Raw genomic sequence first — 103,978 nt, forward strand, 5'->3', positions numbered from 1 at the left:
TCCAACCAGTGACTGGCCTGTATCTCTTGTTTAGCAGGTGAATTCTTTACTACTGAGCCACCAGGGAAACCTGAGTCTTGTTACTCACCTACAAAATAGTAAGTATATCCTAAAGGAGATCAGTCCTGGGTGTTCACTGGAGAGACTGATGTTGAAGCTGAAACTCCAATACTTTGGCCACCGGATGCGGAGAGCTGACTCATTTGAAAAGACCCTGATGCTGGGAAAGATTGAGGGCAGGAGGAGAAAGGGACGACAGAGGATGAGATGGTTGGATGGCATCACCGACACAATGGACATGGGTTTGGGTGGACTCCGGGAGTTGGTGATGGACAGGGAGGCCTGGCGTGCTGTGCTTCATGGGGTCGCAAAGAGTCGTACACGACTAAGCGACTGAACTGAACTGAACTGAAAATAGTAAGAGTATTCTCTCTCACAAGCTTGTGATAATTAAATGTGATAATGCAAGTAAAGCACTTTTCACAATGCTTGGATCATAGAAAGTGCATAACGTTACTTACTGTTTTATAAAATATTCTTACTTCTCTTCCTGTTTTTCTACCCGCCCCCCAACAAAACTAGTTCCAAGGAGACTACATTTCCCAGCATGCAACCCTGCCCTTTGATCCTAGCTAGACCAAAAAGACGCGCCGCCGAGTGCCTTCAGCCGGAAGACTATAGCCTCCCGGCATGCAGCGCGCCTCCGTCCATTATCTTTGAAGCACGGCCGGCGCGTTGCCCACCGGGAGTTGTAGTCAGCGGCGTTTCCCTGACGCCTGCCGGGCCGGGCGTGGGGGCCTGTGGGAGGTGGCGCGGCCGGGCCCAGCTGCGGGGCGGAGGTGGCGGAGAGGCCTGCGGCGGCAGGAAGCGCCGGGAAGAAGAGCGGGTGCCGGAGCCGAGCCGAGCCTAGCCGAGCCGGAGCGGGCGGCGCAGGCCGGCGCGGCTAGCAGCAACCATGTCGGTGTTCGGGAAGCTGTTCGGGGCTGGAGGGGGTAAGGCCGGCAAGGGCGGCCCGACCCCCCAGGAGGCCATCCAGAGGCTTCGGGACACGGAGGAGATGCTAAGTAAGAAACAGGAATTCCTGGAGAAGAAGATCGAGCAAGAGCTGACGGCTGCCAAGAAGCACGGCACTAAAAACAAGCGCGGTGAGTCGGCCGGGCCCCCTCTGACTCCCTTGGCCGGACTCCACCTTCGTCAGACTTGCTCCAGTGTTTGCTCGGATCCTGGAACTCTTACCTTGTCAGACTCCCTTCTTTGCCTTCCTGGGTCCGGGACCCTTCCCCATCTGACTCCCTTCAGTGTCTCCCGGAGCCTTGGACTCCTCCATCATCACACTGTCATTCCAGCCCTCTCGTCTCAGGCTCTCCCCACTCTGCGAGGCCCCTTCAGACCCTAATTTCACAGCACTTCTTCCTCTTCTTCTTCCACCTTCACTCTCTTTCCCTTCCGCCTTTTCCTCCTCCCTCTTGCCTGCCCTCACCCCCCAGCCCCCCTTCGCAGATGCTGCCGTTGCCTCCTTGGCTCATTTCAGCCCTCCCTCCCAACACTTGTGTCCTTCCTGGTCTCACCCCTGCCCTCTCCCGATTCCTCTGTGGATTCCATGAGCTGTCCCTGGCCTGTCCCCATCTCCTGACTCAGGATTCTCCTTGAAAGGCTAGATGGGGAGGAAAGGGAACTTGGGGAGAGGAGACTCCCTGGTTCCGGCTCTGTTCACTTGCTGAGTGAACTTGAGCAAGTTACTTTTCTTCTTGAACCTCATTTCCCCCATCCATGAGGCAGGGTTTGTCCTCTGTAGGCCTAAAGTGCCTTCCAGCTCTTGTGATTCACTTCTTGTTGCTTTATCAGAGTTTCACGTAGCGCAAGCCTTCACCCGGTGAGTCACCGCTTCTGGATCCCTGTGTACCAGAAATAAGGATTCCTTTCCTCTATTGGCCCTGACTCCTCCCCCAGTTCCCACTATTGTGGTTCTGGGCGGGGCTGTTGAACTCTGAGGCACTTTACTTACTGTTGTATGGCTTTCTGGGCAAGTGGTTTGTATTCCTCTTAAGGCAGGTGAATGTAAAAATGCTTTAATAACTATAAAGCAGATTAGAAATATTTGATTTTTCTCGTTGTTACGACAATAGGAGGGTGAACCATAGCATGACAACCCTTCCCCTGAGAAGCAGGAAAGGTGAGACGGGTTTAGGAGCTTTACAAACAAGTATTTAACTGAGAAATCTGCAAGTCACTAGCTGTGTGACCTTGAGCTTGTGAATTTACCTCTGAAAGGAAGATCGTGAATTTACAGTGCCCAGCATATAGTAGGGGTTAATTAGATGTTTTCATCATTCTAACAGAGGAGTGGAATAACCCATCCTGAGGATGCTCGTTTGCTGGTGATAGTCAACAGATACTCTGGAAATTCTTTTGGGGGGCTTACTATGTGCATGGTATTCAGAGGGTAAACAGAACACAGCTTCCACCCTTATGAGGGAGAAAACAGGAATATAGATGAAGAAAATATTGTCTAAGAAAAAAAAAAAAAAAAGAAAATATTGTCTAGTGGTGGAAAGTGCTCAAAAAAAAAAAAAAAAAAAAAACCAAAACGGATTGAGAGTGATGGGCTGGGAAGGGGTGCCACTTTAGATAAGGTGGTCAGGGAAGTCCTCTTGGAAAAGGTCAAGTTTGAACCGAACCTTGAGAAGTTACTAGTTCTGTAAAAGTCTAGGGGAGAAGCCTTCCAGGCAAGCAGACAGCTGTGGAAAAGGCCCAGAGATTGGCCTCTTTTAAGAAACAGAAGACCTCTGTTTATGGAATATAGTGACTGAAGAGGAGAGTGGTATAATGTAAGTGGGTGTGGAGTGGACTTTGAACTTCCTGGTGAAGAGTTTAGGTTTTATTCCAAGTGGATGGAAAACTGTTGGAGGGTAATTATGGCTGTCCTAATCATTCACACCGTTTTAAAAACACCATCGGGCCTCTCTTTGGAAAATAGACTTGTGGGGGTGAGAATGGGAATGGGGGTTGAGAATGGGAGAGGGGAGACGGGTAAAGACAGAGGCAGCTGGGCATTTGCGGCTTGGACTCCAGTTGTAGTTCCAGAGATGGAAAGCAGGGTTAGATTTTGCTGTCTTTAGCATTTTTCTTTCATGACTCGCCCTCAATCAGGATCCTCTGTTGTTCACAGAGGTAGTGAGAGTCGGTGTTTTGGCCAGTCTGCATTTGAGGAGGGCTTTGCCCATTGCCGGGTGGAGGAGGGCATCAATTTACATCATCTCCCATCTCCTGTGGTCTTTTGGTCTGGAGCTAGTTTTGTTTCTGCAGTTTCAGAGGTGATTGAATTGGCTTGCAGGAGGCTTGGAGAGAGACTGCCAGCCAACTATGAGACTACCGGTCTCAGCTAGCTGTGAGAACATTGTGGAAAATAGTCTGTTTTCTTGAGTTTACCTGAGAGGACAGGAGCTACCGCCCCTTCTTTTTAGTGTCCTCCGGGGGAAAGGTTGTATTTGCTTATAGGGACAGTGCTATGAGGTGTTAACACCACAGCCTATCATTCATTCAGTCACTGATTGACTCAAACTGTGCTGGGACTTGGAAGAGATGAAAATACACTGTGCCTGCCTTCCTTTTGGAAGTGTGTGTGTGGTGGTGTGTGTGTGCGTTTAGTTTGTGTGTGAGAGAGAGGATGAGGAGGAAGAGTGGGAAAGGAAGAAGGAAAGAACACCAGTCAGTGCTGAGATGTGAGTGTGTGTGTACATGGGGCTCAGGCTGCCGAGGAGAAGAGTCTTGCTTGGAGGGCAAAGGGCAAAAGCAGCTTGGCTGAGGAGGGAGATGTGAAGTGGTCAGCAAGGGGATTGGGGAGCCCCAAGTGAGAGCATCCCCTGGTAGGAGTCTGTGGGGCAGGAGAGCAGATGGGTAACCCTAGGGAGTGACCTGTATTCTTGAGACTTTGACCTGGAGATGGTGAGGAGCATTGGCCGTCTTGAAGTAGAAGAGATTGGTCAGCTTGGATTTCTGAAAGAGCACTGCAGCAGTATCAATAAAGGAAGGACTCTCCGCTGACCAGGAAGGGACGGGAAGCAGGAATCCAGTAAAGGGTCAGGATGGAACCTCACGGACAGCGCATTTGAGCTAGCTTCATCATGAACTGTGTCTTGGGCAGGTCACTATATACCTCGGATTCCTCCTCTATCAGTAGGGGTACTAGTATCTACCTTATCGGATTAACTTATTATATGCATGTAAAGCTCTTAGTAGAATGGCTGCCATACAGTGACCAATAAATGGTGGCCATTATCATTACTACAAGGAGACTCCAGGTGGGAACACAGGGCCTAGAGAAGCATGGAAGACCTGACAGGAAGTAATAAACATCAGAGACTTTTCTGAAGGAGAATCAGAAGGCTGGTGGTTGATCACAACTGTGGGCACGTTGAAGGAGAGGGAGGAGTTGAAGTTGATTCCTAAGTTTACAGCTCAGACAGTGGGTGGATAGTGATGTCATTAATCAAGCTTGGAAACACAGAGGAGGGGCAGTACTTCATAACTGTGAGTCCTTTGATGTTTGTGAAACTCCTTTTTCCTCATGAGTCTTATGATATTTCCTTGAGACTGAGCTCCATGAGACAGGATGTGATAGTCATGTTTATTACTGTGTCCACTGGACTTTGCACGGTGCTTACATGTAGTATTTATGCTTAGTAAGTATTTGTTAAATGAATGCAAACAGTCTTGGGGATATGTTATTCCTATTTTCTGGAGAGGAAACCAAGGCTGGAGAGAGGATGTAACTCGACTCAGAGACCAGGTCTTCCAGTGGCCACGGGCATCTTGTGTTCTGCTTACTCCCATGCTGGCTGTAGGCCTCATCATGACCTTTGTCATCGCTTAGCTCATTAAACACCCACCTCTGCAAGGTGTGGTGCTGAATCGGGGAAAAAGAAGTGAGACAGGACTAGGCCCTGCGCTGTGGAGTGTGTAACCAAACATGGATGTTATTTTTGTGATGTACATATTGGAAAGATGACAAATGGTTCTTTGAAACAAACCTCTGCAGTTCAAGCCAATTATTTGCATCAGGCAAGTATGTTCCAATAAGTGGTTTTAGATAGGGGCCTAGAGCAAAGTTTGGATTACATATTTTTTCCCAAATTTCTTTTCGTTTTCTTTAGTTATGTATTCATTCTTAGGCATGTGGCAGGCTCTTAAACTGTGTCCTGGGTTCCATGCTCAACACGGGGACCTTAGTACTGGGAACATAGAGAAAACAGATACATCCAAGGCACTTAAATATTGTCATTTTTCTTTTTCTCTCAAATGGAAATAGCATTCATCTTACATGACCATGGTGTGGATTAGCTAAGATAATATAAGAAAGAGTGTGGCACATTGTAAATATTGAGTAAGTAAACTTTATCCTTTTCTGATAAAGTTGTTATTGATCAAACTTTTTTTTTAAATTTATTTTTAATTGGAGGATAATTGCTTTACAATGTTGAGTTGGTTTCTGCCATACGTCAACATGAATCAGTCATAGGTATACATATGTCCTCTCCTTCTTAAACCTCCCTCCCATCTCCCACCCCATCCAATCCCTTGATCAAACTTCTTGGGTTCAGTTGTCAAGTGGAAAAGTTCTCTCACTGAGAACTGGATGGGAACCAGAATTGCGGTGTAGGTAAACTAACAAAAGTCTCCCCAGCTTAGGTCTTTTTTGGTATCTTTCTAAACAGTGCCTGGTTGGTTTTCTCCTTAAGAAAGATGATCATATAGCAAACATTGTTTTCTTCTTAAGGCATTGTTACTAGTTATGAAATAGTCTACCCTAGGTGGCTCAGATTTCTCTCTTTTCCCATTTTAATAAAGATGAAACCCGATTGTTGAAAGGATCGTATTTTTAGTTTAACAAGAGACTTATATGAGATTGGGAAATGGAGGTTGGATGTCTCCCCCTACACTGGTATATTTCTCTTGGATTTATGGATGCGAATCAGTTCATTTATGGGTTCATTTAGGTTCTGCTGAAAATGTCTGATGGAGGCAGATAGGCTAGACACTCATGGGAAATAGATCTTCATTAAGTCCTGTTCATTGCTGGAGCCAGGGTGGCTCTCTCATGTTTAATAAAGTTGCTCTAAAAAAAAAATAAATAAAGTTGCCCTAAAATGTTAACATGTGGGAAGACATCTTCATAAGTTAAATTTATAGTGATCGTGGCTTTTTGCTCCTCTGTAATCAAGATTTCAGGTTGAAAAGTACAGAGTCTTAATGGTACATATGCCAGCAGGAGCACCTATCCCAGAGGCCCAGGGTTGGAAAACCTGAAACCTACCCAGGGAACTGAGCAATAGGGATTTCCCTTGGTGCTGCTTAAGTTTCTTGTTTAAAGAGATGGTTGGCCAGATTGGCTTTGGTTTATTTCTTAAGACAGATGGAGTGTCAGAGAGGCCTTATGCGTTGGCTCTCCAAACATGTTGGCGCCTTTGATTCAAATTACCAAAGAAAAATTATTTTTCCCTATTGGGCGGGAAGATTAAATATTTTTTAAGTGCTTGCCAGTGGGTTGCTAGTGTGATTTGAAATTCAAGATAGATTTTGTTTGGAAGTTTAGCTAAACGTGAGGACCTTTGAGCTGGAGTGTTTTGTTCAGGGAAGTTCTGAGTTGGGTTTGAGTATAGAGAGCTAGGTTCTAGAGAAGAGCCTGTGAAGATGTGTTTGAGCCATATACTTCTGGGACAGAAAGCCAGGGCCTGATGTTTACTGTGGTCCAGAGTCCTGAGATGGAGCTCGGGCCTGCTGGGAGGAGACCGTGGGGTTCTTGGGGCCTTGAGAGATTCCTTTGCATAGATAAGGTTTGTGAAAACTTGATCCTCTTACCCAGAGTTGTTTTGTCCTCTGCCACTGTCTTTAAAAAAAGTGGGAAAGAGGATATCCAAAAATTGACAACTTTATATTGGTCACTTTGAGGATTTGTTGCTTAGTCTGCCAAGTCGTGTCTGACTCTTCTGCGCCCCCATGGATTGAGATTTTCCAGGCAAGAATAATGGAGTGGGTTGCCATTTCCTTTCCCTTTTTGAGGATGGATGGTTATAATTAGAAGGAAAATTTGAGCATAGCAACAGGAAACAACAAGAGACCTAGCTGGATATAGTACTGGCCTGTTTTTAAGGTGTCTGGCTCAAGTCAGCAGACATTTGTTGAGTTCCTCTTAGGAGGAAGGAAGCATGATGGTATAGGTAGATTTCCAAACTGAGTGCCAGTTAGCCCCTCACCAGCAATACCTTGGGAGTTATCCTCTCTGAGTCTGTTTCTCCATCTGTAAACACAGAGTAAGAACAATACTTCTTAGGGTTCTTGTGAGGCTGTAGAATAAAGTGACATGTGCAAAGTGCCTAGCAGAGCGCCCAGCACAGAGGAGGCACGTACATTTCCTTGGTTTCCCAGGTATAGTCTCAGGCACACCAAGACGTAGAAAGATGGAGGAGACACTACAAGGGCACACAGTTCAGTGAGGATGACACGCACACGTACAAGTAACTGATAAAAGGCAAACCATGTACAAATGAAGTGTTAGAGAAAAATCCAGCAGGAAGAGATGAATTCATTTCTGAGGGTTGGCAGGTTCATCTCACACAGCCACCCAGCCAGTACCCAGATTCCCTTCGCAGTGTTCCTGCTGAGTGATTAACCTCTGATTGAACCTCTCTGCCCACAGGATTTGTACTAGGTGCCCTATCCTCTCACACTACTGCATAGTCTGCCTATGGACAGCTCTGACTATTAAACCACCTTTCTTATTTGAAACTGAGATCCGTCTTCCTGTAGTGCCGACCTCCGGTACAGGCTGGGCTGGTGGCTCCGCAGGGAAGCAGCTTGGGCTGGTGGAAAGAATGTGGGATCTGGAGTTAGAAGGTTTAGGGGCAAATGCCACCTCTGACACTAGACAGTGGTGAACTGTTTGCTTCAGCTGGAAAAACAGGTGGTGAATTCTGCCTCAGAAAACAGGTCTAATCCCCCTTTGGGAAGATAGATCAAGGCAAATGGGGCTTACGTCTCAACCTGCACCCCTCATGGACAGGTCTTCTGTGTTCCATCGACTGTTCCTGGCCTGGTGTTCTTGTTCTTGTCTTGTTACCCTCCTCTGGGTGGGCTCCTGTTCATCAGTATCGCTCTTAAGGTGTGAAGTGGGCAGAGCTGACCACTCTGTAAATATGCCAGCTGAGGTCTGAGCACTGCAGCCCAGAGCATGCAGGACTGGCTATTTGTTAGGAATTAATATCATTCTGTGTGCTCTATGGCCCTGATAATTTCCATATCACTGAGAATTGTTCTTTTTTCTTTTTTTTTTTAAATGATTACACTTTCCTCTGGCCTTTCATTAGTGAAGGAGCAAGCATCTAGGAGCCCCTAAAATTTGTTCCAGGTGGCACAGTGGTAAAGAATCCTAAGAGACACTGGTTTGATCCCTGGGTCAGAAAGATCCACTGGAGGAGGAAATGGAACCCACTCCAGTATTCTTTTTTTTTAAAATATTTATTATTTTTGTTTTATTTTATTTTTTTTAATTGTTTTATTTTATTTATTGGACACGCAGCATGTGGGATCTTAGTTCCCCAACTAGGGATCGAACCCATGCTTCCTCCATTAGGAGCTCAGAGTCTTAACCATTGGACCACCAGGGAATCCCCCCTATTATTTTTATTAATTTGGCTGCACAGGGTCTTAGTTGCAGCATCGGAATCTTCCATGTTCATTGCAGCATGCAGGATCTTTAGGTGTGGCATGTGAACTCTTAGTTGCAGCATATGGGATCTAGTTTCTCCACCAGGGATCAAACCAGGGCCGCCTGTGTTAGGAGTACAGAGTCTTAGCTCCTGAACTGCCAGGGAAGTTCCCTCCAGTATTCTTGCCTGCGAAATCCCATGGAGAGAGGAGCCTGGTGGGCTATGGTCCATGGATTCGCAAAGAGTAGGACACAACTGAGCATGTGAGACACACACACAGTTCGTTTGATCCTTCTTAAGGAGCCTTAGCTGAAGGATTGAATGATTTAAGTTCTTAACACGAGCATCTGGCTGGCTTGATTCTCCCATAGCTTCTATTTCTAGCTTTCCCTCCTCCCTCTACCTTACATGGCAGAGCTGGCGGGAGGGCTAACTTGAGGGATGCAGGAAAGCTATATGTCTTCATGGTCCTGGATGTTTAGCTCAGGAGGATAGTGATATGGTCTAATAAAAAAAAGCTCTACGTTTGGGATCAGGCGACCTGAGTTCACATTCCACCTCTGCTTGCTGGTAAAAGTCTCCTGTCCCTGACCATCAGCTTCTTCAGCTGCAAACATAGGGTACAATATTTACTATACAACTTTGCTTCTCATGCAGAGAATAAACAGGTGGTTGCTAGAGGAGGGCAGGAGTGTGGGGATGTGACATAGGTGAGGGAGATTAAGAGGTACAGACTTTTAGTTATCAAAATAAATGAGTTAGACTTCCCCAGTGGTCCAGAGTTAGGAACCCCCCTGCCAATGCAGGGGACACGGGTTTGATCCCTGGCCTGGGAAGGTTCCACGTGCCACAGGACAGCCAAGACTGTGCCACCACTGCTGAGCCCACACACCGCAACTACTGAAGCCTGCGCTCCCAGAGCCCGTGCTCCACAAGAGAAGCCACCGCCGTGAGAAGCCTGCACAGCACAGCTAGAGAAAGCCCGAGCACAGCAACAGAGACCCAGTGCAGCCAAAAATAAAATAATATTAAAAAAAAAAAGTCAGAGGAAATGTGCACAGCATGGGGAATATAGTCAGTAATATTGTAATAACTTTGTATAGTGACGGATGAAAGCTCGGCTTATCATGGTGCTTGTTTCGTATAGAAATGTTGAATCACTATGTGGGCACCTGGAACTAACATAGTGCTGTAGGTCAATTATACTTCAGTTAAAACAAAAAACACCAGTGTTGTAAATTGACTATTCTTCAGTTTTTAAAAAGTTGAAAACAGCAGCAATAACAACAGAACTTTGCTACTCAAGGTGTGGTCTGTGGGAACATTGTGAAATTGTTAGACATGCTAAAGCCCCGCCCAGTGAAGTTGAACCTGCACTTTTATGAAATCTTCAGGTGGTTTGTATGCACGTAAAAGAGACGCCTCTCTATAGTTACATAGCTTTCCCTCCTCCCTCTACCTTATGTTGTAGGGATTACGTGAGAATGTTGGGCATTTTTCATATGTCCATGCCAGTATTCTTTCTTTTCCTGAACACTCAGGAATTTTCTGTACCTGGCTAATTTGCTCACTCGTTCTGCGGCTTAATGATTGAACTCTTATCCAGCTCAGCCTATTCCCGGCTACCTTCAGTCATCTGATGAGGCCACAGAATGATTGTAGATTTCAGTGGAAGTCTGCTTTCCTTCCCTTGAAAAAGAACTAGAACACATGTCCTACTGATGGGGTAGCAGCCTTCTTCATGAAAGAAGCCTGCTGTCTAGATAACTGACATGCATTCAGTAAAGCTGTTGGTCATGAGGACCCACTGATTGGCAGGCGACAGCAACCCCGGCTGGTGTTGCTCATAAGTTAGAGATAGTTGCTGTTACATTAAAGGTAGTTCCCTTCCTCGGTGAGCACCATTCCCTGGTTGGAGGACCAGGGGGTAAAGAAAGAACTTTTCTTTCACCCAGTGACCTTGTGTAGAGCACCAGAAGGACCCCAGGTACAGAGATAACTCCACCTGGAGTGGGCTAGGAAGGGAGTTTTTTAAAGTCATATTTTTTTCCACCAGAAATCTTTTTTCAGTGAGTTCTGATTTCTTGGTTCAGTGGCTTTATGACTGTTTCCTGTTCTGTTCATCTGGCACTGATACTGTTCTGGTCCATCAGTTTTCTGCATCAGGAGGAACAGATGTTCTTCGAGTGTCTGTTCTGTGTTGGGAGCTGTCTGAGATGCCGTGTGGATTTCCAGGCAGTGAAAAAGACACAGCCTGGCCCAGTGGATCCTACCGTTGGACAGATCTGTGGCTTTCTCAGAGAAAGAAGTTGTCACAACTAAATAGCACATACATTTTCTGACTGCAGTCTTAGAACCATCCTTAGGTAAAGTGTCACTTTCAGGAGTTTTTGGATAAAGTAAAGCTAGAAAAATGCAAGGAGTTTCTCAGCTAGGCGAGAGGGAGTGAGGTGGGATGATGAAACAGGGAATTCCAGCATCAGACTTGCCCTATTTGATTCTGTAAAATGACATCTTTTCTGAATTTTAAGGCGTTAGTGAGTTTTTGAACAGGGATTCCTGATTGGGTTTAAAATCCAGCAAAAAGCTTTGTCATCGCTTTCTCACCTTCAAAATAAAACAACAACAACAACATACTAAAAAGTACAACACAACGAAACAAAAAGCCCCAGCGTCACGCATCAGGTTGCTTAGGAGTCTTGGCCTGGAGCTTGGCTCAACCTGCTGAGATAAGTTTTCTCCCATTACAATCAGGGCAGTTCAGTTTGCTCAGAGCCAGGAGGCTCTATGGTCCCAAAGCAGGAGTTCAGGCCTTCACCCAATCAAGGTTTCCTGCTGAAATGTGGGGCCCTGCCTTATAGTCCTGCTCCTGGGAGGCCCAACTCCTGGTGAAGGGATAAACCCTGGACAGGCACTAATTAAAGTCCCAAATTGGCCAAGGGTGCCACCCACGAGAACACCCTGAATGCAGCTTGGTGGAGATTTGAGTTTGGGAGATTGGTCCCAGTTTAGGATTGGGGATGGCAATGCGATCTTTTGCATTAGACTGGTAGCTCAGATGGTAAAGAATCTACTTGCAATGCGGGAGACCTGGGTTCGATCCCTTGGTTGGGAAGATCCCCTGGAGAAGGGAACGGCTACCCACTACAGTATTCTGGGCTGGAGAATCCCATTTACTGTATAGTCCATGGGATCCCAAGTAGAGAGCTACTTGCACTCTAAAGGAGTTGGTAGCTTCGGGGTAGGGCAGAGTGAGGTGGGGGTTGGGTGTAAGCCTTTCATATTTAGTATATGACAGCACCTCAGCTCTAGGTACAACGGGAAGAACTTTTGCTCTTATCTGGCTTTTGAGGAGAATGTATTTGAGGGAAGGGGTTTTGAAATGAATTTAGAGATTGTGCACTGTTTCGGGACTCTGCTGTTGAGATCCCAAATCTTTTCAGTCTTTGTTCTATCTAGATAAGACATTTGCATTTCATTTTTTGTTTCAGACTGTCCATTTTATTTTTTTAAATTTATTTTTATTTACTGATGGCACCACAGGGCGGGCTTGTGGATCTTAGTTCCCTGACCAGAGATCAAACCTGTATCCCTTGCATTGGCAGTGTGGAGTCTTAACTGGACTGCCAGGGAAGTCCTGAGATAGTCCATTATGAAAGAAGGTTGCTAGAAAGTTTTGTTCCATTCATGTACCCATTTGATAAATATATGTGAACTTGAGCTGTGTGCCAGATACTGCCCTAGTTTACTGGGTAGGTGCAGATGGAGTCAGGTCATTGCCAGTGAGGTGCTCACAATCTAGCCAGAGTGACAGACAAGTAAACAGATGTAATCAAGGTACAGTGTGATCTGTTGTAGAAGCATATTTAGATTTCACAGTACAGGATATGCAGTGGAGGGAGTCAAAACAGCTCTGTGTGTGTGTGTGACTTCAACCTGTGTTTTATTAAATAGTTATTTTGGAGAGTAGTAGAATGTTAAAGCAGTAGGGAACTCAAAATGTATGAGTGCTTGAAACTTTAATAGGAAAAGTTTTGAGAAAGGAAAACCAGGAGCATGGTAATATATAACAATGTGCCATGTGCTCAGTCGTGTCCAGCTCTTTGTGACCCCATGGACTGTAGCCCACCACGCTCCTCCGTCCATGTGATTTTCCAGGCAAGAACACTGGAGTGGGTTGCCATTTCCTCTTCCAGGTGACCTTTCTGACCCAGGGACTGAACCCTGGCTCCTGCATTGCAGGCAGATTCTTTACCCACTGAGCCATCAGGGAAGCCCTATGGTAATATGTGTAGTACTTTGAAAAAGTACTTTATTTGAATCAGAAGCCCCTTTGAATGGATAAATGTTTAACTTAGTTGGGTGATAAAAATAATTAGCTTTAGAATATTGAAGTGTAGCTTATTCTCACTTCCTATAAAAGGAAACAGTAACTAATAAACCTGAGGAATGGCTTCTTTACTGTCTGCTAAAGCAGAAACTGTCAGTTCTTTGTAATCTGTGTAAGACCTGTAATATGTGTAGATTGATAGTTGTAAAAGCAAACATAAGACTTGTACACATTGAAAAAAAAAAAAAACAACTACACATGAGTGCCTGACTGCTGTTCTCTGCAGAGGCTTGCAGAGGAGTTGCCACTCAGATGAAACCATCTGAAAAGCTCCCCATTTGGGTGAGGAGTTTGATTAGCTCAGTGTCCCCAGAGTTCATGAGACTAGTTTCTTAATTCTCCGTTAGCTGGATCAGTTGCTTTCACCTCTCCAGAGCATTTTCTCCTTTTATAATCTTGCACAAGGGCAGTCAGTGGTTGTAGATTGCTTGGCAGGTCTGGAGTTAAAAGATTTAGGTGTCGAGTTGTAGTGGGTGCTGAGAGCCCTATGTGGCCATGTCCCAGGAGGGAGTTGGTATCAACCTGGCATTCAGCTTGTTGCTCTTAGGAGTCAGGGCTGCAGGGCTGGCAGCTGCGACAACCCCCCACCCCCATCCCCCGCACCCCACCCCTTTCTTTTGGCCACATCATCGGCATGCGGGATCTTAGTTCTCAACCTGGGATCCAGCCCATGCCCACTGCAGTGGAAGCGTGGCGTTTTAACCCCTGGACCACCAGGGAAGTCCCTAACCACTCTTCTTATGCTTAGATTTTAGAGGTAATTTCAGAAGTGTAAAGGACAAATAACACTATAGAAACACCTAAGTTATTTTCATCATTCTAAAAAAATTTTTTTGAAGCAAAACATTATTTTTTCAGGGGAAAAATCTTCAGAACATGAAAGTATTTCCCCCACCTTTGGGAAATGGCATGGACTGTACAAACTTGATCACATTTGACCTTTTCAACAACCTTGTATATGAAGTGGTATTACCCTCCCAATTTTAGAGATGAGAAAGCCAAGGTTCAGGTTACTTGAATCACTGGGCTGACCCAGGAACCTTGGGCATCCTGAGATGGGCTGCATCATCGTGGGCTCTAGTATCTTTGGTGTTCCATAGGCCCAGGACTCTGTAACCTTGAGGGCTTATAACTTACCACTGGACAAAGTCTTGTCATTGGAAATTAACTTTTACAATATTCCCTCCAGAGTATGATCACCTGTTACTCTGCAGGAGAGTGCTTCACATTTGTGCTGGGTTTGTGGCTTCTAATACCCTTTCCACATCCATGATCTTATTTTGAAACCCAGAGAAGTTCTGTAAGGCAGATGGGACAAAGTGATTTTAACCCATTTTGCAGAGGGAGAAACTAAAAGCTCAGAGCAATTAAGTAGTTTCCCTAGGGCTTGAGCCAAGGCTAGCCTTCATGAGGCCCCAAGTCTCGTGCTTTCCTGCCACATCCTGCACCATCCTGACTCCCTCTAATTTATGCTCAGTCTCGAAAGGCTGTGTGTCAGTAATGGGCATGGGCCAGGTTGAGGAGGAACAAGGTAGTGGGTTCTTAGAGTGACTGAATCGTCTTAACACAGTGGGACTAGTGCCAGAGAGAAGATGGACAGGAGATTGTTCTTACATGTCTGGAATGGTTTGAGAGCTTTTTTCACTCACTGTATTCATTCATTCCCAGTCTGCTACAACATCAGCGTTGTGCACTTCCCACCCTGGTTTCCATTTCTTCTACAGCAGTAAGCTCCTTCTCTCAGTGGTCTCTAGAGCAGTGTTTCTCCACCTCAGCACTGTTGACATTTTGGCTGGATGGGGAGTGGTCCTGTACATTGCAGGCTGGTTAGCAGCACCCTTGGCTTCTGCTCACTGGATGTCCATAGCACATCCCCACCCCAAATTGTGGCCACCAAAAATGTCTGCAAACACTGCTGAATGTCCTAGGAGACCAAAGCTCCTAGAGTTGAGGACCACTATTCTAGGACTGGTGAAGCCACACAGGTAGAGCTCTAAAGCTTCAGAGGTTGGCCTAAGGGGGAGGAGTCTTAAAGAGCAGAGCTGGGAACACCTGTTAGAGTGTTTTTTAATTTTTAAATTTATTTTGTTGAAGTATAGTTGATCTACAATGTTTATTAGTTTCTGCTCTACAGCAAAGTGATTGATACCTACATACATTCGTTTTCATATTCTTTTCCATTATGCTTTATCACAGGGTATTGAATGAAGGGAGGGCTTCCCAGGTGTCTCAGTGGGTAAAGAATCTGCCTGCAGTGAAGGAGCCACAGGAGACACGGGTTCAACCCCTGGTCGGGAACATCCCCTGGAGAAGGAAATGCCAACCCACTTTTTAGGATTCTTGCCTAAAGAATCCCATGGATAGAGGAGCCTGCTGGGCTACAGTCCATGGGGTCACAAAGAGTTGGTTTGTGATAGTTGATTTACAGTGTTTATTAGTTTGTGCTGTACAGAAAATTGATTGCTACATTTATACATACATTCTTTTTTATATTCTTTTCTGTTATGTCTTATCATAGGGTATTGAATGTAGTTTCCTGTGCTGTACAGTAGGATCTTGTTTATGCATCGTATATACAATAGTTTGCATCCACTAACTCCAAATTCCCAGTCCTTCCCTTCCCTCCCCTACCCCCCACTGTTTTGGCAACCATAAGTCTGTTCTCTAGGTCTGTAAGTCTTTTTGTTTCATAGATAAGCTCATTTGTGTCATATTTTAGATTCCACATATAAGTGATACTATATGGTATTTGTCCTACTTCATTTAATATGATAATCTCTAGGTCCAATCCATGTCGTTGTATATATATCTACCACATCTTCTTTATTAATTCATCTGTTGACAGACCTTTAGGTTGCATCTGTCTCTTAGCTATTGTAAATAGTGTTGCTGTGAACATAGGGGTGCATGTGTCTTTTTGGATTATAGTTTTGTCTGGATATATACCCAGAAGTGGGATTCCTGGATCATATGGCCCCTTTATTTTTAGTTTTTCAAGAAACTACTGAACTGTTTGCATTAGTGGCTGCACCAATTTACATTCCCACCAACAGTGTAGGAGGGTATCCTTTTCTCCACATTCTCTCCAGCATTTGTTATTTGTAGATTTGTGTGTGTGTGTGTAGATTTTTTAATGATGGTCATTCTGGCCAGTGTGAGGTAGTACCTCATTGTAGTTTTCATTTGCCTTTCCTGTTAGACTATCTTTTTTGTTGTTCTGCTGAGGAAGCCAAGGTTTGGAGATAGCTCAGGGCCTCCTGGCTCTGCTTTCTGGGAGTGTATTTCGTATCAGGATCTGGACCTGAATCCTTCCCCACCAGGACTCTTTCATCACCCCAGAGACCCTCAGTCTTTTCAGATTGGAGGACCCTTATCTAGTTCCAAAAAATATTTGGTACAGTCGTGTGATAATAGTTGTGCTTTTAGTACCCATTAATTGAGAAGGTACATTATTCCCTTCAACCAGTATTTGTTGAATACTGACTGTTTTGTGTCTCTATCCTAGGACTGTGTCTGAGATGAATGGTAGTAGGTGGTCCTGTGGTGGTGGTTTTCGTTATTGTGCAATAGATTCATCATTTAGTGTGCAGAGAGCTGGGTCGGTGCATTCACAGAGCAGCAGAGTGATAACTGTGAACCCCATGGGCCCACACCCATAGGCCGGGAACCAGTTGAAGCATTATACTATGAGATTTGAGAGAACAGCAAGCTTCAAACCCCAGGCTCTTCTTGAAACCATGAATTGACAGCCACACTCGAGATGGAAATCTCTACACTCTGGGAATAAAAAGCGAGCAGGCTACCCAGTGTCCTCAATGCAGCATTCTGCACAGCTCTGCACTGGGGCATTTGTGGTGCAAGAAGAGGCATTTGGCTGGAAACAAGCTTTACATTCTTGGCATTAGCTGGTCAATGGGGCGTGGGCCTAAGGGGAGTTTAAAATAATGACCTTGTACTTGAGAATGTGTGTTTCCAAAGCCTCTCATCTCAGGCACTCAGCTTCTCTGACAAGAACTATTGCTCTTATTTCAGAGATAAGAGGCAGAGAGGCCAGGCCACACAAATGGTCCCTACTCCCAGGTTTAGGAGCTGGCACTCTGGTTGGCATCCCAGGATGTAGCTGTTCGTTTCTGTCCGATGGTGATGGAAAAGGGTGGTTAGATTAAGTTCCACCCAATTTGGCCAACATTTTGAGTGTTCTGTGAAAGACTCCATGTGAAGGGTCTGTACAGGCCCCAGCTGAGTGGGGCACAGATGAAGGGACTTGGGACAGGAGAGGGTAGGGTCATTCCAGGCAGAGGGGATCGTGGGAGCCAAGGTCCTGAGATCAGCCTGTGCCACGTGTGCCTGGGAGGGGTGGGAGGATTATGGGGTGTGGGTGGGGGTGGGGGTGGCCCCGGGTGAAGTAAGAGTTGGAAAGGTAGGCTGTGGCTGCCCTGAGGAAGCCCTGGATGCCGAGCTGAGGAATCTGTGTTACTGATTTTAGTGGGGCACATACCCGAGAGACACATTCTATCTGGAGAGCAGTTTGGTGGGGCCTAGCAGTCCATGGGGTCGCAGAGAGTTGGACACGACTGAGCGACTGAACTGAGAACTGAGTGGCCATGTTTCTCCAGCACCTGGGGAGGTTTCCCACCGGCAGACTTTCTGCCCGTTATTACTTGAGAGAATGAGGCGGGTAGAGGGGCTCTTGCCTTATAACAGAAGACACATGGCTCACCACCCTTTTTCTCCGTTACTTCTTCCTGGTTCCCCTTCTGCTTTTTCCGAAGCCCAGCACACCCTGGCAGCTGGATAGAGGCAGAATAGCAACTTTTTTTTTCCACTCTGAGCGAATCTCAGGTTACATGCTGAAGGTAAGCAGGCTCATAAATATTTCCTGCCTAAACTAGCTCAACCCAGCCTCCTTTATTTAATCAGGTTGTTTGCTGCTTCATATAGTGCATTTCACCCCAGCTGCCTGGCTGGCTCACTCAGTTAGTTGTGATCTTTGCTATTATTTAATCTTCTCTTCATATTTATCTTTGAGCCAAAAGAGAGCTGGTGACAAGGGCCTCTGTTTAAGAGGCCATATATTTCAAGTTCAGCCTGGACTCCTCTCCTAGTCACAAAAATCTGAGAACTAACTCTTCCCCTCGCCCCACCCCCGTGCCCCCCTGCCTTTCGTTTGCTGAGCTCCTGGACTCCTGTTAGTTTTCCTGTTCTCTGGGTGCTGCCTCCATGCAGGATGGTCGAACCGAGCCCTAGGACTCGGGCTAGCAGCCTGGTTCTAGTTTTGACTATGTCAGCTGGTATCTTTGGGCGAGTGCCTGCCCAACTCTGGGCCTTTGTTTTCTCAACAATAAAACGAGAAGGACAGATTAAATGAATGCTAAGGTTCCTCCCTCCTCTAACGTTCTCTGAGTCAACAAGTGCCATATTACAGCAGTCCTCCAGAGAACCAGGTGTTGCTCCAAGCAGTTTTGCTGTGTAAAAAGATGGAGTAGCTCAGCATTTGTTTCATGTGTTAACAGCATGCGTTCATCCCTGCTCATTGTAAAAGTTGGGGAAGCTATAGACTGTTTTGTAAAAGGTCATTTTCCATTTCAGTTCTCTGGTTCAGAGGCCGTAGCTGCATAATGGCATTTAGGTGCTCCCCTGAGGCTCCATCTAGGCGACAGCACAGACGCCGGAGGGCATCTCTCCTCGCCTGGATCAGTAGCCTGCCTCTGACTAGACTGCCAGCTTTTTGGCAAATCAGAGCCACAGGTTTCTAGCCACAGGTTTCTGTCCAGCAGGTTCAAGCCCAGCTGGACAAAAACTCGGCTCCGACCAGTTAAGTGTATTGAGAGTGCTCCCTTGCAGTAGGACTTGACTTCCTCACTGACCCAGCTTTGAGGCCATGGAATGTAGGGGGCTTGTCTCCTGTGTGAGGGGAGTGGAGAAAAGAACCAGCTACCAAGACTGGCCTGACTTGACTCACTTAAATTAAATCTGCTCTTGAGGATTGCAGTTGTAGATGATGCTGGGGGTCTTGGGAAGAGCCATGGCCTTCTCTGCAAAGGCTTTCTGTGCCTAGTGTAAATCTGCTACCACCACAAGCAGCTACGCCTCTTAGGAATATGGAAGACATTTACTTACCTGGTTCTAAATTAAGGCCTTTAAAACCTCAAGTCCCTACTAGTGCCCATTAAAACAGTTCTCTCCCTTTTATTAACTTCCACACTACATTCTTGTCTCCTAAACAGCTCTGGAGGATCACACACCTTTAGAGCTCTTCTGTCTTGTTTACAGAGGGGTGTCCCAGGCCCAGAGAGTTGGGTGACCAATTGAAAGTGACATCGTTCATGAAAGCCAACCTGGCACTGGAATCCACAGCTCCTGTCTCCTCGTTTCAGTGAGTTGTGCCTCACTGCTTCTCAACAAATGCTGTGGTGGCATGTTCCCAACCCTACCAGAATGATCTTGAAAATAAAGTTGCCATGCAAGAAAGCCAGCTAACAGGCGAGGTGGAGCAGACAGCTGCTATTTTGAAGGGTTGTTTTCTTTTGAGTTATAACTGGTTGTTGGTGGTTTTGTGAGCTGCCTGGAGGATACAGACCTCAGGGTCTTGTTGCTACATTCCTGACAGTCTGTGTAAGCCAGCTGTCTTTCCCTGCCTCTCAGGATCCTCCTGTGCAAGGGGTCTAAACAGTCCCTACCTCTGGCCCATTTTACAGGACTCCGGAGGACTAGGAAGTCTATAAAGAGATCTAGGAAAGAGTAGGCATATAAATAGCAATTTTTGGTGCTTCTTGATTTTTTTTTCCTTTTTATTGAGGTGTAGTTTATTTATGGTGAAGCGACAGGTCTAAAATGAACTGCTTAGTGAATTTTTACAAATGTATGTACCCATGTAACCACCACCCAGATCAAGATATTGAATACTTCAGCACTCCAGCAGTCTTGCTTTCATTGGATCTCAAGACCTGAGAAGAGAGTGGTGGTTGTTTACTTTCAGGAATCTCAGAGGCCATTCTATTTTCCTTCTGTTGCTCACTCAGCGTCTGTTTTCCTAAACACCTAGTAGTGCAGGGTTCTGTGCTGGGAGTATGGAAAGCAGTAAGTGTTGTCCTGTCTCGGCTCACAACCCATCAGGGTTTATAGAATCCAAGGGACAAAGAGAAAGGCTTTGAGAGACAGTGTGGAGGAGGGAGGCTGATCCTTGCTGGGAGGGGAGAGGATGTGTGTATTCTGTAGATGCAGATTTTTATCCACTTCCCTTACTCTCTAGAAATACAGGAAAGGGGCCAGATTATAGACTTTCAGTCTCTTCTCAGCCAATTGTTTACATTCTCAAGCCATGCTGGGAACTTGGAGAGGTGCACGCCCAGCTGAAAATCCCCGTCTGTGGGGTTTGCTCAGCTTTACCTTCTCTGCTGAGAAGCAGGGGAGAGTTCAGCAGTGTGGAAGAAGGCAAAGCCACCCCCACCCCCCGACTTCTTTGGCCCCAGGCTCTTCAGGAGCTGACTTCCCTTCTCTCTTTGGTTTTAAGACTCATAAAGCCACAAGTCTTCCGTGAGTTAATGTTAATTTTGGCCTGAATTTCTCTGCCCTCTGTGGTTGAATAGTTAAAACAGAAATTTTCTGCCTCTTAAACAGACTTTTCTGATCTTTTTTCATGTGTGAGCAACAAGTTTTTGTTTTGTCTTAATTAATTAATAAGGCATATAGCTCTGGTTGACAGGAGGGCAGAAGGTCATTCCAAAGTAGACACCAGGTGATTCTTTTCTTTAAAGAGTTCCTGAAGCGGTGAAGACCAACACCTGAGACACGGTCATCATGATGAGATAACACGCTAGGACATCTGGATGTGACGGGGCTATATCTTGGTTCATGTGTAAACAGTAGCTAGGGAAGAAGGAGGGACAGAAGCCTTAGTTTGACTGAAACTTGTTCAGGTTCTGATAAATTACTGTGTCTTGGAAATATAAGAGACTTGGATCAGGGGTCCCCAGCCGCAGGCCATGGACTTGGTACCAGTCCAAGGTCTGTTAGGACCTAGGCCACACAGCAGGAGGAGAGCAAGCAAACCAAGCTCCATCTGTATGTACAGCCACTCCCCATTGCTTGCATTACTGCGTAAGCTCTGTCTCTGGTCAGATCAATATCGTGGGCGTTAGATTCTCATTAGAGCACGAACCCTACTGCACTTGAATCATCCCCAAACCACCGCACGCTACCATCCATGGAAAAATTGCCTTCCATGAAACTGGTTCCTGGTGCCAAAAAGGTTAGGAACCTTTGACTTAGATCATCTGTGTCTTTTCTGCATCCTCATTTTAAAGATGGAGAAACTAAGACTTTGATTTGACCAGAGGTGGAACCAGAGCCAGGTTTCACATCTGCTGGCATATGAAGATATTCTCAAAGAGTGAGTGTTCAGCAGGACTTGAAAGAAAGCTTGGCTGAAAGAGGGTGGCGGTGAGGCAGTGAACAGAGTGGCAGGAGCATTGGATGGTTCCCCACATTTGGAGTTGGAGAACCAAAGTGCTGAGGCAGATGGGAGGTGAGAGTGGAGAGGCAGGGGAGGCAGCCAGTCATCTGTGGGAAGGGCCCAGGAGCCCCCCAGCAAGGGGGCTTGGGGCTATGGTGGACATGATTAAGGATATTAATTGGCTGGAGAATCTTTAGTGGTTATCCTTCTTATCTTTTTGTTTTCTGATTGACTACTTGGGGACACTTGAGGTACGTATTGCTTTCCTTGACAGGAAACTTGCTTTTTGACATTCCTTTCTTTACATTCTTTTCTAAATAATCAGACTATAATCTAGAACTGTTGTATAGTTTTCAGGGAATAAAGATGATCTTCAGGTTCTGCTAATTCTGTGCACTTTATAGTAGATCCTCCAGTTTTATTATTCTCACTCACATGTATGGTTACAAGCTACAGTGTTCAAGAGAGAAGACCAGATAGCAAACCCATGAACCTATCTGGGATTTTTTTTTTTTGGTGATAAATCATACATAACATAAAATTTACCATGTAGACCATTTTCTTTTTTTTTTTTCCCCATGTAGACCATTTTCAAGTGTACTGTTTTGTGGCATTAAGTACATTCACTTTGTTGCGGCTGGTCTGTTTTTACTTTTCGAATTTTGGCGGGTCAGGATTAACCATTCAGCAGAAAGGTGCTTGAATTTGATGTCTGCCATTAAGAGAAACTCTCTGAGTGTCTGTGTCCTTATCTATAAAATGGGAGGAATAATAATAGTTATAAGGACTTTGGAGTCAGACAAACTGGGTTTCAATTCAGGCTTCCTTATTTTCTCTCTTTTTTTTTTTTAAAGACATTTATTTGTTTATTTTTGACTGAGCTGGGTCTTCATTGCTCTGCGGGCTTGTCTCTATTTTCAGAGAGTGGGGGCTCCTCTCTACTTGCAGTACTCCGGCTTTTCATTGCGGTGGCTTCTCTTGTAGAGCATGGACTCTAGGGTGCCTAGACTTCAGTAGATGCAATCTGTGGGCTCATAGTTGTGACCCAGGGGCCCAGTTGCTCTGTGGCATGTGGGATCCTCTTGGAGCAGGGATTGAGTCTGTGTCCCCTGCATTAGCAAGTGGACTCTCAACCCTTGGACCACCGAGGAAACCCTGAGGTTCTGTTACTTTCCAATTGCTATCTTGGGGAAGTTACTTAGCTTTCTGAGTCTCTGTTTCCACTCTGTCCATTTTGAAGGGGAAAGAAAGAAATGTTTACTGAACATCCTATAAAGTATCATGCTACAAAAGTATCTTGTATGTGCTGCCTTGGTGCCCAGTGAGATGCAGATGTTATTATTCTTGTTTGACACATACGGACTGTGAGCCTCAGAGAGGTTAAGTGACTTGCCCAAGGTCACCCACTTAATCAGTCTTAGGAAGAGCCTTTTAGAAGTGACTGTCATGGTACTTTCTGAAATGATACTTACTTTTTTTTTTTCCTCATACAGATTCTGATTCAGTTCATGTTTGCTGAGTCTCTCTCAGGTGATAGGCATGGTTGGTTCATGCCAGGATTATTTTATTGTCTTATTTTATAAATGAAGAAATTAAGGCTCACCCAGGGTCACCCAGACTGTAAATGATAGAGCCATGCCTAACTCCTACTACAAGCCCACGGGCCACATCTACTGAAGTCTATGCACCCTAGAGTCCATGCTCTACAAGAGAAGCCACTGCAATGAAAAGCTCGAGTACTGCAAATAGAGAGTAGCCCCCACTCTCTGAAAAGCCCGCACAGCAATGAAGACCAGGCACAGCCAAAAATAAATAAATAAATATGTCTTTAAAAAAAAAAGAGCGAGAGAGAAAGTAATGAAGCCTGTACCTCAGGATGGCCTGATTGTGGCCCAGTTGTTTCAAGCAGTTGTTGATACAAGTGAATTTCATTCCAGCATTAGAAATTGGCTAGTCCCAAGAAGTTAATTGCAATGAGATTTGACTTAAGTCACAAAATAATAAAAGGTATTGGAGTGGGGCTGGGGATAAGGAAGAGGCCTTCTCAGCCATTATTAGCATGCCTGTTCAGAAGCTTTGCAAAGAACAGAAATAGAGAAGCTATCATTCTTTGTTTTATAGTCTCAGGAGGTTGGAACTAGAGACAGATTCCTTCTTTCCTCTCTCACTGACCTTGGGAGGTAAACCTGTGGGGGTCTGGCAAGGATAAAATTCTTATTAGAGCTTGCTCCCAAAGTTTTCAAGAGCTCAGGCTGTTGTTGGGGGTTTTAGGGCTTCTCTTGTGACTCAGCTGGTAAAAAATCCGCCTGCAATATGGGAGACCTGGGCTCGATCCCTGGGTTGGGCAGATCCCCTGGAGAAGGGAAAGGCTACCCACTCCAGTATTCTGGGCTGGAGAATTCCATGGATTCTATAGTCCATGGGGTCACAATGAGTTGGACACCACTGAGTGACTTTCACTTCACTTCACTTAGTCCTTTGAGGTAGTTCTCAAATTTTTTTTAGCAACTGGACATCATTCAAGTAAACTCTTACGGAGAAGCAATGATGGCAGGTCCTTGGGCAGTTTAAATCCTGGCTTGGTAGGAAATGTTTGGTTGTTTGACAGGCTTCTAAAACATTTTCCTTAAGCCCAGTGGTCCTAGAAAACCACTGACGGAGGCAGAGTGACTGCCCAGACTATAGGCATTGCTTCCTCATCATTCATTCAAATGACACATGGGCTTGAATACCTCACCTATGCCAGGGACTGTGCCCAGGAGGCTCACTGGGCTGTCTGGGGGGATGTCAGCTATAGCACGGTGTTAGGGCTTTTAAGCAGCCTTCAACAAGTGTCTGCGCAGGAGCATGCACGGAGGGTCCTAGCCTGGCTGGGGTGAGGGCACGGGGCAGTGGTGGTTGGATGATGAAGAAACTGCTGCCTGGGGGCTTCCCTGGTGGCTCAGTGGTAAAGAATCCGCCTGCCAATGCAGGAGACATGGGTCTGATCCCTGGTCTGGGAAGATCCCACATGCCGCAGAGCAGCTAAGCCCATGCGCCACAACTACTGAGCCTGTGCTCTAGAGCCCGGGAGCCACAACTGCTGGAGCCCATGTGCCCTGAAGCCCATGCTCCGCAACAAGAGAAGCCACCGCAATGAGAAGCCTGCATGCCGCAACTAGAGAGTAGCTCCTGCTCCCTGCAACCCAAGGAAAGCCACAGAGAATGAAGACCCAGTGCAGCCAAAAATAAATTAGTTAATTAATTTTTAAAAAAAGAAGAAGCTGCTGCTGCCTGGACAGTCCTGTAAGACCAGTGGAGGATAGCCAGATGATGCATGAGAAGAGCATCTGGGGAGGACTGGAAGCCTGAGGAGGCTGCAGAGAATGAAAGTCAGTATCATGTTTTCTTGGCAGGGGAGTGAAATGTTAAAGTCTGTGTTTGGAAAGACCACTGGTGACAAGTGATGAAGGGACCAGTGGGGGGCACGGCCTGGCAACCCCTAATCCCACAGGGTCCTGCCCTGGACACAGTACTCTTGCCCTTGGGTCTTCATTGCTCCAGCTGCTGGGGACGGGGGTGGGAGTGAGGGCCTTCCCTCGGTGTGCTGAGGAGCTCAGATCTGCGGCTTAGGCCGATGATCTGTGTGTGGGCAGAGGGGCTTTCTGAGCCCCTAAGGACGGAGAAGCTGAAGTTGCCTTCTGTGTTCTGGCCTTGATTCAGGTTGGCCAGAATTGGGAGGGGTGGCAAGTGACTATGGGAGAGGAGGTGGGGATTGCTGACCAACTAGCTTCTTAGTTAGGGAGAGTGAGTGCAGAAATAAGAGGCAGGAGACAAGTCTTTAATCAAACTCCAGCCATATCCCTGTGACCCAGGTGGCTGGCAGGGTGCATGTAGGGGAAGAAATGGCCCTGTCTCCTTGAGATGCACTTCAACTCCACTCCTCTTTTGCCCTGAGATCCTCAGAACCTTCACTGTATGCATCTCCCCACCATAGGACAGGATCTGTGACTGAAAGAAGAGAGAAGAGGGAGGCTCTGATCCTGGAAAGCAGGGTGACCTTATATTATCCAAACAACACTTACGAGAGTGGAAGGGGATGCCATTAATATTTACTCTGGTACAACAGATAGAAACTGGAACTGTCCCAGGAAAGCCAGAAACTTATGATAACCTAGTTCTCTCTCTCTCTCTCTCACACACACACACATTCCTGAGGGCAGAGGAGAGCTAGAAGAAAATGTCAGTTCCGTTGTTATCTTTATGGAGGCAATAAGGTCTGTGCAGAGGCTCTTGCAGTGGTGAAGGCATGGAGGAAATTCGGGGCAGCAGGGCTGGGAGATGAAATAGTAAGGAAGTTGACCTACAGAACTTGGTGGACCAGGGGTTCTGCTTTGGGAATATCTGTCTCTTTTTGCTCTAGCTCCCTCATATTTAACTCTTTGGGAGTAATGGGTTCTTTCAAAAATCTAGTGAGTGCCTCAGAAAACTGCGCATACAATATGCATGGGAAATTTTGCATGTTGTGTTAGGGATTCTGGAATCCAGGTTGAGAATCCCTGCTCCAGCTTCTCTCCCCTTGTTTTTTTTCTGTTCTGCTTCATTTCTTGAATGGGCCGGTCTGTTTTTAGTTGCTGGTGAGGGGGAACTTGAGTCATGACTGTGGGGCAGGGCATGGTCTCTGCTGATTATTGATTTATTGACTGATTTTCCGTGAATCTGGGCCATGGCCGAAGGCTGCTCTGGCTTATCTCTTTGGATCCTGGGTGTTAAAGAATCTTTACTGCATTCTACCCTTGTTTCTCTCCTTTGGAATCTCTTAGCAGATTTTGGAGAAGGAATCTGATTGGCTGCTTGGGTCATGTGCTCATAACTAGATCAATCTCTGCTTTGGAGGTGGGGGCTGTTCTGCAGCCCAGCTTGCATGACAAACCTACTCCATGCCTATGGCCAGGGAGGCAGGATTTGTTTGCAAAGGCTTGGAGTTTGAGGGGGTTGGTCTTTAGGAAAATAACCGCACCTGCACTTTTCTCACCATCCCTGGTAGAGCTCACTGCTGGTGCTCATCCATTTTCCCCCCAGCTCCAGTAGGGCTTGTGGAGGACTGAAGACCTGGGTTCTGGTCCTAGGCCCACCCTTGCACCAGGCTTGGGTTCAGTAGGGGTTTACTAAGCACTTACTCTGTGCCTAAATATCCCTTGGCCTTAGTTTCCTCCTCTTTGCAAACAAGGTTGGATTTATTGCCCAAGGATGTGTTTGTCCAGCCATCGATCCCTCACTGAGCACCTACTGTGTACCAAGAATACTGAGGTGAAGAGAGACAGTCCCTTCTCCCAGGAGGTCACATTCTAGTTGACTAACAGGCAGTATGAGGGACTTCCTTGGTGGTTCAGTGGTTGAGAATCCATCCTCCAATGCAGAGGATTTGGGCTTGATCCCTGCTTGGAGAACTAAGATCCCACAGGCCGCAGGGCAAAGCCTGTCTGCTGCAACTAGAGAAGGCCCGCATATCACAAGGAAGAGCCTGCATGCCACAATGAAGACCCAACGCAACTCCCCCCGCCCCCCCCCAAAAAAAAATTACAGGCAGCATAAAAATGGAGATATTTTCATAGGGTTCGAGGACTCTGAGGTTCTGTGCCCCTGAGATTGTCTTTTTCCAGGAAGGCATCAGTTTCCTATGGCTCCCCTTGCCCTCCATCCCGTGCTGCCATTTGGGTAAGAAGGATAGTTTGTCTTTATAACCCTCTCATGTGCCTCTGATTCTAAAAGGAGAAAAAGCTGGTTTGGTGTCCTCTCTTGCTTGGGAGAAACCCTGAAAAGTGTTTTTCTGTTGGCATTCCCTCCCTCCCTATACAGCCCCCTCACTTCCCCCACTAAAGCCCCCAGCCCTCTGTTGTCATCTCAGTTGCCAGGGTGCCATCATGCTTGCTCCAGCAGAAGGGGCTCTTGTTGGCATGGGTTCAGCTGGAAGCAGAGGAAGAAAAACCAGCTGGAAAAGAAACATTTCATTCCAGCCTGGGAAAAGAAACCAAGGGCAGGCTCTGCTTCCCCTCTGTCCCAGCCAAGAACCTGGTCCACCTGAGTAAGCCCACCTGGACCTGGTGATACTGGGAGGAGCTCCACGGTGAGTGCCTTCACTCCACTGACTGGACCAGACCACAGTGGCAGTGCTGGGCATCATGAAGTTGTTCTTAGTAAGCGTCTACTATTTTAAATATAACTGCCTTTCCACATCTGCGGGTGAGAAGGAAACTGGCCGTTTTATTTAAGTTACTTCTTTTTGTTTATTTTGATTAGATAGTCATGTAAATGGTACATGGTTTTTAAAGTGCATCCTCCACCCCAGCCATGCAGTGCCCCTCCACGAGGCAACCGATTAAAAAAAAAGCCCAGAAATAGTCTGGGCAAATTATAAGCATATTCCTGTATTTATAATTTTCCTGACACATATGCACAAATGGTAGCAATTCAGGTTACCTTGGAATCCTGTGCTCTTTACAATTTTGTGAGAAATGACTTAGATTTGACCCACCCAGGAGTCCCTGAACTTTTTTCTCTTCATCATAAGGATTTAGAGAATGTTATTCAAATTTCAGGCGCTAATTTGAATTTAAGTTCATATCTCCACAGAAAGACTTACTGAGAATGATCCTTCCCTTCCTGCCTCATCTTCTCTTCCTTGAGTCACTAGATTCCCTGAGAAATGGTATCTGAGTCATGTGGTTGCCCCTTCCAGGAGCCTGAAAGTCATTCCTGACTCCTTCCCAAGTCCTTCCCCTGTACATTCAAACAAGTGATATAGGCCCACGGAGTCTTCCCTCCTGGCATCTCTCAAGTTCATCCTCTCCTAGTCAGTCCCTCAGCTGTGGCCTTAGTTCAGGCCTGAAATCCAAACCCTCCACATTATTATAGTGGGTTGCTAGTCCTTTTTCCCCCAGCAGCCAGGGCTGGTCTCTCTGAAATGCAAATCTGGTCACGTTCCTGGTCTGCTTTGAATCTTTCAATGGCTTTTCTCTAACTCTGGGATAAAATCCAGCAATTCCTTAATAAGACATAAAGCCTGTTCATGAGTTTCTCTGTTGGGTGTTCTCTTCCTCCCTTGTTCTCTCTGGCCCTCCCTTCCTCTTGCCTGGCTGGGATGTGTCCCTCTTGGCTATCTCTTATCATTCTTTAAAATGCAATAACTCCAAAGGTTGGGTTCTCCTCCCTGGGGCTCCCACAGTGCTTATTTCTTATCATATCACATTGTCCATCTGTCTGTTGGTTTGTGAGCGCCCTCAGCCTTGGGGCTGTATCATTTTTGTCCCTGCTTTCAGAGCAGAGTGTCAATTTACAAAGTGTAATTCCTGGCATAGTAGAAGGAGCGTAGATTTGGGTTGTACAAGGTATTTGTCATTCTGAGCTGTCAAAATTATTGGCATGAATTTGCTCATATTCCCTTCTTTTCCTTTTAATATCTGTGGAATCTATAGTGATGTTACGCCTGTCACTCCTGATGTTGGTAACTTTTTTTTCCCTAGTCAGTCTGGCTAGAAGTTTAGTTTTATTCATCTCAAAGAGCCAAGTTTTTTTTTCATTGACATCTAGTGTTTCTGTTTCATTTATTTAATTTTTAATTGAGATGTAATTGGCATATAACATTGCATTAGTTTTAGGTGTACCAATACTGACTGGTGTGTATATATAATCACCATAATAAGTGGTGACCCAATAAATAATCACTATACCAAGTCTTCCCAGGGCGGTGCTAGTGGTAACGAACCTGCCTGCCAATGTAGGAGACCAGGTTTGATCCCTGAGTTGGGAAGATCCCCTGGAGGAGGTCATGATAACCCACTCCAGCATTCTTGCCTGGAGAATCCTGTGGACAGAGGAGCCTGGTGGGCTACAGTCCATAGCGTCGCAAAGAGTCGACATAACTGAGCGACTTAGCACAGTATGCAGCAAATACTAGTCTAGATAACATCTATTTTCTATTTTAGTGATTTTCACTTTGATTCTCATTCTCTTTTTTCTACTTTGTTGGGATTTTCGCTTGTTCTTCGGTTTCTGATTTCTTAAGGTTGAAGCTGAGGTCACTGATTTGAGGTCTTTCTTCTTTTCTAACATAGGCATTTAGTGCAATAAAATTTCCCCTAAGTACTGCTTTCATGGCATCCCGTGAATCTTGATATGTTGTGTTTTCATTTTCGTTCAGTTCAAAATACTTTGTAATTTCTTGTTTTATTTCTTTTTTGACCCACGGGTTATTTAGCAATAGTTATTTAGTTTCCAGGCCCAAAGAAAGGCAGTGCCAAAAGACTGTTCAAACCACCATACAATTGCATTCATTTCATATGCTAGCAAGGGTATGCTCAAAATTCTTCAAGCTAGGCTTCAACAGTATGTGAACTGAGAACTTCCAGATGTACAAGGTAGATTTAGAAAAGGCAGAGGAACCAGAGATCAAATTGCCAACATCATTTGATCATAGAAAAAGCAAGAGAATTCCAGAAAAGCATCTATTTCTGCTTCATTGACTACGCGAAAGCCTTAGACTGTGAGGATCGTAACAAACTGTGGAAAATTCTTCAAGAGATGGGAATACCAGACCACCTTACCTGCCTCCTGAGAAACTCATATGCAGGTCAAGAAAACAGTTAAAACTGGACATAGAACAACAAACTGGTTCAAGATTGGAAAAGGAAGTACATCAAGGCTGTATATTGTCACCCTGCTTATTTAACTTATATGCAGAGTACATCATGTGATGAGCTGGATGAATCCCAAGCTGGAGTCCAGATTGCTGGGCGATGGGGAGGGAAATAGGAGAGAGGTTCAAGATGGAGGGGACATATGTACACCTATGGCTGATTCATGTTGACGTTTGACAGAAAACAACAAAATTCTGTAAAGCATTTATCCTTCAATTACAAAATAAATAGATTTAATTAAAAAAAAGATTGCTGGGAGAAATATCTATAACCTCAGATATGCAGATGACACCACCCTTATGGCAGAAAGCGACGAGGAACTAGAGCCTCTTGATGAAAGTGAAAGAGGAGAATGAAAAGACTGGCTTAAAGCTCAACATTTGAAAAACTAAGATCATGGCAACCAGTCCCATCACTTCATGGCAAATAGATGGGAAAACATGGAAATAGTGACAGACTTTATTTTCTTGGGCTCCAGAATCACTGCAAATGATGACTACAGCCATGAAATTAAAAGACAGTTAACTCCTTGGAAGAAAAGCTATGACACACCTAGACAGCATATGAAAAAGCATAGACATTACTTTGCCGACAAAGGTCCATCTAGGCAAAGCTCTGGTTTTTCCAGTAGTCATGTATGGATGTGAGAGTTGGACTATAAAGAAAGCTGAGCACCAAAGAATTTATGCTTTTGAACTGTGGTGTTGGAGAAGACTCTTGAGAGTCCCTGGGACTGCAAGGAGATCCAATCAGTCCATCCTAAAGGAAATTAATTCTGAATATTCATTGGAAGGACTGATCCTGAAGCTGAAACTCCAGTACTTTGGCCACCTGATTCGAAGAACTGACTCATTTGCAAAGACCCTGATGCTGGGAAGGATTGAAGGCAGAAGGAGAAGGGAATGACAGAGGATGAGATGGTTGGATGGCATCACCGACTTGATGGACATGAGATTGAGCAAGCTCCATGAGTTGGTGATGGACAGGGAAGCCTGGCCTGCTGCAGTCCATGGGATCGTATAGAGTCAGACATGACTGAGTGACTGAACTGACTGACATTTTCAAGATCGCACAGGGTCAATCAGAATAAAACCTGGATTTGTTTCTACCAGTTACCAGAAATCTTAGGACTATATAGGCTCATATATTGTTAGAGCTGAAGGAAGACCTTAAGAGGGAACTGATCATTCTTCTCATATCCTTGATGAGGAGTCTGAGGCCCTAAAAAAGGAAGGTCCTTGCTAAGTGACGTAACTTGGTCTTGGCAGAGTTAGATCGCAGGGCCCGGGTTGCAGTTCTGCCTAGTTAGGAGTCTCCCTAGGAGAAATTGAAGGGGCGTGGTCCATGGGTACGGCACCTGGCTTGGGTTCTTCCTTTCCTGTTACCTCTAACCATGTAACCTTGAGCAATTTTGAACCTTTGCACCTTCCGTTGCCTGTCTTCAAATTTTTCGTGGTCAGTCACTCAGTTGTGTCCGACTTTTTGTGATCCCATGAACTGAAGCCCTCCAGCCTCCTCTGTCCATGGGATTCTCCAGGCAAGAATACTGGAGTGGGTTGCCCTCCTCCAGGGGGTCTTCCTGACTCAGGGATTAAATCCACGTCTCCTGTATCTCCTGCATTGGCAAGTGGATTCTTTACCACTAGTGCCACCTGGCTGAAGGCAACGGATTGTCCAGAACTAAGATGTTATGGGGTGGTCAGGTGTAAGGTGGTGGGCCGTGGTGGGTTCCCAGGGCAGTATGTGCCCCTTCTAGAAGGACGGCTGCTACTTGGCTCCACTTGATTGTTGCCAGGTAGCAGTGTGGGCTCAGTGTTGCCAGATAATCTGAATTTTCAAAAGGAAGCCAGAAATCAGGATTTTTGTGTGAAGTGTGCATTCAAATCAGATTTACGCATTAAGACATGGTGCAACTAAGACAAATCTGTGGGCTGTATGTGTATGCAGTTTTAGCCTCTGATAGTTGTTTAAAGGAAGTTCTATGACCTGGTGCCATACAGGAAAGAGGCTTGCCTTAAATCCCAGAACATAGGTTGTCTGACTGTGGCCCTCAGTAACCAAGGGCTGATCACTTTCCTTCCTGGGATCCTAGTGCCCCAGCCAGGCCTTGAGTTCCCTTATCACAAAGAGGTAATTGCTGGATGCCTGCTGTTTGTGGGAAGTGAAACATCTCTTCTTCCTTCCCGAGTTGAACCCAGCCTTTAGCAGAGCCAGGGGAAGCCATCATCTGCCCTTTAGGAAACAAGAGGACAGAGCCACACAGGCTTTTGCACTATTCCCCTGGGTGAGCCCGAGTCCCCTTGGCCATTTCCTTTTCCTCCTATGGCCCTGGCCACTCAGACTGGCCCACTCTGGAATGATCTGCTGTTTACTCTCGTTCTCGTCACTTCCTTACATGGTCACAGGGAGGTCCTAGGCTCATTGTCCCTCAAACAAGCTCCAGACCCTTTGGGTGTTGTGTGTGTGTGTATGTTTTTTCAGCCGTGCCACGTGGCATGCGGGATCTTAGTTCCCCAACCAGGGATTGACCTCAACCAGGGTTTACAGTGGAAGCACAGAGTCTTAATGACTGCCAGACAAGTCTGGACCCTTTGATTTTAAAGTTCTAGGCATTCCAATGGGGTTTAGTTAACATGGACGAAAAAAGTGGGCAAGTGACAGGAATTTGAGAAGCCTTACCAAGTTCTTGTAGCTGTGGCCTCTGGGTCTTCTAGAAAAAGAGGGAAGGTCATTTTAGGTCTTGGAAAAGATCTGGAGGCCGTTACAGAGTGAGAAGACAGAGGGCTTAGCCCACTGGCCTCAGAAGAAACGACTGGGCATTTTGGAGTGCCCCCTGCTCGCCTTATCTCAGTGCTGTTAGGACCTCAGAGATGCAGATTCCACCCTTGAGAACCTTGTGGTCTAGCGAAGAGATAGGGCAGGCACAAGGAAAGAAGACATTTATTCTTTAAAACAGAAAAAAGCCCTCACTACAAACTCCCTAACTATGTAGAACTGTCATTGTAAATGCAGAAGGGCCGATTAAATGGTTGGGTTTTATCACGTGTACATCTAGCCAATTTAAAATCCACTAGAACTTTTTTTTAGTCAGAGGCTTTTACTGCCTGCTTGCATGGATTACCAATTAGTCGAGAGTTTCTGGGCAGACTGAGCTGCCCCTTGGTGCCAGACTGCTGGCTTGGAGCCTCAGTTGGGTGGGTGGTGGGGCACAGAGGTGCTCAGATCCCCAGACCCAGGCAGGAGCAGGCCAGCTGGAGCAGGCTAGACTTTCCTCCGTGGAGTAAAAACATGCCCTCTGCAGATAGCTGCCTGGCACTGATCCCATGCTTGCCACTGCTTAACTACAACTCCAGCAGGCGATAAACTCTTTGAGCCTCAATTTCCTGACCTGAGATGGGACACTACTGTACCTACCACATAGCGTAGTGTTTTTGGGGGGAGGCCAGTGAACACGTAAAACACAGGCCATGGTGCCTGGCAGCCAAGAAACCTCTCCTAAGTGTTAGCTGCTGTTATGTATCTCTCTCCACTGGGCCACAGTGGTATACTCTTTCTCGAAGAGACATGCTGGGCTGAGGGAAGGACATGAAGCTACAGAGCTCCTCAGAGAGAATTTAGGACACAGGCAAGGAAAGAGGGGGCTGGTGAGGAAAAAATGGGCAAGATGGAGAGGATGCTCACGTTTGTCAAGCATTTCCCTTTCTTTTTTATTTTTATTTATTATTTTTTTTAATTTCCTTTTCTTTTTTAAAAAAAATGTTTATTTATTTGCACCAGCTGTTAGTTGCAGCACGGGGGATCTTCGATCTTTGTTACACCACACAAACTCTTAGTTGTCACATGTGGGATGTAGTTCCCTGACCAGGGATTGAATCCAGACCCCTGTGTGGGGAGCAAGAAGTCTTAGCCACTGGACCATCAAGGAAGTCCCTCGAGTAGTTTCAAAGGGGTTTATCTTTCTTACCTGTCCTTGGGGTAGCCATATTGCTCCTGTTTATTAATGTTTGATAAAGAGGTGAAATAACTTACCCACGGCCAGATTCTGACACCAAGCCCTGTGCTCTTTCCTCTGTGCCTCGGTGCTGGTACGAGTCAACCAAGGTTTTTGATGCTTTTGTTGGCTACATCATCAAGGTGACTTGAAACTGTTTTTTTTTTCCAAGCTGTTTTTGGGGCGGAGGGCAGGGAGTCATAATGGTATTGGTTCTTTTTCTACTAAAATAGGCTCTGAGAAGTCCTGCAGTTAGTAATACCAGCGACCAACATGGACTGAACATGTACACATGTCTGGCCCAGTGCCAGGAGCTTCACATACGTGTCTCCTTTTCATCCTCACAGTAATTGTGAGGTCAGTTTATTATTATCTGAGGATGAATGAAGTTAAGTGATTTGCTTAGGGTTTACTTGATAGTGGAGCTGAAACTCACAGCTGGACAACTGGGACTCCCTTAGTGACCATTGTAATTTGATGTGACCTTGCATTTCCTGGGCTTATATGAACTTGTCTTTTCTTGCCTTCACCTTCCTTTTACAGAACATACATCCTGTGTGTTGTTTAAATGATTTTGGAGCAGTTTGTCATTCTGTTAGATTGTTAATTGAGTGGGGGCTTATTTCCTTCTGCTTTGTCCGTATTAACAGATAAGGGGCTTTTTTTTCTTTCTCTCTAGCATTTTCGCTCACAGGGAGTGCTGTACTCCCTGGGTGTTTGCTGATGAAGTCAGCAGGGTTTCAGACTCCGCTTTCCTGGTCATACACAAGTACTTATTTTACCATCGCTAAATGGAGTGCATTAGCTCCAGGCCACGGAGAGCAAATTAGGGGAACTGGGAGATAGATCACAGAGAAGGAGGCTGCTCTGAAAAAATGCCGTCTGCACCTCCAGCCTGAACGCTCCAGATGTGGGGGGTAAACACAGCACGTCAGGGACCGAGTTCCAAGGCTGTGGCAGGATGAGGCCCTCTCTTCTGCAGGTGAGCCTGGGACGCTGAGTAACGGTGAGCACAAGACTGACTGTCTGGGCTTGAAGGTGCATTTTGGTTTGGAAGCCCTTTCTGTAGGTTCCTGCCGCCTTTATACAGAGTGGAGAACTGAGAGCCCAGCCCACCCCTGCCTTCTGCAGCTTCGGGCACCTGTTCTAGGAAATGTCCTCTGGAACAAGGTGGACCAGCACCTCTTTTCCATTTGTTGTTCTTTTTCTTCCATCTGGGGACTTAGGAAGGCATATTGGGTAGCTTCCTGGTTCTTTTCTGCATTAGCGTGCGCTTTTAATGGAGTTTGCAAAAGGCAGAGTTTGAGGTTGGCTAAAAGAGCATTAGGAGACTGTTTTCCTAATGGCAAGTGAACTGCTGATCTATTTATGATGACTTACTTTGGAGATAACAGTTGAGGTGGTGGGAAGAGCCCTTGGCTGCAGACCTGGGGTCTAGTCCTGATTCTTCCTCTAACTCACTGTGGGCTCCTGGCAGGCTGTGTCACCTTTTCTCAGCATCATTTTTTTTTCTCAGTTTCTAATGAAATAGGTTGGACTTTAGGGTCTCTGAGAGTCCTTCAGGCCCCCTCAGCCTTTGATGCCAAGATTGTAACTTTTATTTGGTCAGGATTTGGTGGGACATCCAGTGCCATGTGGTGCAAGGATGCATACAAATAACCATCCCTCCAGGAGGATGGTTTCTTTGACACTGGTGAACTTGTAGTTTTGACTTGGGTCTTTTCTTGCGTAAAAACACAGGGCAGATGACAGGCAACCCCAGCAAAGCAACTAGTGGCTTGAGGACCAGGTGTGCTTCTCTTGGCTGAGGGTACCTTGAACATATGAGCTTTACTTGTGGGCAGAAAGAGCAGGGAGTGGGCATCTGACTAATTGCTGGAGGTGGGCAAAGCAGGGCTTCTGCAGCTTCACCAACTCCCTGCCCACCAGTAGCCCTGCCATGACCGAGTTGCTGAGGGTTCTTCGGAATTCTCACTTAGCATTACGTGTGTGGCTAAGTGTTTTGTGTTTGTGTTTTCTATGTAGTTCATGATGAGAGTGGGAAAGGACCAGCCCTCTCCTCCTCTCCCAGCTCTTGGACCTTCTGCTGCATGAATTCAGTTGTAGAATCTTGAGTCTTTGAAAGGACTCCATTCATTCAGTGAGAGGATATCACTGCACCCTCCTTCTCCCCAGCACCTGAATCTCAGTGTACTAATCTCAGTCATTAGTATACAGTTATGACATCTTAGCATCTGTTGAGATACCCTGGGCTAAAGGCCCCTATTCTGAATGCCTGCAGATCAGGGCAAGCAAACTTTCCCTTCTCGGCAACTCTTCAAAGAGAAGTCATGTCTACCTTTGCCGAGGAGAAAGGAGCATCCTACCTGGTAGTTGTATTGAACTGATTGATGTGTTCTTTGAAAATGGTTTCTGTCCAGTCACTAACAGATACCTTGCAGAAGGAGTTTCTTGTCCTGGGTGAATGTCTTTTCCACTGATCTCTGCTTCTTTGGGTATCTCTTCTGTATTTTTTCTTCAAATAGCTGTCTTTAGAGTGTCTAATGAAGCAACTGTCTGGAGACCAATGTTTATTTCAACATGGTTGGAGTTGTTTTTGCTTCAGCTTTCAGAGCCAATAAAGCTGGTTATTAGATTCTGTAATTGCTGCTGTAATTACTCTCTTGGAACCAGCAAAGGCATAATTAAATATGGAGATTCCAAGGACTATTTTTTTCCAGCTAAAAGCAGCTTTTTAAACTTCTGTTGGCCTGGGTTAGATTTCAGTCGTTAAAGCATCGTGTTTATGAATGACACGGGGTGGGGGTTCTTTGGCAGAAAAGGGGTTTATTTGGACACCTCTTCTTTGAATATTTGGTTTGGATGTTAACCTTGTTAACTCCCCATACTTGTTTTTATCTTTTTTCCCATTTTACCCCAGTTTTATTGAGATATAATTGACATATAACATTATGTTATTTTTTAGGTGCACAACCTAATGATTTAATATATGTGTATATTGTGAAATAATTATCAAAATACACTTAATTGACATGCATCACCTCACATGATTACATTTTTAAAACCTCGTAATGAGAACTCAGTACTTGTTTTTTTTAACTCAGGAATTTGGAGAAGTAAGGCAAGGCACATGTAAAACATTGAGTCTGACCCTTTAGGCTTTGGCTATATAGAAGCACATTTTTGTGGTCAGCAATAAGCTTGGAATGGAGAATGTTTACTTGAAGTGGAACGGTGTGCAGCAAGAGTGGCGTGTTACTCACTTGTTCTGCCCTGACTTATGCTTCACCAGTGTGCCACACGTTTAGACATGGGGCAGGTGGTGAAGGAGGGCTGGGTCAAGTGCTGTGAATATTTATGTTTACACATATTCTTGCAGCCCAAAGGCTGGCCCCATGTCTCATTTCAGGGTTACTCTACTGGTGAACCGTGTATGGAGGGGAAAATTAATCACATACCCTTTCTTTTTAGGGTTCTCAACTAGTTGAGAAATAGAACAGGAGTTAGATTGGGGTAAACAAATGGACTGTCTCTGCCAGGAACCGTTATGGAGATTTCTGTGCAAAGAGGCGAAGAGACCATGCGAACCCTGCAGGTTGGAGGGGGAGCCCTAGAGGCTTCTAGCTCAGAACCTTTTCCTCCTTTCAGGGCACACCTCTTGGCAAGGACAGAGGGGAAGGGCAAGCACTTGCCAAAGTTCCTGTTTCACGGGTCAGGACAAATGCAGGGAAAGAATCCCTCCAGATGACTGTTTTAGCCACTGTTTCAATGAGACGTGATCTTTTCTCTGTTGAATCAGAGGTACACAGGAGATAAAATATGGGTGTACCCCACATGAGGAACCCTGCGGAGAATATATGAAAAACTTAAAATAGATGAAATTGGAGATTCAGTTTAATATAATTAAGCATACTGTGTACCAGGCATTGTGCTGGATGATGGCTTGTAAAGATGCATAATACAAACATTATTTCATTCGTGGGGGTCTCTGGCTTACCCCCTGATATGTTTGTGTATTTGCTTCCAGATAATTTATTGCCTGGGGGATTTTAGCAGTGGGGTGCAGATCAGAGAAATGGAAGACTGGCTTACAAGGAGTCCCTGCCAATTGAAAATGTATTAGAGAAAAAGTTAAAGCAGTTCTAAATATGCTGTGATGTTAACAGGGAAAGAATAAATTTGGTTTTAAAAGTCAGAACACAGCTGACTGTAAAATCACGGCTCCTACTGTACTCAGGACACGAGAAGCAGGGCAGATGTCACCTCGCTGTTTGTTCTTAGGAACTGTCCCCGTGTCACTTACCATCGTCCGGAGCCTATGTGGGAAGCAGGGGCCCAGGGGTTCACACAGGCCAGTGGTTGAGCCCCCTGCCCCTCTCATACCAGCCGGCTGACGGCTGAGCCGCTCCGCCTTTCTGATCTGTCTGATCTGTGCCCCAGGACTTGGCGGGAGGATTAAACGAGGAGGCAGATGGTTCTATGCAGCAGGCGCTCAGAACACCTGTTGAATCTCAGCTGATGAACAGGTTCTAGGCTGGGCTATGCCTGGGTGGTGAGGGCAGCTGAGGAGGGCCTGGGAAGGGGGCACGTGTGGGGCGTTGGCCTGAGAAGGTTTGAGACTCACTTGTTGATTGGGGTGTCTGAGTCAGTTTCAGCACCAGGGAGTCAGGAGGAAGCAAGGCCAGGCCCTGACCACTTGTACAACAGGGCTCTTCCAGACTATCGTCCCTGTGCCTCGATGGTCAGTGGCAAAGGGATCCGGACTTGGGGCTGGGGCTTCCAGAACCTGGTTCAAGGCGAGAATCCAAATCCATTGCCAGCCTCGTTAAACCACTCAGAGGCTTTGTCCTGCGGGCAGAGGGAGGGTTGAGGGTTCTTAAGCAAAGGAATGACATGATTGGGTTTGTGTTCCCTCTTCTGTGATGCTGCAGTTCCCTTGACACTCCCTGCTAGCCTGGACTGCGCCTCCGTGGCGAGGTTCTGCGTGGTTTGTTCAGTGGGGGGCATAGCAGTCAGCGTGGCAGCCCGTGACTGTTGAGTTCCATACCTGGCTTAATCTACTCTCTGCTGACTACCACTGGTAACCTGAATTACCTCTCTGAACCTGTTTCCTCTACTGATAAAGAGTGGTCATTTCTACTTTAAAGGGTTGCTGTTGTGAGGTAATTACTTGGCAGGCATGGCTTAGTACTAGCAGAAGGTGCAGGTGTTCAGTAAAGGGGATGCCTTGGGGACGCCTAGATGTGACTGCAGGTTGAATTTCTTGACGTCATAGGCCGGTCTGACCATTTACACCAGGATCAGAGAACTAACAAGTGGAATGGCTTTTCAGCTTTTAATGAGGCATGTTTCATGTTCGGATTTTTTGCAGCGTTTCTTTAGCCTGCTTTATCATTTGGCTGGAGGAATTTTCCTGGTGATTTTGCCTGCTGCTTTTGGAGGAATTGTGGACTTAAGGATTGCTTACATGTAAGCCAAGGCCCTTTTCCCTTGGCAGATGGTTTTCAGGGGGCAGTCCTAGGCTCATAGGGCACTTGAGTGGAAGGAGTACGGGACCAATTCAGATGACATGTGGAGAAACCACAGCCCTGTTGGGGAGGTGATTGGCCATGGCCAACAGCCTGCAGGGGGTGGCTCTGGTGCAGAGCTCGGGGACACAGTGGGCACAAGTGCACGGGTGTGTGTGTGTCTGCATATATGTGTGAGGCTAGTGCTGTCCAGGCCAGGGCAGGTGCCAGGCAGCTTCCCTGGCCCCACCATTCCTTCTGCTTGAGTCTGCGCAGAGCCTTCCTGAGCTTTTTGCTCACCTAAGATACTTTTCAGTGTAAAGAGGGAAGCTAAAATAGTAAGGAGAGGAAAACCTGGGCTTTGAGTAGGGAGGTGTGGTTTGGCCTTTGCTCTGCTACCAGTTCACCTTGATCAAAGTGCTTGCCCTGACTGGATCTTAAAACAAGGTGATTGCTACAGCCTTAACACACTGGGAGGCCAAGAGAGGTGATGGCATTGATTTGACCCAGTGGTCAGACTCTAGATGAGGCCCTGACAGGGAATTCTGTCTTTATTTCAGTTGCTCAGTCCTTTCTATGATAAAGAATGCTGTAGCTACCATCTTCAGGCATGGAGCCTTTGCTTGAATCACAAGGGCCTTGCTCTTGTTGAATACATTTCCAGAAGGAAATTACTGGGTCAGAGGGCCGGAACAACATTATGGCTGTTGCTATGTGTTGCCATGTTACTTTTCAGAAGCACTATAACAATTTACAGTTGTGGACTGTGTGTGAGATAGCATTTTAACGCCAAATGATCCAGTATTTGCTATAGTCATTATTTATTATTTTGTAATTTAGTTGACATAGAATGATACTTTAAAGCCGCTTTATAATAATTAGAGGGGTTTTGGGGGTGTCCACTGTGTTAAATGTTGTGCTAAGTGTTTGCTTATATGTTATCTCATTCACATCAGCCTCTCAGGGAGGCTCAGCAGCTCATTGAGGCTGAGAGCTGGGGTTTCAACCTAAGGCAGTCTGACTTCAAAGCACTCTCTTGTTTGGGGTGCCGACCATGCTTTGATTTATGCGTGTGGTTCCCAGAGAGTGTGAACTTGGGCTTAGTGCCTGGCTGCATTTTGAAAGAATGTGAATTTTGTATAGTTTTCTCTGAGTATTGAATATGCTGTTTGTGGAGAAGAGAGTATCAGCCCTCTCTTGTAGTGAAAGCAGAAACTGAAGTGCATCCATCCCAATTAGGAAGACAACTCAGTGAACTCTAGGATGCTGCCCTGTGTCCGGGCTCTCTGAAACCCTGTTTTCTCGCCCCCCCCCCCCCCCCCCCATGCAGCGGCACTTCAGGCCCTGAAGCGCAAGAAGAGGTATGAAAAGCAGCTGGCGCAGATCGACGGCACGCTGTCAACAATCGAGTTCCAGCGAGAGGCCCTGGAGAATGCCAACACCAACACCGAGGTGCTCAAGAACATGGGCTATGCCGCCAAGGCCATGAAGGCTGCCCACGACAACATGTACGTGGCACCCGCTGGTGGAGGGGGGCGCGCACGCGGAAGGGCAGTGCTGGCCGTGCAAGGCCTCAGTCCTAGGCCCCTTGACTTATCCATTCAAGCACCCAAGTTTGTTCTGATTTGCATCTTTTCTGGAGCTTTTATGAAATGGATTATGTGCCCCACTACCCCCAGAAGCAGATCTCATGGAATGAAACTGTTTTCTGAGTCATTCAGGGTTATTGGAATGAATGTAGAGTTTTAAACTGGAAAGCTTTGTCTTCTTAGAAGATTCTCTTACCCGGGCCTCTGATCATCCAGGTGGGGAAGTTTGTCCCAGAGAGGGGAGGTGACTTGCCCTGGGTTATGGGGGAACTTGGATAGAACTGGGATTAGAATCAGTTCCCGTGACTTTCTCCTGAAGCTGTCAGGGGCCCTGAAAGGTGTGGTACATTTGAGGGCTTTAGCTCTTTCTCTTCCTGGGTCTGTTTTTGGTGGGATTTTCCCTTCCTGTCACTCTTGAGTTTTGGCTCTCGTATTGACACGTGTTCTTGACCTCTGCATTCCTTCCTTTATGTGGCTACTTCTCATATTCTGTGGCCTAAGACACCAGATAACTGAGCTGTTACATTTGTAATTAAAGGCCAGGTTAACATTAAGCCCCAAATGAGGACTTCTCCCAAATAGAACAGAATTCTGCATTTGTTTTAGTGCTCTAACTTGGCATCATATATTTGCGGGTGCTGGGAGCCTTTTTGCTTCCTTTTGGGTCCTCTGCCATGCTCTAAAACAGAGGTTGGCAGAATCTGGCCTGTGGGCCCCAGGCAAGTCCCCTGCTGCCAATTTCTGTAAATAAAATTTTATTGAAACACAGTTGTGTCCCTTAATACACACTGTCTGTGGCTGCTTTTGTGGCACACAGCAGGCTTGAATTTTTGCAACAGAGATCGTGTGGCCCAGAGATTCTAAAACATTTGTTACTATTTGGCCCTTTACGGGGAAAGCTTGCTGATCCCTGCCCTAGAAGTGTGGGATTACAGGAAAAGTAGCCTTCAGGTAACTGAGCTACTGTCTGAGGGGATGTTCGTCAGACTGAGCTTCCTGAGTGAGGTGCGTGTCCCCTTCATGTCCGTGTTCCCCACAGCACAGCACCTCTTAGTGAATTCTGTGCTTGGAAATACACGTGTATATATGATATTGATTGACTGTAAGTTTGTTGACATTAGTGACAGTGCATAGGAAATAATCTGCATTGTTTGCTTTTCCTTTGGGGCCTTGTAGAGGAGCCATAGGGGATTTGTGTAGATGGGAAGCGCTGGTCACGTTGTGTGGTTCTGTTGTAGGATTTGTGATTTTACCTATCACTGTGCAGAGTTACCCTTGAACTTGAAGAGCTATTGATTCAGGAGTTCCCAAGTCCCACAGTCTCATCTAATGAGTTTACCAGCTTGCATGAGAGACTCTCACGATGGCATCTAACTTTGCCAGCTTTATTTCTTCAGAGTGTTAGACTGGGTGACATCTAAGGATGCTTTTGTCCTCTTGATTCTGTCATTCTCTAGTTTAAAAGAGGGGGAAGAAGACAAAGACAAAAAAGTAATTCCACGAGACTTTCCTGGTGGTCCAATGGTTAAGACTCCGTGCTTCCACTGCAGGGAGCCTGGGTTCGATACCTGGTCGGGGAACTAAGATTCCACATGCCACTCAGCACAGCCAAACAAAAAAAAAAAAGGAATTCCTCAGAGGGAGTGATTGTGGGGCTGAGACTGGGCAGCAGATCCTTGTTTCTGCCTCACAGACCCTCTGTACATAGACTAACACAGTGCTCGTTTCATTTAAAGGGACATCGATAAAGTTGATGAGTTAATGCAGGACATTGCTGACCAGCAGGAACTTGCAGAAGAGATTTCAACAGCTATTTCAAAACCTGTAGGGTTTGGAGAAGAGTTTGACGAGGTGAGTGATTTCGTGCTGATCATACCAGCTTCTCAGATGATGCCTAGGCTGCCTCTGATGTGCAGTTGAGGCCTCACTGGCAGGGAGTATATGGTCTGGAAATCACCAGGTCTCCTCCCTCCAGAGACCTGAACGTAGACATAAGGTGTGGCATGAACTCTCCCGAATTCTGGGTTTTGAGGGATGCTTTCAGTGTTTGGGGGAGCTAAGGTAGAGTAAAGGGACTTTTGTCGGGACATCTCAGCAGACTTCAGGTCAATACTGGTTTCAGCAAGCAGTGACCCTGCACCCTTCCGTGGTGGGCCGCTGGGCTCAGAGCAGGGGCAGCCGAGGTCACCATGCCCTGAGGAATTTACAGGGTTCCCCTCAGACAGCCCTCCCAGCTCTGCTGGGAGACAAAGGTGAAACCAGGGAAGGAATGTTTGTATCTGATCCCTGAAGGATTCATCTAGACCTTGGCCACCTACCAATTTCTGCCGTAGCAATTGGAACCTTGAAGCTCTTAGGTTTTTAAAATACAGTTACAGGCTCTGTACCTCATTCTGCCTTAGATTTGAGTCCACTGAAGGTCAGGGCCTCTCCGCCAAACCTAATCCTTTGTGCTGACTGCCGCCGTATAGCTGAGAAAGCAGCCTGTAGCTCTTAGCCTTGGCTCCCAGCACCAGAGCCTTCATGTTTTCAGACTGGAGTTCAGTGGGTTAGTCAAGTTCATTTCAATTCAGCAGACATTCCTGAACATTCACTCAGTGTACCCAGTTCTGAGATAGAGATAGAAATGAAAATATACGATCCCTTTTCTCAAGATGCTCCCAGCCTGGTGCAGGGACCCCACGTAGACATCAGCAATTGCTCGATGGTGTGCTCCGTTCACCAGTAGAAGTGTGTTTAGGATGAGTCACAGAGTGTGCACTTGGAGTCCATCTGCCCTGACCTTCTCAGAAGGGATGTGTGTCCCCTGAGCTGTTGGGTAAGAGGCACCACAGTAGGGGCTGGGGTTCCCCAGGGTCTCGCTCTCATTTTTGTGTTTGCTTTTCCCAGGATGAGCTCATGGCAGAATTAGAAGAACTAGAACAGGAGGAACTAGACAAGAATTTGCTGGAAATCAGTGGACCGGAAACAGTCCCTCTACCAAGTGTTCCCTCTATATCCCTACCATCAAAACCCGGTGAGTACTTCTTATCCACAGTCATGACACACCCACGGCCCATGGGGTAGGTGACCTTGTGGCCGGTTGGCTTCGGTTTGGGCCCTGAGTTGCCCAGAGTTGAGAACCAGGCAGCATCCGTTGTGACAGCCCTGATGACAGTGTCAGCCGCTCTTCCCTCGTCTCCTAACCTTGGCACTGTTGACATGGCCGAACCGTTCTTTTCGTGCGGACTGGGCGGGGCCTGTGCTGCGCCCTGTGGATGGTGAGCCGCACCCGTGGCCTCTGCCCTCTAGATGCCAGTGGCATCCCCCTCCCCAGGTTTGGACAACCAGCCGTGTCTCCGGATTTTGCAAGATGTCCAGGGGCCGAGGGGGAGGGGAGAAATCTCCTCCAGTTGAGAACCACTGTTCTAGAACTGCTTTCCCTGTGTCCACCAAACAAGGTGGGAGTTTACGTCCAGGACAGCTCTTGCTCCCCTTTGTTATCTTGTGTAGCGCTCAGCTGGGGCTCATAGGTAGCCCCACAGGAAGGAAACAGCTTTGGGTTTTTTAGAGACCTCGTTCTATAAAACCTTTATTTCTTTCTTTGAGTCCCCTCTCCCCCGTTATTTCACCTTTGGATAGAAGTATTCCACCCAGAACTTCTAGAAGAGGTGAAGCAGCTTGATTTGGCACAGAGAGAAAACCCAGGGAGCAGGGTGTGACCAGGCTGTGTCTTCTCATCCTCCCACAGGTCAAGGGGAAGTGGCCCTTCTGGTCAAGTTGGCTGCCCAGGGTGGGGTGCAGGCCTGAAAGCTGAAGGGGGTCTGAAAGCTGTCCGGCCAACTGCTTGTGGTGTACAGAGGTGGCTTAGGCCCTTGAGGTGGAGGGGAGTGGCTTAGATTAGAGCTCTTCTGGATTCTCCCCTCTCTCCCCCATATTGGATGCTCTGGCCGGAGGCCACACGTGGATCCTATCGGACTCTTGGTGTTGAATCCTCCCCGTCTTGTCTGGCTCTGGTGTCGGGGAGGGGAGATGTTGGGGAAGCTGTGCCTGGTTATCTAGAGCTCTGCATTGCAGCTTTTAGGCACAGAGAGGCAGTCTGCTGATAGCCTGGAGACGTGGCGGGCTGCACGGGCAGGGCTGTTTTGTAGCCACAGGGTAGCGCAGCCCTGGCATCCGGCCAGAACGCGTGGAGAACACAGCGGCCAGCCTTCCTAAGCAGCCTTTTCTGTCTTCACACAGCCAAGAAGAAGGAAGAGGAAGACGACGACATGAAGGAATTGGAGACCTGGGCTGGAACCATTTAACCGGTCCAGTGCGGGCTGGGCCCAGACAGACTCTGGTGGCCTGCGCGGCGGGCAGGCGCGTGTGTGTGCGGGGCAGGCCGGACGTGGTGCAGGCAGGTTCCATCGCTCTCGAATCTCCCTCCAAAGCAGTAGGGCCGCATCACTGCTCACTCCGCATAGCATGGTCTGCACCCAGCGGGACAGGTGGGGGTGGGGGAGGGGGTGGGGGGTGGGAGGTGCCTGCTGTTTATAATGTTCAATTTCTGTAAAATAAACTGTATTTGCAAATCCAACATTGAGCTTCTGGACTACGCTAACTCCACTGCTGAACCTCAATGGCAAGGGTCGACCGTTTGCAGTCAAAATGACCTGAAAATGTAGCCTCTGTCCTTTTAAGTCAGCTGACTTGTCGCACATCTCTTTGTAAGACGTGTATGGTACTGGCAGAAGAGTCGTTTTTTAAAAGCCATAGGCTTTTCCTTGTCCTTAGCTGTAATAATGCATCTATTTTGGTTTCCTCGAGAGCTGTATTTCTGTCCATCACCTGTGTACTGGCCCCTGTGTTTCCCACTCTGGCCCACTCCTCACTCCCACTCCCCTGGTCTTTCTGGAGTTTGTGACACTGATTTGAAATGGATGGTGTTCTCTTGAGAGTGTGTGAGATTGTTTGAGTTAAATTCCAGCTATACATTTTTCTAACATAGCTCTAAGGTCCTTGTTGCTGTTTGTGATAACTGATAGATAACCCATTGGAAACATGTGCATACATTTATATTCAGATGAAATTATGGTTTGCACTGTCTATTAAATATCTCGATTAATTTTCATACTTTGCCGTTGTGTTTAATCAATCAATCATTGGTTTTGGGAGGTGGCCCTTTCCAGGCCAGTGTGGTGTCCAGGGGAGTCTGGAAACATCAAAGACCCAAGCATGATGTGTATCAACAATTTGAACCAAGGGCAGAATGTGTCTTACTGGAGACATGTTTAGGTTCCAGAAGCCCTCACCTTGTCTGGGGACCCCCTGGGCACATTTCAGGAGTGAGTTGGTGCTTATGGGGCTCCAGGATCTTCTCTAGTTCTCTGTCAGCGTCCATGGGCAGTGCCTGCAGGACCACAGACCCTTCACCTGTTGGAAGCATTGGTGTGCCCACGGACCAGGCCCATCTGTGTATTGAAGAAAATAGCCTTTCCTGTGTGGTGGAAGGTATAGGGCAGTGACCGAAAATTGAGGACACAAATGCTAGTCTCAGGTCTGCTGTGACTTGCCCTGTGATCTTGACCTGGCCTCTTCCACCGTTTCTGGTTTTCTTTAGCCTTACACTGTCTTAAAAATCTGATGAAGGGCTTTCCTGATGGCTCAGTGGTAAAGAATCCACCGGCCAATGCGGGAAACACGGGTTCGATCCTTGGTCCAGGAAAATCCCACGTGCTGTGGAGCAACTAAGCCAATGCACCACAACTACTGAGTCTGTGCTCTAGAGCCCGTGCTCCGCAAGGAGGGAAGCCACCGCAGTGAGGAGTCTGCACACCGCAACTAGAGAGTAACCCCCCGCTCGCCCCAACTAGAGAAAAGCCCATGCAGCAGTGAAGACCCAGCCCAGCCAAAAATCAATCAGTCAAAAAAAAAAAAAGAATCTGATAAACACTGTGGACCCTCTCCTTCAAAAAAGTTGATCTATGCACATTAATCCTTTATTCTGCATGCAAATTGGCAGAATCAAGAGGATCCCCTTCCAGTGCCCATCTCTACACCTTTTGAGATTAAAACCAACCTGATAAACAAGGTCCTACGTGTAGCACAGGGATATCTGCATAGCATATACTGTATATAGCACATGCAGTATATATATATATATATAGGATATGTTGGATAGCACAGTATCCTGGGGTAAACTATAATGGAAAAGAATATTAAAAAATGTATATATGTGTGTGAATGAATCACTTTACTGCACAGCAGAAATTTACGCAACACTGTAAATCAACTACAATTTAAAAATTAATTTTAAAAAAAGTCATAAAAAACCCAACCTGAGTTCACAATTAAACATGCCACTGCTCACTGGGTGCCCTGTGGCAAGCTGCCCACCTGCCCTGAATGTCATTTTCCTGCCTGTGAAACAGCCAGGCCGGACCAGATCATTTCAGATGTCCCGTCTGCGAAGCTCTTCCTGCCCTCCTCCTCACCCTTCACTGCTCCTCCACCCATGTTGCCACACTTAGGACTTCACCACGGCGGCATGAAGATTAATGGCTCAAGTGGATGTTGCCTGTGGTGTTCTCAGAAGTTCTTTCCACCTTAAGAAGAATCTATGGCAGTGTTTGCTGCCAGATTCCCCTGTCCCAGCCTACAGTTGGTGTTCTGCAGGCATCATTTGGTGTGGGAAATGCACAGTGGCCATTATACGTTTCTAATCAGCCACTTCAGGGGCTTCTCACCCTGGGAGTAGGAGAGGGGAGCTGGCGGACCCAAGCATCCAGCTCTAGCAGGCCTGAAGCTAATTCCTGGGCAGTGTCTGAGGCCCCTGTGAGAAACAGCTGCTTATTCCTACTTGATGTGGGCTTTGTCCCAGGCCTGTGGGATGCTGTGTTCAGTAAACCAGCATCCCAGTCCTTTTCCTGCTCTCTGGAGGTTCTCAGGATGGAGAGAGAAGTGACCATGTCAGAATTCCTTGGCTATAAGCTACAGAAGATTTCAACTGGTACAAACAGTAAAGACATTGACTTAACCATTCAAAACTTACTCAACAAATATTTATTGAGTGCACAGGTGCCTTAAGACTATAGAAACTTACTCTCTTACAGTTCAAGAGGTCATAAGTACAAAATCAAGGTATCAGCAGGGCCACACTTCAGAGGCCTAGTAGGGAGGATCCTTCCTTGCCTCTTCTATCTTCAGGGAGCTCCTAGCATTCCTTGGCTTGTAGCTCCATGACTTCAGTCTCTGCCTCCATCTTCACTCCTTCTTCCCTGTCTCTGTGTGTCCTTTTCTGTCACTTATAAAGACACCTGTCATTATGTGTTAGGGTCCCTAATTCAATGTGATCTCATCTTGATCCTTAATTACATCTGCAATGACCCCATTTCCAAGCAAAGTGACATTGTAAGGTTCCAGATGGACATTAGTTTGGGGGACACCGTTCAGTGCACAATGGTGCCTCACACAGCTGTGAGGTCAAGGCCTGCAAAGCACCCATCAGGGCTTTGGCAGCTCTGTGAGGTGGGTAGAGGTGGGAAGAACAGGTTATTTTGAGCCCCATTTGCTAGAGGTGAAAACTATGGCATAGAGAAGCTTCTGGTTCCATGCTAATAAGTGACAGAAGCAGCCAATGAGTTTCTTGTCCTATGAAGGCCATTTATCCAACATCTGTATTTTGGGCAGCTTTGTGCCAGCTCTCACAAAGCTCTTGGTGAGGAAATTAGGCCATCATCATCCTCCTCCTCCTCATCATTGCCACCACAGGCTGGGTAATCAATGCAGTGAAACCAGTTAAACCAGTTAAGGAGGAGACAGCACTTCCTTGGTGGTCCAATGGTTAAGACACCACCTTCCAATGCAGGGGGCATAGGTTCAGTCCCTGGTCAGGTAAGGTCCCGTATGCCTTGGAGTGTGGTCAGAATTTTTAAAAAAGGAGACACCTGACCGAGGAGGGCTTGTAGGAGGAAGCGCTCTCTCAACCAAGATTGAGGGGTGCTAAGGACTCCGCAAGAGAAAAGTTGTGAAAGATATGGAACTAGGAGGATAGTTTTCAACAGCATGTGCAAAGGCCTGGAGGCCATCTTGGGCTTGCTTTTGGGTCTGAGCGGGACAATGACACAGAATCAATAGACCTTTGATAAGTATTTATTCAATGAATGACAGGTGAGGAAACTGAGGTGCCAAGGTACTTCAAGACCCATAGTAAGTACAGGCCGAGCTTGAGTCCCTGTCTCCCCAACCAGATCTCTTCCTGTCTGCCCTGGGTACCCACCTTGCAGAAAGAGCTTCCTTCCTTCCTGCTAAGCTGCATTCTGACCTCACCCAGTAAGCAGAGGAAGCAGGTGGAGCTGGGAGAGACGCACAAACCTTTGGGTCCTGCAGCCCAGGCTCTGCACCAATCCCAGGCTGGATTTCTGTGAGGCTCTGGCCAACCCAGGCCCAAACTCCCACAGGGCAATATAGGCTGCAGCAGGAGAAAACAGAGGTGTGTACGCTTTTGGACTTTTTGGTTTTCAACAAGAACAGCAGTCTCAAAAGAATGACAAACGTTAAGGGAGCATTTACTAAGACCAGGCGCTTAATCTGCTTCATCTCATCTCATTTAATCCACACAAGAACTGTTTCAGGGATGGACCACTCACTGCCCTGTCTTACAGTTGAGAAAACAGGCTCAGAGGGATAAAGTGACTGGGGGCCCAGGTCACTGAGCTGGTGAGCAACAGAGCCACAAGAATCCAGCCCCAAGCCCTTCCCTGCTGTGGTGGTGGGGGAGGGCTAGATTCAGACTCCTGTCTCCCATAGAAGGTGCCAACTCTGAACGTGACCAAGTGCTGAGGCCCAAAGAGGAGGCCAACTCTTGGAAATCTTCCTGCTGAGAGTAGAAAGGCCACAGGCAACACGATCTGGAATCATCCAGCTGACCTGGAATGGAGCTGTGGGTCAGAGTCATCCAAACAGTGGATGGAGTTGGGCTCCTCACTTTCCCCAAGGGGCTTTTTAAAATTAATTTTTATTGGAGTATAGTTGCTTTACAATGTTGTGTTAGCTTCTACTGTCCAGCAAAGTGAATCAGCTGTATGAATATACATATCCCCTCTGCTTTGGATGGATTTCCTTCCCGCAAAGGTCACCACAGAGCACTGCGTAGAGTTCCCCAAGCTACAAAGTAGGTGCCCACAGGAGCTTTGAAGACAGGACTCCTTTGGGGCTGGTTTCCCCTTCCCCCCCAGACCATCTCACTGGTACTACCTCTGTTTCCTTCTCTCCCTCCTCTGCTTGGGCAGCTACATGGGGGGCACATGGTCCCCTCGAAGGAAGTGTGAACAAAGACACTGTGGTATACACAATGGCAGTTCCGCTTACCTATTGCTCCACAATAACCCACCCTGAAACTTGGTTGTGAAATGCAACTATTTCCTTATGCTCACAGATTCTGTGTTCAGAAACTCAGAAAGGACCCAGAGGGTATGACTTATCTCTGTTCCATGATAATTAGGGCCTCCCCTGCCAAGCCCCGGAAGGCTGGTGACGTCATCGGTTGGAACATACGGAGACGTCTTCAGTTGCGTGGTATGTGTGGCTGTGGGTGCTGGTTGCGGGCTGGGACCTCCCCTGGGGACTCAGCAGGAACACATGGCTTCTCCATGTGGCTCAAGCCTCCTCACAGCATGCAGGCCTTGGTGTTGTCCAAGGTCAGGGCTCTAAAATTGATGGTCCCAGCCAACAATGTTGATGGTGTATCTATCACCTTTATGACCTAGCCTTGGAAGACATGCGAAGTCATGCAAAGTCACAGTGCTGTGTTTTACTGGTTATATGAGCTGCAGATTCATCCAGGTTCAAGGGGAGGGGAATTAGACTCCACCTCCTGATGAGGGCAGGGTTAGTTCTAAAAGAGCATGGGATGTGGGGAAGGATAAATTGGGAGATTGGGACTGACATATACATACTACATAGACATATAGTGGGCTTCACCGTTGGCTAAGCAGGTAAAGAATCCACCCGCAAGGCAGGAGACACAGGAGACACAGGTTTGATCCCTGGGTCAGGAATAGCCCCTGGAGGAGGACATGGCAATCCACTCTAGTAATCTTGCTTGGGAAATCCTATGGACAGAGGAGCTTGGCAGGCTACAGTCCATGGGGTCTCAAAGAGTTGGATATGACTGAGCGACTAACACTCACTCACTCATAGACATAAAGTAGACATATGCACATTACTATATAAAATAGATAACAAATAAGGACCTGCTGTATAGCACAAGGAACTCTACTCAATATGGGAAAAGAATCTAAAATAGAGTGAATATATGTATATGTATAACTGAGTCACTTTGCCATATACCTGAAACTAACACAACATTGCAAATCAACTGTACTCCAATAAAATTTTTTTAGAAGAAAAGACAAAAGAGCATGGGGGACAGGAGATATCATTTGGGCCATATTCGGGAGGCACAATCTGCCGTGAGAGCTGACACAGAATGCTTAGTATGTGCCAGGTATTGAATTAACTCATCCGGTCTCTGATACACCATCCAGAGAAATTTTTTTGAATCCATGCCACATCTATATCTGAATCTGTATCTCTACCATCTGTATATCTATATATACACACTCACACAGAGTGGTATATTGTGTACATAATACATACACAACCCCTTGAAGTTTTAAAACGCTGGGATAAGAATATAATCAGCAATTCTAATCTATTCTTCTTGTGTTCGAAAGGAGGCAAAAGATTTACCTCTGAAATCTGTCCCCCTTTCCTCCCCTCCACTTGGTCCAGGACACCACTGAATCTCATCTGGGAAACTTCAGCAGTTACCTCTCTGAGGTCAATGCCACCACCATGATGGACACTTACTAACTCTCTCCTCATAGTAGCCAGAGCCAGTGTGACCATTCTAAAAAGCTGTCACTCTTCCATTAATAGCTCCCATGGCTTCCATTTGGCTTCCCAGGTGACTGAGCGGTAAAGAATTTGCCTGCAAAGTGGGAGATGCAGAAGACATGGGTTTGATCCCTGGGTTGGGAAGATGCCCTAGAGGGGGAAATGGCTACCCACTCCAGTATTCTTGCCCAGAAAATTCCATGGACAGAGGAGCCTGGGTGGCTACATACAGTCCACGGGGTCGCAGAGTCAGACACGGCTGAAGCAGCTGAGCACACACACATGGCTTCCACTGCCTCTGTACAGACACCTCCAAGGTGTGCTCTGGAAGGCTGCCGCCCGCTTTTCCAGCTTCCTGGAGGCTCATTCCTTGGGCAATGTTTCCCACGCTGGGGTAGGCAGAACATCTGCATCAAAATCTCTGATTCTGACTGAACATGCAGGCTCCTGCGTGGATCAGAATTTCTTGGAGTTCTGGATTTTGCATTTTAAACAAGCCTCCAAATGATTCTCTTTTCATGAAAAGTTTGAGAATTTCACCAAGCCTTTGACATAATCTCTTCTAACCTTCACCCCCATGCTGTAGATAAGGAAACTGAGGCCTAGAAAGAATGCCTTTCCCATGGCCTCAGCATTCATGTTCGGGAACTGAAGGGTTAACTCAAGTCGGACTTCAGGGCAAATGTCGACGGAGAATCTCCAGGGGGCGTTTTCCAAGCTTCTCATCAGCGTGTGTAGGTTCCACCGGACACTTGATGGGAAACTCGGTCCACCGCTCCATTCAGCAGGCGGGGTGACGCTGTGGACCAGGGCGGGAGCCCAGGCCCCGGGCGTGAGGAGCCGACGCCGCAGCGCGCCCGGGTGCCTGCAGGTGGCGCCATTTCCCCGGAAGTGAGGCCCCGCGCTGCGCTGGAACCTCGGGGCTGGGGGGTGGTGGGGTGGGTGGGCTCTTCAGGAGGGTCTGCGCTCCGGGAGGGAAGGGCGAGAGGAGGCGGGGTGGGGAAGATGGGATAGGAATGCGCTTAGAATCCCCAGCCCCCACCCCCACCCCCAGCCATCCCCACTTGCCTGCTTTCTGGGATCCGATGAGACAGACGCGGGGGCGGGGACAGGGGGTTTGGGGCGGGATGAGATTGACGTCTGTGTGGAGGTCCTGGCTCCTGCCAGAGTAGAGACGAGCGGTGAGGCTGTAACAGAAGGGAGGGAAGCCAGCCAGGAGGTGGGGCCATTATAGCCACAACATTCGTAATATAATGGTCATTATCTACTGAGCGCCAGGGGCGGGCGAGTGAGGAGAGGGAGGCTGGTGTGCGCTGCTCCTTCGTAGTCCAGGAGGGCTCTGTATGGTCCCGTCTTCGCCCCAGGAGTCCTGCAAAGTGGGCAACCTAGTGGGTGCCCTCTCCCCTATGGGCTCAGCCTCCACGTGGGAGGGTGGGGCTGGGTCCCAGGCCCAGAACTTCAGTTTTTGACCCCAAGCAGGATGCCCCCACTCTCCCACTCCACAAATCCGGTTTTCTCTAGCCCTCCCTCCTATGAAGCATGTGGACGCGCTGTGGTGGGCCCCAGCCTTCCTGCGCTGGCCCTCCAGCCTCAGGGGGCTCAGGCATCGCCCAGAAACTATATTTTTAGCACACTACCCAAGTGTGGCCTTGGACACACTCTGGGAAATGCTGATGAATAAATGTCTTTGAAAAAATAAGACTGACTTGTAATGTCTGCTGATTTCCATGGTGTAAGTACTCCCAGCAAGGCCAATTTCAGGCTACCAACAAGACAACAAAATTCCTCAAAGCTGGCTCTCAGAGATGGTACAAGCCCTATTACAGCGCACCGGTGCAAAAAGGTTTATGACTGAGCATTTAAGAGAGATCCTTTCTCTGCTTTCGTCGGCCTTCTATGTAAATTGCAGGGGCCAGGGCAACATGAACACACAGGGCCCCTTCTTCAAAAATTATCAGCAATTTCAAGACAGTGACAAGTATTAAGCCAAGTGGGGGGCCCTTCTGGGGGAAGGCCCTGTGTGGTTACACAGGTTGCACACCCATGAACTTGCCTTGGCTCTGACTCAGGCCACCCTCATCCCTTTGCTTGTCATGGCCTCCTCACTGGTTTCCCTGTCTCCCTGGTGCCCTGTGAACCATTCACTAGCTGCCAGGGGTACCTCTTAATATCTAGGCCAGGTGATGTAGCTCCCCTTCCTGCCTTTTATCCGGAACAGCAGAGAGACCCTTCTGCTTGGCTTGCCCTCCCAAACCTGACTCCCCAGCTCCATATTCTCATAGCTCCACGAACAGCCCTGCCTCGTCCTCATCACCTTAGAGGTATTCCATTTCCTTGTTGGATGTCTGTTTCTCCCTCCTGGCACTAAATTCCATGACAGCAGAGGCTATTGTATTCCTGTGCTCAGCACCCCTGTGTGCCTGCACTTAGTCGGTGCTCAGTACTTGCTAGCTGAAGAAATGAATTATTTGCTGAAAAGGATAATAGACTGTTTTGCCTGCAGGGAGGACCGGAGCCCTGACCTTGAACCCTACATGTTCAAGTCCCTGCAGAACAATAATAATTCAATGGATCTGGTTTGGTGACAATGTCACTTCCCTTTTCTTCCTACATTTAAACTTAGCCAACCCCTCATGGTTAACATTAAGGTTTATTTATATTGGCCAGACTACAGCTGTCACATTGGTTAAAAGTCTAGGTGATGTTCCCACGAAGAGGGAGAGGAAGTCACTGAAGCTGCCTCTTCTGAGCACCTACTGCACACTGCCAGGAAAGATGGGCTGGTGTTAGTGGGAGTCTGCATTCTCCCTGTCCCTGGCCATGCAGACCCTCCTTGGCCACCTCTCAGCACAGCGGCTGGGCTGTCATGAGCAGGGGATTGGGTGTCCCCTGGGGAGGATGCTCATGGTGAGCACAGGGTCGCCGCTACAGCCCCATCTGTCAGGGGACCAGCCTGTCTTGGCCCACTATGCTGTCATCCTGGCCATTAGCCATAAAGTGATGTTCTGTGGCCAGAGGCTGTGTGCTCCCTCTCACTGGCCTCTAAGCTCACCTAACACCAGCCAGCACTTATTGAGTACTCCGTGTACTACTTAGGGCTTTGTGAGGCTTTTTTTTTTCAACCATTATTCATTTTGTTATATTTTGCATTATTTATTGGAGTGGTTTTGGGGGTTTTATTTCCATCAATCCTCTCAATAACCCTAGGAGTGGCTGTTATTATGTCCCCCACTTCACAGATGAGAAGATGGAGTCTCAGAGGTGGGGAGTGACTTGGCCAAGGTCACACAGTGGATGAATCAAACAATCTACCCACTCTGACCTGGGCTGCTGAGCCACAGACCGGCCCTTTGCCACTTTCCCCTCCACGTGTGTCATCTGTGGTCTCTTGTAAGACACCTGTCATTGGATTTAGGGCCCACTTGGGTAATCTAGAATATCATCCTAAGGTCCTTCATTTAATTACATCAGCAAAGACCCTTTTCCCAAAGAAAGTCACATTCACAGGTTCTGGGGATTTAGATGTGGGTATGACTTTGGGGGAATCACCCTTCACCCCACTATGGGGTCATCACAGTCAGCACATCTCACAGGCGCCTGGCCAGGGACACAAACATGGAGAGAAGAGGGTATCTCTGATGGCAGTGCTGCGTGCAGCAAGCTCAATAAATGTGAACCCAAAGAAAACTCGAGACACAGGGAAGAAAAAAGCCACGGGGAGAGCCTTTCCCTTCAGCCTTATCTCCGCATGGGTCAAGCTTGTTCTCCTGGGCCGGGATGGCGGCACAGCTACAGCTCCAAGACCTGTCTCCTGGCTGAGCCCTGGGCAGGGTGGGGCATCTCTGCACCCCGTTCTGGCAGAGCACTACCCAGAAACATATTTTACCCGTAAACAGGCCAATTAAGAAGGCAAATGTTTTCAAACAGGAGGATTTATTGGCATAGAATGTGCCATCCCTCCGAGCGGGAGGAGTGGGTGTGTGTGCGGAGCCATCTGGAGGGGAGTTGTTTATCATATTTATTTAGTTACGAGTTGCTGGTTTGGAACTGGCAGGGCTTCATTAGGTGTGAGCATGGATCCCCAGGAGGGTGCCCAGAGTTGGACGACTCTGAGAATGTACATGGGCCTGTGTCTATGCGGACACTATGTCTTTGTGCCTGAGTAGGTGTGTCCACATGCCTACATGTGTGTGTTCATATGCCCACTTGTGTGTGCATGCCTCTTCATCACATTCTTCTTTGTGTGTGTGCATATGTGTCTCTTTGCCCTTGGACGTGGGTTGTCTTTTTTTGGTGGGATTCAACATTTCCCTGTTGACGGTTGTTCAGCAGCAAGTTGTAATTTTGGAGTTCTCACAGGAGAAGATGAGCGCGTGTCCTTCTACTCCACCATCTTGGAGGTCCAAGGGCAAAGGAGAAGCCCCAGCAAGATGGTAGGTGGGGTGAAGTCGCATTTAGAATCAAACCCCATACCCGCCAGAGACGCTCAGAGGGCTCAAACAAACCTTGTGTGCAACAGGACCCAGAGACCCCACAGAGACTGAGCCAAAACTGTGTCTGAGTGTGTTCTGTGGAGGTACGGGTCTGCAGTGGACTCCTGCAGGGTCAGTGGCTCTGGGTGCAGTAGACCTGGGTATGGCGTAAGCCCTCTTGGAGGAGGTCACCATTAACCCCATCATAGAGCCACCAGAACTTACACAGGACTGGGGAAACAGACTCTTGTAGGGCACAAACAAAACCTTGTGTGCACCAGGACCCAGGAGAAAGGAGCAGTGACCCCACAAGAGACTGACCCAGACATGCCCACGAGTGTCCAGGAGGCTCCGGCTGAGGCGTGGGTCGGCAGTGGCCTGCTGCAGGGTTGGGGGGTTGAGTGCAGCAGTGCTTGCATGGGACCTTTTGAAGGAGGTCACCATAATCTTCATTACTTCCACCATAGTTTGGCCTCAGGTCAAACAACAGGGAGGGAACACAGCCCCTCCCATCAACAGAAAATTGGATCAAAGATTTACTGAGCATAGCCCCGCCCTTCAGAACAAGATCCATTTTCCCCCTCAGTCAGTCTCTCTCACCAAGAAGCTTCCATAAGCCTTTTATCCTTCTCCATCAGAGGGAAGACAGAATGAAAACCACAATCACAGAAAACTAACCAATCTGATCACATGGACCACAACCTCGTCTAACTCAGTGAAACTATGAGTCATGCTGTGTAGGGCCACCCAAGACGATGGGTCATGGTGGAGAGTTCTGACAAAACTTGGTCCACTGGAGAAGGGAATGGCAAACCACTTCAGTATTCTTGCCTTAAGAATCCCATGAAAGTATGAAAAGGCAAAAAGATAGGACACTGAAAGATGACCTTGCCAGGTTGGTAGGTGCCCAATATGCTACTGGAGATCAGTGAAAAAATAACTCCAGAAAGAATGAAGAGACAGAGCCAAAGAGAAAACAACACCCAGCTGTGGACATGACTTGGTGATAGAAGTAAAGTCCAACGCTGTAAAGAGCAATATTGCATAGGAACCTGGAATATTATGTCCATGAATCAAGGCAAATTGGAAGTGGTCAAACAGAAGATGGCAAGAATGAACATCAACATTTTAGGGATCAGCAAGCTAAAATGGACTGGAATGGGTGAATTTAACTCAGATGACCATTATATCTACTACTGTGGGCAAGAATCCCTTAGAAGAAATGGATTAACCATCATAGGCAACAAAAGATTCCGAAATGCAGTACTTGGATGCAATCTCGAAACGACAGAATGATCTCTGTTCATTTCCAAGGCAAACCATTCAATATCACAGTAATCCAAGTCTATGCCCCAACTAGTAATGCTGAAAAAGCTGAAGTTGAACGGTTCTATGAAGACCTACAAGACCTTCTAGAACTAACACCCAAAAAAGATGTCCTTTTCATTATAGGGTACTGGAATACAAAAGTAGGAAGTCAAGAGATACTTGGAGTAACATGCAAATTTGGCCTTGGAGTACAGAATGAAGCAGGGCAAAGGCTAACAGAGTTTTGTCAAGAGAACACACTGATCATAACAAACACCCTCTTCCAACAACACAAGAGAAGACTCTACACATGGGCATCACCAGATGGTCAATACTGAAATCAGATTGATTACATTCTTTGCAGCCAAAGATGGAGAAGCTCTATACAGTCAGCAAAACAAGACGGGGTGCTAACTGTGGCTCAGATCATGAACCCCTTATTGCCAAATTCAGACCTAAATTGAAGAAAGTAGGGAAAACCACTAGACCATTCAGGTATGACCTAAATCAAATCCCTTATGATTATACAGTGGAAGTGACAAATAGATTGCAGGGATTAGCTCTGATAGATAGTGTCTGAAGAACTATGGACGGAGGTTCATGACATTGTACAGGAGGCAGTGATCAAGACAATCCCCATGTAAAAGAAATGCAAAAAGGCAAAATGGTTGTCTGAAGAGGCCTTACAAATAGCTGAGAAAAGAAGAGAAGTGAAAGGCAAAGGAGAAAAGGAAAGATACACCCATTTGAATGCAGAGTTCCAAATAATAGCAAGGAAAGATAAGAAAGCCTTCCTCGGTGATCAATGCAAAGAAATAGAGGAAAACAACAGAATGGGAAAGACTAGAGATCTCTTCAAGAAAATTAGAGATACCAAGGGAACATTTCATGCAAAGATGATCATAATAAAGAACAGAAATTAATGGACCTAACAGAAGCAGAAGACTTCAAGAACAGGTGGCAAGAATACAGAGAATTATACAAAAAAAGATCTTCATGACCCATATAATCATGATGGTGTGTTCATTCACCTAGAGCCAGACATCCTGGAGTCTGAAGTCAAGTGGGCCTTAGGAAGCATCACTATGAACAAAACTAGTGGAGGTGTTGGAATTCCAGCTGAGCTATTTCAAGTCCCAAAAGATGATACTGTTAAAGCACTGCACTCAATATGTCAGAAAATTTGGAAAACTCAGCAGTGGCTACAGGATTGGAAAAGGTCGTTTTCATCCCAATCCCAAGAAGGGCAATGCCAAAGAATGTTCAAACTACCACACAATTACACTCATCTCACGGGCTAGAAAAGTAATGCTCAAAATTCTCCAAGCCAGGCTTCAAGAGCACGTGAACCCAGAACCTCTGGATTTTCCAGCTGGATTTAGAAAAGGCAGAGAAACCAGAGATCAAATTGTCAACATCCGCTGGATCATAGAAAAAGCAAGAGAGTTCCAGAAAAACAGCTACTTCTACTTTATTGATTACACCAAAGACTTTGACTGTGTAGATCACAACAAGCTGTGGAAAATTCTTCAAGAGATGGGAATACCAGGCCACCTGACCTGCCTCCTGAGAAATCTGTATGCAGGTCAAGAAGCAATAGTTAGGACTAGACATGGAACAACAGACTGGTTCCAAATAGGGAAAGGAGTGTGACAAGGCTTTATATTGTCACCCTGCTTATTTAACTTATATGCAGAGTACATCATGCGAAATGCTGGGCTGGATGAAGTACAAGCTGGAATCAAGATTGCCAAGAGAAATATCAACAACCTCAGATATGCAGATGACACCACCCTTAAGGCAGAAAGTGAAGAGCTAAAGAGCCTCTTGATGACAATGAAATAGGAGAGTGAAAAAGTTGGCTTAAAGCTCAACATTCAGAAAACAAAGATCATGGCATCCAGTCCCATCACTTCATGGCAAATAGATGAGGAAACAATGGAAATGGTGGCTGACTTTCTTTTTTTTTTTTTCTGACTTTATTTGTTGGGGCTCCAAAATCACTGCAGATGGTGACTGCAGCCATTAAACTAAAAGACACTTGCTCCTTGGAAGAAAAATTATGACCAACCTAGACAGCATATTAAAAAGCAGAAACATTGCCAATGAAGGTCCAAATAGTCAAAACTATGGTTTTTCCAGTAGTCATGTATAGATGTGAGAGTTGGACTATAAAGAAAGCTGAGTACCAAAGAACTGATACTTTTGAACTGTGGTGTTGGAGAAGACTCTTGAGAGTCCCTTGGACTGCAAGGAAATCCAACCAGTCCATCCTAAAGGAAATCAGTCCTGAATATTCATTGGAAGGACTGATCCTGAAGCTGAAACTCCAATACTTTGGCCACCTTATTCGAAGAACTGACTCTTTTGAAAAGACCCTGATGCTGGGAAAGATTGAAGGCGAGAGGAGAAGGGCACGACAGGATGAGATGGTTGGATCGCATCACCAACTCGATGGACACGAGTTTGAGTAAACTCTGAGAGTTGGTGATGGACAGGGAAGCCTGGTGTGCTGCAGTCCATGGGGTCGCATAAGAGTCAGACGCGACTGAGCAACTGAACTGAACATGTGTCTCTGTGTGTGCAGAAGCAGGTATGCTGGGAGTGTAAATGGTCGGCATGCTTGCTCTTGTGTATGTGTGTGTACACATGTGCCTGTGTGCACATGGGCGTGTGCACTCATTTTTACATGTGGATGCATGTGTGCACAAACCCTTGGCACAAATGAGTCATGCCTGTCTAACTCAACTTCTGTGAGCACTAGATATTGCTGATCACTCTCTCCTTTAAAGTCTATTTCCTGGCAATGCCCCCTGTCTCCTTCCCTGTCTGATCACTCTCTCCCTGTGTCCCTCTTCTCTTTTCCCTCTAGGCGATGGATTGTTAGCAAGACCTGTGGATAAAAGAAGAGCGTTTGGGTGCTCGCTTCGGCAGCACATATACTAAAATTGGAACGATACAGAGAAGATTAGCATGGCCCCTGCGCAAGGATGACATGCAAATTCGTGAAGCGTTCCATATTTTTTAGGAAAAAAAAAAAAAAAAAGAAGAGCGTTTGGCCTGGGTTAGACTTTTGACACAGACTCGTTCTGCATATTAAAGGCAAAGGAATTGTCTTGGTGTCTGCAAGGATATATGCGCTCCTGTTTTACTTGAAACACTGAACTTCAACTCTCTGAGACTATCCTTTATGATAAAAGTGTGGGATGTTAAAGTCATTGCAAGTGCAATAACTGACAACAGAACTACTTAGGCTCGGATTCTATGAGACGACAGGGAAGGGTGGGGACTGTGGTAAATGGAAGAGCATGTATTCTGTCTTAACTACTTAGTTCTGAGCTACTCCTTTTCTTTTAATATTTATTTTATTAATCTGGCTGCACCAGGTCTTAGTAGTGGCATGTGGGATCTTTGTTGCAGCATACAGGGTAATTTCAGTTGCAGTATGTAGGATCTTGCGGCATGAAAACTCTTAGTAGTGACATGTGGGATCTAATTCTCTGATCAGGGATCAAACCCGGGCTACATGCATTGGGAGAGCAGAGTCTTAGCCACTGGAACACCAGGGAAGTCCTGTTAGCTATCCAATTTTTTAGCTTTGTTGTTGTGTCATCACTAAGTCCTGTCTTAGACCACACAGACTCTAGCCCACCAGGCTCCTCTGTCCACGGGATTTCCCAGGCAAGAATACTGGAGTGGGTTGCCATTTCCTTCTTCAGGGAGATCTCGACCCAGGGATTGAATCTGTGTCTCTGCATTGGCAGGCAGATTCTTTACCACTGAGCCACCAGGGAAGTCCAACTTCTTAGCTACTTCTCAGCAATGGTTGCCTTAAGGGGGTTCTAGCCCATGAGGCCAAATCTTCTGATTTTCCAAGAGAAGACAAATGTTTGTGTTTTAACTGAGCATGGCTTGATTTTTAAACATGGACTCATATTTTAAACACAGTGCAGGTCATACTGAACTAGGTGAGCCCTGCTGCTCTGTGGCTTCAGGGATCATTGCCAAGCTGACAATCGACAGCTATGCCTCTAAGTTGGGCCTAGGCCACACAAAGGCCACACCCTCTCCTGTCTTTTGATTGCCAAGAGCTCAGCATGTCCACAGTGCATCGCTGCATTATTTTCCATGTCTGCCTTGGGTCCATAAGTCAGGCAGCCACATCATCAGCTCTGCAGACAGAAATCTGGACATCATCCTTGGGTCCTCTCCTCCCCTCAGTCTCCTTGGGTATCCAGTCCAATCAGCCAGCCAGTCCTGCTATCTATGCCTCCGTGAGTTTCTCAAACTCCCTCATTTCTTGCCTTGATGACTCTGACAGCCACTCCAGAGTCTCCCAGCTTCTGGCTCCTGCCTCCCAGTCCCTGCCCCATCCAGCAAGGTCCATGAAATTTCATCTGTTCCCACCCACAACTCTAGCCTCAGCGTTTTCCTCTCACTGTTGGCACTTTAAGCCTCAGCGATACCAAACTGCTTTTCTTTTTATATACTGCCTCTTGCCTTTGCAAATACTGTTTCCTCTTTGGGTCATCTCTTTCCAGGGCCCTCCTTTCTCCTAGCTAACTCCTCTTCCACCTTTGAAACCCCACAGGATGTGCCCTTTGCAAGAGTGTGATAATAAATCTCACCTCACAGAGTTGTTCTCAGGAGTCCATGAGGTCATGCCTTGCACAAGACCTAGCCTGGCACACAGGAAATGCCCCAGTTTTGTTTGCCTGTTTGGTTTTTGTGGTTTGTTTTGTTTGTGTTTTGTGGGGGTTTTCGGCTATGTGTTGGGTCTTTGCTGTGGCCTACAGGCTTTCTCTAGTTGTGGCAAACAGGGGCTTCTCTCGTTGTGGAGCACAGGCTCTAGAGTACTTGGGCTCAGTAGTTGCGGCACATGGGCTTAGTTGCCCCAAGACATGCGGGATCTTAACTCCCCGACCAGGGATCGAACCTGAGTCCCCAGCCTTTGAAGGTGGATTCTTAACCACGGGACCACCAGGGAAGTCCCAGGAGGTAACCAGCTGACGTGAGTGCCTCCCTCTGTCTGCCTCCACGGGTTGCCTCTCCCTGTGGGAGGGGGACTATGGGTACCTCCTGGGACTGGAGACATTGGACAGCTTGGCCCCTGGACTGATGAGCTCCATGTCTTTTCCAGGCCTGGACACCATATGACATCAGTCACAGAACTTCACCAGCACATGGATTTTTTCAATCAGCCTTCTCCCATTAAATGGGCATTTTAGTACTTTCATTGGACACACATTAGTCATGGAGAATTCTGACTTTTACCATCTGTGTTTTAGAGTGTGGCGTTCTGGGCTGTAAAGATATTCTCGGCTCTCATAAGAGATGGTTTCTTGGGTGCTAAAGGCGGGGGAAGCATGGAACAGCATGATTGGAACTCTAAGTGTCTAAAGTGACTGTCGCAAGTCCCCAGAGCCTCAATTCAATCAACCGCTGCAAACGGGAACTCAACAACGAGTATTAAAAAGACGGGAGATGATGAAAAGGAGAAAAGAGAAACATTCAAGAGGGAATTGAATCCTGAAGTCATTTGATGGAAGTTTTTAAAATGAACAATAACAGCCCCCAAAGTGCGTCTTTCCCACCCAGCTGGAGGGAGAAGGGTTTGCTTTCTGGGATCCTGCAAGACCCTTTGAATGCTTTGCTCCCCTTACTCTCTCCTTCCTTTCCTCCTTTCACAAATGTTTCCTGAGCACCTACTATGTGCCAGGCATCACATTAAGCACTGAGGGTGTAACACCTGAGGGTTAGGCAGGTATTGTCCCTGCTTTTGTCATGTTTATGACTCTCCCCTACTGATAGGCGCTGGGGTTGTTCCAAGTTTTCTATAACTGCCGACAATGGGGCAGTGAATGCTTTTGCACATGTGCCAATATGAGGCACGGAACAGGGTTTCCTGTTGGCCCAACAATGATGACTGAGACCAACATGCATGCTAAGTTGTTTCAGTCATGTCAACTCTTTGCAACCCTAAGGAGGATAGCCCGCTAGGCTCCTCTGTCCATGGGATTCTCCAGGCAAGAATACTGGCATAAAAAAAAAAAAAAAAAAGAATACTGGCGTGGGTTGCCGTGCCCTCCTCCAGGGGACCTTCCTGACCCCAGGGATTGAACCTGAGTCTCCTGCATTGCAGGCAGATTCTTTCCCATCTGAGCCACTAGGGAAGCCGAACTGAGACTATAGCAAAAGCAAAGTTGCTCAGTCGTGTCCGACTCTTTGTTACCCCATGGGCTGTGGTCTACCAGGCTCCTCCGTCCATGGGATTTTCCAGGCAAGAGTACTAGAGTGGGTTGCCATTTCCTTCTCCAGGGGATCTTCCCAACCCAGGGATCGAATCCAGTTCTCCCGCATTGCAGGCAAACGCTTTACCCTCTGAGCCACCAGGGAAGCCCATCTGAGACTATAGGTACAGACAAAGGTAGCAAGTCTCACACATCCTCAAGAGTGCAGTTAAGGGACTTCCCTGGTGGTCTAGTGGTGAACTCCACAGTCCCAATGTAGGGGGCCTGGGTTCGATCCCTGGTCAGGTAACTAGGTCCCACATATTGCAACTAAGAGTTCACGTGCCACAACTAAAAACCCCACATGCCACAACTAAGACCTGGTGCAACCAAATAAATAAATTTTAAGAAAGACTGCACTTAGGGATTTCCCTGGTGGTCCAGTGGTTAAGACTCTGAGCTTCCACTGCAAGGGGTGAAGGTTTGATCCCTGGTCGGGAAACTAAGATCCCACATGCCGCATGGCATGGCCAATGATAATAAATAAAGAGTAGAGTTTAAAATAAATGAAAAAGAAAAAATAATAGCAACAACAAGAACGTGGGAGGGGGGAGGGGATCTCTAAGGGAGCACTTGCAGAGAGGGGGCCCATCAGAAGGGCAGGCAGGCATCCTGTGCCACGTTAGAGGGTGTGGATGGCTTCTGCCTAGACGTTCTCATGGCTTCTCCACTCTGGACAAGATACAGGCAGGTAGGGAAGGGCCGTACAGAGGAGGCTGTGGCCAGACTGCAGACCCTGAGAGGGTGGCTGGAGCTGTCTGCTGGGACAAGGACTCAAGGAGCATCGGGAGGTCTGGGAGGGGCTGCCAGGGAGCTGGGGGGCAGAAGGGGCCCAAGCCACGTCCCACGTCAGTACCCCCGAGGCCTGCAGGCCAGCCCCCACCCGGGGGATCAGCACCTGGCTGGGCAGCATCTTTGCACCTTCTCTTCCTCTTCCTGGCGCTCTGCCCCCGGAAGCTGTCTGTTTGCTCTCTCCCTTCCCCCATACCCACCAGGCTGGGACCCCCCAGGGGTCTCAGCACCAGTGCCTCTGGCCTGTCCCTGGCTGGGATGTGTCTGTCTCTGGCTGACAGCAAGGCCTTTATTGACTTGTTCACCCCTCATACTCAGCTGCAGCCCAGCGCCGGGCACAGAGCTGATAAACAGTAAGCGCTCACTGTATGCTTGTGGGCCGCACTTTGTTGGAGGAGTCAGGGGAGCTGTTGGCTCAGGTGCCTGGAGCTGGAGGATTTCGGTCCTCGGCCTGCCTCTTTATTATCCCTTCTCTCCTCTTTATGCCCAACCCCAACCTGGCTTTTACTTTACAACCAAATAAATAAATCTTCGTCCCCAGAGAGTGCTTTCCTCTGGGCAGTGCTCCGAAAACCTGGAAACACTCCCAGCCCAAGTTACAGCAAAGGAGCCACGGGAGAGGACCTCTTAAGGCCCCCAGGACTTTTTGGAGGCGGTGCTCTCTGCCTGTCGTGCTGTCCCTTCCTTCTCTGCTGGCTGAACACCTCCTCCTCTTCTAGGTCTGACTCAAAGCTCACCTCTCCCAGGAAGCCTTCCTTGATTTCTTTGGCTATGTTAGGTGGGTTTTTGTTTTTTTGTTTTTTTTTTTAATTTTTGACTGTGCTTGGTCTTTGTTGCTGTTTGGACTTTAGTTGTGGCAAGCAGGGGCTACTCTCCAGTTGCAGTGTGCAGGCTTCTCGCTGTTGTGGCTTCTCTTGTGAAGCACAGGCTCTAGGCGTGTGGCCTTCAGTAGTTGTGGCACATGGGCTTAGTTGCTCCAGGGCCTGTGGGATCTTCCCTGATCAGGAAATGAACCTGTGTCTCCTGCACTGGCAGGCAGATTTTCTACCTCTGAGCTACCAGAGAAGCCCTATGTTATGTCCAGGCATGGAGTCATGAGTGAGGGGTCTGGAGAGACCCAGGATCTCGGGGTCTGAGAGTGTTGATGTTGGTGTTCAGGTGGATATTGTCTGGGGTCCTTGGAGCCAGTGAAAGTGTTTCAGCGGAAGGAGGGAGGGCGGATCAGATGTTGTGTCTAGAAAGCTCACTCCAGCTGGGCAACAACCAGGGAGGGAATGAGCCACGATGGAGCCTGAACTCGGATGGGGGCAGCAGACCTAGAGAGCAGGGGACAGACTCCAGCGAAGTTCCAGAGGTAGAATCGAGGGGGTTGGAATTGTTGGAGTAGAAGGGGAAGTCAGGACAGCCCCCAGGACCCGGGCTCTTGCAGCTGGGGTTGGGCATGGACAATGGGAGCAGATGTGGCTCCCTGTGTGGGAGGCAGATAGAACCCCCAGGAGAAATGTGGCTTTACCCCAGGGTTACTGCTCCTCTGATAAATTAATCACCAACATTACTGAAAATAGAAATATTTATTTTTAAGATAAACATATTTGAAATTTTAAAATTTGGATTCAGAAACATTTCAAATAAAGAACAAGGACATGATATAGCAGTCAGTTATGTGTTGGTTTTTCTCAAATATATTTAAATGAAAACAAACAAAAAACCTTTGTGCTTCTCCTACCACCTCCATCCCACTCCCCAGAGAGTACCCGGCATTTGCTCCAAAGGGGATTTTCAGTCATTTGCTGTGGTGTGGGTGATATAAACCCTCCCTTCCCCACCTTGTGGAGGCCTCACTGCTCACAGTGATGTTTTAGAGTAAACGCTTTTGTGGAGGGCTTCCTGGGACTCTGCACTCCCTCTGCAGGGCATGGGGTTCAATCTCTCATGCTGCCTGGCACGGCCAAAAAAACAAACAAAAAACACATTTGTGGGAAAAGAAGAGGAGCCTAGGCCTGTGTCACTGGGAATTCACTTGAGGCGGGGGTGGAGGTGGGGGTGGGTTGGGGGGTGGATCCCAGAGCCAGAGAAGATGAAGCAGCCTGACATCTAGATTACACAGTCACCCTGGAGGCCATGTACTGTTGTTCCCATTGTACAGAGGTGGAGACTGAGGCTCAGAGTGATGAGTTGCCTAAGGCCATGAAGCCAAAAAGTGTCTGAATTGGTATTCACAGCTGGCACTTCCTGGCTCCAGAGCCCAGGTTCTTACCCATATTCATAGATGAAGACAAAGACCAAGTTTGTTTTACATTGGGTGAATCTAGAGGGATCCCAGGGCTCTTGCGCCCATTTCACAGGTGGAGAGACTGAGGCCCTGAGAGCAGTCACCCAGCAAGTCCAGAGCAGAAAGGAGAGTAGAAGTCAGGTCTGCTGTCCCCAAGTGTGATGTGCTCACCACCAGCCATCACTTGGCGGAAGATGGACTGAGTGGCACAGAGGAAGTGGCTGGGAGGCAGGAAAGATGCCAGTTTGACAGCGCCAGGGTTCGAATGTTGTGCAATGAGGGTTTCCCATTGGTCCTCTCACTGCCCCCTCCCCTGCCCCCGCCCCCCTCACCCACCTTGCCATCACAGCAAGGCCCCACGTCACCCACTTGGTCCTCTGTGAACCTACAGCTCCTGCTGGGAGCTGGTGGCCAAACCCGTGTTTTGCTGCAAGTGAGAGAGTGAGCTCTTCAATGAAGAATCATGTCCTTCATCTTGTCCCCTACATTTTACACCACCATGTAAAATTTTCCATTAATTCCTCAGAATAAAATGTAGTGGCTGTTAATTTTTGATGCCAGCTGAATGCTTTTTTATGCCTGAAACTATTTTCCACCATTAGGGAAGTGTAATAAAAAGTTTTCTTCCTCTCTTTGATTTTATTTTTTAATTAGGCCAGAGGGTTTTTGTGGCTCTGCTGGCAGAGCTGTGGCCAGCAGCTGGGAGCCTAGGAAGTCGCAGAGAAAGGACACAAATTCTCACTCTTCCAATGCCATCCTCACAGCCAGGCCTTGCCTCCCTGGAAACCCCAATCAGAGTAAATCCCCAGTCTTCATTGTTTTTCAGAAAGGGTGTTTGTGAGAGGTAACATGGAGCAGTAAAAAGTTTCTGTTCTCTGCTTGTTTTTTTAAAAAAGCCCCAACTTTTTTTTTTAATGTCAACCATTTTTAGTCTATTGAATTTGTTACACTATTGCTTTTGTTTTATGTTTTGTCTTTTTTTTTACCAAGAGGCATGTGGGATCTTAGCTTCCTGACCAGGGAGCAAACCTGTACCCCCTGCAATGGAAGGCTAGGTCTTAACCACTGGACCAGCAGGGGAGTCCCTGTTCTCTGCTTCTTTAAATTTTCTTCTTCAGAGCTTCCTTTTGGATTGATCAAGTTTTCTTTATTTAGCTGTTTTCGTCTATTTGTTTGGAAGTTGTATATATATATATATGTATTATTTTTATGGTTTCAGGTATCCTTTGCAGCATAAGTCATCCCACATAAGTGGCTTAAAACAACAATTTATTATCAATTCTTCTGCTTCAGGTGACTGGGGTATTGAGACAGCAAAAGGGTCCAAAAAAGCCTCTCTAACCCTAACATGACTGGCAGTTGTGTTCACTGCTGGCTGGGAATTTGATTGAAGCTGTTGGCTGAGGGACTTGTTTCTTTGCTGGTCTTTTTCATATTAAATTTCCTCACAGCTTGTGGGATCTTAGTTCCCTGGCCAGGGATCAAACCTGAGCCCATAGAAGTGAAAATGCCAAGTCCTAACTGCTGGACCATCAGGGAATTCCCTTAACTTACCTTTTATTTTCCATATCTCTTTATTCTTCTGTGTGTTTTATTCTGGCAGTGGCCTCAGAGTATCTAGATCTTCTAGATAACAACTGTGCCCAGGCTACTGTCAAACTCATCTATGGAGTTTATTTTAATTTCAATTTATCTTAGATGACTTTTTTCCTTCCATGGCTCAGGGTAGGAAATTTGTTTCTGGGCTGTTCACTTTAGTCGCTCAGTCATTTCCGACTCTTTGCGACCCCGTGGACTGCAGTACACCAGGCTTCCTTATCCATCACCAACTCTCGGAGCTTACTCAAACTCATGTCCATTGAGTCAGTGATGCCATCCAACCATCATCCTCTGTCGTCCCCTTCTCCTCCCACCTTCAATCATTCCCAGAATCAGGGTCTTTTCAAATGAGTCAGTTCTTTGCATCAGGTGGCCAAAGTATTGGAGCTTCAGCTTCAGCATCAGTCTTTCCAATGAATATTCATGACTGATTTCCTCTAGGATGGACTGGATGGATCTCCTTGCAGTCCCAGGGTCTCTCAAGAGTTTTCTCCAACACCACAGTTCATGCAGGGGTATTGGGCAGTTTTTATCCAGTCATCATTCAAGGAAGAAATTTAATTTCCAACTTCTACTTTATATGGGAAGGCTAGTTCCAGCTCCTAGACTTTCACAGAGTCTAGAGCTTCATCTTCCACCCTTACAGAGGTGGAAACCTTAAAACCCTAAAACCCTAATGCTTTCCAATTGGGAGTCCAGATATGGCAGCCCTGGTCTTGTGTGGTCTTCAGTTCCATGAAGCTGCTAGAACTCCTTCACCTTTTTAAAAAAATAATTAACTTTATTTATTTATTTCTGGCTGCCCTGAGTCTTCGTTGCTGTGCTCGGGCTTTCTCTAGTCGCAGTGAACCGGGGCTATTGTTCGTCGTGGTGTGAGGGGTTTCTCGTTGTGGTGGCTTCTCTGGTGGAGCACAGGCTCTGGGCACTCAGGCTCCAATAGTTGTGGCTCATGGGTTTAGTTGCTTTGAGACATGTGGGATCTTCCCAGACCAGGGATCAAACTCATGTCCCCTGATTGGCAGGTAGATTCTCAACCACTGGACCCCCAGGGAAGCCCCTCGTTCACCTTAGATTTTCCCACTCCATCACCTCAGAGGATGGTGTTTACCCCTCTTGTTGTCTTCCAGGCACCATCTTTGAAATGCCCCCATGGATTCTCACCTCACTGTCCAGAACTGGGTGACGTGGTGACCTCTACCTGCAAGGGGAGCTGAAGGAGTAAGGACTATTCCTTCCCACCATAACAACTGCGGTTCTCTTAGGAAGGTGGTCGAGCAAGTGGGTATGGAGCAGCCAACTTGTAACGCCTGCCACACCGAATGTTATCCTCATTTAGGTGAGAGAGGGGTGGTGATGTCCACAGTCCGGATTTAACTGTTCTGGGCCCGTGCTCTTTCCGCTGAGTCCTCCTCATTCTCACCCTGCTCTGACTCAGGGATCCTGGCCTGGATCTTGGCTGCTGGGTTTTCCCTGGTCACAGTGCATTGACTGTGCATGATGGATGGCCAGGCAGCCTCATTAAACACAGGTTTGATTTTTTTTGTTGTTCCCAAAACCCACAGGAGTAGCAGGGCCTGGGAATCTGGATGTAGGGGAGCTGAACTGGACCCCATCTGTCCTGTTCCCTCCCTCCCCCAGCTCTTGCTCAGACAGGCATCTGTCACATGGCAAGAGGGCAGCTTCAGACACTTCATTTCACAGCAATAAGGGGGCCCCACAGGGGGTGAATAATGCTGGCCACTGGAGAGGGAGTGGGTGTTTATCAGGGGCCAGCACAGTTGTGGGGAGCTCAGGGTTTGACATTCACATCTCTTCTGAGAGGGAAGGAGCTGGCTGACACCTCCCTGCCCCACAGGGGAGGCCTCCTTAACTTCACCTATTGGTTTTTCTACCACGTGTTCCTCCCTGCCCAACCCATTCCTTTCTGATTGTCCCTCTCTGCTTGGACTCGCTTGCCTGCCCTGGATCTCTGCCCTGGATCAGTGGCCATGCACCGATCTTCCAGTTCTGGTCTTTTTTTTTTTTTTTTTGGCCGTGCTGAGTTGTTGCTGTGATGTGTAGGCTCTTCCTAGCTGCTTGCAGGTTCTCTTTAGCTGCAGTGAGCAGGGGTTAATCTCTATTGTGGTGTGCGGGCTTCTCATTGTGGTGGCTTATCTCATTGTGGAGCATAGGCTCTAGGGTGTGAGGGCTTCAGCAGTTGTGAAGGCTCTAGAGCAAGGGCTCAGTCATTGTTTGGCACAGGCCCCATTGCCCCATGGCATGTAGGATCTTAGTTCCTGGGCTAAGAATTGAACCCATGTCCCCTGCATTGCAAGGCGGATTCTCAACCACTGGACCACCAGGGAAGTCCCCCAGCTCTCTGTGTCCCCCACTGTCTGTGCTGACCCTTCCAAGTCTGGTTGGATCACACTCATTTCCTCCTCCTTTTTTACATCCTTCTAAAGGGGATCAATCCTGGGTGTTCATTGGAAGGACTGATGCTGAAGCTGAAACTACAATACTTTGGCCACCTCATGCGTAGAGTTGACTCATTGGAAAAGACCCTGATGCTGGGAGGGATTGGGGGCAGGAGGAGAAGAGGAAAAAAGAGGATGAGATGGCTGAATGGCATCACTGACTCGATGGACATGAGTTTGAGTAAACTCTGGGAGTTGGTGATGGACAGGGAGGCCTGGCGTGCTGCGATTCATGGGGTCGCAAAGAGTTGGACACAACTGAGCGACTGAACTGAACTGAACTGATGGCTCCCAGAAAAGTTATGACCAATCTAGACAGCATATTAAAAAGCAGAGACATTACTTTGCCAACAAAGGTCCATCTAGTCAAGGCTATGGTTTTTCCAGTAGTCATGTATGGATGTGAGAGTTGGACTATAAAGAAAGCTGAGTGCTGAAGAAATGATGCTTTTGAACTGTGGTGTTGGAGAAGACTCTTGAGAGTCCCTTGGACTTCAAGGAGATCCAACCAGTCCATCCTAAAGATCAGTCCTGGGTGTTCATTGGAAGGACTGATGCTGAAGCTGAAACTCCAGTACTTTGGACACCTGATGGGAAGACCTGCCTCATTTGAAAAGACCCTGATGTTGGGAGTGATTGGGGGCAGGAGGAGAAGGGGACGACAGAGGATGAGATGGTTGGACTCAATGGGCATGAGTTTGAGTAAACTCTGGAGTTGGTAATGGACAGGGAGACCTGGCGTGCTGCAGTCCATGGGCTTACAGAGTCAGACACAACTGAGCGACTGAAATGAACTGAACTGATGGCTTCCTACTGCCTGCATGAAAAACAGTAAACTCAGCCCTGCTGACCTCAGCTCTTGTCCCTCATCCTCTGTACTCTTGCTCTGTTTGCTATTCAACTTTTTGGAAAGGGTTATTGTGATGTTATGAAATATATCTTTGGTCTTTATCCTGTTCCTGGCACAGAGCTCCTTGGTCTTTATACTGTTCCTGGCACAGAGCTCCTAAAACTCTTGAAATTTTCTAAGTGATAAGCTCAATGAAAGTGTCTTTTGCTGTTTTTAACAAAAGCCCCTTTCAACCACACCTGAGTTTATTTATTAATTTTTCCATGTCTGAGTTTATTACCTTAATGAGGTGACTTGGAAAGTCCCATAGGATGAGCTGGTCACAGAAAGGCCAAGTGATTAGAGGGTTGGAACTTTCAGCTCCACCCCACCGACCTCTGGGAAGTGGATGGAGCCAGAAGTCAAGCTCTCTGAAAACTCTTGAACAGGATTTAATGATCTTCCAGGTTGGTGTGTACATTCATATACTGGAGGAAGGTCAGTTCCATGGGGACAGAAGCTCCTATGCTCAGCACCCTTCTGGACCTCCTCTGTGTACTTCTTCATTTTGACTCTTCATCTGCATCCCTTCTATTATCTTTTTATAATAGGCTGGCAAATACAAGTAAATGTTTCTCTGCAAACTAATGGAACCTGAGGAGGGGGTCATGGGACCCTCCATTTTACAGCCAGCTAGTCAAAACACAGGTGACAACCCGAACTTGAGACTGGTGACTAAAGTGGGGGCAGTTTGTGCGACTGAGCTCTGAACCTGTGGGGTCTGATGCCATCTCTAGGTAGACAGTGTCAGAGTTGAGCTAAATTGTAGGACACTGGCCAGTGCCCACTGAGAATTGGAGAATCGCTAGGTGATACTGGAAAAACACTCCAGAGACACACAATTACAGATTTCACAAATCAAATCAAAAAGGGCACAGTGAAAAAAATTCTCACTCCCACATCTCTAACTACCCAGTTCTTAATCACCCACTGTGTTGTTTAGTTTCTTGTGTCTCTTTCCAGAGTTTCTTCATGTAAATGTAAAAACACTTGGTTTTTTTACATTTTTACGTATGACTACCAAATAAGTAGTCATATTTGTCTATCCCTCCCACACACACCTTTTTACATAAATGGTGGCTTTGGGAAATGCGTCCTCAGGTCACAGACCCAGTGGCCCTGCAGGAGACTGAGAACGCCTTGAGCAGAGCTAGCACTTTGGGCCCCCAGGGACACAGTCATATTGGATTAGGAGTCCATGCCACTCCACTGTGACTTCATCTTAGTTAATGACATCTCCCCAACCAGGAATTGAACCTGGGCCATGGCAGTGAAAGCCCATAATCCTAACCACTAGGCCACCGGAGAACTCCCTCTCTCTCACATCTCCACATCTCCACATCTCTCACATACTATGCCCAAGATATTTCTCTTGGGCATAGTATTTGGGGTTCATGGGTTTATTGTCTTCTCTTTCAGCTTTTTAAAGATGCCACTCCACTCCAAACTTAAAAAATGAAAGTTTCTTCAGCACTTTAAAGATACCTGTTCTGGGACTTCCCTGGTGGTCCATTGGTTAAGAATCCACCTTCCAATGCTGGAGACATGGGTTTGACCCCTGGTCAAGGAACTAGGATCCCACACGCCAAAGGGAAATGGAGCCTGTGTGCCAAAACTAAGACCTGAAGCAGCCAAAAATAAGTAAAGATACCTGCTCTGCATAGTGTCTGATAAGAAGTCTGCTGCACACTGTTTATAATAGCCAGGACATGGAAGCAACCTAGATGCCCATCAGCAGACGAATGGATAAGGAATACACCATGGAATATTACTCAGCCGTTAAAAAGAATTCATTTGAATCAGTTCTAATGAGATGGATGAAACTGGAGCCCATTATACAGAGTGAAGTAAGCCAGAAAGATAAAGAACATTACAGCATACTAACACATATATATGGAATTTAGAAAGATGGTAATGATAACCCTATATGCAAAACAGAAAAAGAGACACAGATGTACAGAACAGACTTTTGGACTCTGTGGGAGAAGGCGAGGGTGGGATGTTTCGAGAGAACAGCATGCATATTATCTATGGTGAAACAGATCACCAGCCCAGGTGGGATGCATGAGACAAGTGCTCGGGCCTGGTGCACTGGGAAGACCCAGAGGAATCGGGTGGAGAGGGAGGTGGGGTGGGGGGGGATCGGGATGGGGAATACATGTAACTCCATGGCTGATTCATGTCAATGTATGACAAAACCCACTGCAATGTTGTGAAGTAATTAGCCTCCAACTAATAAAAATAAATGAAAAAAAAGGAAGTCTGCTGCAATTCTTACTTTTATTCCTCTGAATGTGAGGTACCTTTTTTTCTTTGGCTGCCTTCAAGATTTCAAGAGTTTCTCTTTATTTTGGCTTTCATCAGCTTGAATATGATGTGTTCAGGGTTGTATGTTTTTTGTTTGCCTACTTTCTTCCCCCTTCCTTCCTTCCTCTTGTCTTCCTTTTTAGTTTTGTTTATTGTTCTCTGAACTTCTTGGATCTGTGGTTGGGTGTCCATCATTAATTTTGGAAGATTCTCCACCATTTATCTCTTCAAATATTTCTTCTGTCCCATTCTTTCTCTTCTCTTACTGGGATTCAGAGTATATGCATGTTATATTGTCCCATATTTCATAATATTATCCCACAGCTTTTGGACATCCTGCTTTAGTTTTTTTCCCAATGCTTTTCTTTTTGCGTTTTAATTTTTTATAATTAAATATATTTATTTTTAATTGAAGAATAATTGCTTTACAATTTTGTATTGGTTTCTGACAAAACTCAACATGAATCAGCCATAGGTGTACCTATGTCCCCTCCCTCTTGAACCTTCCTCCCACCTCCCATCCCTTTTGTGTTTTAATCTGGATAATTCCTACTGGCCTGTCTTCCAGTCCACTGATTCTTTCCATTCTATATTAAATCTACTAATGTGTCCATTGAAGATAATTTCTGTTACCGTGCCTTTTACTTGGAGTATTTCTTTTAGATATTTTTGTTATAGTTTCTGCCTCTCTGTGGAAATTTCCTGTCCATGCACATTGCCTACATTTTCCACTGGAGACTTGAACATAGTAATCATAGTTATTTAAATCATAATTTTTTACCCTTGTGTGATTAGTTTCAATATCTGTGTGGTATCTAAGTCTGATTGTTGACTATTTCATCTCTTGACTGTAGGTTATTTTCTCTTGCTTCCTGTGTCTTCTAGTTTTTTGCTGTAAGTTAGACGTCATATGTAGTACAGTAGAGGTTGAAGGAAGTAGTATCCATGCCTGGAGATGATTGTGCTTTTTCTTTTGCCAAGTTTTCAACATAGAGGGTTCAATCTATGTGGGCAGCAGTTGAGCTGGGTTTAGGTTTTGTTGTGACCATGGTTCTCTTCAGTGCATTACAGGCTTCCCCTTCCTCTAACATTGTTTTGTGTTTAGGATGGGAGCTGGGTTGCTGGATGGTGTTTTCCTCAATGATCTTGCTCTCCCCTCAGATTTAGACTTTGCCCACAGTCTTGCAGACAGTGGCTGCAGCCATGAAATTAAAAAATGCTTGCTCCTTGGAAGGAAACCTTGGAATGACAAATCTAGACAGTGTATTAGAAAGCAGAGACATCACTTTGCCAACAAATGTCCGTATAGTCAAAGCTATGGTTTTTCCAGTAGTCATGTATGGATGGGAGAGTTTGACCATAAGGAAGGCTGAGTGCCGAAGAATTAATGCTTTCGAACTGTGGTATTGGAGAAGACTCTTGAGAGTCCCTTGGACTTCAAGGAGAGAAAACCAGTCAACCCCAAAGGAAATCAACCCTGAATATTCATTGGAAGGACTGATGCTGAAGCTGAAGCTCCAATACTTCGGCCCCTTGATGCAAATAGCCAACTCATTGGAGAAGACCCTGATGCTGGAAAAGATTGAAGGCAAAAGGAGAAGGGAGCAGCAGAGGATGAGCTGGTTAGATAGCATCACTGACTCAATGACATGAATTTGAGCAAACTCTGGGAGATACTGGAGGACGGAGGAGCCTGGTGTGCTGCAGTCCATGGGATTGCAGAGTCCAATGTGACTTAGGGACTGATCGACAACAAGTTTATGTTGCATCCTCGGGCTATATCATTCTTTTAAAGGTCGTGCCCTGTCCCCTTCCCTCCTGTTTCAGAACCAATCCTGGTTCCCACAGTGTGGTAGCTAAGAAGTCCCAGCAACGAGGAGAGCGGTTGGTGTAATTCCGTGTGAAATCTCAAGGCCTGAGAACTGAGGGGGTGGCTGATGGTCTGAGTCCCAACATGTCTGAATGCCTAAGAACCAAGAGTGGTGATGTGTGAGGGCAGGTCTCAGTTCCAGCAGAGAAATTTACCCTTCCTCCCCCTTTTTGTTTTATCCAGGCCCTCAACAGATTGGATGATGCCCCCCACTTTGGGAAGGGCTGTCTGCTTTACTCAGTTTACCGATTCAAATGTTAATCACTCCCAGAAACACTCTGATAGACACACCCAGAAACAGTGTTTTTATTTTATTTTAATTAATTTCTTTATTTTGGCCATATCAGGTGGTTTGTGGGACCCAACCAGGGATTGAACTCTGGTTCAGGGTTTGAACCCTCTCCCTCATCAGTAAAAGCAGAGTCCTAACCACTGGACCGCCAGAGAATCTCCAACAATATTTTTTTCCTTTTCTTTTTTTTTTTTGGCCACTTCATGTGGCTTTTGGGATCTTAGTTTCCTGACCATGGATCTAACCCGTGCCCTCTGCAATGGAAATGTGGAGCCCTCGTCACTGAACCTCCAGGGAATTCCCCAGAAGCTGTTTTATCAGCTATCTCGGCATCCCCTATTCCAATAAAGTGAAAGTCACTCAGTTGTGTTCAACTCCTTGTAACCCCATGGATTATGCAGTCCATGGAATTCTCCAGGCCAGAATACTGGAGTGGGTAACTTTCCCTTCTCCAGGGGATCTTCCCAACCCAGGAATCAAACCCAGGTCTCCTGCATTGCAGGCAGATTCTCTACCGACTGAGCCACAAGGGAAGCCCAAGAATACTGGAGTGGGTAGCCTATCCCTTCTCCAGGGGATCTTCCAGACCCAGGAATCAAACCAGGGTCTCCTGCATTTCAGGCAGATTCTTTACCAACTGAGCTATCAGGGAAGCCCCAGTCCAATAAAGCTGACACATAAAACTCACTGTCATAGCCAGTCTTGACTGGGCTTCTGTTGATTTTTCTGGGTGATAAACGTACTGTTACCAGAAAAACTGGTTTGCCTCTTGGCTGCTGAGCCAAAAGATACAACCAAGGCAAAGAGTGGAAGAAGGAAGGAAGGACTTATTACTTGCGGCAAGTAAGGAGAACACAGGGGATCTTTCTCAAAGCTGTGTCTCCCTGAGCAGCAAAACTGGGGAAGTTTTAAGCTAAGCATACATGCATATTCATGAAGAAGCTTGATCAGAAGAGAATTCAGCACAGAATTGGGGCCAAGGTCAACAGAGTCCAAGCTTTAGTTGACTGAAGTTACTGAGGGTCAATATCATCATCCCATCCTCCACCTGGCTGGGGGGCCTTTGTTCTGCAGAACTCAAAGACTGTATCAGATTGTTATGTTTATCCCAAGAGGAGGAATTGTTTTGTGCTGAACTATTGGTTCGTGACAATCTTCTGTTTGTTCCTGCATTCCCTTACTTCCCTTAAGATCAGGTCTCAGTAATTACTGAGACCTGTTTAAGGGCAAGCATTGTGGCCAGGCTTAGACTACAAAATGGTTTAAATGGCAAAAAAAAAAAAAAGGCTTCTGTTATGCCAAGAAAGCCATGCCTGGAATTTCCCTAGTGGTCCTGTGGTTAAGAATCCACCTTCCAATGCAGGAAGTGTGGGTTCAATCCCGGGTCGGGGAACTTATCCCACAGGCCAAGGGGCAACTAAGCTTGTGCAACACAACTAGAGAAGCCCCTGTGTGCCACAAAGAAGACCCAGAACAGCCAAAGTGAAAAAACAAAAAAAAGCCATGCTTATTTCTCTTTCTCTGGGGACGCCCTACCCTATCAGCTTACAGTACTGGCTATGGCTGAGGGGGAATGTGAGGTCCTAAGGAAGGGGTGAGGGGTGGTGCTCGCTAAACTGTAGTATGCTCTGCCTATTTGCTGGGACCTCCTCCTTTTTATGGTCTTCCCTGGTGGCTCAGATTTGCTGGGACCTCCTCCTTTTTACGGTCTTCCCTGGTGGCTCAGACGGTAAAGAGTCTGCCTGCAATACGGGAGACCTGGGTTCAATCCCTGCGTCAGGAAGATCCCTTGGAGGAAGAAATGGTAACCCACTCCAGTATCCTTGTCTGGGAAGCCCCATGGACAGAGGAGCCTGGTGGGCTACAGTCCACAGGTCACCAAGAGTCTTAGATGACTGAGCAACTTAACACACACACTTCTTACGGAGCCCAGAGACATAGCCATACTCACCCTGTCCCTGAGGCCTGGGCTTCAGATGAACAGACCCTCTGCACACGGGGAAGTTGAGGCAGGACAGAGTCATGCTGCTTACCTTAAAAAATACCTGCTGCTGAAACCTGCTCAGTAAGTTTAAGAGCCCACACTCAGGGCCCCGCCCCTCGCCAGCGGAGACTCCAAGATGGAAAGCCTAAAGCACCTGGGCATCCCATGTCATTCCTGCTCCCAGGCTGGAAGGACCCTGACCCTCCAAGTTTCCCCGTCTGAGCAAAAACATCTGCTTGGCCACCTTGCCCTGCTGACTGAGATTCTACTATCACTCACACTTGCCCACCTTCTCAGGTTGGAGACATTCCTCATTTGTTCTAATCCTCTTTCAGATACTTGAATCTCTTCTATGACACCACTGACAAGGAATCATCCAGTCTCTGCTTGAATGCCCCAGCCACGAGGTGCTCCCTTGCTCCTGGGACAGCTTGCTCCACCAGAGGACAACTCTGTCCCTCTGAGGTTCCTCCTAATAATCAGCTGTCATCTGGCTGAGGTCCCCTCCCAGCTTCTCCCCCCATCCCACCACATCAGTCCTTGGTCTGCCCCCACGAATCATCCAGAAGTGATCTGCTCCTCCCACAAGGATAAATTTGTTCCTTATGTAGGACAAGGTATCATTTCTTTTTTTTAATTCCCTTTAAAAAATATGCTTTTTTTTTTAAGTAGAAAAGTAATCCATATACATTATGGAAGGTTTTGGAAATTTATAGCCAAGTAGAAAGAAGATAAGAATTACCTATAATTCCTCTTCCTAGAAACAACCACTATTAACTTTTACTTCTGTCTTTCCTATTCATTTTTTCCCCATAATTGAGTACAGAGTGAATATATAATATTCCCACACTATTAAAAAAGCTCCTTGAAAACATGATTTTTACTTGTAATGATTGTGCAATACACCATTGTCTATTGATTGTTCCCAATTAGACATTTGGGTTGTTTTACATTTTTTACCATTGCATCACAATGCTGTGATTAAAACAAACCTTGTGTGTAAAGTGTTTTTGTGTATTTCAAATTATTTCCTTAGGCTCACATCCTAGAAGTGTAACTACTGGGTCCAAGGGTTGTAAACATTTTAGAGATAATAGCTCCTATTTTTGAAGGCATCAAATTTTCTGATGAAATGATAAATGCAGATTGATAAATATATTGACATCAACATGTCAGACTGATAGCCAGGCTATAATAATGTATGCAGTGTCCATTTATAATTTTTTTTCTTTTGGCTGCACTGTTTATGGGATCTTAGTTGCCAGACCAGGTATCAAGCTCCCAGTCTTTGACAGTGAAAGCATGGAGTCCTAACCACTGGACTGCCAGTGAATTCCCTCCTCTTATAAATTTTTGCCTTTGTTTTCAATTTTTTTACAAAGAGCCCATACTATAACATCACTTATATCCTACTAGTCACATAACAGCCATAGAGCCCCCAAGGGTAGCATCTAGGACTGAGGTGCCCCATGAAGAACAGAGGGGAAGGTCAAAAAATCTATACGAGCAATCCACTTGTTTTAAATCAATTTTTACACATGCTAACATTGTATGAGAATGTCCGTTTCCAACACTGAGTTATTTATTTATTTTAAATATTTGCTAACTTGATGGGTAAAAACGATTATTACATTTTTTATTTTCTTCAAATTTCTTATGTTTTAGTAGGACTGGACATTTTAAATCTAATATTTACTGGTCATGCTTTCTCGATGGCTCATTGGTAAAGAATCCGCCTGCAATGCTGTGTAGGAGACACAGGAGATTTGGGTTCAATTTCTGGGTTGGGAAGATCCCCTGGAGGAGGAAATGACAACCCACTCTAGTATTCTTGCCTGGAGAAGCCTATGGACAGAGGGGCGTGGCGGGCTACAGGCCATGGGGTTACAGAGTCAGACACGATGGAGCACTCACACACTATTTATTGGTCATTTATATTTTCTCTTGTATCCACTGTGAATGCTCTTTGTCCATGTATCTGTTGGAGTCTTGGTGTTTTACATGTGATTTGTAAGAACTCTAATTACTAAGGATGTTTCTGCCACCAACATTCCAATCTGTTGTTTGCCTATATGTTTCACTTGAGAGTTGTTTCTGTGAAGGTGGTTTTTCATGAATCAAATCTAGCAGTCTTGGCCTTTGCGATTTCCCACCCCCCACCCCCCCACTGCTTTCGAATTTAGGATGTCTTTCCCCATTTGATGAATATCCATTTCTATTTTCTCCTAGGTTTTAAATGTTTGATTGTGAATTAACTGTATTCTACCTGGAATTTTTTTTTTTTTTGTATATTTTTTGAAGAGAGGATCTAAGTGGATCATTAAAATTTTTTTCCAAATGGTAAACCAATTAATTACACACAGATGGCTTGGAGCACTTGTGCCAGCTTCATTACCCATGCGACAAGTTCCAGTGATTTCTTGTGTTTCTGAAGATGTGGGGACCAGCACAGGAACAAATAATTTCTGAGAAATAGAAGGAAAGCCCAAGCCAGATACTTTTCAAGCCTTCTTCTAGGAACCCAGAGGAGGAGATTTATTGTTGTCCCCATCTTACAAATGAAAAGCTGAGGCTCAGAGAGGTGAAGTAACTTGTCTAAGGTGACACAGCTAGTCTGATCCAGAATTCCAAGCCAGATTGTTTGGCTACTATTCCAGAGCTATCCTCTCAGGCTTGATATTTTCTAGCAAGCAATTATTGGGAGCAAATATCTCATGGGTGCTTCGCAGTTAGCAGAGTGGACACTGTTGGTGTCCCAGCAAACACCCTCAGGTCTGACTTGCCCATTTCTGCACACCCATCCCTAACTTCTGGGTGCTTTCTTCTGACAGGAGTCCTGTGAGACTTTCTTTTCTTTTTTTGGCCGTGCCACTGCAAGACATGTGGGATCTAAGTTCCCCAATCAGGGATAGAACCCACGCTTTCTACAATGGAAGCACGGAGTCTTGACCTCTGGACTGCCAGAGAAGTCAAGACTGTCTTCAGCTGATTGCCCTTGGGCTACAAGAGCCATTCACCTGCAGGGATCTAGAAGCGTCTGGGGGATTTTCCTCTGGGTGGCCCCTGGCCTTAGACCACCTGGAGCAGGAGTGTGAAAGCCCAGCTCCCATGCCTCCAGATGCAAACCCTGAGGTGTCACTCACGTTCCTCGGCCCCTGTGGGATTAGGCTGACACTGAGACTCCCCTGAAACCCCACTCTTGCTTGCCATTTCCTCCTCCCTTCTTTCCTTCCACATCACCTATTCAGCTCCTATAGGAGCACTTCCTTAACAAGCTACTTGCAGGGAATCCTTGTCTTTGGAGCTGTTTCTAAGACAGTCCTCTATGAAGGGGTCAGCGGCTCTAGCAACATTTAACATCCAGAAGCAAAGTAGGGTGTGAGTGTCTGATACTTTCTTCAGCTCATGCTCTGGGGAGCCTAGATTCCCCGCCCTCCACTCTTGGATGGATGCTCTAAATCAATATGGCTTCAACTTTTCAGATAGTCTTTATGTTCAATAGGAAAGTATAACCCAATGTATTGAGAATTTACTTTTTACATTTAAAAATTATGTTAGGGCTTCCCTGGTTGCTCAGTGGTAAAGAATTTGCCTGCCGGTGCAGAAGACACGGGTTCAATCCCTGATCAAGGAAGATCCCACATGCTGCGGAGCAAATGAACCTGTGTGCCGCAACTATTGTACTTGTACTCTAGAGCCGGGAAACAGCTGAGCCCATGTGCCACAACTACTAGAGCCTTTGCTCCGCAACAAGAGAAACCCTGCAGTGAGAAGCCTGTGCTCCACACCTAGAGAGTAGTGCCTGCTCGCTGCAACTAGAGAAAAGCCCTTGCAGCAACAAAGACCCAACACAGCCAAAAATAATAAATGAATGAAACTAAAAATTATGTTAAAACTTACATAAAGTTACACTCACTCTTTTTTTGGTATATAATTCTTAGAATTGATTTACTTGCTTGTTTGTGTTTTAAAACTTTACACAGACTTTTTTTTTAAGTCCTTATTGAGATTGTTACAATATTGCTTCTATTTTATGTTTTTGGTTTTCTTGGCTGCAAGACATGTGGAATCTTGGCTCCCTGGCCAGGGTTCGAACCCACACCCGCTGCATTGGAAGGCGAAGTCTTAACCACTGGACCACCAGGGAGGCCCTACACAGACTTTTTAAATTAAATTTTTAAATTTATTTTTAATTTTTATTTTATTTATTTTTTAATTTTTTGGCTGCACCACGTGACATGTGGGATCTTAGTTCCTTGACCAGGGTTTGAACATGTACCCCCTGCATTGGAAGCACAGTCTTAACCATTGGACCACCAGGGGAGTCCCTCTTAGAATTTTTAAAAATATATATAATTGGCAACTACTACCACAGTCAAGATACAGAACAGTTCCATTATGCTCCCTCAATTCCCTCAGCTGCCCCCTTGTAGTCAAATCCTCCCCTCCCCCTGAAACCCCTGACGACCACTGTTTTTCATCACCAGAGTCTATTTGCCTTTTCCAGAATGTCTTATAAATGAGATCACACAGTAGGTTATTCGCGTCTTTTCTTTCACTTAACACAGTGCATTTGAGATTCATCCAAGTTGTTGCAGGTATGAATTGCTGGTTGCTTCTTACTGCTGAGTCTATATATAGTCTACATAGTGTGGCTATATACTACAGTTTGTTTATCCATTCCTCGGCTGAGGACATATAGGTATTTAGGTTGTCTCTAGTTTTTTGATGATTGTAAATAGAGCTCATAGAAACATTTGCATACGGGTCTTTGCTTTAACGTAGGCTTTCACTTCATTTGGGTAAATACCAAAGAATGGGATTTCTGGGTAGCCTGATAAGTGTATGTTTATCTTTGTAAGAAATGGTCCAAGTGTCTTCCAGAAAGGCTACACTGTTTTACATTGCCATCACCAACATGTGTGAGCTCCTATTGCTCCACATCCTCAGCAACTTGGTAGTATCAGGGTTTGTTTTTTGTTTTCCAATTCTGCTGGGTGTGTGGCCTCAATTTTTAAAATAAGATCATGTCATTCCTCTACTTAAGCCCTCCAGTGGCTCATATCACCCAAACCCTTCCTCAGCCTCCAGGGAGCTTCTTGACCAGCTCCTGACAGCCCCTCTGGCCCCTTCTTCCATTGCCCTCTCTCTCCAGCCTTTCTGGGCCCCTCCATGCTTTTCCTGAGACTTCCCATGACGCCCCCGCCTCGGGGCCTTCACTCTCGCTGGAATGCTCTTCTGAAATGTTCTTTCCTCAGATTTTCATGGGCAGCCTCCTTGCTGACATTCTGGTCTCAGATTTAAGCCCCCTCTCGCCTCTGCACCCATTATTGCTCACACCTTACTCCCACCTTCAAGTAACTCTCCGTGTTATCTGGTTTTATTTTCTTCATATCTCTCATTGTTATGTGAAATTAATTGAAACTATCATTTAAATTCTTTCTCTTCTCTCATTCTCTCTTTTAAAAGTTTGTCTTAATTGATGCATGATATGCTCATGGTAAAGCACACACATCTCAAGAGTGCAGCTCAATGAATTTTTACAAATGTTATACAAATAACCCCTTCCTGTATCAGGACACAGCTTGTTTACAACACTGTAGATAGTTCCTTCTGCCTCTTCTCCGTAAAGGTAATCACTATTCTAATTTCTATCTGATTTATCCTAGATAAGTTTTGCCTGCTCTTAAACTTCATATTAATGGAATCAGATGGTTTGCACTCTTTGTGTCCAAATTCTTTCATTCATCTCTGTGAGATTCATCCATGTTTTTGTACATGGATGCACACAACGGCAGTTGGCTCTTTTTTATTACTATGAAGTATTCCATTACGGGCTTCCCTTGTGGCTCAGCTGGTAAAGAAGCTGCCTGCAATGCAGGAGACCTGGGTTCAATCTCTGGGTCAGGAAGATCTCCTGGAGAAGGGAAAGGCTACCCACTCCAGTATTCTGGCCTGGAGAATTCCATGGACTGTATATTCCATGGGTAACAAATACGACTGAGCAACTTTCACTTTCACTTTTCTTTTTCTATTCCATTCTGTAAGTAGACCACATTTTATTTACCCATTCTGCTGAGGGCAGATCTGACGGTTGTTCCTGCTTTGGAACTACTGAATAACAAGCGCTGCTCAGAACATTTTTATGCATATCTTTTGGGAGATATGCACTCGTGTCTCTTGGGTTATGCCTGGGAGTGGAATTGCTAGATCATAAACTAAGAATATGCTTATCAGCTATTTACTCTTTTACTTGTTTGTATTATTTTTCTCCCATTAGACTCTAAGTTCTGTGAAGGTAGGAAACAGCCTGTCTTATTCACCATTGTATTCCCAGCATGTAGCACAGTGCTTGGCACATTGTAGGTGCTCAATAAAAATCTGCTGAATAAATGAAAGAACAAACCTAAGCTACTATCAGCTCAAAGTAAGTAATGACTGGGCTTCCCTGGTGGTCCAGTGGTTGAGAGTTCACCTGCCAATGTAGGGGACGTGGGTTTGATCCCTGGTTCAGGTAGATTCCACAGGCCAAGGGACAACTAAGCCCAAGTATCACAACCATTGAAGCCAGTGGGCTCTAGGGCCTGTGCTCTGCAACAAGAGAAGACACGGCAATGAGAAGCATGTGCCCTGCAACTAGAGAGAAGCCCACACTCGCTGCAACTAGAGAAAGCCCGCACACTGCAATGAAGACCCAGACTAGCCAAAAATAAGTAAATAATAAATTTTAAAAATTTAAAGTAAGTTACAGTGGAGCTAGGACTAGATCCAAATGCTCCTGACTTCCACCATCTGCAAGCTGAGATTCGGAAGCCCAGCTGACTTGGAAAGAGACAGAGCTGCAGGTGTTGGGTTGATTTCAGCATCCCGTTAGTCTTTGAAGAAAAAGTGGCTCCCTCTCCCCTTCTTGGCCTGCATTGTCACAGCTTGAAATATTCTTTTGATTATGAGAACATTTTCCATTAAGCGTGCTTCTCCAGCTCCCCCTCCCCCCCGCCCAGTATTTATGAGCTCATAACTCCAGGATATGTCACAATCAGTGTTGCAAAAGTGTATCTGAATGTAATGAAATAATTCGATGAGAAACACAGCAAGGAGACAGTTGGAATTTTCTCTTGCTTTACAAACCATCCCCAGGGGATGGGTGTATATAAATCAGCTCCTCCCTTAATTAAGTAAAACATTTTCAGGAAAAAAACAAATTAATTACCCCTTCATGGCACCACCCCAACCGATTACCCAAACGGTTCACGTTCCATAAACCTCGCCTGAGTTTAGAGCTAATTATCGCTCTTTAGGTTTGCTTATACTTCTCAATATGGCAAAGATCTGTATTAAAAGTGGGTGGTGTGGGATAGTTTTCTCTGCCACTTTCAAGATGATGTAAGTTGTCATATGAATCAGGAAGTAAGCCTTTTTGGTTTTTTTAAAGCTGAAAACACAGCGTATGTAGAATGGAGAGCACCCAAATGGTCAAATAGAAATGATCTTGGGGTATTGCTGGGTGATTCGGAGAAGCCCATAGGGTACAGAATGTGTGGAGTCTTAGCCTGGGTCAGTCCCCCTCTTGCTGTGTAAGCCTGAGCAGGACGGGATGTTTCTGGTCTCCATCTGGGTTAGCTGAGCACCTCCATCCAACCACCTGCCTCCCTTGCCTCCTGGCATGTGGTCCCAATAGGAAAGGAGAATTGTATTATCTCTGAGCTGTTGTGCAACTCGACCTGATGTCCTTTCTAACTCTCCTGCCTGCTCTGGCCTCACCATTGCTAACTGGGACTGACCCATTGTTGTCTTTGATCCAGAAAGGTCCCTGTGGCCAGAGCATCTATTGACTAACACTTCGCCTATTCCCATCCTAAGTGACCCTTGGACTTCTCTGGTGATCCAGTGGCTGGGACTCCATGCTTCTACTGCAGGGGGTGTGGATTTGGTCCATAGTTGGGGAACTGGGATCCCACACACTGTGTGGTGTGACCAGAAAAAAAAGTAACCCTGAGTTATCCTGGCCTCCAGCATCTGGCTACCTTCTGATTGGTCCTGTTGCCTGATGGAGCAGGCTGCCCAGGCCTGGTCGTGTCTTCTTAGGCATGTGTGTGTGGGAGTGGGGTTCTCAATGGCATCAGATACAATTGGTCCTGGGTAGCAATGAGCCTTGCTCTAACTGCAGAGCCACGTGACAACTCCTTGTGGATAGAAAGCCAAGCCCTAACCTTCCTTTACTTCTGCTACTTTTCTCATATGTGTGGCTGTGTACACTATAGGCCCTCAATCAGTACTGATTCACCATCTGAACTTTAGTGAAAGACATGGATCACCAGGAAAAAACAACAATCTAACTCTTCAAAACATTTGTATTAAGGTTTGAGTTATACACAGTAAAGTGCATACATTATAAATGTATAACCCAATGAATCTTTACTTTGTGTCCATCCCCTTAATCCCCATCTAGGTCAAGACTCAGGATATTTCCAGCCCCTTAGAAGTTTCCCTCTTAGTCAATACCCTTCAAAGGTAACCATTATCCTGACTTTTATCATCACAGGTTAATTTTGTTCTTGAATTTCATATAAATGCAATCAGCTGGTATCTAGTTTTTTTCTGTCTGGCCTCCTTCACTCATCTGCTTTGTCTATGAAATTTATCCTGTGTATGTATAGCAGTGTTTCTGAACTCTTCTTTAGATTAAAAATGGTGAAAAGTGGTTAGTGATTACTGGTTGTTGGTATTTAGTTCAATAGTATGTTGTGCTTTCAAAAAATAACCAAATGCCAAGATAATTGGGGATCATACTAATATGATAGTGTGCACTCCCACTCTCTTAAAAAAAAAAGTGGAATAATTTAATGCTTAAGAGTGTTTGAGTGGACTTTCCAGGTGGTTCAAGTAGTAAAGAATCCACCTGCAAATGCAGGAGTTGTGGGTTCGATCCTTGGGTTGGAAAGATCCCCTGGAGGAAGAAATGGCAACTCTCCAGTATTCTTGCCTGGAAAATCCCATGGACAGAGGAGCCTGCTCCATGGGGTCGCAAAGAGTCGGACAGGATTTAGCGACTGAGCATACCTACAGAGTGTTCGAGTACATTCAAGTTCCAAATGGAGGAGGATGAATTTAGTTGGAGGTATCTGACCATATTGGTCCCTTCTTGAGAACCTTCCAAGGCATCTCCTTGTTGCTTTAATTCTCATTTCCTGGGTTACTAGAGAGAGGTTGAATATCTTTTCTTAGAATTATTTGTATTCCCTTACATCCTGGTCACACACTGGGGATGAAGGCGGTGGCTATAGTCTTCAGGGAAGGAGCTTTCTGAAGGTTTACCAGAGCTGAGAGTGGGCATTTGTCTTGCACCCACCACAACATTCCCCTGTCCTCCTTCTCACCCTTGAAGGGGACCAGCTTTTCCCACTCATTTTGTGGTGGGAGGGCTGGTAAGATCTGAGCCATCTCTGGATTTCTAAAATTACAACGCGTATCTTGTCACCATTACTAGATCCCTCCAATTCTTCCTCTAGAACGTCTCTGGAATCCAAGCCCTGGGCCACACATGAGACTAGGCCGCTCTCATCTTATGCCTGGACATCTGTACCACTGCCGCCCTGGTCTCCCTGACGCCACTTGCTGCTCTCCATACCATTCTAGAATCACCCCACACCCATCGTTTGTTCTGAATCACAGACCAAATTGGGTCACCATCCTTAAAACCCTCCAAGATATGCCTGAGTAAAGAAAATGCAGTATATACATACAAGGGGATATTGTTCAGCCTTCAAAAGGAAGAAATACCTGTCACATGAGAGAATACAGATGAAGCTTGAGTGAAATAATCCAGTCACAAAAGTAATAGGGACAGAATGAAGGGACAAAATAGGTGATTAAATAGTTAATCCTAGGGGATTGTGAGTAAAAAAAATACATATATATATATATGGGAGACCCCTGTAACTTAATGACTACTCAAGAAAGCAGGTTTTCTTAACCACAAAACCCAAGCAGGTTTGCTTAGCAACAAAACCATGCAACAGAAGCATGGGACATGACCCACAACAATAAAACAATGGTGGCATGAGCCGCACAGCCTGCCCAGTGAATCAGTAAATCAATGATCCCTAAGACGTGCTCCCTGCACGCATAGAAAACAGTATTTTGTGGACCAGAAAACAATATTTTGTGGACATAGCTTGACCACATAGGGACAAGAAAACTCCCCTGCTCAACCTGGAGGAGAAACTCATGATGAAAATGAAGAAGGAAACAGAACAGGCTCTATCTTGAAAGCAGGACTCGGTCTTCGGCCGGACTGTGGACTTTGAGCTATGGGTCCAGTATCTGCAGAAACGACAGACCAACTGGAAAACCAGACCCCTGGAAGGAAGAGCCCCAGGGCTCTCCATTGCCTAAAAGAATACCCTAATTATCTGTGTAACCGAATCGAATCATACATTCTATTATGCTTATTGGGGTATGACCACAGGCCTATTGATAACTGTCCACTGTTAACTGCTGCAGCTGCTGCCAAGTCACTTCAGTCGTGTCTGACTCTCTGCGACCCCATAGACAGCCCACCAGGCTCCGCCGTCCCTGGGATTCTCCAGGCAAGAGCACTGGAGTGGGTTGCCATTTCCTTCTCCAATGCATGAAAGTGAAAAGTGAAAGTGAAGTCGCTCAGTCATGTCCAACTCTTAGCGACCCCATGGACTGTAGCCTACCAAGCTCCTCCGTCCATGGAATTTTCCAGGCAAGAGTACTGGAGTGGGGTGTACTGGAGTTGTCTTCTCCGCCACTGTTAACTACCTAGGCTTAAAGCATATGATTGCGGGTTAACTTTGATTGTATCTTTCTTTTACCTTTGTTCAGACTAGTTTCAGGGAACCTTATACACTTCTAGGGTATATAAGGTTTTCACAAAAACTGGTTGGGGTCCTTGGCTAAGAGGAAACTCTGCCTTGGGCCCACCAGTGTAATAAACTGCACTCCACTATCTACATTGTCCTTCTGAGTAAGTTTGTTTCCCAGAACCCGTGGCTACAACAAAAACATTAAACCTACTCAGGAAAGACAAAGGTCTTCTCCCCCTCCCCCCTTTTCCTTTGACTATAAAACTGTAGCCCACTATGATCTCGGGGTGTGGTATTTCTCACCCACCCACTTGTAAGTCTCACAAGCATCCTATTCTAATAAATCACTTCTTATCTACCACTTTGCTCTCACTAAGTTCATCTCTGCATGGAGACATAAAGAAGTATAGTACTAGAGCTCTTTGGAGCCCCCGTGGAAACAACACCAACGGTTTCAAAAGGACAAATACTGTGTGATTCCACTTATAGGAGGCCTCTCAAGTAGTCAGACTCATAGAAACACAGTCGAGTGAGGGTTGCCTGGTGCTCTGGTGAGAGGACAATGGGGATTTGTTGTTTGATGGATATAAAGTTTCAGTTTTGCAAGATGAAAATGTTTTAGAGGTTTTTTTTTGCATAACAATGTGAATATATTTAATACCACTAAACTATATGGTTAAAAGTGGATAAGATGGTAAATTTTATGCTTCATGGGTTTTTTCCTGCCACAAGTGAAACAACAACAACTTTCAAGGCTCCCCATAGCCTTTTGGGCAAAGCCAGACCCTTTTGCCTGGCCTCCCGGACCCCTGCACCATCATCCGACCCTCCTTCATAGCCACCCCCCACCTGACCCCACCATATCCTCTGTCCCCAACAAGCTCTCCAGCTTTTCCCAAAGCTCATGCTTGCTCACCAACCTGTTTCTCCCTGGCTGTTTTCTCTGTCTGGACTGTCTTTCCTTTCAGCTTGTCAGCCTTTTGAGATTCTAATCATCCTTCAAGACCCAGCTCAAATGTATCCCCTTCTGTGAAAGTTTTTCTTATTCCCTCTCCAAAAGACTGATGCTCAGAGTGTGTGCCCCAGACACTTTTAACATCACCACCAGCAACCCCTGAGCTACTATTAAACAAGTGCTTAATGTGTGCTGAGCACTGGGCCAAAAAAGCTCTATGCATCAGTGTCTCAGTTAAATCTTTTGATAACCCTCTATCATCCCCATTTTACAGACGAGGAAACTGAGGCTCAGAGAGGGAAAGTATCATGCCCAAGATCATTAAGTTGTGGCACTGAGACTTATACCTTCCTAATTCCAGAGGAACGCTTTTAACCCCTCAAATCCTCTCCCCTTATACAACCAAATTACTGCATTGTCAATGTATTGTTTATTTTTCTGCTTCCCCTGTTAGGGGAGGGTTGTGCGTTTGTCATCCTGCCTCTGCTGCACCACGTGTGGCCCAGGGCCTGGCACAGAGCTGGAGTTCATTTCATGGGCGTTTCGTCGTACACCCTCCAATAAGTCAGTGTCGATGCTAGTTCCCCCAATTCCACCACTTCTATTTCCCCTCCAGGAATTGGCAGATCGGTGATAGCAAAAGAAACATCCCCACCAATCAATAAATAATAATGTTGGAGAATTTAAAATAAGAATCTGGATTATTAAAGTTACAAATCTTTGGTCTTTATACCTTTAATAAAACATGCATCTATTAATAATGGATACTGATTCTGGCCTGCTTATGCTGAAAAGGGGAAAAAAATGACCAGTCGAAAGATGCTAATATTTTTTCTTCTTACCCGGCTTGGCTGCCAAGTGCTTCCCTGACAAATTGCTCATCATTTAAAAAGGTTTAAAATTTTTAACAGCACGAAAGGGAAATTGAAGATGGGATGCTCAACCCTGTGGACCCTTCGCGAGAGATCACTCCTCTTGGAGACATCTCTCTCGTGGGCTGTGGTGGACCCATCTCTGCTGGTTCCTAGCTTAGTCCTCTGGCTGTGGCTTCTCAGGCTCACTGTTTTTCTTCAACCTCTTCCCTGAGTCCCTTCCTTTCCTCCTCCATTCTTTCTCTTCCTCTCCCCTCCCTTCCCCTCTTCATTTATTGTTTTTAGTTGCACTGGGTCTCCACTGTTGTGCTCTGGTTTTCTCTAGTTGCAGTGAGTGGGGGCCACTCTTCATTGCGGTGCATGGGCTTCTCATTGCAATGGCTGCTCTTATTTTGGAGCACAGGCTCAAGGTGTGTGAGTTCAGTAGTTGCAGCACTCGGGCTCAGCGGTTACAGCATGTGGGTTTAGTTGCTCCTTGGCATGTGAGATCTTTCTGGCCCAGGGGTCAAACCCACGTACCCTGCATTGACAGGTGGATCAACCACTGGACCACCAGGGAAGCCCCCCTTCCCCTCTTCTCTCTGAGCACCCTTATCCTGAGTGACCTCACCACTCCTGAGATAACTAGTCATCATCTTTGCACCAAGGTGTGTCAATAGGATACTGATTGGCAATTGATACAGGTGTGTCAATTGAGAAGTCACTCAATAGGACAGAAAGTCAAAGAGGAAACAAGAGGACTGACTATGATGGTCCTTTGTAAAGACTGTGGAGGCCATGTGTGTACTTTGGCTGCCACTCTAAGCATAATGGTGCCATCGCAGGAGCAGAGGAAGGCGCGGTAGAACCTATGACTTGAAAAAAAAATCTTTGGAGGTTGTGATTGAAATAGACTGGAGGGTGATAGGGCAGAAGCAGGAAAACCATTTAGAAGACTATTGTCATAATCCAGGCAAGAGAGGATGACAGTTTGGGATAGAGTACAAGCAGAGAGGAGGTGAGAAGGGATTGGGTACAGGATATATTTTACTTTTTTTTTTTTTTCTTCTTTTTTTGGCCACATTGCACAGCTTTTGGGATCCTAGTTCCCTGACCAGGGATTGAACCTGGGCCTTCAGCAGTGGAAGTGCTGAGTCCCAACCGCTGGACCACCAGGCAGTTCCCCAGGATATATTTTAAAGGTGGAGATGGTAGGATTTGTTTATGGATTGGAGGGGGGTATGAAAAAAGAGAAAGGAATCAAGGATGTCCCCAAGGTTTTTGTCTAGAGTAACTAAAAGGTATGAGTTTTCATCTTCTGTGACAAGAAAGATTGCGGTTGGAGCAGGCTTGGTGAGAACAGATTCAATCTCAAATGTGTCTAGTTTGAGAGGCCTGTTGGATATAATGTTATGGATTGACTTGTGTCCCCTTAAAATCCATATGTTGAGGCCTTAACCCCCAGTGTGACAGTACTGGAGTTAGGATTGCTAAGGAGGTAATTAAGGTTAAATGAGACAGAAAAGATGGGGCCCTAATCTGATAGTCTGGTGTTGTTATAGGAAGAAACACCCAGAGATCTCTCTCTAGGTACACACAGATGAAAGGCCATGTGGGGACATAGTGAGAGACTATCAACAACGAGGAAGAGAGGCCTCACAAGAAACCAACCCTGCAGGCACCTTGATCTCGGACTTTCAGCCTCCAGAACTGTAAGAAAATAAATGTCTATTGTTTTAGCCACCCACTCTGTGGCATCTTGTTATGGCAGCCTGAGCTGACTAATATGGATGTCTAAAAAGAGATGTGGGGGGACTTCCCTGGTAGTTCAGTAGTTAAGAATCTGCCTACCAGTTCAGAGAACATGGGTTTGATCTCTAGTCGGGGAAGATCCCACATACTGCACCATGCAAGTCAAAAAAGAGAGAGATATGAAATTGAGGTTGGACATATGAGCCCAGGTTCAGGGAGGCTACGGATACAAATCTGTCTGGGATACAGATAAAAACTTGGGCATCATCATCAGAGAGATGGTATTTAAATTCATAAGGTGATATGAGATTTCCGGTGAAGGTAATGTGATAGAGATGAACATGGCAAGGGACCAGACCCTATGACCTTCCTCTGTTTAAAGGTTGAGGAGATGAGAAGGAATCAGTGAAAGAAGACTGAGCAGTGGCCAGTGATATAGGAGAAAAATCGAGAAAATAAAATGTCCTGGAAGCCAAATGAGGAAAGGATGTTAAGGAGAAGAGTGTGGTCATCTATGTGCAGTGCTGCTAGTGGGATAAATAAGGTGAGAACTGAGGACTGATCACTTGATTTAGCAACATGGAGGTCACTGGTGACGTTGACAAAAGCATTTGATTAGCTTTGAGAGCCTTGGAGGTGAAAACAAAAAGGAGACTCAATATACTCAATAATTCTCATTATCTTCCAGGAGGAAATCTACCAGTCGTTTAAGACACCCCATCTTTTTTTTCTGGGAATTCTTAATGTGAGTTCTTACAAAGAAGGCATTGGGTAAACAATGAATCTTGTCAACAGCAATTGAAGGTATTTTCTTCTTTTCCTTCTGACAGTTTAACCCATGAACAAGTGGCAACCTTATGTATCCATTCCAGTCCAATTATGAAGGGGCTCAGAGTGCAATGTGTATAGAGAAACTTCACAGATCAACACGCCAAGGGGGCATTGGGAAAGGAGTGACTAACCCTGCCTTGGTACTTGGGAAAGAGGAGATGACCTTGAGGTGGGCTTTGAGAAGATAAACAAAAATTCTCAAAGGGAAAAAGAGGACAAATGACTTTTTTATGCATAGGAAACAGCATGTACTAATTCTAGCATGTACTTTCACTATAAAATTTCTCTTTTTTCTCTGGCTTTATGATTTTGTTTCTCTCCCTCTCTTTCTCACACCCCTGTATTCACAAACACAACATGTAACTGCACATAGATGACTGCTCTCATCTCCTTAAAATCCTTTCCTCATTTGACTTCCAGGACATTTTATTTTCTTGATTTTTCTCCTATATCACTGGCCACCGCTCAGTCTTCTTTCGCTGACTCCTTCTCACCTCCCCAAGCTTTAAACAGAGGAAGGTCAAGTAGTAGTCTTGTTTGCAAATGACAGAAAACTCACCTCAAAATAGCTTAAACTAATAAAGGAAACCTTTGGGTTCATGTGATTGAAAACTCCAGGGATAAATTTAGGATATCACTAAACTCAGGGGCCCAAACAACTGGTGCTCATGCTTGGTCTCTCTCCATCATCTCGCTCAGCCTTGCTCCATGCTAGAGCGTTCACACTGAACATGGTGCCAAAAGGGCTGCCTGCGATCCCGGGCCCGTCATCCCAGTGGAATTGAATGGAGAGTCTCTCTCTCTCCGTTGTGTCTCATTGGCTCCAATTGTGTCAGGTGACCATCCCTGAGCAAATCACTGTGGTCAGGAGACTGAGATGCTCTGATTGCTACAGCTGAGACACCAGCCCACCCTAGCGCCAAGGAATCAGTTCTGCCTACAGCACAGGGACTGAGAACCATGAGGGAGAGCTCTCCTAAAGGAAAAACTTGTTGCCAAAGACTGCTGAATGGATCTTTAGCCGTGAAAGCTTTGTACGTCCACTTCCAAGGAGTAGTATGCTAAGGGTCTCCCTATGGTGGAAGAGTTAGGCTTTGACCTAAGAATTCTTGAGGGTTGAATAGCCCTCAGAGCAGTGGAGCTGCAGGAGGATGGAGCTGTTGAGAGGGGGGGCAGAAAGGGAGCATCTGAGAAATGCAGCTGGTCCAGAGCTTAGAGGTTATCTAGCCTTAGAGGTCATCATCTAGGCAGATGACAGTAGAAGACCAGAGAGGGTGAGGACACTTGTCTGAGGCCACAGCAAACTGAAGCGGCATTGGGATTCAAAGCTAGCTGATGTTAAGGCTGGAACCAGGCTCGGTCTGTGTGTCTGGCAGCTGTCACATTCATTAGCTCCCTGACATCTCCTTGTTTCCTTGTGTATTTTTACAAGGTTGTTAATTACCAGCCATAAAGCTCAGCAAACATTTTGATCGGCTTTAAGAGCTCATGAAAACAACATTACATTTTAAGGCATGGTTTCCTAATTAATCTAATTAACTGTCAGCCTTGCATCCTGCTGGTTTCCAGACAAGGCGAGCTGCGCCTCTTAGCTTCTGATTCGGCCCCGGTGGACAGAGCTTCAGGCTTTCACAGTCACAATCTCCATGCCAGGAAACTAGCCAAACTGTGATCTGAGGTTTGGGTTGTCCGAGGCAGTGTCTAGATGCTCAGACTTGTGTTGATTTATTTTCCCCAATGATCTGTTTCTAGGACAAAGACACAGTAGTTTGAAGATGACCCAGATTAAAGCAAGTATGTGGATGCCTGGCCACATCGGCCTAGCGCCATTACAGAAGGCCAAGGCACATTTGGTGCCTTCTTCAATGATGTTCCCTTTCTCATTCACGGTCCTTGCTGTCCAATCCTGCTCCCCTTAATGGCTAGATGGACTGAGATGGACACTAGACCCAAGGATGGTTCAGTCACTTCTGACCCTTTAGTCAGTTCAGTAGCTCAGTCTTGTCTGACTTTCTGTGACCCCATGGACTGCAGCACACCAGGCTTCTCTGTCCTTCACCATTTCCCAGAGCTTGCTCAAACTCACATCCATCGAGTCAGTGATGCCCTGGTCATGGCCTGGCTCAAAAAGATGAGCTGGGTCAACCAGAGGCAACTTGACTGGGTCAACTGGGGATGGAGAAACAGATTCAGGGAAGGGTTTACTTTACTACAGTGGCCATAACAAAGTACCACAGACTGGGTGGTTTAACCAACAGAAATTTACTTCTCAAGATTCTGGTGGCTAAAAGTCTAAGATCAAGGTGCTGGCAGTGTTGGTTCCTCCTGAGGTTTTAGCTCCTTGGTTTGCAGATAGCTGGTTTGTAGATAGTTGCCTCCTCACTGCGTCCTCACATGGTCTTTTCTCTCTGTGTGAGCATCCCTGGAGTCTCTCTGCCTGTCCAATTTCCTCTCCTAGTAAGGATGACAATCGGATTGGATTAGGGCTCACCCTAAAAGCCTCATTTTAACTTAATCAGCTCTTTAAAGACCACTTCTTTAAATAGTGTCTTTTGGAGGTACTAGCGGTTAGGCTGCAACATACCAGTTGTGGGAAGACATCATTCAGCTCATAACAAAAGGGGAAGAACAGACTTTCCTGGCAGCCCGGTGGTTAAGACTTCTGCTTCTACTTCAGGGGACACAGGTTCGATCCCTCATTGGGGAGACCCTGTGTGCTGTGGCCAAAAAAAAAAAAAAAGCAAAGGGCAAGAACTATGAAAACTCACATAGTATCTGGGCTGGGTCAAGAGGGCAGTCACGGTCAGTGCACCACCCGTAACTGTGAGGCCCTCTGCTGGACACTCTGAACACTGTTTACTAAAAACACCTGGGACCTGCCATCCTCCACCTGAGGACTTTTATCTGTCCACTTTCTGCTGGGGACACAGACACCTGCACACAAGGAAGGCTAGAGTGTTAGAGGGTTAATGGTGGCACAGCGTTGAAGAATCTGCCTGCATTGCAGGATACACAAGAGATGTGGGTTTGATCCCTGGGTTGGTAAGATCCCCTGGAGTAGGAAATGGCAACCCACTCCAGTATTCTTGCCTGAAAAATCCCATGGACAGAGCCTGGCAGGCTACAGTCCATGGGGTCACAAAAGAGTTGGAAGCAACTTTGTGACTAAAAAACAAAGAGGGTTAATACCCGGGGAGCAGCCCTCCCTCCACCAACGAATGATGGAAGTCGCAGGGAGGGGCAATGAGTATCCCAGCTCTCTAACTTCTCAGGTGGAATAACTGTGTGTGTGTGTGTACATGCTCAGTCGTGTCCAACCCTTTGCAATCCCATAGGCTGTAGCCTTCCAGGCTCCTCCGTCCACAGAATTTTCCAGGCAAGAATGATGGAGTGGGTTGACATTTCTTTCTCCAGGGCATCTTCCTGACCCAGAGATCGAACCCATGTGTCTTGCGTCTCTTGTGTTGGCAGACGGATTCTTTACCACTAGTGCCATCTGGGAAGCCCCTGTCCTGTGATAACTCTGACCCATGCTCTACACTGTCTCTGGAGCTCTTTGGAAGGATCAGTGGTAACTGGCACCTTTTCTATCCTTGGCCTGTCCCACTCACTGGTCAGTATTTTCAGGGATCAACTCCTAAAGAAACTACTTGCATTTGAATCTTTGTTTCCAGGTCTGCTTCTGAGAGAACCCAAACAAAGTTCCCACTTAATGTGGGAAAAGAAGCAGAGAAAGCTGGGGAGAGAGAAAGATTGGATCCTAAGAGAGGGAAGGGGTTCCTGTGTTTTATAGGCTCTAGTTCTGTCCCTGGGAGCGCTGGCCTGCATTTCTCACCCATAGCTCTCCAAGTTGCTATTGTTCATTCTCTAAGTCATGTCCAACACTTTGCGACCCCATATACTGCAGCACACCAGGCTTCCCTGTCCTTCACTGTCTCCCCAGAGTTTGCTCAAACTCATGTCCATTGAGTCGGTGATGTCATCCAACTACCTCATCCTCTTGTCACCCCCTTCTCCTCTTGCCCTCAATGTTTCCCAGCATCAGGGTCTTTTCCTCTTCACACCAGGTGATCAAAGTATTGGAGCTTCAGCTTCAGCACCAGTCCTTCCAATGAATATTCAGGGTTGATTTCCTTTAGATTTGACTGGTTTGATCTCCTCACTGTCCTTGTAAATTAGGATGTTGGGTGTTCTGGAACACAAAATGATTTAGCCACTTCCCTATCCAGATGCAGCAGATTCTCTTGGACTCTTCCAGAAACTTCCCTCTGAAATGTGCAATAATATGGTGAATTGATACCTATTGCTCCTGGGAAAGGTGTCACAGGGTACGTTCCGTGGCTTCGTCAACATGCCCCTCCAAGTAGACCCTTGATTTTCAGAGCTGAAGCTGGGTATGAATTGGGCAAATTTGCATGTGAGCCAGAAGCCACACTGAGGGTCAGGAATCAAGACTCCTGCACCCTTTCTTTTTGAGATAAAACATGATCACAACTTTTCTGGTTGACTGGGATGAGTCCAGTTGAAATTCCTGAAAGAAATGATATAAAGAGACACAGGGAAAATGGCCATAACTGTGAAGGGAGTCTGCACTGGTGACCTGTCTTCAACACGAGCACTTGTTCTAGCACAGTTAGAAGTCTGATGTTAGGGAGGTGCTTAGTTTTTGATCTTTAAAGTGAAAAGACCTGTTCCCATGTTTTCCCCTTGGCTTAGGACCTCCCTTTAGAAATTCACTGGCCTTCTCCCTGGTGGCTCATATGGCAAAGAATCCGCCTGCAATGCTCGAGACCCGGGTTCAATCCCTGGGTTGGGAAGATCCCCTGGAGAAGGGAATGGCAACCCACAATTGGGTATTAGTGGGTTGCCTGGAGAATCCCATGGACAGAGGAACCTGGCAGGCTACAGTCCATGAGGTCGCAAAGAGTTGGACACGACTGAGCAGCTGACACTGTTCACTTTGCTTTCATAAAAATTCATTAGACTTCTCAACGTTTTGTGGGATGAGTATGTTTATAACACATTGCATGCAGAGGGAGAGAGGAATAGAAGCTAGTAGGGGTAGGGTCTGGAATCTGAAAGAAGTGGGTGGGAGCAGTTGGCTTCTGTGGTCAAGGAATTCTCAATATAGAGTCATAAGGGAAGTGTGCCCTAGGCGATGAGGGACGTCTCAAAAGCAGGCTCTGGCCCTTGGGTCAGGGAGCTGGTAATAAATACAGTGACTCTGATGGTGAATGGGATCATTGTCATTACATCTCCTGTTTATAGGGAAGGAAACTTCACAGCTCTCAGCAGGGTAGTATCAGGTCCAGAGAATAACATCAGACCCTGAAAAATCTGATTCAATAGGCAGAAAGTAGGATGACAAACAGAATGGGCATTGGAGTCCTATTTGGGGCAGGATGAGCTGTTTGGGACCAAGCCTGTGAAAACTTTGAGGATGTCAGAAGCCAACTTGAAAGTGGGGGTACCTCTGAGAAAGGGCTAGTTCTGGTGGCCGGAGGCTAACAGGACCGAGCAGGATTGTCCTTCAAAGTGGCTTCCATCCTGCACCATCCAGCTTTCCCCGGCCCCTACCCTGCTTGACACTCCCTAGATGGATTTATTTACTTTTTTTTTACATCAGTAAAAAGTATTTTTATTGAAAAAGTACAAATGCAAAGAAATGAACAGAGGAAAATTTAGTCTTGCAACTTTTACTCTATTTTTTCTTTTTGCGCTTCTATTTTGACCTTGCTATTTCATCTCAGCCATTTAACCTGAGACTTTGGTTCAGCTATTTTTTTAACTGCAAAAATAGTCTGAATCTCTGCCTATTAAATCCTTGAAATCAGAATTATATGAAAGAGTAAAAATATTTGTTGAGAATTTATTTTTCAGAGGTAATAATAAGATTTTTTTAATTCCTTGGTCAATTTTTTTAAGATAACACAGTGAAGAAAAATCTAGTTTATCCACTTTTGCTTTTAATTCACTGAAGTTATTTCCATCAAAATCAATTATTTTTACTCAAATGACACTTTCATTCGTATCTTATCATATTGACTATAGATGCTCTAGTATTTTAACTGTTGTTATTTTTACCATCAACTTTCTTGAATCATTATGTATTTCAAAAATTTTTTCCCCAGTTTTCCAAGACATAATTCATGTAAGGCACTGTATAATTTTAAGGTGTAGAGCATAATGATTTAATTAACATATATTGTGAAATGATTGCCACAACAAGTTTAGTTCACATTCATTATCTCATGTAGATTTTTTAATGGAAAAGATAAACAAAAGGTTTTTTTTGTGTGATGAAAGCTCTAAGGATTTACGTTCCTCCCTAGGTGGATTTACCCTCAAAACTGCAAAACCAGGCTGGATTCTCCCTCCCTTCTGTCCACTCACCTTCAAAAATTTAATGAGCTTGTCTAGGTTAAAGTGTTTTATTCAAGCTCAACGCCGGCATTATCACTGAGGAAATAAATCCTAAACTAATAGAAGTTGAGTGTAATGTAAAATAACAATTAATCTCTGTCGCAGAGAGTAAGAAAAATTAACAAACCGCTGGTCAAATATTTATTAGCAGGAGAGACCGGACAGATATCTTTATTCTATGACTGAGGTCAACTGAAACTTAAGGAAGTATCTGTCCTTACATCGTGGGGCAGCGGGGCTCAGAAATGATGTCAGGGCGGGTGTGGGGAGGTGGGGCGTTGAGGGTGGTTAGTGGATCAGAGTAATCTCTGTGGGATGGGGGAGGGTGACAGGTCAGAATGGAGGGTTGGCGGGGAATATCCCAGATGCTTCTTCTCCCCTCCCCTGACTAAAATCAGATTGTGGATGTTGATTCTGACATGACAGACACCAGCTCACCTCTGACACATGTAAAGAGAACCCCCTCCACCATCCAGGGCCCGGTCCTGACCTTCAGCCTTGACCCTCCTACTGTTGCCATGCCTCTATGTTCCCTTCAACTGCACACAAACCCCCACACCCCCACCCCTGCCTTTTGATGGCCTTGGCAGTTCTTGACCACTCTAGAGTTTTCCCTACAAACATTGGGCCTCTCCCATAGGCATCACAAATCATCCATCCTCTCCCATCAGTCTCCTACCTAAGATCTAGATAAAGTGACTATAAACTCTGGCACCTGGAAGAAGAGGTCCAGAATTTCTTTCCAACAGTGGGACAAAAGACAGCTGCCAACAATGCTTCCCAGCCTTGGACATGGGCACTGTTTTTCCTGAAAAGAGGCGGTGCTATGCCTCCTTCCTGGAATCTGGGCTGGCCTTGTAACTTGGCTTTGACCTCCTGCTGTGTCAATTTCCGGCCTAGCCCTTAAGGGACCTAGCAGCTTCTGTTCTCTTGGAGCACTGAGCCACTGAGAAAGAAGTCCAACTAAGCTACTGAAGAGTGAGGCCCAGCCACCGGAGCTGCCATCTTGAATGTTCCAGCCCCAGCAGAATTCATGAGTGACCCCAGCAAACATGCCATGGAAGAACTGCCCAGGTGTGCCTGGCCATCCCTTGAAATCGTAAGAAACAGAAAATTGTTTTAAGCCACATGGAGGCATGGAGTGGCTTGTGAAATAGTGATAGATATTTGAGACACTAATCTTTCTAGGATTTAAGTCTGCCTTCCACCTGCCATTTTGGATGTTGCAAAAACCCTACCTTGTCAACTTCAGGCCCCCTGTAGACACACATGTTGGACACCCTGGTGCCAGCCACTTGCCAGGGCTGTCCTGTTGCCCTGCCCATCAAACTCCAAGCCCAAGTTCATTGGTTATTCAATAAAGACTGATTGTACCTAAAGCTTGTTTCAAGCCCTGTTTGGCCTCGGAGAATTCAGACATACTCCCAGACTTCAAAGAGTTCACAGGTTGAAGGGGAGATAGAGAGGAAGATAACATGCTAAAATTCAGGGTGCACATATTGAAATAGTAGCAGGACATAGTTCCATGAGAGTAGGAGAGGTGGGGTGTTGGTGGGGGGACAGTCATGTTCAGGTAGACTTCACAGGGATGCATTTTTAAAAGGTAACTTGCAAAATCAGTGTCAGAATTTGGTTCCAATCTTCTCATTTTTTAAATTAGGGAATGTGAGATGTATTTTTCAGGAAAAAAATTACGCTATGAAATAAACTACCAGTAATAATTTATTAATTTGTGTGTGTGTGTGTGTGACACAAACATGCATTTGTTTTATTTACAAAACACTCTGGTTTCCTAAAACAATACAAACAGCATATTCATCAGCAGGAAGCTGACCATGGGCAAGGAGGGCCCAGGCCACTGGGGGAACCCTGGGCACCCACCCCAGACCAGCAGGCGGCCACCCAGGGAAACCCTTTCTTTTGTTGCCATCAGCAAGGCCAGAAAAAAAAAAGGACTTATTTTCTATAAGGGAAGTAGCCAGGATGAGGAATATCAGGACATGGGTTCCCCAGCTCTCAATGGAAAAACAAACACAACTGCCATTTTTGCAAAATCATCACTGTTAGGGTGCAGGGAGTGGAGTCCTATTCTGGGGTGCTGAGCGGGTGCTGAGCCACTGGCTGGGTCTTGGGGGTTGGTGGGCTGCTCCCTCCAGCTCTGCGAGCTCCACGCGGCAACACCGCACTGGTCGATGGATACAGAGGGGCTTCCACACAGCGCCATCAACATTCTATTTACAACTCTGAGTGGATTCTCCAGGCACATGAAAACTGTGCAGTATTTCATGGTCGGAAAGAATCAAAGGTTTTCCAAATCAAACGTTTCCCAGACTCAGGCATTTGGGAGCTGTTTTCACATTTGCTGTGTGTGTATCACCACGACTAATCTACTTAGTATTTTACTTTAAGTCAACTCCTATTTTATAAACCTAAAAACTTTTATTATAAAAGATTACTGTATATACCACTAAAAATGAAAACCAAAAATACTTGTGATAAACACATAACTATTAAAAATAAAACACAGTTACTTTTTGTCCTTCCTAAAATGATCTCATTTACCACCATTGATATATTTCCTGTATTTGGGGAAACAGTTATAAATATTAAATTAAAAAAATTAAGAATTCCCTGGCAGTCCAGTGCTTAAGACTCTGTGCTTCCACTATAGGGGTTTGATCCCTGGTCTGTAAACTAAAGTCCTGCAAGACACAGCATAGCCAAAAAAAAACTAACTAAAAAAACTCAACTTGGGTGTGCTTCAGAGGGGCTTGTTGTGGATATCAAAAGATGCTCCCTTCACTTTTATAGCTCTTATCACTAGGAAATTCCTCAGATTTTAGGAGCTCTGTGTCAGAAATAGGGATGAAGACCAAATATATATTTCTTATTATAAATCACAATGTCACAGTTAGTGACAGAAAAAGGGAGCCCAGAGAGGGGATGTCCCTTCCCCCATATAACCCCAATCTCAAAAATAACTGACATAAAGAGGACAGGGTTGCTTTTCTCTTTGGAACAACTTGGAAGCCTCAAGAGTAAACACAGATGGGCAAAGCCTAGCTGAACAATCTCTGGATGGAGAATGCTCCTGGTCTCTGCAATATCTCTTCCAGAAAAAGGAGCCAGGGAAGCCCAAGTTCTCTGTCTGATCAGATTCATAGGAAACCGGGGGAGCCAGTTTCGAGGTTTTTCAGGTGCTGGGGAAAAACTTGTTATTTTATAAGCAGTCTGCGCTTACTATTCTCTACAGACATATGTTAGAGCTCTTCCTTGAAAGAGAACTGCTCTTTGGCTTGGGAAAGTATTTCAAGAGACCTATTGATTACACAAAGGACTCCTGCTGAGAGTCCAGCCTTGTTGTTCTGCTGTTTGTGTAAGCAAACAGGGATTTGCACTTTTATCTAAGTATTGTCTTTTGTATTTGCCTCTTATCTTTCCCTTATCATCAACCTTTATTTAGTACTGTTTTTTTTTTTTTGTTTTGTTTTTTTTTTTAATTTTTTTATTAGTTGGAGGCTAATTTAGTACTGTTTTAACAGGTTTTTGTAGTAATATACAAAGGGGAGATGGGGGAAGAGATAACTTGGCAATAGGCCAGGGCGAACAGAGTCAGGCACCCAGTAAGATG

At 46.1% G+C, this 103,978-nt stretch overlaps 1 protein-coding gene and 2 non-coding genes across 3 annotated transcripts; 2 read left to right on the plus strand and 1 right to left on the minus strand.

Annotated features, from left to right (window-relative positions):
* Positions 1 to 774: 774 nt before the first annotated feature.
* On the plus strand, positions 775 to 46,404 carry CHMP4B (charged multivesicular body protein 4B). Its single transcript, XM_043883370.1, has 5 exons — positions 775 to 1,145; positions 41,054 to 41,231; positions 43,049 to 43,163; positions 44,202 to 44,328; positions 45,534 to 46,404. The coding sequence occupies exons 1-5, from the start codon at positions 956 to 958 to the stop codon at positions 45,596 to 45,598; spliced, it is 675 nt and encodes a 224-aa protein (XP_043739305.1). The 5' UTR covers positions 775 to 955; the 3' UTR covers positions 45,599 to 46,404.
* Positions 46,405 to 60,870: 14,466 nt separating this feature from the next.
* LOC122682368 lies at positions 60,871 to 60,977 on the plus strand. The gene has a single exon (XR_006337371.1). It is a non-coding gene; the product is annotated as a U6 spliceosomal RNA (small nuclear RNA).
* Positions 60,978 to 92,447: 31,470 nt separating this feature from the next.
* Positions 92,448 to 92,520, minus strand: TRNAG-UCC. Its single transcript has one exon. It is a non-coding gene; the product is annotated as a tRNA-Gly (tRNA).
* Positions 92,521 to 103,978: the final 11,458 nt, after the last annotated feature.

Source organism: Cervus elaphus, chromosome 23 (assembly GCF_910594005.1).
Source record: "Cervus elaphus chromosome 23, mCerEla1.1, whole genome shotgun sequence".
NCBI lineage: Eukaryota > Metazoa > Chordata > Mammalia > Artiodactyla > Cervidae > Cervus > Cervus elaphus.

Excerpts from the sequence above, each read along its gene's own strand:
- CHMP4B (XM_043883370.1), top strand. The coding sequence starts at position 956 with ATGTCGGTGTTCGGGAAGCTGTTCGGGGCTGGAGGGGGTAAGGCCGGC. Across the intron at positions 43,164-44,201 it reads TTGGAGAAGAGTTTGACGAG|GATGAGCTCATGGCAGAATT; the intron begins GTGAGTGATTTC and ends TGCTTTTCCCAG. Across the intron at positions 44,329-45,533 it reads ATCCCTACCATCAAAACCCG|CCAAGAAGAAGGAAGAGGAA; the intron begins GTGAGTACTTCT and ends GTCTTCACACAG.